Below are 125,244 nucleotides of genomic sequence, written 5' to 3'. Positions count from 1 at the left end.
CTGATTCTTTCTGTTTCCGTATCCAGGAGAGAGAAAGGGGAAAGGAAATGCTAAAATTATGAGATTATCGTGCCTCGTCAAGCCCAGAAAAGAAAAAACAAGTATAAATAATTGAGATGATTAACGCATAACACGTGGCCTCTTTCAGCATCAACATCAGAGTACATCCAGTGGGCGCTTCAGTCAATTAGAATGTTTAGTGGATTAATAAAAAAAACACCCTTTTTTTTATTACTGCTGAGAAAAGTTAAAAGGTTGAGCAGTGCTATGATTTTATTACAACCACTGGGCATTAGAATAATGAAAGGTTAAAACCCCAAAAAAGAAAAACAGAAAAAGCTTGGGGGGGTGAACAATGAAAGAAAGAAACAGAGAGAGCCCTTTTTTTCTTTTTTTCTTTTTTTCTTTTTTCTTTTTTCTTTTTTCTTTTTTGTCTTTGTGCACAGCATCCAGCTTTGAAGGGAAGGAGTTGAGGGGTTTTCTATTTTTATTTTTATTTTTATTTTTATTTCGATGGGAAGGGGTGGGTAATTATTTTCATTTTAAAAGTCTTGGAGAAATAAAACTATTGTGTGCTCACTCTTTCAGACGAGGATATGTCCTGTCGAGCTAAGTTAAGACGATGCAATTTTAAAATGGTTAGGACATTAAACTAAGGTTCCAGGAGTTGAACTGCGCTCTTTCAAAGTCCTCGTTCATTTTTTATTTTTTCAAGGCTAGATTAATTTATTCAAAATATTAATTTTATCCAGGATGCAAGAAAAATAATATAAAAATTGAGTTTCAAGATATTCAGACCAATAGTGTTGAGGATCCCGACGTTAGGATCTGTTAGACAAATTGTTCACCCACACCTATGTTAGCGTGGAATAGTAACTCACGATATTTTTTTCTTTTTTTATTATTTTGGTTCTTTGGTTTTTTTTCATTTCAATACTTCAATTTAATTTTCTTCTGGCTTGTTCATTTGAAGTTGCATTTATTTAGAATTTGACCTTACTATTTGTTTTGGATTCGTAGCTTATGGAATCTCGAGATGTTGGAAAAAAAAAAATGTTCGGTTGATGCTTGGATTAGACTAGTTAAATGAGGTTAGGTAGATTTTAAATAATCAGAGCTGTAGTGATTAAATTCAAACAATATGAAAATATTTAGCTCCTTTTTCTTTAAATAGTCAGGGATGTAATTGCACGGTCGAGTAAAAGATCAACCCTTATTTTTATGGTCACTTACTTTTTATTTTTTTTCAATTTAATTCTTTTAAATTAGTTTATCCATGGTTCTACTTAATAGTATCTTTTTGGTTGCTTAAAAATGGGATCCTAATGCATTGGTGATGCTCAAATCTGTAAAAACAAAAAAGAAGAAGAGGAATGTTAGGCTGTATTAGTCTCGATCAATCAACACTTGAGGGGCTAAATTTAAAAATAAAAACCAAAGTATGGACTAGAGTAAACGGTCAAATACATGGAGACTGGGGTGTGCTTTGCACATACCATCATAAGGAGGAAGTCGTCTCGCTCTAGCAATGTGTGTGGCTTTCTCTTCGATGACTTCCATTCGCCTTCTTTCGTGCCCACCTTAAAAGTGCAATGCATGTCGATGTAGGAGATCGGTGGAGAAGGATGCTCCCCCCCCCACCCCCGTGTTTTCGTGTCATTCTCTTCAAAATAGAAAGGGGTCCTGACATTTTATTTGCATGTCAATTTTGGTTTTCACTCTCCTGATTGTTATTTGTTTTGTTTTTTTATTGATTTTTTTTTAATTTCTCTCATCATCACTAGGTTGATTGAGAATTGAGTTTCATGATTTTTTATGGTTTGTCTTCTATGAGTTTATCTCAATCTCATAATTTGGATCATGAAATGACCTTGGTTTTTTTTTCTGATCATTTCTTAAAATTAATTTTATTTTCAATTCCATCACTTAACATTTGGTTTATGAGGGGTCAAGTTTTGAGTTTTTTTTCATTTATATTACATGGGATTATCTCGATTTCACAATATGGTTCACGAATTTGATAAGTTAGCATGAGCTGACATGTTTTTTATAAAAATATATTATTTTAATTTCACCTTTTAATATTAGATGAGTGGAGAATATTGTTCACCTACACCCATGGTATATAAATTGGATTTTTCTTCATGCAGGTAATTTCGTTCCTAAAACTTGGATCGTGGGTTTAGCTGGTTGAGGGCTAGGCTACGCTATTATTTTTATTTACTTTCTATTAAGTTATCGTGATCTCATGACTTAGATGGAAGACTTGTCGAATTAATTTGGGCTGACTCGATTTTTTTAATAAAAAATCTTTCTTTTTCGATTTTATCCCCTAACAACAGGTTGGATAAAATCTTGCTTCATCATTTTTTAATTTGTTTTACATGTGGTAGTCCAGTTCTCAGCACTCAAGTTGTGGGTTGACCTGAGTTAACCTGCATCAAGTTTTTTTTAAAAAAATTATTCTTACATGCATGGCTTGTTGAGAATCAGTCTTCCTAATTTGTTTTGTTTTGTATTTTATGATGTTATCACGGTCCTGTAAGTTGGTTTGCAGGGTTCTCAAGTTAATCAAGATTGTTGTGGGTCAATCCGACATGTCTCTATTTTAATATTAAAAAAAAATATTCTCTAATATATCACATACTCGGTATTTTAAAAGGGTACCATTCAATATGCATTTAATTTTGATTTCATGGTTTTTTTTTAATTCCAACAAACATATTAGTAGTACCATTGCATTTTTTCTATGTTTTTTTTTTTAAATATGACATGTGACATGACATGGGTCAATGATCTAATGATCTAGTATATGTATGCTTATATGATTTAATAAAAAGGGTCAATGTTTTCCATTTGATAATGTGATGTAGGTTGCTTTTTAATTAAAAATATATTAAAATAATATTTTTTTCAGAGTTTTTATTATTATTCTTGATATCAACACATCAAAACTCATGTGAAAAGAAATTTAGAAAAACACTTTAAAACAGAGAAGCTAACTTAATGCCAAAACAGGAACACTAGATGCAAGTTATGTCGAGAAAATGCAGTGGGACATGTATGTTCTCACTCATACACAGAGCTGGCGATGTTAGATTAGCAGGAGAGAGATTATTTTCTACCTCTACCTACTCCCCTGCCCTCCTTTCTAATGAAAATTCAACAAGGGGTCATGCTTAATATGCTGCCTATCAAAAATATGGCTTCTGCTGCAATCCTTTATTTCTTTTCCATTTTAGAAAAAGGAATTACCGCAGATTCGGGCATGTGTACATTGGCTATGATGAATGGTTGGAAATGCACTATCAATTATACTGCACGTTAACTATGTTAATTATGCTAATTAACTGAATTAATTATGTTACCAAAATACCTTCGAGATCTGACTAGGTGGCAAGCGGAGGATTGCTCCACACGTTTCCATCTCAAAATATGATTGAGGGAGGACAAATTTTCTTGTGCATGTATCAATCTAGATATAAATTACCATCTCGGAATATGATTGAAGACAGATTTGATATTGACAGGCAAAAATTAATCAGAAAAAAAAAAAAAGTTAAGTCAACGAAACAAATTTGGAATCCAATAAGTTATAAGAGATTAAAGATTAGATTTGAATAAGAAAAATCTATGTAAAATTAAAAGATGCACGAAAATCTAGCCGCTGGAAAAAGAGAGAGGGAGAGATTTCTCAAATGAACATCCTAATGCCACCCAAGTTCTGCATGTTAGCCGTTCAGCCCACCTACCAGCCTTGAAAAAGACTTGATCACTGTGGGCTTTTAGTGAACTCCATTACTGACTAAGCTCAACTATTCCAAACCACAAGGTGATCCAATAAATTAGTCGTACAACTGAGGTGTTGATTGGCCGGAAACCGCTCCGGGGAAAAGCACCCCCCACTGCAGTTTTTGCTGGAGTAAATTTTAGCTGCTATCTTTGAGTTATAACACTGCTTTCCCAGAAGAAAAAAAAAAACATTATGCTTAAAACATGCAGTGCTATATTGCTGGGCTGCAGGTGCCCGCAAGCCACCCCCCTGCATCATCAAGAACGATAAACCGGACCGCAACCACCACCGTGAGGTGGATTCACTGCCCATATCCCTGACAAAAATTAAATATGAGAAACCCGACATTACATGGATATAAAAACAGTATTGCCCAAGATTTTGTTGCCGTGACATTCCATTGCTTATTTGGGTCTAACATTGAATATGGCCACATTATCGTGGGCGTTGTTAGTCAGAAAATGTTCCTAAAAACTCTGGGAAATATTAATGAGGGTTAGTCCCATAGGTTCATGTCTGTTTGAAAGATCACAGGCTATAATGTGTGGTGGAGATTTGGATCACGTATTTGAAATATTTGGCCGAAATTCCTCCTCACCTGGTATTACTGGACAGGAATTTGTTCGCACATTTGGGGATCCACTCGCTACGGATATCTCGCGGTACGGCAGGGGTGGTCGCCGGTCAAGTATGTTCCCATTCATTTTTATGTTTCAAATGTATTTAAAAAAAGAATGATTTTTTTTATTTTTTCTTTAAATAAATATTTTTTATTGGTTTTAAATCATTTTATATGATGATGTGGAATGATTTTAAAAAATAAAAATAATATTATTTTAATATATTTACAAATAAAAAGAAATCACGAATAAATTTATAGTGTGTTTGTTTTTATATTTCAAAAACTATTTTAAAAAAATTTAGAATTTTTTTATTTTCTTCTAATTAATTTTTTTTTATATTTTTTAAATTATTTTAATATATTTTTAAATTAAAAATATTTTAAAAAATAAACAACGCCTTCCCAGTCACCCCATTCAAAACATAACACCCCTGTACGGGATATTATTTTTATATTCAAAATCTGAACATCTGACCTCATTAAAGTGGTCCCTTGCTCGTACACTTCTATTGTCACTGTCATGGAAAAAATAGGTGAAGCTCTCTGTAAGCTCCAAACCAGGGGGGAGATTTGGCTGACTAAACGCTGTGAGGCCCACCTAATGGATCGCGATGACCCGTGTCCCATTAGAGTTAATTGACTTTTAGATTGGATGTTCTGTGATGGTTTGATTTATGGTCACGTTACCATGATTTTATTTCCCGCATTCCCATTGGCTTACATGAAAGGACTGGTGTGGGGTCCAGCTATGTATAGCATCCTGGCTCTGCATCAAATCAAGATGTCTTGTTAAGCCGAAAGTAAAATTTATTACAGTGCTAAAACTATCTCAGACAACATACCTCTTTACCTGTGAGATTTCCCTCTTCTTATAGCCTCATGTCCAAATATGATTTTTCTTAAGAAAATAAACTTGCCGGTTTGGAAATATTGAATATTTTTTAAAATAATTTTTTGTTTAAAAATATATTAGATAATCTTTTTTATTTTTATATTAACATATTAAAATTATTAAAAAAACACTAAAAATATCAATTTAACATTATTTAAGTTAAAAATACTCTTAAAAAATCAACTAAAAACAAAAAAGAATCCGTAGTAAACACCCCAAACAAAACAAGCCAACTAGCCAGGTTCAACTTTCTGCCTGGGGTTTAAAATACCTTTTCCCTAGTCCTCGTAGTTTTATAATACAACAAATTAATATTTGAAACAATCCGTGGCTCGGATTACTTTGATAAAATTTAACGACTCGTCGAGAGGCTAGTTGTACTATAAAAATAAACAGACTCTATAAAAAATACGACAGTTTTTTTTTTTTTTTGGAAATGGCGGCATGAATTATTGCTGGAGGAGGAACTTCAATGAAAAATGATATTTTACCATTCATCAATGCTAATATTGGGCCATTAATTCTCTATAAATGATTTAAACCGTTAGATTATTTAATCAATATTGCAGGTTTAAAGGATTTGTGAGTAGAAGTTTTTGTTCCGTTGCCACTCACTTGTTTTCAGAAATAGCATCGTGGATTCATGGGCGTTGGCTGTTTTACAGCTATTCAAATTCACTTGAGTTTTTATTTTTTAAAAAGCCAGTAATTTTTAGTTGAAAAATCATCACTTCTTAAGAAAACAAAAGGTGACTAGCACCGAATATTAAAAAGTGTAACTTAACTGGTCAGATTTTAGATTTGTTCCTTAAAAGTTATCAATTCAAGTTCTATAAATTTCAGGGTCACTGGAGGTTTATATGATCTTTAATTTTGGAGCCCGTAAGATTAGTCGAGGCATGCACAAGCTGCTCGAAATATTTTTGTTAATATAAAAAAAATTGATGAGAACCGAAACAATGCTCATCGAGTAATCTCTATGTAGGTAAACTCACTCCATGCATTGGCTTTACGCTTCTTCGATGTGAAAAATCCAGTAGAAATCCTTAGTCTCTCCGCTATCATCATATAATTGAATCTACCGAATTTTTTGAATTATTAAACCATGCAATTTTTTTTTGTAGATCTATGTAATCAAATTGTTATTAAATGGGTTGTTTTCCCGGAAGTAATACATAAGAAATCACGGTACACGTGGATTAACGCCTGGTCATTCGAACAATCATGAAGAAAATTAGAGGCGATACAGAGTGTTGCATAGATAACTTAAATTATCTCACAAATTACTGCATTAAATACATTGTTGTTATGTAAGGTGTCGTTTGATATCAATTAAAAAAAATCAAGCAAAAACATGCTTGATTGAACCATTGTGTTTATTGTTATTTTTTTGTGGATAATCTAAAAATAATTAAAAATAAAAATTCTTTTTTATTTTATTTTATATTCAGGATTTTTATGTGAATGATATTATGTTACCAAAACCGTAGTTTTGAAACCGGTTCGGCCAGGAGCCGGCCGCCCGGAGCTGGAGCCGGGTTAAAGAAAAAATAGAAGAAAAAAAACTCGGTTGCGACTCGTTGACTTTTATTTTTTTTAACTAAAACGACACCGTTTATATTAAAAAAAAAAGAATTGACGCAGGCGACCCGATGACCCGGTCAAAACCCGGGATACGAGTCTTAGACCGGACAGAGTCTGAAAACCATGATCAAAACTATCTCCGCTATACAATCATAACCATTAATCTAATGTTACCATAATTTCATAATCATGGCTACCATTATTATTATAGCAACATTATTCTTCACTCTTTTCTCATCCCTTCAACTTTCGCTCTCTTTTTTTTTTTAAATGTAGTTTTTTTTTTTCTAGTTTTGAAAATCAAGCTAGAGTTATCATTGATGAAATTTTTTGACAGATCTGCAGAAAAGGCTTACTTAGCTATTCGAAGTAATAAAAAAGTTAAAATCACCAAGGACATCACTACTAACGAACGGGACACCATGACAAGACAGAGATTTTGATGGCATGAATTAGAGGAACCGAACGGGTTGAAGCTTTTTATAAGGATTCTCCCGTATGACGATATTCCAATAAAAAGTGTGCACGGAGACGATGAGGATGTGATTTTTTAGGACGAGTCGGATGCAGAGGAGGAGGATTGTCCCGCAATTAGGCTATCAAGAGGAAGACTACAGCTTCAGATAAAATACGGCTGCGCAAGCCTCGAGGAAAAAACCCTAATTGTTAAAGTTCCGGGCATAAAGATAGGCTGCAAGTTTTCAGTAGACAATTGGAATTGACGGAAGGATTTATCATGGCTGATTTGGGAAATGGCTAATACCTTGCCAAATTCATTATCATCTTATCTGGTGGTCCATAGATGGTGGTCGAACACATCCTTATTGTCCAGTAATGGAGGTCGAATTTGACCCAGAGGTGGAAAAGACTGAGCAGAGTATGGGTGAGAACTCCAAACCTATTCATTGAGCATTACGATACACCAATCCTTTTTAAGATTGGAAATCACATCGGTCATCCTATTCGTGATTGGGAGTTTTGATGACCTTACATGTGCCAATTGGTGTGCTTCTCATTCCATCCACTTCTTTGCTTCTCCTTACATAATTTTTCATTACTAGTTGTTTCCCTGCTCTGGGTTCTTCCGAGTTTGATTCGTTTTATTGCTTGGTGAATAGAGAGGGAATTCACTTGGCCTTATTTGACATGTCCTGATCTAGGCGTGTTTTTTCCAAATCTTAATGGGATTTTGTGAGTGGTTCATTGTTCAATCTGTAAAAAACACATTTCAAGAAACAGAGACTGTAAAGGGAGTGAATGATAACTTTTATTGCTTTGATTCCTAAGATTGCTTTTCCAGAATCTATTATACAGTGTCGCCCTATAAGTTGATAAAAACGTAACTAACTTCATGGGTGCTGCAACTACTCGTTAATGTGGATATTTTGGATGTTATGATCCAAGCCGTTTCCTGGGACTCTTTTTTTCATCCTCGAATCACCAAGAAGACCTACCAGCATCAAGTTGATAAAGTTCAGAGCAGGATAACTAGATGGAAAGTGGAAAATCTATCTTTTGCAGGTGGTTAACTCTGTGCCAATCAGTTCTTGCTTCTCTTCTTAATTATACCATGCAGAGTGTCAAGCTATCGAGGATTATTACTGGTGAAATTGAATGGTCGTGCAGGTCTTTTGATTGGAGTGAGAAGGAGGGGAATCCCAAATGTATATCATTAACTGGGATACTCTTTGTCAGCCGAAGAATCTGGCGGAATTGGATTAAAGCATCCGGATTCTATGAGTGATGCTTCGTGTATGAAATTGGGTTCGATAAGTTAAAAGAATCTCTGGGTTCAATTTCCCAGTGGCAATTATTGGTTTGGTTATGAGTGTAATTCTTATTTGAATTGCAGAAGCAATGCTTTGCATTTGTGGAAATTGGTCTGCAATATCTGGCATCACGTTCTGAAGGGTGTTCGATGGTTATTGGCTATGGGAAGTGTCCTAGATTTTGGTTGGATAGTTAGATTGGTGGATTGAAAACCCATTTGATTGATTTTCCTGATGAATGACGTAATGTGGAAGTGGGAACTCTGTCATGCCTGGATTTGAAAAGTTCCAAACATAATGTTAAAAAATTGTATGGGTGTGGGGATTGGTTGCTTAATCGGGACCTTTCTTTTGAACTTGGCGTTCCTTATCTTCATTTCTCGCCTGCAGGAGTTGCTGATCCTTTACATCATGGTGCTATTTGGGTTGCTATTCCCGGTTTCTTCTTCGTCATTCTTCTTTTTTGGGCTTTAGTCCTGCATCTATATGAAAAAGACTTTCCTTCTCTCTCTCTTTTTTCTTTTCATTCTTACTCGCTTTGCGAAGGTCTAAGGGCATACAGTAGCAGATGGGCAAAATTCAAGGGACAAACCATCAATGATACTAGCATATTATATTGGTGCGTGGGTTAACAACAACTGTTTTTTTAAATATAAAAATAATATGAAGTATGGTTTTAAATGTTTTGGTTTTGGCTCGGGTCTAGTTGTGGAGCAGATTTAAGTAGTTTTGGGTTTGATATTATATTAAAATAATATAAAAATATTAATTTAAAATAAAAAAAATTGAATTTTTTTAAAAGTATTTTTGAAACTAAAAGATAACAACACTAAGAAAATTCAACTCAACCAGAAATAAAAAGAAAATATCATCACCTAATTTTTGTACAACATAAAAAAGTCACATTGATTTATTTTCTCTTTACAATATGAAAAACAAATTCAATAGGAGAAAAGAAAAAAAAATAAAGGAAGAGAAATTAGTTGCTGGTGTATTAGGCGTTGCTATGCGATGCGCTATTCATGGTGCTACTGTAGAAAATGTTTTATTTGAAGATGATGATTGTGCAAATACTTTTCGTGCTTTTAACCCGTCTCAAATATTTTTACATTTGAAAAAAAAATTATCATTGACTTGTTGTGGAGCGCGGATTAATATACTAGTTATTATATTATTACGTAATTAAAATATTTTTTAAAAAAAATATATTGAGATAATATTTTTTTTATTTTTTAAAATTGATTTTTTATATCATCACATCAAAATAATACAAAAATATCAAAAAATATTTTTGGAACGCAAAAACAAACATGTTTTAATAAGAAAATTCAACATAACCTCAAATGAAAAAAATTATCATCGCTCAACTTTTATACAATATATAAAAAGGATCATTAATTTATTTTCTCTTTACCGTATGAAAAAAAAATTAAATAAGAGAATAGAAAAAAATCTAAAGAAATAAAAAAAACAAAATTAGAAATATTTAGCGGGTCAGCCAGACCCTATAACATTGGATCTAGCTGCAAGCTGGACCTAACAATACTTTTTAATTAAAAATAAAAAAGATAATATTTTCATGATGTTGTAGTATCATCTACAACCGTATAAACACTCTGTATTTTTAGTATAATTCACAGTGAAATGAACTTATATTTACATTACCTGCATAATGTTTTTTTCATGTATTTTAAAGAGTGTGTTTGACAGTGTGGTTGCGGGTGCTTTTCAAATAACTTTTCATGCCAAAATGCATGCCAATGATGTTTTTTCATTTTTTAAAAATTATTTTTGACATCAGTACATCAAAACGATCCAAAACATACAAACCATATTAAATTTTAGTAAAAAAAAAAATTTTCAAATTTTTTGGGAACGCAGCCGCAACCGCGTTCCCAAACATGCTCAAAGTATAGAAGAATAGTATAATAGTTGAAAATGAAATGGGTATTTCGTACACCAATCCAGCTGATCTATAAAATTTCACAGCTAACCTTTGCGTAAAAAAGAAGGTCCTAAAATCAACCATTTAATTGGTGGTTCAGTGATAAAAGTTTAGAATCAAAATGTTTGTTTTTTTTGTGGTCTTAGGTTCGAGCCCTGTGGTTGCTCATATAATGGCTATTGGAGGCTTATATGGTCGTTAACTTCAGGGCCCGTGGGATTAATCAAGGTGCGTGTAAGCTGGTCCAAACACCCATGTTATATAAAAAAAATAAAAACCCTAAAATCTCGTAGATTGCCCATACATGTATCTTTCAAAGAGTCACACTCGCACAAAAGGCGCTTACAGCGAAAAATTTATTCACTCTGGTGCTTTTAGGCACCCAGAAAGCCAGGCCTCTCGAATTCCCGTACCAATCTTCATCCAAGAATAAAGGACCAACCCTCGTATTTATGTTTCATTTTTCCGACGGAACGACACCTCTCGTGTGCTGGGCCCTCCAGATGAGCATCGGAGTGTGTGAAGCTAGATAGCATCTCGCTTTCCCCCGCCTTTTTCGAGAAAGCCACCAAAACTGAGCCCCTCCACTTCAACATTTACCATATTTATCTCTTTAAGGTAAATTCTGGAGCTTATATACCGTGCGAGCGACCTCGCCCACTGCAAAGTGGGTTTAATGCAGCTGGTCGTGGTTCAATGGCCATCATCTGTTGTGTCGGAGTTCAAACTATCTCCCCCGTGCTTTTAGACATGACAATAAGGAGCTGAACGGTCATGTCTGCTCATTTAAACGTTTTATCCTTTTCTTTTTTTTATGATATATTTCTTTGGGGGTGGGGGGCAGGGATGTAAATTTCAATTGAATGGTCGATTGGGAAAGGATAATTCGCATGCCTAACCAGGAAAGGGTTGTTAGGTTCATATACAAGCAGAGCTTGACAAATAGCACGTAAAAAGAGTGCTTCGAAATCTGAACTGAGATAGATTTTAGCTTTTGATAAAGTAATACTGTGTATATGCATGATTAAAACCACTGAAAATTATTGCATCGGCAATTTAAGGCATCTTTGCATTGTTCAATTTTCAACGAATTTGTACCCCTTTCTTTTTTTTTTCTTTCTTTTTTTATAAATACAGATTTGAATCCCAACTTCAGTCAACATTCTTGGGCTTCAAGAATACTATTAATAAAGAATATATAAACTTGGGTTTTTCAGGTAACATTAGCCTAGATAGTAGGGGTAATTTAATCATTTTTAATTAAAAATATATCTTTTTCAATTTTTTTACACGGTCGAATGATATATTTAACTCTAAAATCAACAAAATTTATAAGTATTGATAGTGATTGTTTTATTTTTTAAAAAACTTTAAAATAGTAAAATTAATTATTTATTCTTAGATAGAAAAAAATTATAGCTATTGACCGAAAGCTTTTCTTATAAGATTTTAAAAATACATTTTTATCCTTAAAAAAACAACTCATATTTTGAAAGGTATTTTTATATTTTCTTTTTTTTAAAAAAAAATCATAATGCTGAATATCATTTTAATGTTTTTAAATTTAAAAAATATATTTTTTTATTAAAAAAAAAGTTTTGGTCACTTGCTCATCATGAGCCAACACATGGGCGACATCCTCACCATTTAAGAGAGGCGCGTGATTAAATATTGCATCAACTTCAAAACAGAGAATCTCGTACCTCTCAACCACAGTAACCAGAAAAGGCACACCAGTAAAGTCAAATAAGCTCGCACACAAAACCTATGGATGCAAGACTCAGGTATATTCTCGTGTTGAAAGGCAGCGCAAAAGTGATGAAAGAAGACAAAAAGAAGGGAGGGAGGGAGGGAGGGAGGGGGGGAGGGGGGGGGGGGGGATAGAGAGATGAAGTTTCAAGGATAAATTGTCCAAAAATCTTTTACTCACTTTACATTTAGTTTTTAAATTTATATTTTTAAAGATTATTAGAGTTTTATAAATTTTAAGATTATTAAAAGTTTACATAATTATTAGTTTCACAACCCATTAAAATAGTTGAAGTATGCACAAGTTGACACGGATATCCACATTAATAAAAACAATAAAACAATATCTGTTATGTTATGATAAATTGTCCAAAAATCATAACATGGTTTTAAAATTAATTATCTTTATATTTTTCATAACATCCTCCCGTTTTAAAATCATAACATAACAAGTAAAAAAATATTATTATTAAAAAAATCCGATCCGTGAACACCTGTTGTCGTACCCAATTATGAAGATCATCGCCAGCCAGATATTTTTGGTATTTCCTTTTATATTCCGTTAATGTAAAAATGAAACCTCTATATATATCTTCAAGATCCTGCACTTGAAGGACGTATGAAGGCTACATGTATTAATCTGGTTAGACTGGTACTCGAGCTCGATCAGGGCCCTGTTTGGCATGAAGGGTGAAGTAGCCATCTATGGCCGCTGCACCAGAAGACAGAACGGTAGTGGTTTCTGTCCGTGTGGCTCCTTGCTCAAAAACTACAAAACAGATAGATTCCGAACAATATACAACACAAGTCATGCCCTTTTCTTTATTTATCATCGAACAATATTCCATGTCTTTCCTTTCCTTTTTCCTTCTTTTATTACTTTAAATCCTTCACAATACTTGTAAAATGGAACTTAAAACAATATATAATAAGTTGAGATTAAATATAATGTTGTTTAATCCTACCATCTTTTTGTATGAAAGGTGTTTTACAATGTTAAATTACTAAATAAAAATCATATGATATAAAATGATTTTTTTAATAATTGTATTTCATCACACTTAAAAAAGAACTTTATCTTGACCATGTTAATCGATCACTTCTCTCTCTTACCACAACTACAGCAGACATCTGAGTGAAATACACGCACAGATGGCTGAAGCTTAACAAACGTGGAGTCTCTTCCCAACAAGTATTTATTTTATTTTATTATTTATTAATTTTTGCAATCAAAACGCAGAAAAAAACAGGCACATCATTCCACACAGAATGTACGAACTCTAGTTCTAACATGTCCAGATTTTTACACACGTGGCGTAAGGGCAACCGACGAGTATAATGTCCCATTCATCTTGGTTCTCAATAAATATGCCTGGATGGAGATCCAAACTTTCCTTCCTTCGAAGGAATCGTTGATCGTTTTATTTATACCAGTAATGCTCTCTGTTCTTTTTTTTTTTTTTAAAGATATCAGCAATGCTCGTAGTTCTACTGTTCGTACAAATTAGTTCGCTCGCCAAGAGAAATTGTGAAGAAAATATTAAAAAAGAATCGACACAGAGCTGTCATTGTTGATATGCCGGAGTAATGGCTCACTATGAGCTCTTTGTTTATTACAATTTAATCTTAAAAAAATCAAATCAATTTTGATGTATTAATATTCAATATTTTAAAATAAAAAAAGGTACTTTTCAGAAACAGTTTTTATAGTTTGAATTACCCTGATTGGTTGTTAAAAAAGAATCCGTTGACTGGGAAAGCAGCTTTCCAATGCGACGGAGACCACGGGATGAATCTATAATCTAGTGAGAAGAAAATGTCGCTGTGTTTTACAATGAGTGCCCGGAGTAGGTAGTGGCAATGACAACGGTGCCCTGGCATGTTCTGACAGGTTGGCATTGTCAATAATAGAGTTGGATGCGGTGTGGTTATCATTTTGACATCAGCGGAGATGTTCTAAGTTGAGAAACCTGCTGCCCTTTGACAATTACTCGCCAACTGCTATCTGTCCCGTCAATTTTTTTATCTTTATTTTTATTCTAACTGTGGGGGTTGGAGAAGCGTCAAGGCATTGTAACCGAACTGGAAAAATATATTGCGCGGTAGGGCCCACTCAATCTACAACCCTTGGTTTCAAAATATATCAATCCCAAACACGATCAAATTACTGTTTAACCAGTTTTTAATTTAGTCATCCGAGTGTTTTTTTATGACTAATCTAGACCCATAATCGATAATGTCCCAAGTCAGCGCATAGGCTATTCTTTTATACCTATGCTCCCACCTCGATTTAGGAATACAGGATACACCTCTGCCACCATGTGAAAAAAATAAATAGCCTCCACTTGTCTGGACAGTGAAAGAAATTGTTCCAGCTTTTTTAAGAATGTTAGGTTAAACATCAAATTAGTCTACTTGGCTATTCTCAATTATGTCTTCGACTAATGTCTTAATTGAATAATATTTTTTTTCTTGTTTTGATCTCGAGTCTCTATAGTAATTTAGAGATCACAGATCAAATAACTTGGTCAAAGTGTTATTGATGACGGTTGATAAAATCTGTACAATTTGCACACGCAATCCACCTGGCGTCACTATCATCAAATAATTTTTCAGGAGAATTTTTTTTAAAAAAAGTCCTCGGAAATATGATACCGAGTTGTGGCCAAATAGCCCAAAACTGCACAAAAGTTAGCAACTAGGTAGAGTCGCTTGTTACTAGGTAGCATTTATCTCACCAAGAAAGATTCGGGACACCTTCTGCTATAGGAGAGAAAAAACTGAAAAAAAAAAAAATTGAAAAAACCAAATCATGAAAAAAAAAAAAATAAATCGATTAAAATTTTAAAAAAACTGATCGGTTCGATTCGGTTTTTGGTTTTATAAGTCTGAAACCGAAAAAATCAAACCGAACCCAAACAAAAACAACTGAGTCAAACCGGAAAAAACCGAGCCAAACCGGTTTGAACTGATTTTGTCCATAAAAACTAAACCAAACCTAAACCGGTCGGTTTGAACCGGTTTCGGTTATTTTTAAAAAAAATTTATTTTTATTATTTTTTTTATAAAAACTGAATCGAACAAAAAATAATCATCTCTATCTTCTATATATTTTTCTTTCCGAAGTTTTTATGTAATAATAATAATAATAATAATAAAGGTAGTTAAGTTTTTTTGGCTTAATTATTTTTTAGTGAGAGGTGATGATCCCGCTACAACAACTTACAGCAGCACTCCATTTTCCAAGTTTATTTAATGTTGATATGAACACCTTTTGTCATTTATCATTTATTAAAAGTGATGATATCCATGGTTATCATACTATTTGATCCAATAAAAAGAGTTTGAGTCATTATATTAATCATGTTTTTTTGAACGGTTAACTGTATCATCTTATTTTATTTTATATAATATAGAGTTTAATTTAAATTATGTTAAATCAATCAATTATGTTTTAATTAGGTGGACCAGATTAGTTATTTAATTTTAAACTATTCCAATATAAGCTTCAAGTAGTTGGATTTCTAAATCCAACCACCTATAAATTATACCAAATTTCAGAAATATAATAATATTCACCCTCATTAATGGCAAGACGCAAATATGAAATGAATTTTTTTGGTATGAGACATGAAATTGTCTTGGCACAACTCGAAAGAGTTTTTAGAGCATGTTTGGAAACGTGGTCTAACTCGTGTTTTAAAAAAATTTAAATTTTTTTATTTAAAATTAATATTTTTAGTATTTTTAGATTGTTTTGATATACTGATATCAAAAATAATTTTAAAAATTTAAAAAAATAATTTAAATATATTTTTAAATAAAAAATTATTTTAAATTACAACCGCTAATCCATTACTAAATCACGAAGACAACTTAGGGACTATCTTATCCACATGTCCCTTCCAATTCTCGGTACTATTCTTCGAAACCAACGAAGAACAGTGATTCGGCTTTGATTCGGCTTCTTGCAACCAGCCAGTCACCGGGATTATCAGCATATGATCCTAGTCTTCTCGAATTACAGTATACAGACCCCCTATGTGTAGAGCCGTTTTCCGTTAAACATTGAAGAGGATACAGAGCGTGGAATTTCATGGCCGTTATTTTTTTGTCCATGGTTCTGTTTAGCTGTGTGCTCGTTTTGTGACGCAGCTGTACACAGCTACTAATTTGTTTCTCGTCCATATCTCACAATTACTTGTTTCTTTATTCCCTTCAAGAATAATTTAACGCGAGACATCGAGGGGTCGCTCCGAGGATCAATATACAATCAGCATTTGAGCATCGATGGCCAATTAAATAAGGAATTCACTTGGTAGGTGGTTTCCCAAGTAGCTCAATGAGTACAAATCACTGTCATATTACTAATTTCCTATTAGTGGCGCCCAAATTATTTCCACGTCTTATCATGGCCTCCATTTTGGTCAGACCATACATTATTTTAATTATATGGTAGCATTAGCAGCCGATCGTCTTCTCGACGAGGTATATCCCTCTCGCATAAAACACCGTCTTCTTACAGGCAGTACTCCAGCCACGCAACAAAACCATGTTGAAGAAGGGAGTTCCTACAACTGCAATTGTGTCCTTCGTGTTCGTGTTTATGGTGTTCTTCTTCACTTCCCAAATAAACCTCTCGTTGCTTTCTGGATCAAATGTGGCTTCTTCGATAGCCAGGAGTAAACCAGGTATGGGTTACGTAATCCTTCCATCGATAATCAGGATTATCTAAGTTGTGATTGCCATGATATTCTTCTCAATTACAAACTCAAATATCAAAATACCACGTTTCATTGCTTGTCTGATAGAGTTGACCTTCTGCAATTCCTTATCACCTAGCTAGTCTGGAACCATTTTCTTGTTTTTCGTTAATTCTTGTCTAGTTTTCATATAAGAACATGGATCATGTGTGTTGGTGCAGCTATTTCTTGTTTTGATCTTGTATAGCTTTGTATTACTTGTGAGGACTTCACATAGTTGTTCGCTAGCATTCAAGTCCCGTGTACGATCGTGAAAATAGACAAAATAAAACTGCAACAATTTTTGTAAGGGGATTAATTATCAGATGGACTTGTTCTGTGAAATTAATTATTATTAACAAATCACATATAAATATAAATATAATAAATCATTGATTCATAAAAAAGCTAAAAAACACAGATCCACTCTAAGAAAATATTAAATCAAGTATCCAACAATGATGTTCCACTGGACTTCGATCCAGGATTAATTCATGGACTGGACTTATTTGATTAGGTGTGTTTGATTGGATTTTTTTGAAAAGAAAAAAAAGCTTTAGTTTCACATTTCATTTTCATTGACTTGGAGAAATTAAACCAACGTGATTCAACAAATTGAGTTCTTAATTTCTGTGTTGTTTTTCAATCAATTCACTTAATATGCTTTCGTAAAATAAACATTGGGCTGAACAAATACGGTTAAATTGAAGAACTCCATCCATTCAGAGTATATGGTATACAGGTTTTGTAGGAAAGAAACGGGAAGAAAAGCCAGCACTCTCACACACCCTTTCAGGCATGCTGTTAGGATGAGCAGATTTCAGCCTAAATTGAATTTCTAAGCAAAATCGAGTTTATTAATTGGCGCATTCAATTCTATTAATCTGATTTTAGTTCGTTTTAAAATGGAAAGTAAATGATTCTTTTTAAATATCAATTTGCTATTCCTTTGCAACACAAATGGGCTGAAGGAAGTTCTTAAAGCGATCCACTTCCTCTCTCATGATCCATCTCTCAAAAATTAATGAACTCAAACAGCACAATTTGTAATTCGATCGATACATTCTGTTCAATCTGATCTGTTTTTTTAGTTAATTCAATTCGACCTTTCTTCTGAAAGCTAAATGACTGTTTAGGAACGTAATTGAAAGCATGTTTTTTGAAATTTAAATTTATTCTTGTTTGAAGTTATTTTTTTATGTTTTTTTATTTTTTTATTGCGTTGATGTAAATTATAATTTAAAAAAATAAAAAAAATTATTTAGATATATTTTTCATTAAAAATTACATTGAAAAACAGCTACCGGTACACTCTAAACATCTCCTAAATCAAAATAGTCATCCTTGAACCAAAGCCATTACTTATTTACTTGTTTTTTCAATCACTGTGTCATATTACAAAGAGAAATTGGATCAATACAAAGTATTGGACAAAAGTAATGCTCTGCTTATAATTATAATTACAAATAGGTTTGTAATAAATAGCATAGTATAAGAAAAAGAAAATGCCGAGGAAAGAATAGAAAAGTGATTTGCACAAATGATTGCCTGCATTCAAAATAGACATGCCTTGTGTTTTACAGTTACTGTGAACACGGCGCGGGGAGACAAGCGAGCTCCTTCAACTTCCCGTTCAGGGGTCAAGAACGTAATCACATGCGACTGCTCTCACGGATACTATGATGTGTGGTCTATCAACGGTCCAACGCTCTTGGATCCAATCACTTCAACATTCTTCGCAATCGGCGCCACTAACTCGACCCCACTAGACTCCACAGTGAAATTTCATCCTTACCCTCGGAAGACGGATAAAAATGCCAAGTCTAAAGTCAACGAACTAACACTCACCTCAGCTCCACCAAAATCCTCCTGCGGAATCAGGCATTCTAGTCCAGCCATAGTATTCAGCACGGGCGGGTACACAGGAAACTTCTACCATCAGTTCAATGATGGTCTGCTTCCTCTCTACATCACCATTAATTCTCTCACTCTAGATCAAGATGTCATCCTAGTGGTCACCAATTGGAGTGATTGGTGGGCCAAAAAATACGCTGATCTACTGCATCAATTCACCAGGCACCCCATCGTCAACATGGACAATCAGACCAGGACACACTGCTTCCCATCAGCAATCGTAGGGCTAATGACACACGGTCCCTTAGTTGTGGACCCCAGATTGCTACCCCGGAATAAAACACTCCTTGATTTCCATGCACTCCTACAAAATACATATGGTCCCCGAGGTAATTATCTTTCGACATCTGGTAAATCTAAGGGTGCGAGGCCCCAGCTTGTTCTGGTGAATAGAAAAAATGGTGTCGGTCGTGAGATCTTGAACTTGAAAGAAGTTCTCAAGGCAATCAAGGAAGTGGGATTTAAAGCAATAGTGTTCGAGCCAAAGCGAAATGCTTCGGTGAGGGAAACATACAGGCTACTCCATGGAAGCCATGCAATGTTAGCAGTACATGGTGCTGCGATGACACATTTATTGTTTCTAAGAGTAGGAACGGTGGTGGGTGAAATAGTGCCGATTGGAACAGATTGGCCTGCTAAGACATTCTACGAGAAGCCGGCTAGAGTTTTGGGATTAGAGTATATGAAATACAAGATTGAAGTTAACGAAAGTAGCTTGGCAGAAAAGTATCGGGTTAATGATTTGGTGCTTAAGAACCCTTCAGCTTTTGTCAACGGAAATTATACAAAGGCCATGGTATATATGAAGACCCAAAATGTCAAGCTTGATATCGTTAGGTTTCGGGCATACTTAAAGGAGGCTTTTGTGAAAGCTCAAAGATTCATGGACAAAGAAGGCTAGCTAGCTAGCAGGCATTTTGATGCTGTTTTTTTTTTCATCGTATGAATGTTGATGTTGTCAATGATTTTGTATATACATCATTATTCCATTATTCTTCAAGAAATCCTCGTCCTTCTCCCCTCTCCTCCTTAATGCTTCTCAATCTCCCGCGATTATTATATGATGACATCGACTTCTGTCTCTAATCTACTGATATACAATCTTGAACTTAGTTTAATTACTGTTGATCACTTTTAAAGAAATACGTGCGTGTGACACAACCTTTCATATAATGGTCGGGACATTTTCTTTCCACCCATATAATAAATAGGATCGATAATCGCTGTGACAAGCCAATTGCAGGTCGTCCACTAAAAAACTGAGATGTGAGAAAGATTCCTTTCTTAATTTGGTTACGGGACTCCTTTTTTTATTTTATAGCATCACTAGTGTGTTTTTTTATGGACCTTGTAGCAAACATTGGTGTGGGCTCGATGCAGACTTAGTTACGGGCTAGACTGTCCAAGTCCAAGGTCCGATATGCCAGTCTAAACCTGCGATCATTTGAGAAGAGATGGATCTAAAGACTGGACTTCAGAAGGCAGTAATTCGTGGACCGGAATGGACCCCCCCCTCCCGGGTGCCCGTCCATTTACCTCGATCTCCAAACTAATCAACGGAACAACACTCTTCGCATTCTTTCTCTAAAGTCTAAACCGAATAAAATGGCAAACAAGGCTGAACACTTGCTGTGATTTTGATTTTTTAAGGCCAAATATGTTGTACTGAGCACAACCTCGTAGCCAAGAAGCACGATTGCAACATTAAACATATCAACAGTCCGTGGAGCCTCGCGTTGTTCGTGTTCTTCTTTGTATTAGATATCATTCACTCAAGATTTTCAAGATCAAATGGGCCTTATTTATCCAAGTATATTCCAGGTATGCATCGAGTACAAGTTAGAATATCAATGGAGTAATTAGTGCTCGTCTTATAACCACCAATTTAGTGTTCGCCAACTTCATTGCTCTCCCTTCTCATTTATCATCTACGGAGTCAAAGCTACTGAATGTTACCTTTTCAGGTACTTCAAGCCTCTAGACTCCAAGATCGTACCACCTTATTCATATTAATTTGGCCCGCCATCATCAAAACTCCCTCAAATTTCTTCAGTCAAAATCTGGAGCTTCTGAGCATCGTCCTTTTCAAAACTCTTCATCTTTTCACACAAGGTACCAAGCACATAAATGCTTTATGTTCACTCATTGTCAATTATACATGCTTGTCTTTCATCTCATGTCTTCATACTCCATACGAGTAGGTCATTTGAATAGACATTTTGTATTTGAACCCATTTATTTGTTATGGCTGTCTGAAACACATTGTCCATTTATTCATTTAGTACAAAGAAAACATGCATGTTCAGTCCGTCATTGTTTCATAACAATTTCACTGTAACTACTTGGAGGGATTTCTAGCAGAGTTTCCCATCTATTCATGACTTAATTAGCTTAAGAAAGTTAGGAACATTTCCAGAAAAATGCATCTTTATTCTGCTCTGCATTACCTTAATTGTGACCGTAAAATCTTGTTAATGGAGCACTTCGCTATACCCTTGTTGTGCACATTCAACGCGGTGATACGTGAGGGTCTGACATATGAAGAGATGGAACTCCTGATATTCCTTGGGATAGACTTTGTGGTTATTCCTTTTTTAACTTCTCTGGAAGCTCAGGTACGACTGTGTAAAACTACTAAAGCATTGATTAGTTGCATGAAAGTACATACCTTGGAGTTTAACATGATAAATTTGTGAGAGAGCCAGGACTTACCAATTATCATATTTAACTAGCTATAATTCCTTCTGTATGGGGGAGCTTTTTGCTGGCATGGGTGATTTATACTCTTGTTTGAACAGCAATATCTGACATTATTTCTCCCTTTCCATGTAGATATGCTCAAACAAGGGTGGATAGCAGACAGACCTTGACTCTTTATGTGATAAGGAATTCTTTAATTTTGCAAGAAGACGGTATAATTTTCAACCTTTTGCTCAGAGCACAGTATGCTTACAACGCAAACTCATACAACCATGATTTTCTATGCATGGACGGTTTCCATGGTTCTTTAGTCGAGTTCATTGTAAAAGAAACCGAAAGGCTCCATCCTCAGGTACGGTTTCAAGAGAGAAAAAAGGAAAACACTCTAACAAAATCATGATTACATAAATTTTAAGTTCTCTCCTCTTAAATTATGTGGGGCGATGTAAAAGTCCAGATGAGAACCCCTTCTTTTCAGAAACTTTACCTGACCCAATGCTGCCTCCTTTGCAGTAACCAATGGTGAGAAATATTCTCTCTTCATACATTGTGATGGGCCTAATTCAAGCTCGTGAAGTATGCTGAGCATTTTACAATCTCAGAGTGAATAAATTTCTATGATTATGCCTGCTTTGATTTGACAAGTTTGGCCATCATCAACAAATTTATTCTGAACTCAACATAGCCTCAAAACCCCATCTCTCTGGATAGCTACAATATTTGGCATTATGGGCACCGAATCTAATTGCTTTGCGATTCGTGTTCACGGGAAGCATGTTTGTTGTTTGATACAAATTCAACCAAATCGGCGCCCCCTGTGGTTTCGACATCATTTTTAAACAAACTAGAATTGGGATAGGCTGTTAAAACTTAAAAGCATTAAGATGTAAGGCATTTCGAATAAAATGACAAGTACAATTTAATCTTGCTGCCAAAGGAACCATTTTGCACTCTGTACTAATTTCTGCGTAGTCAATTGAGTTCAAATAGTAGGTTTGTTCAATATTTGCTGGTTACTAAACATGGTAATGTAATAAATTTTTTTATCATGTACCTTGCATCATGCTCTGCTAAAATGTGAATTATGGTTTGGGATTCTGACATGATTAATAAACTTGCACCATGCTGATGCTTGCTCAGCAACTCATCTCTTTCTCACAACTTTCTTTTAGTAGGTAAGGTCTTGATCTACAATGTGTGTTTTCCGTGACACAATTACCAAACACTGCAATATATCTCAAGTGACCCTTGCTCATGCCTTCTACTTCAGTTCAGTTGAATAAATGAGCTGTGATTCTTTCTAAGATAGTCGAGTTTTGTGCTGAGTGGCTTCTCTGCTGACGGATTTGGTCTCTTTACTGATGTGATCTGAGGTTCAATATAAACAAAAAGGTTTGGAAGTTGGAACATGTACTTCAGGGATCATCTTCCAGGGCTGGTGAAAGCTGGGGATGATGGCGACTGTGGTTCTTCCATGGTTTGTGACATGGTTTGCTTGCAGGTATGCCATTGAACCGATCATTTTACTTTATTGCAAGTAGGTCCCAGTTTATTTATACACCATGAAGCAAGTGCCATTTTGATGGCATTCAATGGTTTCAAGACGTCTCCACAAGGACCCTGTACTTTCGTCGAGGTTGAAAATCGACCTCTTCTCTGCCTTGAATACGCCAAGCGGACCCCTATGAATGCTGAAGAGATTTACCGCGCTTTTCTTTTATTTTCTTTCATACAGAGGAATTAAATTTCATTGATGATTCAGAAGATTTCGCTTTCCTTTTTGGGGAATGAGAATTTCTTGCGGAATCCATGAGGTGTCGAGTGTTGCCTCTGATCTGAGGATTGGCATGGTACGCCATAATGAAACTTTACTATGGTTTCCTAAACCTCTCTGATACCTGAGCCAAGTAACATGCTAGTATTTGCACTGCCACTTTTGTGCTACGTGGATGCTCAATAATTTACTGGTAAATTAAAATGGATGACTTCTGCAAGAGAGTTCAATCTAAAATCCTGTATTTGTTTCTACTATTGGACTCTTATTGCAGGCTCTGTCACGGAGAATCCACTAAGGAAAATTTGTTGCAGGGGTTAAAGTTTGGGAATCCCCTTTTGATTACGAGGCTGCTATCAAAGAGCAGGTTAAACTGCTTCGATACTTGTCTCTTTTTTTTTTTTCCTTTAGTCACATTGTCATCCTTTCCTGTCATCCTTTGGGCCGTGGTTCTTGCAGGATCGAGCTCAACTCATGGCGTTGCTCACATATGAAGCCGTGGAAGCAGCTGTTAAGAACCGAGTAGAGATGAAAACAAGAAATTATGGTCAAGAGGTAAGGGTCACCCAGCAGGATGACGGAGCTGATTCCCTACACAAAGTGGAGCCAACTTTAGTTGCTAATCTGTACAAAAATTGGACCATGCCTCTGACACGAGAAGTTCAGGTTGAATACTTGTTGAGAAGGCTGGACTAATGCCCTAGTCATGTGTTTTTGTTTTAAAAAAAATCTGCAGACTGCTTTTATATAGTTATAAATGCCTAGCAATTTATGAACGACAAATGTTATACGTTATAGTGTATGTTTTATTAATAGATTTTTTCCTCGTTTGTTACTAAACAGCAAACACTGTCACCGATGAAGCAGTCTGCCTCGTGATCCAGCAAGATGGGGCTGTTAACACAAGAGGCAGCTGCATTGCTATAGTTGTCATTGTCGACTAGTGAGCTGGAAAAATCGTGGGTTCAGGCCCACCATGGTCCATTGCATCTTTAATTTTCTGGTATAGACAAATGCGGGGACATGAAGCAACCCAAAGAGAGAAAAATTGAAAGACTTTTCATCAGTATTAGCTCCAGGTGATCTATCCTTTCTACTTCATCTCTCCCAGTTTGGTAGGCAGTCGCTTTCAGAGTCTTGGGCCCTTGCTATATGCATTTTACCATACTTATGGCAAAATGATTCCTTCTTAATCATCAGCCTTGTTTTAGAAGCACAGCAAAAAGTACTTGCATGGAAGAAAGATTTGATATGAACTTGTATACAATTGCTTGCACGATACGTCTGTCTTTGTAAATCCTAAATTGTTAGTATTATAAATTCCTGACAAATGCTGTAATTGAAACTAAAATTCAACACTGGGAATTTTCTGATACTTTCTAAAAAGGATTTGGATCTAATTTATAGCGTTAGAAATTGAAATGAAAATATCATACGAACAATTTTTTATTTTTTTTAATGTAATGTGAATATGACATGAAACAGAGAAGAATTAGAAAGGAAACACAAAGCAAAAACACTTTGTGCGCTAGAAACTATGAAATCACCAAAAGTTTACATTAACTTCTGCATAAAATTTTCATCTTATTTTTCTCGTGCATTGCTGTTACAGTTATCCATTTTAATAATAATAATAATCAATCAATCAATCAATCAATCAACAGAGGATGAATTATTTTTTCCAAAAAAAATAGTAATTGATAAACAGAGAATGATCCTGTGACACGAAAAAAGTAAGAAAGAAAGAAAAACTGGGACAGCAAATAATAATCCAAAGGAATCGCGGCAAATTCTATCATCACCCCTTTCTGAAATTTACAGAAACACCCTCGGTTAAATTGAAAATTCAGTGCCTAGAGAAGCGTGAGCGCCGCTTTTTGTTTTTTCAAATGTGCTGTGCAGATGCACTTTTTGTCCCTTTGTGCCAGCCAGTGTTCAGATTTTAGCCAGAAAAGCAACCCCACTCCTTTCCATTTTGCTGTTTTCAGTCGTCTCACACCCTCTCTCTCAAGCCTCAGCAACAGATCGAAGAGGAGAAAGAGAAGTCTTGGACTCGGTGCTCGAGAGAGTTTGAGGCAATGGAGAAAGCATTAACAAAAGTGAATAGCTTGAAAGTAGGAAGCTTATGGATCTCAAAGAAAGCAAAAGAAGAGTTCTCCAACATTACTGAAGACATCAATGTAAGTGATGCCTGTACGTACTCTAATTCCTTTTTCCTTTAACTTTACGTTTGTGTCATGATGATTTTGTTTTACCGTACTTTTATTGAGTAGTATGCCTTTTGTTTTAGGTGATTTTGGTGTAATGTGGGTTGATTGGAGGATACCCATTTAGTGATATTGTGCTAATCTTAAATGGATCTGTTGATTTTCATGGAAACAAGAGTCATTTTGGAGATGGGTTTGTTTTTCAAATAGTAAATGATTATGCCATCATGGGGAAAAAAAGAATGTCTAATGTGGACAAGATATTTCTTTTTATTTTGTATTGAATCCAAGGGTTTCGAAAACTTAGAGGTTACATTTTAAGTTTCTTTTCTGGGGTTTACTGACTGGAAGAAAAGAAAAGGAAAAGAGACGAATTGAAGGAGACCCAATTGAGTTTCTTGTATGAAATAATTGTGTTTGAACCAATGAAAAAAGAAAACGAGTTTTAGGATTTCATTCGTGCGTCTTGTATTGCCAAACGGAGTTTTTGTCCCCCTTTTTTTTTTGGCTTGTATGGTAGTTTTGCTTTGCTGTGAAACTTGTTTTGTATATGGAGTAAATTCAGGATTGCTTGTGGTTGCAGACTATCTCAAATACTGTTGAAGAGAAGGCAAGATGGGTTTTCAACAAGTTGAAAGGTACGTAGAGAATTATAAGTAGCTAAAGCAACAGGTATTCTTGAGGAAATGGCTAATGATGCACCGTGTTTGTTTTTGTGCACCGATGATGTTTAACATGCCACTGTTTTTTTTTTTTTGTTTTTTTTTTTATTTCAATGTCTTTGATATTCATTCTCCACCTCATTGCGGATTGTTTCAATTAGATACAAGGTTTTGTGTTCATTTAACTGCATTACTGTTTTGAGAGGCACTTGAGGTGATACAATGCTGTCATTTGTAGATCAGAATTCTGGAGAATGTTCTGAAAGGAGAATCTTTTATCATTTGTATGTTCCCTGGCTTCATTTAGTGATTGTTGCTTTTTCGAAGAAGTTAGATAACCATGAGACTGGGCCAACAACGATACATGTGATGCCCACAACAGTTTTTACAGTATATGCGTGATTACACATTTGCAGTTCCACTAAATTGCTCGATACATTACAATCTTTAGAGAATGTTTTGCAATCCCCTTCTCATCTTTAATATGCATTATTACAATGGATATTACCATTTTGCTCGCAGAATTGAGATCCTGAAACTATTTAAAAGTAATTAAGGGCTCTATTTTTTCAATTGACTCGAGATTAATTAATATGGGATGGTTAACAAGGACATCAATTTTTAAAAGTTTCTTTCATTATTGAAGTCGTCTCTTTTATACCAGATGCTTAACTGTATGTTACTTTTTTCTGCAGGAAAACCACTAAAAAGTTTGCCAGATCTCCTCCGAGAATACAATTTGCCACCGGGACTTTTTCCCCAGAACATAACTTGCTATGAATTCGATGAATCAAAGGCCAAACTGATTGTGTACTTGTCTTCTGCATGTGAGGTCAGCTTCAAGGACTCTTCTGTAATTAGGTATGCACCTCGAGTAAAGACAATACTTACGAGGGGAAAGCTGACAGGTATTGAGGGAATGAAGACAAAAGTGCTAGTATGGGTTAAGGTTACGAGTGTGGCAGTTGAGAGCTACAAGTCTGATAAGGTTTGGTTTACAGCTGGTGTCAAGAAGTCTAGGCCTAAAATTGCATATGATGTACCACAGGCTGCTATCAGGGTTGAGGAATTTTGAACCAAGGATGTGGAACACCATCATCTTCATCCATGGTCAATGCTCGTATTTTTAGTCATTTTTTGGAATTTAAGCATAATTCGTGCTCTGTAATCAACGGATGAAAAATCTCTTGCTATGGATGTAATATTCGAAATCCAATTGCCTCTATAATGGAACTTGACTACGCGATTGCAATGAGTTTGAGATTTTACACTAACCATTATTAGCGTTTCTGCACGAGTGCATTCGTGGAATAAGGATCGTTGAGAGCCAAGAATGATGACATGTACACGATCACACTGACGAGAGCTTTGGCCATAGATTGCCACGGAGGAAAATCGACCTGATGCACGTGATGGATGGATACAGCTGAGCAGAGCGCACTTGCATCATATGGTCGATAGCTTATCCGCCTTTACTAAAGATTTTCCATTTGATACTGGGCATAATGGATGGTGTTTATGCCATCTAAAGTCTAAACACCACATGTAAATTCCTCATGCTGGTACATAATGTCCTCCACGGGCAAATTGTGACACTTCTTGTAGCTGCAAGTTTTCCAACTAATAGCAAATGTCACCACTTTGTTTCAATCAACAAAAATAAAAATAAAAATGAAACCCGTTTTGATGTTGCGGAAAGAACGGCACCCTCATAACCAGAAGCAGACATTTGCTTTTGAGGCGTCAGCCCAAGATTATCAGGACGGTGAGGTCGTTACATGCCTCACCTATCTCCAGTCAGAGTCTTAAGGTTCTACCAGCAGCATTGCCCCCTGCTGCAATCATTACAATAAGAAGCTGAACTTCGCTGCAGGTGAATATGTTTCCATATTGATTTCAAAAGAGAAACTAAGCGTTCAAACATATTGTCCACATAACTGTTAATACATAGCCGTGCGGTTGAAAAGGTTGCCTTTCTGAATTTTCTATCAGCTAAAGTGACTACAAAATGGACACCAGAAACTCTCCACCACGTTCTGTACTGCAAAATAAGATCATCTATTACAGATGTATATTGAAAAATTGATCTGCTCTACAAAAGATTGAATTGTTAATTTTCCATTTGGCGATCCTAACTTTCTCGTATGCCAGGGTATATCAAATCAGCTATGTATCTGCACTTCATCCTTGAACTATCTCATAAATTGATATTATATTCTCTATGCTCAGCAGGAATATAATGCACCATTCCAGAAGATCAGATCGTCTGTTTTGGATAACTTCTTGAAGGAAATGAATGTTGTGCTGCAAGAAGGGAGAGATGGGATGAGAGAGCAGCTCCCAGATGAATATATCACAATAACTATCACAACAAATTCAGAGACGTGAGATGTGGAAACTGTGCTTGTGGAGATTATTGAACAATTGCCAGATGAATAGCCATTAATTTACTACTTGCAGTCCAACTGCAATATTTTGGAGGAAACCTGAAAAAGTCCTGAAAAATACTGCAAACCAATCAACTGTCTACTCTCTGTAAATATGTCTGCTTATTTAAATTTCTTTACATTTGATGAAATATTTCAAGCATCCTCTCATTCATGCAACTGCACTATCTCCAATGAGCACCACGTCTTATATGCTCTTTCACGCCTAACTCTCTATAAACACAATCACCACAATAACCGTACACATAGCTATTTAAAATTCAGTAATAACCAAAATCCATAATATTCATCAGGTACAATAAAAGCAGATGCGTACCTCTACAAATTTTAATTTGTAATCCAAACTTCCAAAGCGTTGAGTAACTTCATACTCCTCCCTGAGGTACTCATATATTTGAGCATATTTTGCATCCCTCCAAGCAATTTCAGATCTGGACAGTGAAAGAATAGAACTGGTAAAGGCTGCAAAATGCATGTTAAAAAATCGCAGCATATACAATGCTGTTTTGGACACTTCTAAAAATTCATCAATTTTACAATTTCATTATAGTCAACCTGTAACCTGCCTTTTCTAACTGAGGCTTGTCTCAACACTTTTTCTTAGATAAAGGAGTCTACACTTTAATGAGCAATGAGATTCTGTGAGGAACCTGAAAATATAATGAGGCTGAAGCACACGCACATTCATTCTCGTAATGATACCAGACTAGACCGACAAGGAACTTAAGAACAGCTTATTGAATAGCACTAAAGAACATCAACAGTTTATATGGCCTGTGGAATCATCATAGTTTGAACCAACATCCAAAGGATCCAATGCAGAACTCCTCATCTAAGATAAGCAGATTCATTCAGATGCCAGATGCATTTCTTTAAATTGGAGACAACACTACCCAAGAAAAAGAAGATTCTTTTCTGAAAAAGTTTCCTGCTCTTTAAAATCTTCATGCTTCTTAATGACTGATGACAGTAAACATATGGGGAAATGGAACCGAAACCTAAAAGGTTCACTGGGTGCTTAACAAGAAGATCTTACTGAAATTTCCTTACAGCACATGGTTTTACATCTGAAAGGAAATTAGATAATAGAGTGTGTGAAAGAGACCATTTAAAATTATAATATGCAAAGAGAAATTTAACAAGCAATGGTAACAATGGAGTACCTCTCAAAAAGACCGACTTTTAGAATCACATCAGCTAGATTTGAATTAGCCTTCCCAACAAGTTGAAGGAGCTTTTTCCTGTCCATTGTGAAAGTTCCAGTTTTTTCCATTGCACGATTTATGCCAGAAAACTCTTCAACCATCCCGTCAACCTTAGAGAGAGAGAGGGAGGGACAAAAGAAATTAACAATTTACTTTCAGTTTAAAGTTCCTCCAATTGGCATCCCATTCCAAATTGTGCTAGCCATTTTTCAATAATAAAAAAAAATGTTTCACAAGTTGAATCCTGACATCCAAATGATTAAAGCTTCAATTACTTGAAATCTGCCACACTGTGTTTTGAACAACCTAATGTCTTCTTCTACCATGTAGATTTCGATTTACATCATAAGTAAAGGATACAAATGCAAGATTACCTGTGAAACAAAATAGTCCAAAGCTATGCTTTGCCCAAGCACACTTCCAATAATGCGAATACTATCAGTGTCTAAGGTTTTGAGAACGATGTAATCTAGACCTCCCTGCATGTCCTCAGCCAGAAGTGGTTTCTCTATTATGGCATAATCTAATAAAAGAAGAAATCAAGGGCCAAACAAGAAATCATTCATGTATTCAGAAATTATCAAAAAGTTAAAGTGGTTACAAAACAAATTATGGGGCTGACAGAGCAAAACTTGGAAAAATTGAGAGACTAATAAAGCCATGAGAGTTCGACTCAACTCAACACAACCAAGCCTTGATCCCAAACTAGTTGGTGTTGGTTATGGATTGCGATGACTGTCCTAAATGCGATTCTCATCTCAATCATTAAAGCGCAGAATGTACCACATTTGCACAATATCACAAAACGTTAAATATATCTACTAAACACGACAAACAAACTAACTTTTCTGTTTAAATAAGACAAAATATAGGATCTTCTCAAAGAAATTTACCATCTTTCCTCATCTCGGAAAGCAATCCAGAAGTGTGCCTCCTTACTATTTCCAGGTACCTTTCAACTTCATGATCCTCGATATTAAATAGAACAGCAGATCCATATTGGAATACAACCATGTATCGGCAGCTGACATACCCTCCTATTCCAAGTGCCTGAATTAAAAGTCAGATGGTATAAGATGACAATCAACAAATCGGCTTGAAAGGCATAAATACATGTTAGAAAGGTTTTTTTTTTTTTTTTGTTAAAATCAGGATCTGATCTTAAGTATACATGATTCCCACCACTTTTATCCATATGCACAAGGAGGTAGAATGTTTGGAAAACTAACGAAGCTCAAAAGATCACAAAAAAAAAACTACGTAATTGTTTTCAATCAGCTTACACTAATGTCTGAAGAGAAATTGAAAAATCTGAGGACAGTATAATTTGTCGAGCGAGAGGTAGGAGGAACAACATTGCTTAAATTCTCTGCTTGCATGCTCTTCAAATTAATACTGCCAAAATCACGAATCTGAGAAAACCAAACCATCAAAGGAAAAAAAAACACAGAACCACAAATGTAAGAGCAACATAAAGCATGGAGAGGATAGCACGTAACGAACCGAAGAAAGACGCTCGCTATCAAAAACCAAAACCCAGCAACATAAACGTAGGCACTTCAAATCATCACCTTTTAGTGACCGGACAGTCAGTACAACAGACACTGTCTCTATCTAGACAACATTTTACTAACATTAAAAGAAGTCTCTCAGCAGGGGAAAAAACAATCTTTAAAGAGGGTTGTTGCATGTCGAAGCCTAGTTTAATCCAAGTCACTTCATTTTTGCAAACAAACACAGTAAGCCACAAATTTCAGCCAATAGAAACCCACCAAAGAAAAAAAATTACTAAGTTGCAGCAAAAAAAAAAACACATTTCCAGACACAGAACAAAGAAACCGTTAGGGAAAAAAAAGAACATTAATAATATAAAGTGGCAGACCTGGTACAAAGGAAGTAAGCTTTGACGGGAATCTTTCCAGTTTCCTCATCTTCTTTAGGTCCCAAAGGATAATTAAGAGCCAAATCATGAGACCCGGATTCAATTTCATTGCTATAAACCGAAACCCGGGAAGGGATTGCAGAAAATGGCCTGAATTTGAAGCCACGGACAGTATGGATTAAAGGGTGTGAGCGATTAAGAGGTTTGGGAAGGTTAGGTGAAAGAAAGTCAGAAGCTTTTGTGGTTATGTGGTCGAGGAGAAGAGAAGCAGTAGCTCTCCACCTGCTGCCCATTCACTTTGGACAGGAATGCTTCTTTCTTTTATTATGGGAGCTAACAGTTCTTTAGTTTGGAAAGTAGAAGGTTATGTTAGTCTGTTGTGAATTGTGAGTGATAGATCCATGCCCTATTCTTTGGCCTCTAACTTTCTTGGCTCTAGCTGCGCCTTCTACTCCACTCCTCTGATTTTGTTTGTTAACAATTATGGCCCTTTATTTATTCATTTTTTATTACTTTCTTTGGTCATTTTACTGTTTTGTAACAAAATTGCATTTATGATAGGGTTTTTTTTGCAGTTAAATATATTTTTTAAAGTATATTTTAAATTGTTTTTGTTTTTTCTTCAAAAAATTATAGAATTGAATCTTATTTATGTGTTTTTTTTTATGATCCAAGGAAGGGGGAAATTGAAGTACCTTTATATCTCGTTATACTCAATATTCTCTTGCACAAAAAATTATATTGAATTTGATTTATATTAATGGGAAAATTTATTTACTATCAAATCTAAGTTAAAACTCACTTTTCAAATAAAAGAATGGATTTTTTGACGTATAATAAATCGATGTTAAACGATTAAATATGTCAAGTATTTTTTTTTAACTAGATTACTAATTAACTAAGACTAAATTATAATGATTTAAAAAACATATTAATTTATTGTATTTAAATTAATAAATTTTTATGAATGTGAATTTTAAAACTTGAATTCGATAAATTAAAAGAGACCATGTAAATTAGGGTGGGGACTGGGGAGTACTCAACTACTATGATGCCGTTAATTCCGAAGTAAGACTTGGCTATTAGGTCAACAAGAACAAAATAATTGCAAATTAAACCATATAAAAACGCCGTCGTTGGAACAGGTAAATAATATATCACTCCACCCCAGGAAGGCAGCGTGAAACAGAATTGCCACTCCGCGAGCAAAAACATAGCAGCGAGACGGTGTAGGTGCGAGCGCCAGAGAGAGAGAGAGAGGAAAGAGAGCTTACAATATCGGAAATGGCGATATCAGGAGATCTGAGGGTCTCAGCGACACTGGCCTCTTACTCTAAACACCTTCTATGCTCTTTGCCTCCCTCGAATTCCAAGGTCTCCACTCCGTTTAATTTAGCTCCACTCGCTTCTGTTTTCACGTGTGTTTTGTGTGCTTCCCATGTTATGTCAATTTATCTGTGTTGGCTGGGGAATTTGAGAAATACTTTGGGAAATGAGATGGGGAAGATTGGGGTTTTGGGTTGATTTTTGAGGGAGAACTGGCTGTTTGTTACTAAAACGGGGGCATATAAATATCATTTTTTAATTGTTTATGGAGGCTGATAAATTATGGGTGTCCTTTGTTGTTTCATTTGATGATCTGGGCTGATAGGTTTTCGGCATACAAGGGTCAATGCGTATGTGATTATGTATCATTTAAATCCGTATGCAATGATTTACAATAAAGGAGAAGAACAGAAATTTAGAAAATTTATGGTTTGGAGAGGTGCTTAGCATTATGTATTTGGCACCTAGATATATTTTGAAAGTAGATTATGGTGAAGTGAAATTGTCAAATAAATGACTTCGAATGCAGGTTTTATTTCCTGAATTTATATTTACATGCTCTAAGGTTGTTCATTTCATGTTTTAAACTTGAAGAAACATTTGTCTGATGTTTTGGATACACTGAGTTGGGTTAGCTTTTGATCTTTCCACTCATAATATCTTGGACTGAAGAATAGAGAGGCTTTCCAAAGCCATATTTATGCACACTGACACATTCTGATTACTACTCCAGGTTTCATGTATGAAACTGTAGAAGTCTCATCAATGGGAGTGGCCCAAATTCTCAAACTTTCAGAGACAGAAAAAACAATAAATTAAAATGGGTTTCAAGCGACAAGATCTTTGCTTCTATCGCCAAGATTTTCTGTTTATTTCAGCCCCTCTCCGTGACTAGATTATGTGGTGTTTTAATTTGGTTTGATGTGGATTGCCATGTCAGCAGATGCTGTTCACATGAACACCTTGTTAGCAGGCATCTGATGAAAGGCTTAATTGGTTCATTTTGAAGAGTTGAGACACAACAGTGAGAAATATCAAATTTGGAGTGCCGGGCTGTTTAAGTTGAGGATTTATATACTAATTCTGCATTTATTTACGGAAAAACAAAGACTTGGATAGTATGCTATGGTATAGAGAACCATGCGATGTTCAGTAAAATGAGACAGCATAGATACAGGATGACCAAATGCTCTGCGGGTAGTTGTTACAATATTTGTGTCGGAACTACTTTAGTAAAGAGAAAATCTTTTGCTCTTGTTTTTTACATCTATGTATTTTTAGTATTGAAGAATTTTTGGCTGGCAGATTTTGGCATGTGTGTTGTTTTATGTCTCACTATAGTTAAGTCTTTTGCTCTGTAATATATAGGTAGAGTTCCTAGGCTTCCTCAATGGAGGATGTGGCACTTCCCAAAACATGCTCAAGTGGCCTGGCTTTAAAATACACGGTCACTTTAAACGATCTGCTGGGATTGCTGAAGATTACCAACTGTCCTCAACTGCAATTAATCAAGAAGCTGAAAGCCTGCTCCTAAGTGCCGTAAACATGAGCTTCTTTGAGCGTTTAAACTTGGCTTGGAGGATAATATTCCCTTCACCAACTCAAAGAAAGAGCTCAAATGCAAGGATTGCCAAACAGCGTCTGAAGATGATTCTCTTCTCTGACAGATGTGCAGTTAGTGATGAGGCAAAACGGAAAATTGTGAACAACGTTGTGCATGCTCTATCAGAATTCGTGGAGATAGAATCACAGGATAAAGTTCAGCTGAGTGTCACAACTGATACAGATCTTGGGACGGTGTACTCTGTGACAGTGCCTGTACATCGGGTGAAGCCAGGATATCAGGAAGAAGAAGAAAGTGGATCAATAACAAACATCGAGTACAAAGATACTGGAGAAACTTCTGCTTCTGTTGATGTTCGGTTTGATTTCTACATCCCAGATGAAAGAACACGATGAATTGTAAGCTTAAATTTAAACAGAGGAGGGTTTGGCTAGTATCAAAACTTTTATCTTTTTCATATTTGGACCTTTAGCCACGAAGATAATCTCACTCCTATGTATATGTGAAACTCCTGTTGAGTGGTTGAAGATTTTTCTCTTTTTGAACTTTCTCTTCGATTTGGCTTTTTGCCTTAATGACGCTGGAGCATGTGAATTGGCATCCTAAAATCATTTTAGTTTTGTGTGTGTGTGTGCTTGTATGTTTTATTGATCATCTGAAGGTAGCCTGTCAGTGTGTTGATTGGTGATTTGAGCAATGGAAATGATTTGATGATTGTTTGTGATGTTGATTAAATTTCTAGTCCTTTGCCAATCAGGTTTCAAACCAGATATGTAGTAGCAACACAAACCTTGGATCTCTATTAAGTTTTTCTTTCACATATCTTATTATGTCTTTTTAATGTGCTTGTGAGTTGTACGAATTTGTTGAATTTTCAGGTCTTTCGTTGTGTTTTGTTTAATTTTAGAATGGTTCGGTTCCATCTGAGATTAAGGAATGTCTTTCAGGGTTTCAATGCCAGTGACCGCCATTCGAGATACTGAAAGATACAATGCTGCCATCTCCACTGATCAGCTTTCCTCGAGGCATGGGAGATGGTAGTGTTTACTTCAGGTTCACAAAATGGAGATTGATGAAGCATAGACGTTGGAGTTGGTTGGTGTGCTTGTCTATTCAAGTATCGCCCAAATTCCAGTGTCAGGAGAATTATCACAATTTCAGTTGACATTGTACTGTCCTGGAGAAGACAACACACCGACTGGTCCATAGGCGGTGTACTTCCCTTCCTACAGGGTACTAGGGTTCGAGCAGCCCAGCCTCTAATGCATGTCAGGAAAGAAAAAAAAAAGATGAACAAAAAAAAAAACTTCAAAATGTTTTCTTAAAAAATATTCAGTCAAATTATTAATATAGTATTTTGAATAGTGTAATTTAGTTTTTTTTATCTTCATGTGGTACTCCAATAGAAAATAATATTTAATAAGTTTTTTTTATTTAACATAAAATGAGGAGAGGAGAAGTTTAAACTTTAAAGAGAAAAATTAATTTTATTTTATTTTATGAATTTTTTTCAAAAAATATATAGAAATAAATTTTTATTTTGACTAAAAAAAATTAACACTCCAGCTATTCAAAATAAATAAATTGAGGTTGTTAATTTTAAAATTCGTAAAATTATTCAAAATATATATAAACTAGCAGAATATTTATATTAATTAAAAAAAATCCATAAATAAAAGAGGAAAGGATATTAAAGCATGAACACCAAAAAGTACCCCCAACAAAATGCACCCAAGAAACACACACACGGAAAAAAAAAAAAACAGTCTAATTGTAGTTCGTAGGTAACATAGATTCAAATAATTATCCCGCTGTCTACGCTGAGCGGGAGGGAACCTTTTCTTCTTGTTCACTTTCCCTGCGTCTTATAGCTTCTTTATTAGGGCAAACTAGGACTGAAATCACAGTTGGTTTTGTGATCTTGACTAGGTTTTCTTCTCTTCCCCATTCAAACACCTCCTTTTGTGTCTTAATTTTGTACCCAAATGAAAGGCGCGTGTTTAAATTTCGAAAACCCCATCGAAGATGCAGTTTCCAGGATCCGATTCGCCCCTCAATCCAATAATCTCCTCATTTCCTCTTGGGATTCCGTCAGTGTTCGCCTCTCTTCTTTATTATTTAATTTAAAATTTTAGTTTTAGATTTTTTTTTCGACATTATTATATTTACATCTGTTTGATCGTGTAGAATCTTCGATTATACGATGTGGATAGCTCTCTGCTTAGATTAGAAGCTCCTGCTCCCTCACAAGCTGCTCTTCTCGACTGTTGTTTCCAGAGTGAGTCCGTTGCTTTTACGGCTGCGTCCGATGGTTCCATTACAAGGTTTGTTCTTGTTCTCGTTGGGACTCCAAAACCCAGCTTCAGCTTCAATTTCGTTTTTATCTCCGACACTACATGTTTTATCTTTCTTTATTCTAATATTAATCAATTTATATTATTTATTACTTCTGATTCAATAATTGCTTCCAATACTATGATCATAACTTGCTTAATTTTTTGCATTTCAGTAGCATACGGTGCTAGCTTTTGGTACACATTGCTGGCCTCTTCTTTTAGCGACTTGGCTATCAGGCTGGGGTTTTGTTTATTTGGGCTGATTTGCTCGATTATGCTTTGCTTACAATGGTTTTATTGGAGAGAATATGTTTGAATCATAACTGTGTTTTAGTTAAGTTTGTTGTTTGAAGTGGTATGCTATGGTTTTCATGCCTTATATCTTGACTCTTTATGGCCAAATTTTTCTAGGTATGACTTGCACTCAGGAACTATTGATGCTATTGGAAGTCATCAGGACATGGCAACATGTGTGGGATACTCTATTGAAACATGTAAGCTATCTTGACGCATCCTCACAAGTCACATGAACATGAATCTACCTTAGAACTTGACACATGTTGCTTTCTTTCTTTCTTCCTTTCTTTTTTGTTATTTTATGCAAGACAACGAGATAGATGTGTACTCAACCTCACATGGTATATTTGGCAGTAAATGCAGCTTTCCTACTATTCTAATAATGGGAAAACGTATGCATTTATATTCTTTTCCTTGGAGATCTTTATATTTCTAAAGAGCACTATTAAATCCTGTCAACTGTTCTCTGAATAAGGTCAGTCATACATCTAGTTAACATGTTGTTGGGACTACAGACAAATTTTGTGGATATCAAGGATAACCAAGTCTAAGAAAGCAAAAAATAAGACCTTTGCATGCATATTTATAGGGGTTTTTATCATCCACCCACCTCATACTAGAAACCTTGCATTCCATCCTCTAGATTTCTTTTTAAAGGTTAGGGTTTCTGTTCTTTGCATTATAATTTTTGACGTTATGATATATATGACCATGGCAATGCAATGCGGTTTTGCTGTAAGGTTTGGTTGCTAAGACATACAAAGAGCCCAATTTGCAGCCTATTTTCATGTGGATCTGCTATTTCCTTGTTGCGTCATTGCTGTAGGGGTTTCTGATGATTCTTTTCTATTTGGCTTTTATAGGCCAAGTGATTTCAGCTGGATTAGACAAGAAGGTAATGTCTTGGGATATGCGCTTGGCAAATCCTCTTGCTCTCTTCCGAAATCTGGGTGCAGAAATTGATTCCATTTCTATCTCCGGTTTTGATTTGATGGTAGCTGTTGGAGCAGCAGTAAATATATATGACTTGCGGAACTATGAAAGAGCGGTGGATTTAAAAGAACTATCTATGGATGTAGGGATAAGTTGTGTTGCTTCAGTTCCATTTACCAGAGGTACAACTATAATGATAATGTGAGCTTTATAATTTTGAACATGCAGTTTCTGGTGGAAGATCTCTTTCGCAGGAAATGTCATTATTATTAGAACATACCGATTCCTTAAAAGTGAATCAACCAAACTGTAATTGTTTTACTACCAATCTTATGTGTGGTTGCTTGTAGTTCTTATGGTATGGAGGTTTTAATCGTTCTTTAACCATTCAAAATGACATTATATTCCTTTTCTTTCTTCCCTGTCCTCCCTTTCAATCTTTTGAATATGTTTTTTTTTTTTGCAGGATATGCAATTGGGTTGATAGATGGACGTGTAGCGCTGGAGATTTCAAATCCATTAAATTCGAATTCCACTGGGTCAGTCTTTTGGTTTCAAGCATGCTTCATTTGTTAAAGATCTGATATTGGTAGTATATTTTCAATTTTAATCTTTGTATTCTTTGTTTTCTAGTGGTATTTTTGTTTTTCTTTGTCCCGCTGCTAAAGGTTTGAGTAGAGTAGATCCTCAGAATGTAGACGCATTTTCCTTATACTTTCTAAAGATTTTGACCAAGACTGAACTTAATGCCATTCCACATTCTCATCACCCAAGCTTAGGACACAAGGTCAAGGACAATTCTGCATTTGTGACAGACAAGTTGTATAATACAAGAGGCATCCCGTGTCATGGGATATGTCCAACTAGACTGCCAAGCTAGAACTCGATGAGCAGGATGGAATTGCATCCTTTTTGTTATTGAGTTTTAAATCTAAAAACTTTTATGGTTGTCCTTTAGCAAAGAGATTTAACCTTTTTTTTTGTTTCTTCACATGCATGTGCACTAGACTAGATATACTTCTGTGGCATCACTGACTCTCTCTAGAAGTTGAATTTAAGTTTCTGGTATTGAGATATTAATGCTTCAACATTGTATACGGGTTTTACATGGATAACACAAGTTTCATAATTTGTTCTCAAACTTTCCGTATTGCTCTTAGTACCCTGGATATTTCAATCTGACCATTGTGGTATATGTTTGCTTTCACACTGCAGAATCAAATATTTGTGCTGGAGCGTTTGTTGTGTTCTATTTGCTATTGTCTGTGCAAGTGCATATTTATCATGTTGATCTGAACAATTTGCTATTAATCTTGCAATGCGTTGCACTTTTCAAAATCAACTGCAGATACGCTTTTCGGTGTCACCCTACAACAAAGGATGGAACGGCACATCTTGTGTCAGTTAATGACATAGTTTTCAATCCACAGTAAGTACAGTCCAGTCAATTGTTTGCCATCGTGTACTCTGTGAAACTTAAATTGATGGGTATTTTTTATTTAGCATTGGTGGTACTTTTGTTACTGGCGATAATGAAGGCTATGTTACTGCATGGGATGCTAAAAGTAAAAGAAGATTACACGAGGTATATTCCCATCTGATTACAACAGTTAGCTGCATGCACTTTGATTTCTTTTTCAATACTAGTAAGTCGTTCGTTCCTTTTCCTGTTTTCAGTTTCCTAGATATCCAAATAGTGTGGCATCCTTATCATACAACCATGTGGGGCAACTTCTAGCTGTTGTATCAAGCTACACATATCAAGAAGCTAATGAAAGGTATGTCGCTCCAGTTGCTAACTCCTTTGTGATTTTGTTCTACCATACTCTTCTTAAATCTTGACAGTAGAATTTTTCTTCAGCACCTACATTCTATGTTCTTGTGTTACATTGTTTTCATTGTTGTCAATTGGTTTTCCGTCACATACTGATGCATCTGTTCACTTTTGTCCATATAAAGATCGATTGGCAGCCTGCACCATCAAATCTAGTTTTTTGCATGAATTTTGTCCTTTCTTCTCCATTATTGATGCTTTTCTCCGTACTGTTAAATTTCAACTTTTCGTCCTAGTAGAACGCTGCAGACTGCTTTTTTGGAAGAAAATTGTTATTGTTTTTTTAATTAAATTTTTTTATCAAAAAGTAAAAATTTGGTGCATGTGCATAATCTGTTTCACTTCATGAAGGTTAAATTATTTTTATGATAAGGCGGGAACAAAGTGTTTTTGATAAAGCAAAAAACTCTTTTTTTCTTCAAGCAATTGTTGATACACCACCGTGTCGGGCGAAGAGTTTTTTGCTTATGAGTTTTTTGAATTTTTGTCAAGTTTTCTTTAGTTAAAACTCCCTTTCCTTATTTATATATATCTTTTTTTATTTTTACAAAAACACATCTTTTTAATTAATAGCATGATTTTTTGAATAAAAACTTATAAAAGCAAGTTTCAATAAAAAAAATAAAAAAATGATGTCTTGATAATTTTTATGCAACCATATAAAAAAATAAATGAATAATTAATTTTAGAAAATTATATAAAAATATATAATTTAAAACTAATAATATAAATATTTTATTCTTGTTGAATATTCATGAACAATTTATTTAAAAAAAAATTATATATCAAATTCATATATAATTTATTCATAAATTAATTGTTAATATTATCATAAAAAATTCTAATTTTATTTGACAGTTCAGGTTCTCTTGAGCGTGAAAGGACAAGTCAGGCCTCGTGCAAGTCTTAAAAAAAAAGCACATTGAATGTTATGTTGTCCGTTTAAGAGGGCGAGGTGTCTGTCATTATTTGCAAAAAGTTCACTGGTAGTGGTTGGAAAATTACGGCCCAAGTATTTTATTTTAGGTTCAATATCTAAATTTCAATTTTTTTTCACATAAAACACATTTTAGATATCTCTATAATTCTATTTTCAATTCTAAAATACACTCTAGTTAGTTTAAAAACTTAAAATTAAATAAAAACACTTTTTTCAAATTTTGATTTATATTATGATTTAAGGTCCAAACTATCTTTTCGGACCCCCTCTTCAAAACAAATTTATTAACACTATGATTAGTGTTTTTTGCAGCCAGAATATAGCCTGCCAAAACCTTTCTCTCAAGTGGAAAAATTGAAATATACAAAAATAAAATGTCATGATTGAAATATGAACTTTGTTAATTATAAGAACCAAAATGCTAAAAAAAAGGGGCTTTCCGAACGCAAAAGGAAACGGACAGTGTTTTAGGAATGTGTGAACAATGTTTACATATTTGGTGAAAAATTATTCTGTTTTTTTTTTAATGTTAATTGTTAATATGATGTAAGAAAACCGACAATGGTCTGTTATTTGATTATGGCACGGTGTTGCCTAATACGTGTTAATCAAATCGCTTGACCGTGCATATTTCTCCATGTGACTTTTCCATGACAGGGAGGTGTCCCCTCAAATATTCATACAGAAAATGGAAGACAGCTATGTTGGATTTTCTTCTGAAGTTTCAAGTAGGAGATGAATATTCGTGTGCTTGGTAAAGGAGGTAATAGATCTAATTTAGAAGATAAATCTGCCCTGTAGTTTTTGCTTAATTGCTTATAACAATGCAATTTGCTGCCCAGGTATTAATAATGGAGTCAGTTCCCTTTGTTTTTTGTTTTTATTATTGCTTCAGCCCTTTCGTTTTCAAGAGCTTGCTCCAAACTGCAAAATGCGGGGGAGAAGGTGCAAAACATTTTGTTTTGATTCTTCCATGTAAGAAATTCCTTGTACCTGTAGCATATACCACTCACTTCAATGGTTATCCTGTCCGGCTTTAATTTGACGCCGTTAGGTCAAGCAGTACTACTCTGTGGACCCTTTTCCGATTCTGCACTTTTCTCTTCTTCTTTTTTCTGTTTTCGAATGGACCAGGATATTCATAAAGAAGGATTTGTTTTTTGTCAAGTGAAGTGCGTTGCCTCGTGCCTAGTACTGAGTATTCAATGAAAAGAACTGGCAGTATGTGTCAAGGTTATATTTTTTATGAATTTTCCACAGAATCAAGGTCAAACTTAAAAATCAAGTTGCCTGATGCAGACCTGAGTGTCAATGTGTTTTTTTTAAGTTTTCTCGTAAGTTTTTCATAAACCAAATTCCATTTTTATAATATAAAACATAAATTCCCCTGCCGCAATCGAGCATGGAATACAAGTGGTGACTTATCTCTTGTTTTTTTTTAATTTTTTTAATTTTATCTTTTAATATTTATTTAATTTTAAATTTATTTTATTATAAGTTTATTCTAGTCTCAAACAAATCTGATATTTAATTTGTAATTTGATAAACATTTACTTTTGTTATTATATATTTAAGTATAGACTATTTTTTAAATAAATAAATAAATAAAATTTTTAAACCTAATGAAATATATCACATGAATTACAAAATTAACATATTAAGTTGTAAAGTTCATGGCAATATAATATATCCATGTCTTAATAACAAAAAAAAAATCATTTTAAAGTTTTTTTTTTTAAATCAAAACTTATTTTTTTCAATCATTCGAGTTGTTTTTTTGATGATTTAAGTAGATTAGATCATGTCAGGGTAACTTCTACACAATTAAATTTGAAGGACTTGTTTGAAGAGTGTAGTACATATTGATTTTCAGAATATTTTTTTGTTTAGAAATATATTAAAATAATATTTTTTTATCTTTTAAAATTTATTTTTAAAATTAACACATCAAAACAACTAAAAAATATTCAAAAAAATTAATTTGAAGTTATAATAAATTAAAAACATGGCTGGACCATAATATCAAATAGAAACTAAATTCAAATTAGTCAAAAAAGCCAATCAAAAAATTTCAAAATTAATCTACTAAACTAAATTTATTAATAATACCAAATAATTTCTTCCAACCTGCGTATTTCTTTTATGATGGAAAGAAAAAATCAAGTGGCAGCATAACTCGTCCCTATAAACTAAACTAGTATGTAATACGGATAAAAGAAACCGTGGCATCAACGCAAGGGGCCGGCAAGGTCAAATTTTGTGGTTACGTGGCAAACTAGTTTATGCTTTCAGGGGGGGGGGGGGGGGGGAGCTCCTACTAAGGAGGACACGTGGTAGAACATAATCGTGCATGTGTGTTTTAGTCAAGAACTTTACACGAACACTTATCCCAAACAGCATCATCACAAGCAGCCCACGTGCCGGACTGCGTACTAATAACGCATTAGGCCCAAAAATATACTTCATCGAATCCTTCACCGTCCATCTCTTAAATCCAATGATCTAAACTCACTCAAAATAAGTGGTTTTACAAAAAAGCCCAACTATTAGAAACCCTAAAGACCCTCCCTTTTAAATAACGCACCCATATAAATAGCATAATTGATAAAATCTCCCTGTCCTCTCTGGTACTCTCTGTGTTTTTTTATTGTTCGTGTTTTCTAGTTCTCTTGATCAATCGCCGCCATGTCTGACGAGGAGCATCACTTCGAGTCAAAGGCCGATGCCGGAGCTTCAAAAACTTATCCTCAGCAAGCTGGTACCATTCGCAAGAATGGTTACATAGTCATCAAGAATCGCCCTTGCAAGGTCAAGTTTCACTATCAATCTCAATTTTAGATCTGCTTGAATCTTTTTGTTTTGATTTTTATCTGTGTGTTCAGTTTTGTTCCAGACATGCCTTTTATGAATGTCGGATCAGAATTGATTTTATTATTTTTATGGAGTTGATTTGGTTATGGATAGTTAGGGTTTAAAGCTTACTTACAGTCATGTTCAGTGTGTTAGTTGCTGTTGTTAACTTTAAAAACGTAAGAGGAAAATTAAATAAATTATTTAGATTTGATAATAAACTGTTCAGAAATGTAAAAGTTTGTTGAATAATAACATGTCTATAGGCAGAATCTAATGCTGATGGTAATTTTGTAAGCACGATCGAAATAGCCATTGCTCTGCTCGTTTTGTGAAGGTAAATCTTAGGATACTTTGATTAATTATAAATATGAAACAAGTTATGAACTCGGATGGAAATTCTACTTGTCAGGTGTAAAGCGTGTTTGTTTGTTTATCATGTGTATAATTCATTTAGTGATGGTGAGCTTTGTTAACCCGTGTAGATCATCCTATTGGTTCTTTAGAGATTGCTTTCCCCTTTTTTAAAAAAACTTTTGGGTTTTGTATGACACTTATTAAGGACATGCTTTTAATTTTCTTTTACAGGTCGTGGAGGTTTCAACCTCCAAAACTGGCAAGCATGGCCATGCTAAATGTCACTTTGTTGCGATTGATATTTTCAATGGAAAAAAGCTTGAAGATATTGTTCCTTCTTCCCACAACTGTGATGTATGCAGTTTTTTTATCTAATTTATTTTACATCAATGAGTTATTCATCACTGAAGCTTTTTCATGATTTAAATGTCACTTTCCATTGCATTGTAGGTTCCCCACGTCACCCGTACTGACTACCAGCTGATTGATATCTCTGAGGATGGATTTGTTCGTTCCTTGCTCTTTCACTTTTTTTAAAACTAGGCTAATTGGACTTTTGTCTAATCTGTTTTTAAAATTTCAGGTGAGCTTACTGACTGAGAATGGCAATACTAAGGATGACCTGAAACTCCCAACTGATGACAGTCTCCTCACTCAGGTTAGTTGACATTTTGTTCTCCCTAGTGAATTCGATTAGGCAACAAGATTGTGCTGCCTCTCAGGATTTTAACTTTTTTGTTTTGTGGTCGCTTAATCTGCTTGTGTATTTTGTGCTTTGAAATTGGATGTGGATTTTTGTAATGCAGCAAAGGTCATGTGCTGGATGTATAAAAATCTTACAGTGCCCTTAAATTCTGCTTCTGCGCTTCAATTTTTGTAGTGTAGTTTTCAATTTATAGGAGATAAGTCCGATTCAGTCTATTTCAGAAAATCCATGAACCTCTTTGTTATACAGAATCTAGTTGGTCATGTTTTTCTCTTTGTTATGCAGATTAAGGATGGATTTGGTGAGGGGAAAGATCTTGTTGTGACGGTGATGTCTTCCATGGGAGAGGAGCAGATCTGCGCCCTCAAGGACATTGGTCCCAAGTAATCTGTGCCTGGCTGCAGGCAGCGCATGCCCAAGGTTGACTGCTGATAGTTGTAGTTTTAGCAAGGGGTTTTATGTGGGTTTGAGAACTGGGCCCATTTAAGTAACGTTCTGCACCAGATGCGGCCTTATATGAAGACTTGCCATTATTTAAGTGGCTTTTTATTTGTAATGAATGATATTCTTGTGGTTCTTGGTGTGGAGAAAGTTTGTTCTGCCATTAAGACTGTATACAACATCTTGGCACCTTTGGTGGTTTCAAACAATTTACAGTTTTTATTTCCTTGTAGGTTCCAGTTCCTTTCCTCATCATCGTTCCTCGTGTTTGCCCGTCGATGTTAATGTTATGGTTACTTGTTATGTTTTAGAAAGCGAAGTTTTTACTTGTGTGTGTTAGGTTAGAGCCGAACCTATGGAAGAGAATTGAGATTCTTCTTGAAAATTTGGTTCTTTCCTGTTTGCCGAAGGATTCACGCTGGTTGAATCATAATTAATTATTTTATGACAGTAAACTATTTAGCAAAATGGAATGCCGTTTTCCGAACGGGTTCTTGCTCTCGTCATGTTTTTTCACGGCTGCAATCTGATTTAAATGTCAACTGTCGAAAGTAGCATGCAATTGAATTCTCGAGAGATGTGTATGAATCCTCGTAGAGGATCCAATAATCGAGCATTTGTTGTTGCCTGGTTAGTAATCCTGACGAGATATGACCAGAGCAATTCTTCAAAAATTCACCCTACAACTTTCATGGAATCCTGTTGAGGTTGGTCTTAAAAGTGGATGTATTATCACTCTTTTGACATTTTTCGAGACACGAGATGTCCTACTCCTAGGTCCTTTTGCTCCAGCTTCGGTGCCTCTGACCAAAATCTTCAAATTCAGCAGGTACTATTTCCTTAGCCAACTAATCTAATGGCAGTCCCAAGCCGATCTTTTTGAGAGGATATGGGGTCATAAAAAATTTCTAATAACTTTTATGGAGATAAAAGATTCATCATTTATTAAACACACTCTCATTAACATTATAAAAAAAAGCGTAACATCAGATATTAACTCCAGTGAGATGATATTTAGAAATGTGATGATAATTATTTTTAAAAATATTTTTTTATTTTTTAAAAAATTACTTTTAACATCAAAATATCAAAACAATTAAAAAATACTAAAAAAATAATTTTAAATAAAAATTTTTAAATATTTTAAAAAATATAATTTCATCCACTTTTTCTAACTGTCAATAAATACAACCAATACTCGTAGAGTGAAGCATAGAAAGGACAGTCAACACGGACCATTGTCGACAAAGATCATTCGAAATGTCCAGTGTTCAGTAGTACGGCTTTTTTGTATCTAAAAAACAAAATCTAATCATCACAGCCCAGCAATCATAGCAAGAGCAGATGGAAAACAAATGACCTACCAGCGAATTGTTTTCAATTGGTTGAAGCGGATGGTTTGGGTAATAATTTATTGGTTTCCGACAAGGAAGAGGTAAGAAGAACCCGGTCAAGAGTGGTCATGGACATAAAACCCTAAAGTTCAGGAATTTTTTAGAGGCTGGCCCAAATCAGTTAGGTATCGTTTGCACACAGAAGAATTGAATATTCCCTACAGCGCATGATGCAATCTATGGCTGTGGGCCTGTCTCCATGGGCCATACACTTCTACATTTCAACATGACCACTATTCTCCGAGTTGCCAACTCGTCCAGAAATTTCTTTTAGATGATCGTTGGATACTTGAATGTATGGGATTCTATACATCCACTCATCCAGTTGATGTCGATCATGGTGTGGTAAATTCGTTCAAGAGTTTCGTGCTATGTAGCAAGATTCAATAAAAAGTGTTAGATTCCCTGATGTTGTATCGAACCAAAGTACAGAGTATCTTCCATGCCTTCCCCATTCAAGCTTTTCGAGGCTTGAACTCAACTTTTACATGTTCTGAGGGGGGGAAGACATGGTTTCGGTGTGTCTTCTTGTTTAATAACTAAAATCACCTGAAATTATTTCAAATGGCTTAAAATTGCATCCCTGTCTCATCTAACGTGAAGCAGGAAAATAGTGATGAAGAAAAACATTAATTTAAGAGTTGAAACCTATCAAATTTATTTCAAATGTCAATGCTAGCTTTGATAGTTACTATTTAAAAATCAAAATAGAAGAGTTGAAACCTATCAAATTTAGGCGTGTTTTTTTTTTTTTTTTAAAAAAGAGCTATGTTCTCATTACCATAATTCTTACCTGGTACCTTGGTAAAGCACGGCACAAGGCAGCCCACTTCGACATGAGTTCTCCCTTTCAAAACCAATGGCATTAACTGTGGTATCGGTGCTGTAATGCAGGTTTGTGTCTTGCAGTGTAAAATATATATATATATATATATATACAACATGTCAAAATCAAGAAAAAACATTAATTTAATATATTTTTAAATAAAACACACTAATAAACAAAAACGATAACAATTTTAGACACTTACGAAATTTCTCCCACGTTCAATGGTTACCATCTCTGTTGGTTATATTAAAATAGCCCCCCAGGAAGGTCCTTGCTAAAAATAAAACAAAATAAATATGAATGGGGACGGGGACGGCGACGGCGACGGTCTCTCCCTCTCTCTCCAGCCAGAGCGTGGCCCTATATGCTCTGCACGAACCCATTTGCCATTAGCCATCAACATCCGCAACAGAAAACAATAATGTCTGTGTATGACAACTTGCATGCCAGCCCGCAGAGCAGATATACAGGTCAACAACATATTCCGCACGCCGAATCAAGTGAAGCACACGGAGGGAGAGGCAGCACCACCTGCCCCTTTTTGTCCTAGCACCAACTTTTCAAATCATGTGTCTCGCAGCCTGATTCCATGATGCCTCTCTGGGGTTTGAAAAATAAATGCCTTGGTGGCAGTTACAAAAGTATACGATTCCTTTCTATTTTTCACCGAGCATACGGTAAACGATCACTCTATATATATATATAACATTTTTTAAAAAATATTTTAAGAAATTCTACTTGTAGTTTTGCTAAAAATCTTTCTTTCACCTTTAGCCGGTTCTGTATGTTTGCCTGCATGGGCCGGATATAATATTATAAAATGACAGTTGCACTCGCTGTCACAACGAGACCTCTGTCTTAGGATTCTGTGGATGTCATTACAAACTAGCCCCTGATGCGGACAAATATTTTGGAAAAATCTTTTTGGACAAGAACCACAAGTTGTGTTATCTCTTGGATCTTGACATTCTAGCACAATATAGCTTCGACTTGACATGAACGAGAAATCTGTTCTGGGACTAGGAAGACGCCGTTAGCTCCATGTAGAGCATCGAAGAACTAGCGAATTCTTGGAGGAAGTCCTTGCAAAGGTAATCTAAAGTAGCCGTGTGAAATAATTTTTAGAAAATAATATAAATAATATATTAAGGTATTATTTAAGAGTTTAAATTTTTAAATTTAGATGATTATTTTACATGATATTATAATTTTATTGATTAAATAATTATATTTGAATGTCATTGTTCTAATTAATTAATAGCAAGTGGAAAAAAATATATTAAAAAATAATATAAATTATATTTTGAAATTTCTTCTAAACAATAAAAAAAAATTATATTTATTAAATAATATTTATTTATTGTTCCCTTATAATAAAAAAAATAGAGATAGTTATCAGAAAAAAGAATGAAGGTACACAAAACATGCATTTCTATTTTTCATGTCACCGTCTCTTTTATTATAAAACAACAAATAAACACTATTCTATATAGAATAATAATAATAAGTATAAAGATTATATTTTCTCTTGCGCCATCTCTATTTTGAAAATATATATATATATAAACAGTAGAAAGACTCGTAACTCGCACGGTATTAATTTGTTTTTGAAAAGAATATAATGAAATTTAAACAAAAAAAGAAGTAATACAAAACTCTTTTCAAGTGATGGCTAATGATTTCTCTTATATATCACATATATATATATATATATATATATATATATATATATATATATATAATGTATGCGGGTCATAATCATGATAGAATCTAATAGCAGCCGCAATGCTGCCCATTGCTTCATGTACAATCCAACCCGAGGACTCAATGTATAATAGTCATAAATTTATATTCTCATTTATTTTTTAAAAGATTTTCAATTTAAATATTATAAATTTTAGAATTATTAGAAACTTGTATAATATTAATTTTATAATATCAGAAATTAATCGAGCTATATGTAAGATGACCTGGACATTTACAATTAATATATATATATAATCATAAAAAATTAAAAAATTTAAAAAGAAGAAGAAGCTAACCTCCCTTGAAACAAGATTAAAAAAAGCAGAAAAGAGTGGAAACTAGCCAGCAATCACAGAGATCTATTCCACGGTCCAACTCCATCTGATTCCACTGTTACTGCCACACCTGGTATGGGCATAAACAAGCATGCTTCTCCCTCTCCGGCTACTCTCTTTTAAAATCGATTAGACACCAGACTCCAAAGCTCTATCCTCCAATTAGAACTCATGTCAATCCAGTAGTCGTCGGGGACACAATAGTGATTTCACCTCCTTTCAATGAAGTCCCTGTCCCCGTAAATTATCTGTAGCTATTTGCTATAAAAAATTAAAAATAATATTCTTTAAAAAGATACATTTTAAACAAAGGCTGGAGACTGATTCATTAATCGTGCGTGTGCGTGAATCAACTGGGATTATAGCAGAGTATAAGCTTGCAAGATCATGAAGGCTGGAGACTGGTTCATGATTCATTTACCCGTAAAAAATAAAGAACAGAGACAAGTCCTTTTTGCTCTATTAATTTCGTTTTCTTCTTCTCGTACCAGCAGCTAGCGTGGACTTTCTCTATCTTTTATTAATTTCCAGATCCACCAACAGCCAAAGAAACAATACAAACCGAAACTAACAAACTGGACACAAACAAACACACGGAAAACAAAACTATAATCGAATGGCTGATGAAAAGGAGCATCAGCAGCCAAAACAGCAGCAGCCATCTTCCCGCCCGATCACCATAACACTCCCTCCACGTTCCTTCACCGAAACTTTCTTGTCCAGTGGTCCTCCTGGTTCCATGGGCTTCAGTCCAGGTCCTATGACTCTTCTCTCTGGGTTCTTCTCCGACTCGGACGACTGCAAGTCCTTCTCTCAGCTTCTTGCCGGCGCCACGGCCTCCCCTAATTTCAAACCAACCGATGACAAGAGCTCCGCCGGGGACTTTAGCAGGCCGGGAAACTTGTCGATCGTCCCTCCCTCGCCGATGTTCACGATGCCGCTGGGGCTCTGTCCGGTGGCTCTTCCTGATTCACCGGGGTTCGAGCTCTTCTCTCCTGAGGTAATCGAGTGCTTATATGATGGTTGCAACAGATATATATTAACTCTTCTTTTTCGTAGTTTACTTTCGCTTGAGAAAGTTTCGGTCTTTTTCTTGTTTTACACTATTTTTTATTTTCATTTTTATTTTTGAGTACGTAGAAAGAAATAAATCTTTTTGACATTTTAAGTTTATCTAAGAAGGTCTTTCGTTGTCTTTAAGATAGACATTTTGTTTTCCCGGAGATTTTTTTTGTTTTCCTACCTTTGGTAATAGCTCAGGTGCTTATTAGTCACATGGATTAGTTTCCATGAGGATTCTTAGCAGAAGGAATATTAAATATTTTTTAGCTTCAAAATGATTTATTTGCTCGCAGTTTCTATTATTGATGCTTTCAAGAATTAAGATTGCAATGTGGTAAAGGTTTGTATTTTATTAATTTATTTCCCCCCTCTATCATTAATACGCCACCGCTCTTGTAATTGAAAGCCTGTATTTTTATTGTCTAGCTATACTTGTATTCTTACGATTTTTGAGATGTCTGCAGGGCTTTGGAATGATACACCAGCAGGCACTAGCACAGGTCACGGCACAGGCTGCACAAGCCAATTCAAATATGCATGTTCAACAGGAGTATTCGACATCGGCAATGTCTTCGACACAGTTTTTGACCTCTATCAATAATTCAGCAGCGCAGCAGCAGCAGCAGCAGCAAATGGCAGGCTCAGTAACGGACTCTAGAGTTACAGTGCAGGAACTGTCGGGCATTCCTCACGCTGATCGGATCAGATCCGAATCTTCTTCTTTGGCTGTTGACAAGCCCACTGATGATGGATACAACTGGAGGAAATATGGGCAGAAACAGGTGAAAGGAAGCGAATTTCCTAGAAGTTATTATAAATGTACACATCCTAACTGTCCTGTCAAGAAAAAAGTTGAGCGATCACTTGATGGTCAAGTAACTGAAATTATCTACAAGGGGCAACACAATCATGAACCACCACAACCCAATAAGCGTGGAAAGGAAGGGATAAACGGCAATTCAAACAGTCAGGGGAATTTTGAAATGGCTACCCTTCAAAGTGGATATGTCAGAAAAACGAGAGATAGGAAGGATCAGGAATCCAGTCAAGCTACACCTGAACATGTATCTGGGATGAGTGATTCTGAGGAAGTTAGTGACACTGAAACTGGTGGTCGGATTGATGAAGATGAGCCTGGTCATAAGAGAAGGTACTTTTGGGCATGCAAATCTTAGTGTGCTTTTACTTGGAGGACTAGAGTATAACTAATGAAATAGTTCATGCCATGTGCAGAATAACTACAGAGGTTAGAGTGACAGAACCAGCTTCTTCACACAGGACTGTGACAGAGTCTAGAATCGTTGTGCAGACAACCAGTGAAGTTGATCTCTTAGATGACGGCTATAGATGGCGCAAGTATGGGCAGAAAGTTGTCAAAGGCAATCCTTATCCAAGGTGGTTCCTTAACTCCATAAGATTGTAGTTTGTATTAGTAAAATCCTTGCCTTTGGTTATATTATTGGTTACTGTGCTGGTTTACTCATGCATTTTGGCCACTTGCTGTTTTTAGACTTGCACTTAAATGTTGTGCAGGCGCAAGCTCTTGGTTCTTGATAGAGCTCCTATCAGTGTGGGGGGGAAAATAGGCACACATATTTTATTCCTAGTTAACATCATTGTTGTGAACAGCTCTACTAGAGTTGGAAAGGGATATAGAGTTTTGGAATGGGATAAAGAGTTTGTCTTGGGGTACCATTAATTGAAAATCGTTAAAATGTGAAACGTGCTCTAAAGCTGTTTATTCCTCGATAGAGATCCACGAGCTGCATCCTTAATAGCTTTGCTGGACAAATGTAGTTCCTGTAGATTTGGTTTCAGAAACTTGTTAGAAGGGCCTGGATGTGCTTGTGGTGGGATAATGATGAGCAGCATGCTATTTCGATGCCCAAATAGCGGCATGCTGCTAGTGTAATTGCTGAATTCATAGGTTGTCGTTGTTTATTCTGCAAATGGAAAATGTATCTCCATTTTATCATGTCTGGTTTCTATCTCTAAAATATGTGTGCGGCACTTGCACTTTGGATGTCTATAGAATATTTTTAATCCATCTTTTCCTTCGGTTTTCATTTCTGTACAATCTACAGGAGTTACTATAAATGCACAACCCCAGGATGCAAAGTCCGTAAACATGTAGAGAGGGCTGCAGCAGACCCTCGAGCCGTTATAACAGCCTATGAGGGCAAACATAATCACGATGTACCAGCAGCTAAAAATAGCAGCCACATCACAGTCAATAGCAATGCATCTCAGCTGAAACCACAAACTCTGGAGAAGCGTGCATCAAACAACAGCAACAATCAACAGCCTATAGCACGTTTGCGGTTAAAATAAGAGCAGATAACATAGTTCATCTCAGTCCGTATCATAGCAGGAAGATAACAACAAACGTTTGCTACGGACCGGGGAATGGTTGTAAGTTATCTTTTTCTCGGATTTTCATGCTTTGGCCATTATTTTGATGAAGGCCCCCATGTCACCCAACTGCGAATATACAAAAGATAAATCAACAACAAAAGATATACATAGGGAGAAGTTAATATGAAGCGAGCTTTCTTATTATATGTAAAAAACAGTTCAACGGACACATGCAGTTCCTTGAAATTATGTTCTGTGCATTCTTCTGTACATGGAAATATGAAAGAAATGTTTCATGTGATTGTTGACCACTTCAGCCTTTGGAATTTCATGTTTGACAGTCTCTCTTTCCCGCTTTTACGTTGATATAGGAATTCCTTTATCCACTCTGCATCTTTTACTGCTGGTTTAACTTGATGTTTTCCCCAAGTTTGGCGAAAAAGTTCTTCAGTTCTTAAAGGTTAAGACCGTTCTTGAAGTCAGTTCTGGTTTGCAGTAGCTTCGAATCCATGTCCACTCAGTTACATAAGTTACTTGGTGAACAAGATGTTTCGATCCGGCTCAGCCCGTAACACGAGACCGCTTGCTCGTGAATGTTTTATGGGATCCCGCAAAAGAGCTGGAGAGCATGAGACTTTTTATTCAACATTGAGAATAAAACCCCTCTATTATTAACGATCTTAAGAAGGTTCAAACTCGTATACTGTTGACGCATCATGGACGAGGCGTGTCCCAAGAACATTAGTGAAGAAACAAATAATTTCAACTTCCTATTTAATACCCGTAAAGTTTGGTACAGATGTAGTTGTGATGATAGCACTCTTGAGCCCTTGGATATCATTAACTGCCTTCAGATTTTGTCTAAAGTAAAAATCACTGAAGGCACGACCGCTGTTTCTTTCTCTCTTCCCCTCATCAAGTAGGGGGTCCATTAGAAAACTAGGGGCCCGAACCCCATGTTCTTATAATTATCCCGGGATTCCACTCTTCATGTTGTAAAGATGAGATGTCATGTCAACAGAAACCCCCAAAGAAGCCTTTGCGGAAATGATAGCACTTTGTGTTTGTCGTAGATAAGCAGTGGGCTTGAGAAAGCAACTGATCCAAGCAAATGGCTTCTTGTGCTTTCGTGTAATGGAGTGGGAAATCGAGCCCATGAAATGCACTCATTGATCTTGTCTCGGTCGAGCCCAGACCTGCAGGGTCAACCTGATTGCGCAAACCCAGTCGTAGCTGCCAGAGTATCCTCGTCAACAGTTCCCCTACAACAATTTTTTTTTCATTTTGTGAGCAATTCTCTCCAGCATATCGAAATGCTGGCAGCTCCAACCTCTTTGAGGAGGATAAGATTGCTTGGGTTGGTTGAGTTAGATAGCAGATACAGGAACCCGCTTGCGTCCCTGTTGTGGAGATATTGATTGATTCCTTTGGAAAGGTACTTCCAGTTCTCAGCATGTTGCCGCCGAGGGTCACGCATAGTACAATATTGACCGAGCTCAAGGGCATGTTTATTCTGTACAAAATTAATAATAAAAAAAAGGTTGAAGTCATTTTTTATTATTTAGATGCATACAAGAATATTTTCTCTGTAATAATTACTTTTACATCCCTAATTTTAAAATAATGGTTATTTTAATAAAATAAAATAAAAATAATAGTAGTGACGAGGCGAAACAGTTGCTGTTGATGTTGTATTAGCAGCAATACAGTGTTAAGTTTAGATTGTAATAAAATGATGGTTTTATAGTTATAAAATATCCTCTTATATTTTTTTCCCACGCAATTAAAGTATAGTTTAAGGGTTGATTAGAGAATATTTTCCTTACTTGTTATTTACTCTCTTTTCTTTTTTTTTGTATTCAACTGAAAAAAAGAAAGGAAAATGTTTGATGTGAAATAAAAAGACTCCAAGACCATGTCTTTTCGCTGTCCCTTCCAGGACCACCTTTGGAAAAAAGGCAGAGCTCCAGAAAGGAGAAGAAAGTAGGGATTGAACATGTACAGGTGGTGGTGAAAGAAATAGCTCTTCTTTCTCCTCCTCCTCCTCGCTCGGCCAGGGCCAGTAGGGATCGATGAACACACTGTTAAACCTGTGACATTGTAAAGCAACTGAAAATGTAAGGTACAAGCTTCGCGCTTTCTTTCTTGTCCCAACCTCCCCTCTTGCACCCAGATGAAGCAACTTCTTCTCCGTCGTTATCCTTTGGATGTTGGATTGGGTCTTTTTCAACCAGAAGATCCATTTTACGTCCGAAAAAACACATTCAATGTAGATGCTGACTTGAGTTGGTGTAATATAAATGTAATATAAATGTAATATTTTTCAAGGGAAATTTAATATATATATATATAGACGCGTTTTTAAACCTATCTGTCAAAATTTTACCCGACTGATTACACATGTAATGTTTTTACTTGTTACCAATCTTGCGAGTAAAAACAATAAATTTCTAATATCAAGATTTAGAAAGAAAAAAAAAAAAGCTTTATGCAAAAGGAAAGCGAAAGCCCATAGGTGGCAGTTCTATCTTCACGATGTCGCGACGGATACCGATCAGATCGTGCCCTAGAAAAGTTGGAAAATAAAGGAGAGAGAAAACATTAGAATGATCACTCACGGGCCACGTCCTTTTATTTTGTCACATTAAAGCGATATATGCTTGCCTTAATAAATTACGGTCAACATTACAGTGGCACGACTGAATAAATCTGAGATCTCGAGTCACAGCTTGTTGTGATTTAGTGGGAGGAAAATACATAAAGTTCCTTCGCAGTATTCGTTCCTTGTCTTTTCCCTTTCTTTCCTTCCAGCATACCGGCCTCATATTCCTCTCCTCCACGGAATCAAAACAAGCAATACGTCAAATATTCTATAATAATTCAAATCACCGGTGTTAAAATTGCTCCGACTACTGTCCACCTCAGCGTTGTTATTTTGAACTCCCGGTTACACTCTGACTGTACTGTACCTACGAAAACCTAATTTCAAAAAAAAAAAAAAAAAAAAAAACAAACTATATATAATTCATCGGTCAAGAGCACTAAAAGCAACAGTATTATTTCAGCTTCTCGTTAAATCAATTAGCGAAGCTATAAAATACTGCAAGCTGCAGCAATTATCATCCATGCATGCATGCATGTGCTTTCTTCAGGAGATGTTGTTTCGTCTTGACTAGTGAACGGGACATGAAACTGCTCCCCAGTCTTCTTTTTTTTTTCTGGGCGACTCTCTTGCATGGTACGTAATAAACCCAGCCATTTTTACCGTAGACAACCCATGGGCGACTTGGAGGAAAAGCCACGTGTACACAAGTCCATTTCCTTCTGGGACCAGGAATAGAAAAATCCGAAAACAACCTCCTGTTACCAGACCGAAGATATGCATGTGCAGCTAGCTAGTAGGTGCATATATGGCGCCGCGTGTATATATATATGGTCCCCCTTGGACAACATGGTGTTTGGTTCATGTGTGAGTATATGAATGGATCGTTACAAAAATAATATTCAAGGATGTAAAAGCGAGTATAAAATTGATACTTTAAGATTATTGCTCGGCGCCAAGAGGTTAAGATCAACTATATTAGTAGAGTCAATTGGAAGAATGTTGCATTGTTGCCTCGGCGCTGAGACCTCAAAATTGTTACTCGATTAATTTCTAAAACTCCGAGTAGCTCAATGATAACATTTTTGGATTGGATGGTCGGTTAGTTGAGCATAGCAATCTTATTTATTTTTAATAACCAAGATGATTAATAACTTGTATTTTGTATTTGGTAAGTTAAGGTGGCATGTGACTTATACCTATAAACAATTCTCTTCAGTGGATGTTTGAGTTCTTCAATACTTGAATAAATATTCTTTTAGAGAAAGAAAATACAATAATATTATATAGAAAGATACTCTGAAAATACATATGTAATATAAAATAAAAATTATGAACCCTTGTTATGGAGGTCTGTGATGTATTTATAATTAATGAGTTTTTTTCTTTTATGAAGAAAAGAAATTAAAGTGTAAATTTACACTTTTGATGTTTGGAGCTGAGGTTGGCACACCACCAAACCCAATCATGGCCGAGTCTGGCATTGACCACCCCCAACGCGCCCGGGGTTTGGCACACCACCAAACCCAATCATGGTCGGGTCTGGTATTAGCCACACTCGAAGCGCCCGGAGCTTGGCACAATGTCCAGACCCAGCATGGCAGGGGCGGAACTAGGGGGAGGCAAACAGTGGCCCGGACCTTATAAAACATTTAAATTTATATTATTATTGAGGATTTAAATATGGAATAGTATAATATTTTTTATTTTAAATAAATAAGCTTTTAATTATTTTGTTATATTGGGCCCTGCAAAACATTTAATTTTTTATTATTATTTAGTATTTAAATATGGAATAGTATAATATTTTTTATTTTAAATAAATAAGCTTTTTAATTATTTTGTTATATTAATCTTGGCCTTCCCTATCAAATACTACCGGCTTCGTCCCTGCTATCAAGCCTAATTGTGGCTGAGTCTGTCTAGCGGCATATCGAACCTGCCTTTACCGGAGCATGTTTATGCTCGAGAATATTTATACTTGTAAGTATTTATTGATCTTTTTTTTTTTGTAGAGATACGCCAATAAAATCTTGATTTATCATTAGCCCTCTAATCCTTGTGATATAATAACATACAGAGATTTTAATTAATTTTTTAGTTTAGATATAGTATGGTGGTTGGGTTGCTAGCGTCATACCTAACGTTATAGGGGCTTGTTGTGGGTTTATATGAATAGTTGGATTCTCATATCAATAATTTCATGCTTTCAATAGGATAAAAAAAAACAGAATATAAATCGTGGTTAGCAATTTCATGAATTTCTTACTCGCAGTTTAATAATCTAATAGTCAAGAATGAAACATTACATTTAACTATCAGGGAGATAAATTATTTAATACACACAGACTTGTGTTCTACATATTACATAACGAAGAAACAATGAACAAATTTTAGCATGGAATCAATTTTTTCACGCGAGACAAGGAAGACCCCATTGTACCTAACGCTCACCGCATTCATGTTTTCCTAATAAATATAAATCAATGACAAAAAGTTGCACGACTCGCGCGTGAAGCACCACCCTGTACCCAGTCCGGTTCCATCTTCCCCGGCGCGGGGCTCAAATATTATATACATGTCCTTGACCTTGACCTTCTAGGAATAGTTTGTAATTGTTTTTTAAATAGCATTTCTTAAAATTTTAATATTTTTTATTTTATTTTATTTTTTAAAACTATTAATATAAAAATAAATTTTAAAACATAATTTTTTTAAAAAAAATTAACCGCTGTCACTCCATTAATGTTGTATCTGGTCAAGGCCCGTGATCATATGAAACCCATTTCTTGCGATACCGGAGATCTGTACGAAATGAACGCGCAGCCAGAGAAGTCTGTGCAACATGAAGCCTGTTCACTCATGTTCATCCTTCACCGTCAGATCCTTTTTGGAACAAATATCACCGTTATAGCGTTCTTTCAATATCATCTCGCCATTACCATCAAGTACTGTCAGCTATGACCTGTCCTCCTGTTAAGTTGAATTAGAAATTTCCCTTCGGGGTCAACCTCGGGTTTTACAGTGGATGGATACGGTATGGTATTTGTGGGGCGCTGTGCTGCGAAGGAGAGAGAGAGAGAGAGAGAGAGAGAGAGAGAGAGGAGGTGTCTTTTGAGGAACGACAGATTGGATCCAAAGAAATTAACGCACTTGATCTACCCCTTCCTCTTCACTCCAACACACTATCAATTAATTCAACGTAAACGCCCTTTTCAATTCCTTATTTTATTCTCTCTTTTTCATGATTTACGTGTTAATAATAATGCTGCAAGAATAACTGTTTTTTCTATCGAATTCTGATAGCATGCAGCTAGAATGTCCGTGCTCATTGGACTATGTTTCGTCGCCCCAGTAATCTTCTTTCTTCCCTGCCCTTGCTCTTGCCTTTCCACTATTCCCCAATCGTACATGGAAGGACTTTTGTCTCTGTCACGGTGGAGGCTGATGAAATCACAAAAACACTCAACGATCTCAGCTACGGAGATCGATGAGGTATTCTCCGACGCTATCCATCATCTTATGCTCAAGTATGCATGTTTAAGATTTTATCAATACATATCTAGAATAACCTGTATAGTTATTTATAATATTGTTCGAACTTAGCTCTCTTTGTCGTCATGCGTGCAAAACATCTTTACTCCGATCGAGTAATTCTTTTAAGAGGACTACGTATTTAATTCAGTTAATTGCAATTAATGGACAATATTGAGATAAAGCATGTGAGAAATCTGATAAAAGTTGATGTCTTGAATTGAAATATGAAATTGGATATGGAGGTGAAGATATAATAAAACTTCATTTCCGTCTGCTTGGGATTCAAATCCCATAAAAAAAGATTTTTGTTTGATTTTTTTTAAAATATACAAATTAATTAGTAAATAAATGAACCTGTTTAATTTGGATGAAATTTAAAAAAAAAATTAATACCGTTAAATGAGAGCGTACTCAAAAAAAAACTTTTAACCTTGGATTATAATTATAATACTGTGAAGTAATTGTCCAAGCTTGGATGTGTTTGGTATTGTGGTAGTTGTTGTGGTTGTAGTTTGAAAAAAATTATTTTATAAAAAAAAAATTTAGTTGAGATTGGTTTGGAAAAATATATGTTTGATTAAGACAGTGGTTGAAATTGAGGTTGAATAAAAAGTAGTTTAATGTGTTTGGTTAAAAGAATACTTTTCAAATTGAGGTTATAAACTAATTTAAATATATATATATATATATTAATATTGATGATTTTTAATTTAAATATTGTAAATTTAACTACTGCTATTACATCATGAAATAAATAATATTGATATCAAATATTTTTTATTGTTCCATTAAACTATGTGCAATTTCATATCGTATGAAATCTATCCAATAAGGACTATATTTTCTATGGTTTCTTAAGCGCGCTACAACATCAGGTAAAATATCATCAAGAACAAAATTGAGGTTGCGATCAAATTCTGTAAATGCCACGTCATTAAGCGATCTCCTTCTAATTTTTTGAATAAAACACAATTAAAAATAAAAATAAAAATTGATTTTTTAATTGGGTCGGACCCGGCAAGAACAAAATTGGGATTGCGATCAAATTCTGCAAATGTTATGTCATCAAACGATCTCCTTCTAATTTTTTGAATAAAACACAATTAAAAAAAAATAATTTTTTTTAACTGGGTCGGACTCGGTTCAATTCATTTAATTTTGGACCGAACCTGAACCGGACTCAGACCGACCAGAACAGTGAAGAGTGACTCCACTGTTCGCCTCGTTAAGTGTATTGTGGAGAGTTTACTCTTCACTGTACAAAAACATAGCAAGAAAAAGTATGAAAAAATTGCTGCAACCAACCTATGGTTCAACTTTATTTTTAATGCGTTGCATGAGCCAAACCACAGCTAATGCTTATAACCAAACACTCTAATTGAGTTTGAAAAAAAAAACTGCAGCTACCGCAGAGCCAAACGCTCTTACGCGAAGTGAATATCAATCATCGTACAATCTTAATTAATGATTAACCTTAATACTAGGATGTGAAAATTGACACGTAATAAATAGTCTTGCAGTCCGAATATAAAAAAAGAAAACTGTGAAGGGAGATGTGGCCGTGGACATGATTTTTCAAGCAGGCCATGCTGCTGTCCAATCCCAGACATGTATTCATGCCGAACGCATGTAAATTCCATACATACGTGTTATGTGTGCACACTTTATGCAACAGTGCTGCCCATACACCCTGCACAGGATGCACGGACCATCTTCCAAAAACACAATCAAGTGGTATCAGATTAAAGTTGACCCCTGATCTTACGTGGAGACAATAATGATGACTGTAATGATGATCATCACGAGCCCATTGTATCAAATATCACACTAATAAAAAAATAAAAAATAAATATCACACTAATCTTGCTGGTCACCACTGCGAGCCTTTTAATCACAGACCACAAAAGGTGTTTCAGTACGTAGAATTTTCTTATACTGTGTTTGTAACTGTATTTTTAAAATATTTTTTATTTAAAAATATATTAAAATAATATTTTTTTAAAAATATTTTTAAAACTCATCCGTGTAGACCAGAATCCAAAATGAGAGCATAGAATGCTGATAGTGGATATGGCCACACAAGATAATATCTTCTCTCCATTTACTCTCTCACTACAATATTTTAATAACCTGCGATTAGCCTATGTATATTTTAGTTCGCTCATCAAGTCCAATACCTGACAAGAAAATGCCAATTGCATCTTCCAAGCTTTGCAGAACCCTAAAAATAATACCTGCTGTAAACACCATTCCCCATGAGCCTGTTTCGTTTAAGTGTTTGTATTTTTATTTAAAAATATATTAAAATAATATTTTTATTTTATAAAATTTATTTTTAATATTAATATATTAAAACAATCTTAAATAAAAAAATAACTTGAAGTAAAAAAAAAATTAATTTTTGAAAAGTAAAATAAACTTGCTATGTATCTCTCTCTCTCTCTCTCACTGTTGGGTCGCTCTCCTTCCTCTTTGCCATCGTTGGCTGGGAGGTCTTCGCAAGTATTATTAATTATGAATTATTTTATTAAAAAATCTAAAAGAGATAGTTGAAATACTGTAGCAATTGCTGTTGTAACTCTAGATTCTCGGGTAATCACGTAACTTTTTATTTTTTATTTTAAAAATATTTTTTAATATTTTTCGATTAACATGTTGATGTCAAAAATAATTTTTAAAAAATAAAAAAATATATTATTTTAATATATTTCTAAATAAAAAATATTTTAAAAATTAAATACAACAACATTTTTCATCTTCTTCTCATTTTCATCGTATTTTGTGTTTAGTTAGTTAATGATTTAACCCAATGATGTACTTCCATTCACTTTGCTGCGATTCTCGTGATGCTGGAAAAGGAATTATGTCGTTTGGTTTATAAAAAATAAATTCAATTTTACTAATTTAAAATAATTAAAGTTTTAAAAATTAAAACAAAACTTGCTAAATCAGGAATTGTTTTGAACAAAAAAGAGAAATTTTAGAAAAAGTGGCCAATATGTGCAACACAAGTGTCGTCTTGTGGAAGAGGTCGCCGCATTTGAGCGGCATGTAGAGGCATAGAGCAGCCTTCAACGTCTGTTTCAGACCTTTCTTGTTGTCAATTGAATCGCCTCGTCATGCTCTATCTCCACGAGCAGTGTGTAGGTGGCAGAGCTCCAGTTTGGCTTCGACGAATCACTTTTATTTTTTCCTTTAATCTATTTCCTTTTTCTTTATCCTCACTAGATCTCTACGTCTAGCACTATATAAAAACCAAAGTGGGCTGGCAATTTTTTTTTTAAAAAAAACATTTTGAACTATCATTATTTTGATTAATATTTCTACCACCCATTTTTTTACCATTTAACCCTTTGATAATTTTTCTTTTTGAAAATTCATTTCATGATTTTTTTTAATTTTTTTCAAAAAAAATTGACTCTATTTTGTTAATTCGTCGGGTTGGCACCAGTTTATTGAAGTTTTTTTTTTTTAATTTTATCCTTCAATATTAAACTAGTTAAAAATTATGGTGCATATTGTTTTTTATGTTTTTTCATCTACGAGGTAATCTCGGTCTCGCGACATTAGTTGCGGTTTTGCAAGGCCTAGCTAGATTGATTTGGGTCTTTTTTTTAATGTATTTTTTCTCGATTTTATCTTTTAACACTAAATTAGTTGAGATTTAAATTTCATAATTTTTTTATTTGCTTTCTACGGGGTCATCTTGATCTAATGACATGTGTTGTGGGTTTGGTAAGATAATCTAGATTCACTCAAATCTTTTTTTATGTCATTTTTATTTTAATTTTTTTTTTCAACTTCACCATCCAATAATGGGTTGCCTATAAACTAAGCTTTGTAATTTTTTTAAAATTTGCTTTTCATAAGATTGTCTCGTTCTCATGATCCATGTTGTGGGTTTGATGATATAACCCGAGTTGATTTGGATTTTTTTTAATATTTTTAAAAATAAAATGTTTTTTTTTCTCTTTAATTCTTCAACACTAGGCTAGTTTGAGCTGGACTTCTTAAATGCTTTTCAATTTGCTTCTTGATTTGCTTTTTACGATGTTGTCGTATTCTCATGACATGTAGATTAATCAAAATTGATTCGAGTTAATTTAATATGTCGTTGTGTCAATATTTACATATAAAAATATCATATAACATGTCATTGTCTATGTATTTAAAATATATGTAAGCAAATATGCATTGAAGTTTTATCTCGATTGAGTTGACGGTGAATTGGACTTTGTAATTGCTCTTCAATTTACTTTTTAATTTGTTTTTTACAAGGTTATCGTATTCTTATAACCCCAATTACAGATTTCATAACTTAATCAAAGATTATCCACGTTAATCTAGTATATCATTATTTCAATATTTATATACATAAAAGAAATATCATTCAATAAATAGCTATCTTCATATATATATATATATATATAAATAATATCATCGGATATGGATCACATTTTTATCTCATAATTATTTTTTTTATTCTACTAAGAAGCATGTTAGCAATGCATTAACGTTTTTCACATTTAATTTTTTTTTTTATCCGACCCAGAAAGCGGTGCGGAACAGGTATGTAGTTGCTTCGAAGTTCACAAGGCCATGGAATATTTGGCCAGCCCCATTTTTTGCCCATGATTCCTCACCTCTTTCCATCCATCCTGTTTAATTAATTTTTCATTTCACGGGGCTGAAATGTGCTGCTGTTCATTATCTACTCTATTTTTTCTCTGGTCACAACTGTGAAGCAAAGCAACCATATCATATAGCCTTTTTGACTTTTTGCGCAAGCGCTTTTCAATTAACCCTATACCATCCATCCCCCATATTCGACTGCGTCCATCTTTGTCCCACCCCTCTTACTGAATACTGAACATGATTGGTAGTTAAACTCTATCTTTCATGTCTCTTTTTTAATTGGAAGCGGTAGCTAGCACAATAATCTTATTTTTTGTTCAATAATTGCTCCTTGCTAGGCGACACCATAGAATAGAACAGAGAAAAGGGATAAAAAACATCGCCACACTGGGATCTTGTCAATTGTAAAGCTCACCCGCCTATGGCATATGCCACCTTCAAGCTTCATATTTTCCTTTAGGAATCAACCACTCCATTTATAGTGGTATGAAAAAAAGAACAAGGTCAATAAATATAGTAGGTATTTGTCTTAATTCCTTCAGATGAGTTACCAGCCAAAAAGCATGCCAAGATGGCGATGATGGATACAGGAGCTCTAAAAGGAAGAAATGCCATTGAAGAAGTGGGGTTTGAGGGGAGGGTTCTCTGTTCCCTCCATTTGTTCCTCAACGTGCTATTCCTTTCCACGAAAGAAGTCTTTAATTAGGAAGGCGCAATTCTACGTCGATGTGGGCCTTCTTCCCTGCCAGTTTTTCTCCATAAAAAAAAAAAATTGTATAAGTGCGTAAGTAAATACAAAAAAATCCATCACAGAGAAAATATCAGTAAATAACTACAACAAGACAAGGTACAATGGGGTGTTACTGTTCAATATTGAAAAGGGAAGAGAGAGGTTGGTGGCAATTACAAAAGTGAAACCAAACAACTGTCTGTTGCACTGGCCTGTTACACATGATTTGGCCAGAGAAAAGGTAACGCTAGAAACAGGGAAAAAGTAAAAGGGAGGTTGCAAGGTAATTATAGGCACGAAAAGAAATCCAGACCCCAATGTTGTTTCTTTCTCTCTCTCCTACAGTCACATGTCTTCTTTTTTTTTAGCCCAAAGTGAAAAGCTTTGCTTGAATATACAAAACAAACAAAGAAAAACCCAAATCCTAAGGCAGGCCAAGCCACACTCTTTTCTCTCTTTGTTCTCTCCTCTCTTCTTAATTTTTCTTATCCATCTCCTTCAATTCCATGACCTTAGGCCATGAATGATTGAGTGAACTAGACAAAGGTTTCCTCCCTGTCTATTGACTCTATCCCTCTTCACCACCCAGCACACCATACTAGTCATATCTCCAACCTCCAGCTCCTTTTCTGGTGTCCTTTTCTCTCCGCATTTCCTCTCCTTGTTTGGCTAGACTCATGAGAATGATGGCCATGTGTTAACCTTTGCTCTGGTTGGTAATGCAGTGGAATGAGAGATTTTAAAGTAGCCTTTTTTACTAGGAGAATGAGGGAAAGTGAAAGAAAATAAGCAAAACTTAAGCCGCCACTCCTGCTTTCCCATTCATTTTTACTCTTTTATCTTGAATACATATTTTTTTGTGTTGGGCTGCTTCATTTGGCTAGAAAATGAGAAAGCATGGATGGCAACTTCCTTATCACCCTCTTCAGGTACTTATTTATTATTATTATTATTTCTTTTTATTGTGTTATTTTTCAGTGTTCTGCATCTTTATTGGTTGAAAGTTTTGATCTTGAGTGGTCGATGTGAAGGTGGTGGCTGTTGCTGTATTTCTGGCACTGGGGTTTGCTTTTTATGTGTTCTTTGCTCCTTTTGTGGGGAAGAAGTTATTTCAATACATAGCGATGGGAATCTACACTCCTCTTGTAAGCGAATTCACACTTTTCCGTATAGTATTTTTTTTTCTCCTTGCATATTTTTTAATGTGTACTTTCATTATTTTTAGCGGGTTTAACAACCGAGATCTGTTTTCCTCTTCTTGGTTCAAAAGCTCCTAGCTTTATTTTCTCTAATTCGATTTACTTGTGTGTTTCTGTTTTCAGGGATTCTTCTATCTATAGATCCTTTCGAACATACTGTCACTTTAGTTGATAAATGTGATTGAGTTGATTGTTGTCTGGTCCCTGTGTTTGTTACCTAAAACCATAACAAATGAACTACAAATTTGATCCCCTAAAGATCAAAATTCTGGCACTAGTTGGAACAAAAACACTGTGCCATTTGTTTCTCTGTGAATGCTAGCCCTTGGCATATGCCTGTGTTAACAAATCGGGGATATTTGATACAGTATGCTATTAATTGTGGTCTTCCAGTGAAAGCAGTATAAAGCCAGTCCTTGCAATTTTCTATTTAGACTGTAATTGCTTAATCACTGCTCTCTCTCTCTCTCTCTCCCTCCCTTTTTTATTTGTGGATTTTCACAAACTGTCAAAACCCCTCCAAAGCATGCATTTTTTTAAGAAGAGAGTCAAAAGACTTTCTGGATTAACATGGAACTCAAAATAACCATTAATTAATTTCAGTATTCTACCCTTTCATGGTCTTGGGAATCCATGAAAACATATCACCATTATGTCACTTGCAGAATATGAATGGTGTCTATGTATAACAAATGTTTTATTGCTAAGTACTGAATAGACAGCTAACAAGCTTTCTATTCCGCCAACACACATAGGGGTGATGATACTGAAAGCAGTTAATTTCCAAAATACAGAATTGGGTTAGATTTTATTAGTGCATGCTATGCATTTTCAGGCTACCTAATTCCGTGTTTAACAATCAACTTCTCTTACATGATTCGCTGTATGCCTTTGGATTGAGATATTTCCGACTGATTAAATTCTGGATGAGAAGTTAATAGGTAGTAGCTATGGCATCAATATATTTATATCTGACATGCTAGCCCATGCTAGTCAAATAGATATCCTTGGACCTGGTGATATATTCGAAACACTTTACATTTGGCTGTTAATTTGGTCTCTAAACGATAATTCATTTGCCAGAGGAAAAAAATAGTAGGCTTATATTTCGGTCATGCTATGGTTCTAAATTTCATTTGAGCAAATCATGACATGAGTCAGCCATTTTAAGCATAGAAATTGCATCTTCTAGTCTTGTTTATTAGTGACAACTAATACAGGTAAATGTAAATGCAACATACATGTACTTCACAACCACTGTTTCTTATGCTGGTTTCATTAGATGTGTGCTCTCCGCTTCTCCTCTAGTTGGCACTTTAATAACTGCTCCTCTGCTTTTCAGATTACCTGTGCCTTTGGTCTATATATTTGGTGTGCAGCTGCTGATCCTGCGGACCCTGGAGTGTTTAGATCCAAAAAGTATCTCAAGATTCCAGACAGTGAAAAGCATAACCCACAGAAGGATTCAAAACTCGGTGGAGGGTCAACTTCATCAATACATGATGCAAATGCTTCTACAGTTGTAGGAAATTCTCTGGAAAAAGAGGTGGTGGGTGCAGAATCAACTAAGAAAGAGCCCAAGACTCAAATTGATAAGGTGTCATCAGGGAATTCATCTTGTTTCCAGTGGGTTTTCTTTCCTTGTGCTTTTATATGTAATCACTGCAGTTCGAGTGATGAATCTTCTGAGCTACAGATGAGCGAAGATGGCATGTTCTATTGCAGTTTGTGTGAAGTTGAGGTTGGTAGGAGTGCTTGAAGTCAATAGATTTTTCACTTATTTTTAAATTGTCCAGTAGAGTTAATAAATATGCACTGACTTGGTTGAAATGAATAGCTTGACACTCAAGAATTATTGTTCTAATAATGTAAGCATATGCTTGCAATTTTTAAGTATTTCTGAGGATGTTTATTTTTATAGTGAAACCATTTTGATACATTCAACCTGCAAAAAGCTAACAGCCATTACACACATCTTGAGTTCAATCTAAAGTTCAACTGTACTACTTGTGTTTACAGTTCATGAAAGTTTCTGCTTATGAAATTATAATCCTGTCCAGGTTTTCAAGTACAGCAAGCACTGTAGAGTATGTGACAAATGTGTTGATCGTTTTGATCATCACTGCAGGGTATGGGAGGTCTTGTTTTTTGGAAAATTTTCTTTTTCATCTTATAATCCTTATGCTCATTTGGTCCCTGACATTTGCAGTGGCTTAACAACTGCATAGGCAAGAAGAACTACAGACAGTTTTTCACACTTATGGTTTCTGCTCTCCTCCTGGTAAGCCCAAGCCTCCACATTCTGCCTTACCTGGAATCTTCAGATGGTCAGACTGCATCAATAAACTGTAATCCCAGCTTCTGAAGTTCAATAGGATTTTCCATGTCCTAATTCTTAAAATCTTTCCATTCTTCCCTATGCAAGTGTCTTTGTTCCCAATCATGTGAAGCGAACCAAAAAAATTCATCCTGAGTCCATACGATGCTGTTGCCTTCTGTAGTTCATAATTTATCCATGCATGACACAATCCTTTGAAAGCTCTTTCAGTTGAGTCCAAGACAGATGGATATTGTTTTTTTTATTCCATTGGTTACTTTGCTTAATTGCTTGATTATCACGTTCCATTGGCCTCTGGCTTTACTGTTTGTGCTTAAATAGTTTCCCAATGATGTCTGAGATTCTTGAATCATTCCTGGTATTAAACAAGTTTTCACTTCCTGAACTTTCTACCATGATTCCCCCAAGCAGCCTCCCATTACTGAAGATTTCCCAGAGTAAGCGTTTCATTTTCAAGCCATTTTCAATTTAATTGACTATTGACAGGTATATACATGGTTTGTGTACCTTGGGCTTGAGATTGCAGCTTATTCTACAATGGTCGACTGGAATCCTTGTACTTATCTGCTGTTTTCTTGAACGGAGGCGATTCTCTGTTGATATCTCTGTTAAACTGGGAAGCAGTTTCTCTTTGGCCCCCTTTGTTATTGTGGTGGTGAGTGCTCTAATGTTGTTATATGTACCGCTTCATTTCTTTGCAATAAACTAATAGAATGTGTACATTCATGTAGTTGGCCTGCACCATCTTGGCTATGATTGCAACCCTACCTCTTGCCCAGCTTTTCTTCTTTCATATCCTCCTTATAAAAAAGGTAATGATGCCTGTCATTTTATCTTCAAATCGCGCTTTCTGATATTTTTTTATTATTAAATAAAAAAAATATAATATTGATAAAGCTTTTTTTAATTTTTTTTCCTTTTTGTATTTTCTGGGCAGATGAGCCTTGCATTTTTATTTTGGTACCTTTCACTGTTGTTTTGGTCTCATGCAGTTTTATGCCAAGTTGTTAGGTATAATAACATAATTTCTGCACACGTCACAGGGAATCAGCACTTATGATTACATAATAGCTCTAAGGGAGCAGGAACAAGAGCAACAAGGTGTTGATGGCCAGCAGAGTGCGCAAATGTCTCCAGCCAGTTCACTTACTGGATTAAGCAGTGCAAGCTCATTTTCTACTTTTCACCGGGGTGCTTGGTGCACACCACCTCGCCTTTTTCTGGAAGATCAGGTACCTCTCACTAATCAATATTTCTACTAGGTGTATTGTGTGATTGTGAATCTGTATATTATAAGAGGGGCGATAACTTCAGCATGTGTTTTATTTTTTAGATTTTTTCTGCTGTCTTTTTTGAATGCTTTGCACTTAGGCACGAGTTTACACTTTTAACGACACTGCTAAACTTCTTGATGCTACTGTAACATTCCCTGTTCTTTCAGTTTGATGTTGTTCCTCCAGAGACTGGATCTGTCAGCTCATTAGGAAAGAAGACTATTGGAGAAGAACCAATCAAGAAAAAGAACCCGGCGGCAGTAAAGATCAGTCCTTGGACTTTGGCCAGATTAAACGCAGAAGAAGTTTCAAGAGCTGCAGCAGAGGCGAGAAAGAAGTCGAAAATCCTGCAGCCTGTGACAAGAAGGGAACCTCCTTTTGGGCTAGACATGGATAGCAGCTTTGGCAGCAGTGGCCGTCGGATGGTCCCAAGGACTGATAGTAATAGAAGGAGAGCTAGTAAGCGAATACGCATTCCAGCTGACCTACCCATGGAGTCTGCAACTAAGGCTTCAGGTATAGCTCCTGACAAGGGTTTCACTGAGACATCAACAAGCTTGGCTCCTCTCCAGCTTGAGGCCCGTAGCGCTTTCCAAACAAGCCGAGCAATGTCAAACTCAGCTGGGGTTGTTGCTTCTTCTCCTGAGAGCAGTTTAGACTCCCCAGATATCCACCCTTTCCGGGTTTCCTCATCCGGAGAGTCGAGACGTCTCATGGGTCTATCAGTGGGTGGTCCTGTTTCTCACAATTTATTTCCACTTTCAAGGTCTACCAGTGATGGCTATGAAGCTTCTGGCGGGGAAGATAGTGACAGGGTTTCTTCCAGGATTGCTCAAAGGTCTAATAACTGGAGTAACCTTCTCTTCCGTGCTGATCAGGATGAGAGTGTCTTTAGATTGAAAGCATCATCTTCATCCAGCCAGGCACAATAGAAAACTTTGACAATGACTCATTGAAGTTGGGTGTCGCTTTGGTTTCTCCGTGGGGAAAAGTTCAGCATTCTTTCATTTTTGGGCCAAGAAATAACTGGCCACTTACTTCGCCTATTGACTTTGTATTTTGTTTTGGATTCTGGATTCAAGGCCCCAGGAGAAGACATGACACTGCTGCAAAAAGGTCGTTGAACTTTCTTGTTTCTCTTAGCCACACCGAAGCTTCATGCGCTCTCATTGCAACGGTTGGTCCCTGGCTGTTGCATTGGGTACCAAAACTTTGATCTTGTATTGTTTATAATACTTGATTTGTATTCTATTGGAAGGGCTTGTTGGAAATGGACTCTCATGGATGGTTTCTATTGAAGATTTTACTTTTAACATGCACAGACTAACAGTGTATTGTTTCCGGTTCTGTCAATGGATCCAGCAAGGAGGAAAAGCTCACAGTGCCAATTAAAAAACAACTGCAAATGCACCCTAAGTCAATAAGCTTTTCAATCCTTTCCACCTCATTTTCTTGTTTACGCTGGATTGTCTGATCGTCTTGTGTTGGTTCAGGTACAACTTATAAACTACTGATTAATGGGTACCAAATTTAGGTGGAAGGATATGCCAATTACTAATTCATGTATTCCGGTATTAACAATGCCAAAGCTGAGAACTTGCTGCTTCCACTTGCTACTGTGTTACCTCGTCCTGCAGCTTCTTCCATGGCTTTGTTTTTGTGGTTTGGATTTATTTAATTTTTTTTGTTGAAAAATATTAATTTTTTTATGTTTTTGATATGTTGATGTTATTTTTTTTTTTGAAAAAACAACATTTAAATATATTTTTCATTGAAATGACCTTCTGGTGAACCGGCTTTGTTTACTCAACAACCACAAAAATAGCTTTCCAAGGACCGTTTTGTTTGGCTTTGAAAAATTTTGAGCACTAATTATTAATATTTTACGTTTCTAAAAACAAAAAAATGAAAAATGAAAAATGAAAAATGAAAAATGAAAATGATACTAAACAATCCCTCGGCTGTCAAAAACTCTATGAACTGCAGGTCTTATGGCTAGAATTTGCAACACCAGACTTATTCCATGCATGTCACTGCCAGACTGAATAGTAGTATTAGAGTATATGATAGCACTGACATCGTGAGTCCGATAGTACCAGGTGAAGGCATAATATTATAGCTCCATGTGTCTAAAAGAAGAAACTTCATTGCAATCTCTGCGAGCTTTAACTTTCTATGGCACAGATTTGACAAAACTATTTGAATCGGAACAGAGTTAGGGCAATTCAATTTCCAATAAAAAAATCAGGGGACTCAATGAGTTTCTAGGTTTGCACGTACCCTTTTTTTTTTCCAATTCAGATGCTTTAACGATTGGCAAATGACAGCAAGACATCTTAAGATTCAGTTTCAACATTAACTGCAGTCTGTAGTACACCAAAACTAACATACTGCACGATAGTAAATGCAATGATTTATTACGAGAACTGAAACGGCCCACCAACCTCCATGAAAAACTGTCCAAAACTGAATCAAACTGGCTATCTATGTCACTGTCAAGCCACAAGCAAAGACAAACCTAACAAACTCACCTACAATCTCTATTCCTAGCTCCTAACATAAAAAACCTTCCACGTCCAGGCACAGCAGTATTTGGGGGCATAAATCTAACAAATGCCACCACAGATGAAGCTTCAGGAATCAGAAGGTCATAGCAATCAGGAGATAAAATCTAAACTATTTCAATCACCAATCCCACCAATAACAATGCTGCCAATGGTTAACCACTTTACAATTGAAACCACTTAAAAATCCTACATATAGTGAAAAAGCTTTAAGCCACACCTTGTTCCTTAACTGCGTTTGTGATTCGACAAGGCATTGATACATCTGAGTCTCAGGGAAATGATACATACATCTTTCAAGTTTATGTAGATCCAATCTATCAATATCCCACCAGTATGGACCTGTTCATTCTCCATCATAGATTTAGCCAAACCAAATATATGTGAAAAGAAGAGCTGTACTAATATCCATTCATAAGCACCAGCAACTCAAATCTTATTTCAGATGATGGTTCACACAAGTTTCATATTCATTGCAGTATCTACATAGAAGTGAGTTCAAATACACAAGTACAGACTAGGATAAGCTAGAAAAGAACAACCAACAAAACATGTATAGCAAACAAAAGGGATTACGAGGTCGCTAACCTTAGTACTGCATGTCATATATAAGCAACAGAAACAAAATGAGGGGTCTTTCCATCATCAAAAGGCAAGCTAACATAGTCACCAGCAAACTCCTCAGCAATCTCCAAAACAAGCTCTCCGTGCACAGCCTTGCAATCCATGTAAAGAACAGCAAACGCCGCGATATTGTAAAGCTGCAACACCATTTGGAGTGCTGAAGTCACCACAATTCGAACAACAAAAGGCCAAATCTTCCATGCACTATCAATATTACCAACATGCAAACCTTCCCAAGGAAATGAACTGGCAATTACCAACAAGCCAGAGAAAAACCCAAAAAATAAAACCATAGACAAAGCCACTCCCTTCATTCGTTTCATTAAGTAGTCACTCCTTCTCAACGGCTCAAGACCCCAACTTGATTCGGCAACCACAATCACCTGAGCTAAAATCCACTTCAATTGCAAATGAAGCAATACGAAGACCAGAACAACACCAAGAATCACAAGAAAAACAATAAAATAAGGCGAAGAGACATTGATTTCAAATCCAGGAAGCTGAATTCCATTTATAACAAAAAACAACAACAACACAAAAGGGAGAAGGACCCCCAAAAAGATAATTTCAACAAAAGAGCCAGTGATCAAAAGGGGAAAGAAAGAAGTGAAAGCAGATTTGATTGAAGACCAAAGCTTTACAGGTCTACCGTAGAATCCATGAATAACACTGTAGGTGATGGAACCTAGAGCAAAAGTTGAGAAAGTGATGGTAAAGAGTGAAACGAGAAGAGAGAGGATAATGGAATTTGTAGTGAAAAGATTTGATGGGTCATCTTGATAAGATGTACGAGAGAGGAGGGTTTTGGAGCCCCGAGTGGAGAATTGAGAGATGATGTTTTGGATGGCGGGGTAGACAGAAAGAAAGAAAGAAAGAGGGAGGATAAAGAGGACAGAGAGAGCCAAGAAATGGCGGGAGTGAGCGTTTATTATACGTTGTGATTCTGATAACACAGAGCAAAGGTTTGCTGCTGATCCCATGGTGGAGATGAAGGGGGAGGGTGGTCGTGGTGGCGGTCTCGTTTTATGGGACGAAGAGATGTATTTGTTCTGTCTTTTTTTTTTTTTGTGTCTGGAGAGACCGAACAGTTAAAAGACGGGAAGTTATTTCCGGTCGTTTACTTTGTTTGTGTGCTGATTACTTGGTCGTTCAGGCTTGAGATTGGAGATTGGAGACAGCAGCACAAACCATTTGATCGCCAAGAATTTTCTTGTTCGTGATATGACGGCTAAAACCAATCAAACTAGATTGGCATCAGGGGACGGGGACGTTTAAGAGTTAATAATTACTATAGAATTTTAAGGGGTCTCCCCCGCTATATATGAAAAAAAAAAAAGAAGGCAATTACTATAGTAATTTGAAGATATTGTAAGTATAAATGGAAAATTTCAAATCTATAACTTGAAGCTGGTAATAGCGATTTTTCCTTGTTCAAGATATCTCGGATTTAAATATAAAAAATATTACTCTTTTTCATAATTTGTTTTGACGGATTCATTGTGAAATACATCCAGATTTCTTATTAAGATTTGACTGCATACAAGCACAGTCAACAAATTAATTTGAATAATGAGTTCATGATGCTATTTCATAATAAAATATTAAGTTATTGGATTGAAGGAATCCACCAATTTTGACATTGATTGTGTGATTGGATAACTCAGTAAAATTTATTTAAGATACACGTCAACTAGAAGGCTTGATTCGTTACAAGAAGTTAACCCATGAAAAGCTACCCTGGAAATAATCCAATTCCTATATCAATGAGGTTGAAGATCCTCTTATGGAGACGAGGCTTTTGCTCAAAATTGATGGGAATGAATGTTCTTGGTTCATCATGTAGCAGTGATGACTAGAAAATCTGCAAAAACAACTTCTGTTGTTATCATTAAAAAGTATAAAGACTCCCATAAATTACCAAACATGTGGAAAGAAATAAGCCTTAGAAACCGTGTTGTTTTTGTAGGGAGATCCAGAAGGTAAGAAGGTCGAAAATTAAGGTTGTCCACTTAGTCAACTTGCATGAAACCGAGAATAAACGAGTCAATTTCACCACCATCTCAGAAGGCTTGCCAGTCATAAACACAGACATAAGACTAAATCTATTTTCAGATCACTGAAGCTTAAGCTATCCGTTTAAGAACCGATGTCAAGGAGAGGGTTTATTTTAAGATGCGGAAGATAGGGAACAAACAAGTTTTCCAATTGGATCCTCGACATTAAATTAACAGGAAACGAGGATCCATGTGTCTTGTTTTGATGCCAAGTTTGTCATAAAATAATTTTACATGTTTTTTTTTAAAATTTTGTTTATTTTTATTTGTATATTTAAATTATTTTGATTTATTAATATCAAAATAAAATTTTAAAAATAAAAAAATATTATTTTTATATATTTTTAAACGAAAAACATTCTCTACCACGGTATTAAATATGATCTTAATCAAGTGATGCTTAATAAGAAGTTATTTAAATTGATTTTTTTTCTGTGGATAAACATTTTTTTTTTCTAGAAAAACAACAACAACAGTGGAAAATATTTTGTATTATATAATCGAACACAAACCTTGTTAGAATTTCCAAAAAAATTAAAAGCTCGAGACTCGAAATAACTATATCAAGGATGCGATGCTTGAAGAGTTATACCACTTGAATGAAAACTGTTCCTAGACTTGTGTTCTTGTAAACTAAAAGAGGGCGAAGAGTGAAGTCATGAATCTAGCAGTTTGGGGCTGCCTGGAATCTAACAAACAAGAATAAAGAAAAGGACTCAAACCTCCCTACACAAAAATACTCAAATTTAATGATCGAAGAGATGAAATTTGCTGAATACAAACACTTGAATGTTCATAGTTCTAAGGATAACAAAATCATGGATTGAAAAATTAAGTTATAAAGAGACTAACACAGAATTTATCGCTGTCCTTTTCTTCTTTAACTTATGTTTTTCCTTTTTGAACACCTTTGACTTGTAAATGGTAGGAGATCAATGAAGAATAAAGTTTTAAACTTTGAGGATGAAATGGATTTCTAGAGGGTAATGATTTGCCTTGCTACATAACCATTACTAATCAATGATAACATGATGGAATCAGAAGGACGTGACTGCCTTTCTCTCCTTTAGAACATCTATGTTTTTTTTTGTTGTTGTTGGAAAAACCTCAGTTTAGTTATAAATCTGTATACTCATTCTCAATTGAATCCAGATTTATAAATTTTACCAATTTGATCACAATTTTATTTTGAAAACTCTCAATTAATGTTCATCGACATTCTCATCAAATTTCCTCAAATTGATGTTGATTTAGTGCATAAATATACACATTAGACCAACATTATTAATGTTTATTAATTTTTCCTTCATTTTTTCCTGAAATTAGGTCCTTTTATTTAGTATATAAAACATGCATATGAAATTTAAACTATTATAAGAACTTGACAAAAGGATGCAATTGAGAATGTATGGGATCTAATCGATAAGATTTATAGGTTTGAAACGCAATTGGAAATGGGTATATAGTTTGGGGACTAAATTCAGATTCCCAATTTTTTTTAACCACTTTCACGTAACGCCCATCCAAGACAAGCGCAGGCTGCAGCTAAAAAAGCTCCAATGGTGGCATCTTCAACTGCACACCTTAGAAAAAATGCCAGCATCCTGCATCTTTGACACACACACGCTTTTGAATCACCATCCCATTCACGCCAAGAACCCACCGACTCTTCTCTTTCAGTATCAGAATCCCTCACTATTAATTCCCTCCAATTACAACAATCATTTTGCAAGTTCCCGGGTTTTTTTCACCATCCGATCTGTCTTTTCCATGTTTCTCTTATTGCCCTATAAATCGAAATCTAAGTTTTGTTTCTTTAAGTTACGTTGCTCGGCAATTTTTTTAATTCAAGATCCAATATAGTGGCACTGTGTATACATTGAGTCTTGTTTCTTTATATTGTTGAGTCTATAAAAATATCGATCAAATGGAGGTTTCTAGCGGAGCTTCTCCTAGAATGAGTTTGGATCAGCTGCAAAAGGAGGGATCTGAAGAAACCCATCTCCAAAATTTTGAGCTTGATTCATTTGATTATAATGATAGCCATAATCTTCAGTTCTATTCAACGAGTGCATTGGATATCTTGAGAGAAACAGCGAGGATTCTCCGATGTAATTCATGGTCGTTTATGACAATTGCTGCTTTGCTTATTTGTCCAGTATCTGCCATTCTTTTGTCGAATGTATTGGTTGATCAGTCTATTGTTAAGAGATTGAGTACTAGGCTTTTGTTAGTTGCAAATTCTAGTGGACTTCCATTGAGGCCTCTTATCAAACAGCTGTGTCATCGTTTTGCCGAGATGGCTGTTTCGTCTGCAACGTGTTTCCCGTTGTTTATTACCTTGTCTTTGTTATCAAGAGCTGCGGTGGTTTATTCTGTAGATTGCACATATTCGAGGAAAGATGTTGATGGTTCAAAGTTTTTGGCAATGATAAGTAAAATTTGGAGGAGGATTGTTTCGACGTATTTGTGGTCGTGTATGGTGATTGTCGGTTGTCTCACGTTATTCTTTGTTCTTCTTTTAGCTGTTTGTAGCACATTTTTGGTGCTTGGGTTTTGGCCGGAGTTAAATCTGTATGCTGCGATGATAGTGGGGCTAGTTTTCTCGGTTATTTTTGCCAACGCGATTATTGTTTGCAATATTGCTGTTGTGATCTCTGTGTTGGTGGATGTTTCAGGGCCGCAGGCATTGCTCCGGTCCAGTGTTTTAATTAGGGGACAGACTCAGGTGGGTCTTTTAATATTTCTTGGATCAACAATTGGGATGGCATTTATAGAAGGTTTGTTTGAGCATAGAGTTAAGACATTGAGTTATGGAGATGGGTCTTCCAGGATCTGGGAAGGTCCTCTCTTGGTTATTATGTATTCATTTGTGGTGCTTATTGATTTGATGATGAGTGCAGTTTTCTACTATAGTTGTAGATCTCATGGCATGGAAGCCTCGGATGGCGAATGCCTGGCAATTTTAGGAACAGTTACTGTTTCTGCCGAATCTGTGGGCATTCCATGACTTGATCTTGTAAATCGATTGACATTGTAGAGTTTTCTCCAGTTAGTGAAGGCAGGACTTGTATGAGAACTCTCTACTGATAAGGAAGTCGCATGGAACTTCACTTGCCATTAGCATGCAAAGATTATGGCTGTTGCTAAACTCAGATGAATCTCTAGTTTTCTATAGAAATATTGTTCCTGGAATGCGGAACATCACATTCTTGGTATTCTGCAGGAGACAAAATAAAACTCAAAACAGGTATGTGAAGTTTGATGGGTACAGTATAGTTGTAAAACAAGATAATCCTTGGAGATAAACCTTTAAAAATGATAGTAACATTTTCCTTTCATCTGGTGGAAATCCATTTCCTATTAGCTTCTTCTTTTATTTTTTCAGCTACCTTTTGTCCTTTGCATATGCTGTCCTCAATCATGGATGATCAAATTTGTCTAGACGTATTCAACTGCAACTATGAATTTGTTAATATTTGAGTTCTATAAATTAATTTGTTCATTGTATTGGATGTAGTTTGCCAGTTATATGCATTCTTTTCCGCACAAGGACATTGCGCGCATAAGTTTAAAATGTTGGAAATGCCTGATGGACCAAATGAAATTCATGATTATCTTGCTCAGGATTGATTTTGATTTCTTTTGGCCTGTTTCCCAAGTCGTTGAGAAAGTGTGTAATTTCATATACTTGTAATCATTGTAGCATTCATATGGGCAGTTAGTGATTAATAATTCCGTTTTTTTTCCCGGGTCTTTCACTTTTAAGTCATTACATATAGCTATTGTCACTCTTGTTGGTTGCTGGAAAATTTAGGGGAAAGGATTTCAAAGTATGCTTCTCAGGTTTTCTTTTTTAATAACGGATATCCCTTATCATATTGAGATGCATGCTGGAAAGCAAAACATCTCTTAAAGAGAAAATCACAGTTTTTTTTGCTTGTAAGAGACACACCTTCAATTTGAAAACCATTCTACTTACTCATGAACAACCCTATGGGATTGATTTTTTATTCATGTAGTTTCATTGCCTCAATCACCAGAATTTTGAGAATTGTCATTTATGCTGTGAAAATCACCAAAATTTCATCCAGGTGGAAGCAAGATGATTGAATTCAATAGGTCACACTACTTCTCGAATATGTTCACCACAGTACCTTTATTACAAGTATCCAAACTATTTTGTTCTTGTTGAACATAAGCTGGTGCTTGTGCTGCATGAGGCTTTTGCCGAACATTGGGTTCTCTAACACCTCGATCCTTGTTTCAACATTAAGGAAGTCTACTAGTCTCTAATTCTTATGCCCTTTAGATGATTTGTTGTTGTGCCAATTCTAAGAATCAGGTCTTTACTTCCAGGAGCTTCACTGTTATTGTTGCACAATCTCACAGGTATTTCAATGCTTGTTGACCCTTCAGGCTCAGTTCAGATGCCAATACTTCCATTACTGGATTTTCCTTCTCTGAAAACTAGCGATATAAGTGAGACAAGATGATTTCTCGCATCTAGACAGTCTATGTACAGAAAGCAAGGAAATAATACAATACAATACAATTCTGCTGGCAGCAAATTTTGATGTTTAGTGTTGCAAGTCATACCCACAAGATTGATTTGTTCTTGTTGAACAAAGGTTGATGCTTCTCGTTGCCTCATAGTTTGCCGGAGTTCTTGAGGGTTCACATTAATGCCAGAAGGTCCTGGATCAATATTGGTAGCTATTTGTTTCCTTTTATCCTCAGATAATGCCTGCTGCTAGAAGGTCCTGGAAAATGAACGTCATGTTTTCATGGTGGCAGGAGTAATGCGCAAAGCAAGGCCGAAGGAGCTTAGCATTAAAATCAGTGTGATAGAGGAGAAGAAACTATGGTGAAATTTGATTTAAAAAAAAAAATGTTAGTATTGTGAAATATTGGAATCTCTTTTCTAGGTGCCGCTTGAATTTTAAGGTTCAGTTCTAAATTCTAATCTAACAGCGTAACAAACCCAGGACGACCTGCGGAAGACATGTCGTTCATAAATAAAAGATAAAAAAAAACCCTCCATACTATATGTGTAAAATAAAAGACATGCCATTCATTTGCTCATTCATATACATGACATGTCGTTTATCTTGACTAAACTATCTACTCATCACAGACAATGGTTGCTTTACTTGTTGCCAATGTTAAAGAAGGAAATCTCAATAATGAGTCAATGACTTCATAAATCGGTGGCAAGCCAAATTGTTATAACCCTCCCACCTAGCTCATGCGAAAAATAGAACATACCTTTGAACAAATAAAAAAATAAAAATCCTTATTTTTGGTTTATAAAACAGTTTTTTTTTAATACAATCTTGTTTTTTTTAAAAATGATTTTTTTAATGTTTTTAGATATTTTAATATGTTGTTATAAAAAATAAATTTTAAAAAGTAAAATTATTTCAATATATTTTAAAATAAAAAACAAAAAAAATCCCTAAATAACAAAAACACTTTAAATTACATTATTTTAAAAAACAATCTCTGCCTAAATCACAAGCACTGTCAGAAACTAGCAGCGGGTAGTGTTATGACGTAGGTTGAGCTTTCCCTTGTAAAATAATGTAATTTAATAATGTGCAAGCGAAAAAACACGAACTATAATATTTCTTCTTTTCGGCTGTAGCTGTGGCAGTGCTTGGAAAGGACTGAATGCCTCGCGCCCATCACCGTATAAGGAGTAAGAACCCCGAACAGCTACGATTCCTCCACTTCTTGTCAGCGTTTTATATATGAACAAAAGCTAAACCTTGGAAAAGGTGAGCAATTTAGTTATTTAACACACATATAATTCGTATTTTCTCTTGGCTTGGCATCGGACTAGTTGTTTAACTCCTTTTTCTTTGCTAATTATACTTATCATTATTATTCAACTCTATTGCATAATTTGTTTTTCCTGTCTAGCAACCTGTGTGCGTAAAGTTGAGCATGCGGTTATTTGAGTTTGTGCAGTTAAACTGTTCGACAAAAAGCCTAAACGAAAAGTTTGCTTGTTTCCTATTTGATTGAAATGCTTTAGGTCAACCTTTTTTATACATATATTTTATGTGCAAGTTTGCATAAGAAGAGTGACTTCTCTAGTAGGACGTCTAATGAGCTATATTTTGTAACAGGGATAATAATGGACAGCTACATACAGGAAAAGATCCATAAATTTGAGGAATTTGTCGATGGCCATTTGAAACCACAGCTTGTTCGCGCTATTGCTGAACGGTATGGATAAATGTTTTCTTTTTTTGCTTATTTTCTTTTAATTATGGCTGCCACCTCTTTTACCATTATTCTTATTACATAAGTTCTGCTACTGCTATTGTAATCTCAAAGTTTTCTACTTTTTAAGTGAAAATGAATGGGAAAAGAAGCTTAAAAAAAATTAAGTATAGCTTACATCAAATGCTTAGCATGTTGCTTCTTTAATTTGCTGGATCGAGAGTTCACAAGTAAAAAGAGATATTTATAATTTACTCCATGTTGAATGCTGGCTTTGTTGGATGCTTATTAAATGTTTTCCATGTTCTTATTTTGCAGGGACAAGGTTTTTGAGCAACAAAAGATTTTGTATCCTTTTGTTTCTGTTCATGTTTACTTTGAAAATAAATAAATAGTGGGTAGTCAATACCCAACTGCTTATAACCAAAATATCCTTGTGCACCTTGGACATTGAACGTTTTTCAATTCAATTTTACAGCTCATTTAATGATCCTTGATAGCATCAATGTTTTCTTGACCATTTACTTATAGCTCAGATTTGCGAAGGAGTATAGAGAACTTAGAGAAGAACAGTGTAACTAATCTCAGAACAATGGTCAACCTTGGCTCTGAAGTGTACATGCAAGCTGATGTGTAAGTGCTTGTTGCATTGAAGTACTCTAGTTTCTATCAGTAGCTGCATGATTTATCTTTCTTTGATCTCCATATGTCTTGTACATATTAGGCCAGATACACAACGCATATTTGTGGATGTTGGACTTGGATTCCACGTGGAGTTTACCTGGACTGAAGCTTTGAATTTCATAGCGCTAAGGGAGGAAAAAATAGCAAGGTATGCCATTTCTCTTTGGTTAATCCAAGCTTTCTCTTAGCCTTTACTTATCAATATTTTCATTGCCACCAAAATTTTCATGCCATTACATACCAAGCATCGGAAAATATGTCAATGCACATGTTACGGTTAAATATAAAATATTTTGTGCAAAACAAATGCTCCCTGAATAACAAGACAACTTGCTGATGGCAGAGTTGAGAGAAGAAATCCTTGCTGGTTACTTTTGTCATGTGTTATCTAGAAGTAGTTCGTAATATGACAAACCTTATAGTCATTACATATTCTGTCATGGTAGTACCAAAATGCAAAGAACAAAAAAATTAAATCTTGTCATACAAGTTCCTACATCTGAACATGGTGTATCTTATTTATCTCTAGACTCCCTTACAATAAGTAAGAGAGGACACGGAACTAAATCCTGAATTGATAGCATATATTGAGATCTCAAAGCGCCTCTGAGGCAGAAGTTAGCAGTGCTTGTCAGATTATTCTTATCTTTGATCATTTTGCTTGGCCTCAGCTACGGTAGGAGGGAGGGTAGAGGATGTTTAGGAGTGTTTCCCTTTTGCTTGACACGTGGTCAGGTATAAGGACAAATTTAGGGGGTGGTCCTGGCTCTCCCAAAGTTTGAAAAATTTTCAAAAGCCCTCCTACATTTATAAAAAATTTTAAGGCACTTTTATGAAATGCCCCCTCCCCTCAAAATCAGAATTGTATGTTATGCCTCCCTACAGTTTGCCAAGTCTAGATTCGTCCCTGATCATGTGGACAACTTGTTGGCATTAATTATGATGAACCCTTGGGCGGGGATGCTGGAATAGGGCTACTTTTCATTGTGATCGAATTCTGGAAGTTCAATAATGGAATGAATGATCTTAAAGGCTTTTGCTTAATACTGTAGGGTATGCCACAGGTCCCATCAATGACATGGACTGCACTTGCATCTTCCCTTCAGTTTCTTGTCTGCACATCTAATGTCTTTGTATCCATCACTCTTGCCATTGTGTTTGGCTGTATCACCACTCTTGCCATTTTCAAGTCCCGTGAATATTTAGGGGTGTTCTGTATTCATTCTCTATAAGGAAAGGGTGTTCTATTCAAAACCTTAATGATTCACTGAATTTGATTCTGCAGACAAATAGAGGAGTACACTCGCTTAATATCATCAATTAAAGCCAGGATCAAATTGGTAAGTTTTGTTGTAATGAAGGCTCATTTTGTTCTAAGTTGCTGTTTAGGAAAAAAAAATCTCTCCTTTTTTCTCAAAGCATCTGAATGCTGCTAGGAACTACTTTTAGCAGGTCCTTAGTCCTATATGTGTTTTTCTCTTTCTTAAGTAGAAAGGGGCTTCAGGACGTAAATTCTATTCTTATTAACATACAAGGTGAGGTATGAAGAACATTGCATTAACTATATAATTGCTTTCACCGGTGAACCAAGAGCTTTTCTTGGGCGAGAGTTTTAACCAGACATATCCATGGTGAAAGCACTTGATACTATGACTTATTTCTTAGCATTTCTTGATAGTTTCTGGGATTTGAGAACTATATCATTGGTTGCGCGCAGGTCTGTGAGGGGATTCGAGAGTTGCTCCAACTGCCGGCAGAGAAATCTTTACCACAGCGTGTTTTTTAATATTTACGAGTTAAAAGTGTACTGCAACCACTTACCCTCCTTCATAATTTGCACCTGGGAAAGTGATGGCCAAGAGAGTGAAAAAAAGATTCTTGCTCTGTGATGTAGAGGATAATAGTTTGGCGTTGATGCTTTTCTGTTACTTCACTTCTGTAAGTTGTCCCTTTTGCAGTGTTGCTGAATTTACCTTAAACTGCTAAAACATAAAGTAGAAGTAGATATAGTTTGGTACTTTTATTTGCCAGCAGGGATGCTGTAACACCCATGTCGTAATTAAGGAATACAAAGAAGTCACATAATTATATAGATTTGTTTTTTGAAAATTAAAACTTAAAAAAAAAAAAAAAAGAATTGAGAAACTAGCACAAGCTAAAAAAATATTTTGAAAAATAGCATAACTGTGATACAGTTACCAAGTATAGTATTTTAAAAAAAACACTTGGGAATTGGGTATTTTAAGTTGTCAAAATGAATAGAATGAAAGTAAGGAAAGAAAGAATGAGATTTTAGATAGCTTGTTGAGAACATAAAGGAATGCTATCAGTGGCTGGAGTGATCTGTAAAGGCTCACTTAAGGATCTCAAAAAAATGTTTATTTTTTAATATATTAAAAAAATATATTTTTTATTTTTTTAAAATATGATTCAAGAACATCTAAAAAAAATTAATTTAAAGCTAAATAAATAAAAAAAAAAACTAAACAGGACTAAAGCAAACATCACCTCCCATCATGCACCAACCTAGTTACGGGCTAGCAGTGCGAGTTGGCTCATACTGAGGGCTAATTATGGTGTTCTTGTTAAGGAAGATGCCTAATTGTTCACACCTTTGAGATAGCCGGTTTATGAATTTTGGAATGTTGGACTTCTGATCAAGGGTGACTCCAAAACTTATCAGTGCCCATCTTTGGATTCTAGCTCCTTCAAAGACATAGCTATCCAGAAGGTTCCTCTGGCGATCATGGCGAGTAGGAATGGGATCTCACGGCATAGCTATCCAGAAGTTTCTTTTTTTGTTTTGTCTATAGCTATGATTCATTCACACCATGTTGATTCTTACCTTCGGCTTTCCCTTTTGCCTAAACTTTTGTTAGCATGATTAGTGGTGATGGCCAGTGGGGATGTGATTGGGGGCCATTCATGCACTTGGGAAGGCGGGCCTTTCCATTTCTTTTAAAGGATAAAACATTGTCGGAATGTGGCGATGGGACAATGTCATTAGAGTGGAGCCGAGGATAATTCAAACTTTATTTTTATTACTATTATTAATTCTGACCACATCAGGCCCCCTAGTAGTGGTGGTTTTGTCAGATAAAATCAGTAGATTGGACAAGCAATCACAATTTCCAAATTACAACGAGTCAGACATGCGGCACCATCAAAATTCCCTGTTTAATGTTGAGCCTTTACGCCACAAGACTCCCAACTGGGGCTATAGGCAAGACAGGCGACCTAGGTAGATGACAAATAAAGAGAGCAGGGCATGTAGAGCCAACAGTATAAACGAATCCATGTAACCTCGAAGAACCGATGATGTAAGCTTCGGTTGTTAACACATGGTTTGGACGATGGACCAATATCAATCTCAAAAAAGGTTTGGGGCAGAAGAGGATAGCAGGAGGAGCTTGGGATTTTGATCCGGGGGGCCAAATAGGGCACAAATGTATTGAACATATCGTATTGAACTTGAGGAGGGAGGGGGGTTTTCTTCTTTTCTTGTAAAGGGGGCTTAAAAATTAAAGTTTTCCAATCAAGTGTGCCCTGCTCAAGAAACATTTAGGCAAATGAAATGAGAGTAATGCAGAGAACAATCTCTTGAAAGAGGATTATTCAAACACCCTCCAGGTCTGCTAATCAGTGAGATGTATGCACGCATTTTTCATGAGTTTAATCAATAGTTTGTAATTCCCACCAAGAATTATATGATGTTTTTCTTCTTCTTTTTTCTTGTGAAAAAGGAGTGAGAGGTATCACCCTAACCAAAACGATCAAATTATCAACAAACAAAGAATTAAAACCCTCCAAGATGGCTCATTTTGTACCATAATGCGGTGAAAATAATCCCAACATATGTAGTGGCCATGCTAGTGGGTGTGTGGATGACACGAAAAGGGGCCTAGAGGGAAAAAAATTCAGAGTTATACGAAGCCTGGAAAAAGAAAGATTGGTTAGATGGGTGGCTATGAGAGAAATAAAATGCATCTGCCTAGCAGCTGTAACACGAATTGTTTGCCTGCCATGCCAGTTAATGTCTCAGAATCTGTCACATGAACATCTGCATTTCTATTCTGTGCTCCCAGGTGTTCCTTTTTATCCTCACATGAATATCTGCCATCACCACTTTGGAATTATGTACCTTCTCACAAAACAAAACTCTGTTAGCATTATAGACACTTTGAATACGCTCTCTAGCCACTAATTTAGAGTTGAACTTGGTACCAAATAGAAACATCTTAAAGTCTCTCTCGCACTCTCTTTCTCTAGCTAAAGTTGTAAGTCAAGCCTACAACGCTCCATGAACATGATTTAGGTAAATGGAAGGGAACTTAACTTTGGACATTCTGCACAAAGGCTAGGAGAAGTCTTGGATCATCACATTAACTAAAGTTAATAAGGTTCTTTATCTTCCTAATTAGTGATGGTTAGTTAACCTCTCGATTGGTTAAAAAATCAGGTTTATGGGTATTGCAGAAGCACTAGGTGTGCTCAAGGATAGTGGAAAGAGAGGACCAACGCTGGATTTGAATCCTAATTTTTTTTGTAATTAATTAGAGTACCAAAATGAAAGTAAAGCATAATTACACAAGTGATTAACCACATAGCTTATTTATGGAGGCGAGGCAAGCAACCTCCTTCTAGCAGTGCTGTTTGCTCTGCTTTAGATTCTTGTACATTGGGAACACAATTCAATAATCCAAACTTGACACTTAATTGGAATTTGTTTGATTATTGTTCTCTGCAATGTAGCATGAACCAAAATGCAGCAATGCTGACCTACAATTGTCACTTATTTTGATGCTAAATGAAATATTAAGAATTCTGCCTAAGTTGCTACAAAAATAGGAGTAACACAATTAGCTTATACTATGACCAATATCGCCTAAATATTATTGAAGCAGATAGGAGGAAGATCGAGCGAGCTCCAGAGAGACAATTCACCATCTTCCTTGCTCAAAGAAGAGGAAGAAGATGAGGACCCCTTTTCTGTTGGTGTTTGTGGAATCTCGACTTCTTCTTGCACCTCCTCTTTGGCATCCTTTCCCATGTCATCTCTTTTCTTTTCCTCCTCGTTGTTATTACTATTGATCCCAAGGTTAGATGGCAACTCATACCCACCATTTGCCACCGCTGGCATTCCTGGTCTGAATGCCAGCCTTAAACATTCGGATACCCCATTGTAGGCATAAAGAGAAGCTGAGAACTTCCGTTCGTGCTTCCACCGCTTCATGATCTCTCTAATCATTGGTGGCTCATCCCCATGATGTTCCTGCTCCATTGGCTCCATCATCTCCTGTGCTATATCAAATGGAGAATGGTAGAAAGATGATCCTAATGCATCATCAAATTGAAAATCAATCAGCCCCATATCAATCTCTTCTTCTCCTCTCCCTTCTTCCTGTCCACCTTGACCACTGCCATCAACATTACTCCAACTATCATCCACTTCAAATGTGCTTGTGCTCCCATGATCTTCTGTAATATAACGTGATTCAAAGAAACCACTCGTGTGATCGCTGATAGTCATAGTATCAGCAGTGCTATTAGCAGTATCACTATTTTCAACAATGCTGATATCTCCAGGCATTTCGAAGAAAGGGTCGAACTGGTTTTCCTGTTCTCTGGCTTCTTGCTCCTGTTGGTTAACGGGGAAAGTAGTGGTCTGTGTCAGTGAATTGTGTCTAGCTTTAATCCTGAGTAACAGGAGGTTGACAATCTTTGGGGGAAGAGCTGGCTTTGAATGAGAAGACGGGGAGCAAGGCCAGAAATTTGTCCGAGTATTAGCTCCACGGAGCAAGCAAGCTGCCTCGTCATAAGCTCTTGCGGCTTCCTCAGCAGTATCATAAGTCCCCAACCACACTCTAATCTTCTGAATTGTGTCTTTTATCTCTGCCACCCATCGGCCTGACGGCCGCTGCCTCACCCCAAGGTATCGTTTTCGAGCTCTCCGAACTCCATGGAGTGATTCAGCCTCCTCCATCATTTGGTCCCATCCCACGTTCCCATCATTGCTTACCCTCTCTTCTTCACCCTCACCTGCCTTTCTCTTCCTCGCCATATTCCTGATCTGACGATTGTTTTCTAGTTTACAGTCTTCCTGTTTTGTTTAAATACGGTGTTCTGGTTGATGGAGCTTGCACGTAAGCTCGCTTTTATGTGTTATGAGCGACGTCTTCAGACGTGTATATAAGGGTGAGGGGATGCTGTCCACTTGCATGAAGCTTGTGAATAGTCTGGGATTCTACTGCTTGGAATTACCTCGTTGTTCCTTGTTTAATTCGGCTCCTTTTTTCTTTCTTTCTTTAAGCAAAACCTCACTGGGATATCCCTTTCGACGAAGAGGAGAATTCAATGTAGAGCAAGTTCTATGAAATCTCATGAGACCATGTCAAAACTCTTTCTTAGATTATTTATGAGTCGAGAGGAGTACGGTTTGTGTGTACTGATTTATTTATCACTTGTGACAACATGCGCGCCATATTTTGACGGGTTTTAATTTCCTTCTACTTCTCTCTTGTCACGCAGTGACAGTGATGTGTGCTTTGTTTCGAAAACCAACACTAAATAATTTTTCAGGTAATGACCAATGAACATTGTAGAAACCAATCTAGTTAAAGGGACATGCTGTCTCATAGTGCTTGTTGTAATTCAGAATATTTACCCTTCTTCTTCGTTACATTCAACACAAGCAAGATTTTCCAAGAAATAATACAAAACCATCAACTTCGCAAGGGAGATAAAATCCACAGATAAATTGAGGGTAAGGTTGTTTGGTTATTGCATTTTTTTTATCCCAGTCTCTATACGCTTATCCCGTTTTTGAGGCCAATACGAAGCAAGCACTTCAAATACCATGGCTATATTTCCTAGACCTGAATGGAAATTACCCGGCCATGGCATTTTCTCTGCTGCTGCACTTTTCAATAATTGAATTCTAGCATTTTATATTTTCGGTGGTTAGTCTCCAGACTATCAATGAGGTTCAATTCTTCATGCTTGAGCTCAAACTAACACCATTCCTTCACTGGTTAATTGTTGTGTAGTTGAACTACGTTTTTTTATTTTTTGGAAAGTTTTACTAGGGTCAAAACCTCTTGGAAGAAAAGTGAAAAATTAGAAACTTGACAAATGAGACGTAGCACAGCTACAACAATGTTTGCGGAGACAATCCCAAAAGATGAGACAAACAGCCCAATGCTCTCGATGAATTCCCCGTCTGCGTTCTTAGTCTTGTTCCTTGCTCCATTGATATTGCCATCCTAGATTAACCCACTCGAGGCTTAACCCCTCTTGATTTTTAATGCAATTTTAACAGAAGTTTCGAGGAAAAATAAATAGTTTCTTTCATTTGTTGTAGCTCCAACAATTCGAACTGCAAGAGAAGATTTCCCTAAACAAGAGCTACGAAGCGTCCCTTCACCAATCTTAGTGCAAGGTAACCATATCTAATGAATATGGGGTCACGAACCTTTTGATTTGCATTTATGAAGAAACTGAATGATAGGATATCAAAAGTGCAGGAGTAGCAGAGCAGACACCGCTTATACCTAAGAATCTCTGCTTTTTTCTGATAAATTGCAGAGATAACTGTTACTTCATGATGGAAAACATTGTGGAGGACATTATGTTCTTATTCTCTGCCAAAAGAACTTGAGCATAAACAGTTTCAGGTAAGGTTACGAGCTCTTAGGGCAGTTTAGTGCTAAGAAAAGGATTTCTGCAGTAATTCTTTCTAAGTAAAGTTTAGAAGCAAAGAACACGATGAATTTGAGGAACTGGGAGTAGGAAAGGATACAGTATGCTTCTGGTATTCTTCATGAAATCAGGGGACAAGATAAACTGTAACATTCATTCTCTCAGTAAACTCCATCTAGTACCCCATTTCTCAGCCCAAAGTGTACAGAAGTACCTAAATGTCTCTTGGGTTATGCTATTAGCTATACATTAGCTAATTGATTGTCAGGTGTACAAAACCACATGTACTGTTTATCCCAGATGAACTTCAAGGCCAAAATGCCTCTAGTTTTCACTGCCGAATAACAATCTCCCGATTCGCATATGGCCTAAAGCTCCTAGATTCAGTTCCAGACTTTGATAAATCGTGAAGAAAATAGTAAGAGATTGGTTTTGGGAGTAAAAAAGTGGAAATATGATTGCATGGAGGAGCCTCCACTAAAACAATCACTCAGCAGCAAATCAAAACCATTTCATCATCAAAATCACCCAAAAAGATCACCCACATGGGCGGTGCATAGTATAGCTTTGAGAGGGCCATCTCTCCACCCCCAGCACCAAAAAAACAAAAAAAAGGAAAAGGAAAAAGGAAAAAGAAAATTTAAAAAATGCAATATCAGTCCCTAAAGTTCAGCTATTTTTCATTTCGATCCCTTTAGAATTATTTGTTTTATCACGTGACAAACCATCCACCAGCCATCGGTCTCCTCTGCCTTCCAGGATGACTTCTAACACTTATAAAGCCACTCTAAGGATCGTCCATGACATAGAATGATACTCTGCCAGTGTTTGATCTCCCAAAAAAAAAAAGGCTTACTGAACTTGATGCTTGCATTAAACCAACCATCCTTCTAATATAATTATTTGGTACTCGACATTCTACAACTAGAAGCCTCTGCCACACTGATATCATTCTCAAAACAAAAACACGGAAAAACAAATGGCTGATATTTTAACCGAAATATCCATGTTGCAGGGACCTGTATCATTCATTTTATATTTCAACTTCTCTTCAATTTCGTCGATACCAAGCATTTCCAGCTAGGCGATATTAGACGAGTACTTAATTTAATAATGGTGTAGGTTTGACTAAAAGTACAGTTTTAAAGTGAAAAATAACCTCCTACATGCACTGAAAAAAATAACCAGTACCAACTTTTTAAAAATAAACATGTTTTCGACTGCCATTTCTCTGTGCTTCTGGTTTTTCCCCTATTTTTCTAGCTCACTGACCAATGGCGAGTAAAATGTAAAGGAGGGGAGCTAACTATTAGATGAAAATAGTCAGTTGAAACGAGTATTTAGGATGTCATTGCAATAAATTGGAAAGCATGTACATGAATAAATACAAGCATGCGTAGACTAATATGTGCTCACATGTGCATCGGATGTGTTTTTCAAGGCACTTGCTATTTTCACTTGAAAAAATGAAAGATAAATCTAGGGTAGCATATGGAAATGGTGGTTGATAATAGAAACCACCACTACTATTCAGCTCAATAGTCAATACAGTGCAAAGACAACCTCACATTGACATTTCAGCAGATGGTATAAGCGGTCTGTTAAGACTTTCACTGTCTGCAGAGTACTGAATCGGCATTAGAGCCGGGTCCTGATAGGTGGTGGCCAATTTATCAAAAAATTCAGACATCGTAGCATCATTTTGATCTTCCCTGTCCTTCTTTATCAATATCTGAAAACACATATCCAGGTCAATATTTGGGTTGAACATTGGACGCAGAAGAAATCATAAGAACACTTGGGAAAAGGGTGGCGGAGAGGGGATGAAAGGATGAAAGCATAAGGATTGATATCCCCTTGGCCATGGTGTGCAGTAATAAAATTGGAATATCAACATACCTCAGCTGGATAAGCTGTAAAAATGGGGAGGAAGCGTTTCCTGCAGTACTCATTAAACAGAAGCGTGAGAACTGGAAGAGGTAAGACTAAGGTTGATGCGAGAGAGAGCTTCTTCAGAGAAAAGATTCCCACTGCAATCGCATGCATGAGTACCAGAGAAAATATCACCAAATTGTGTACGATAGGCCAAAACTTCCCTGCAGTTTCGTGCTTGGGAGCATATACATTTATGAACTGCATCATAAATTTGCACAGTATTAAACTTATTCCAGAACCTGTAAAACTAGCACTAACATAAAAATATTTAAAATTGAGCAACGCAGAAATACAAACTGTAAAAATCATGGTCCCTTCCTAACTGTTTACAGCATAAAATCTCTTAAAACACTGTTCATGCAACTGTTTACAGTCCCAAACATCTCCTGAAGAACAGCCCCCATAGCGATCATACATTGTAATGAAAGAGGAAAATTTACACAAACTCACGCTTGCAGCTACCCACACTTTCATTATGATTATTCTATTCCCTATATCTGCTATAAACAGGCATGAGCTAAGACCACAGTGGACTCTTACTAGCTGATACTGCTCACCACATTTTTTCAGTGGTAATCTTTGCTGTTATAAAAAGGTAATGCCCCTTCTTCATATCTCCCTATTTACCAAAAGAATAAAATTGAGCAGGTAGATATAACTGAGAACCTTGTATTGTTACTCATTCTGTAAACATTTTAGTGTTTCCACACTTTAACTGTCTTTGACAATGATAAAATTCTGAAACTACATAACAACAAAACAACCTCCCCTGATATGATATATTTTGAAGTCATGAAATTATAAAAAGCATGATAAAAAGAAAAGAAAAGGAAAAGAAACCTGGTTACGGAAGATGATGTATGCAAGACAGAAGTACACCAGAAGGAAGGGCAGAATGACGGGAGCTAAGAAGAAATATGCAATACCAAGAAGTCCAAAGAAAAGAATCCTGGGAATGTCCCTGTGATAAGGAATAGATGGAACTTCAATTTCATCATCTGTACTTTCAGCACAACACTTCGTCATTAGACTGCAAATTAGAGGGATTATGCGAAAAAGTTCCGATGAAGTGCTTGTCCATCCAGATGTGACAACATAAGCAATGAAAAATGATGCCTACAAAAAATAAAAAATAAAAATTACACATTCTTGTTATATGCCACAGCAATTTTTCAATCAGAAAATCATCTAGCTGTCATGAATCTCATAATTGGCTATTTCACTCCTCATAGTGGAAGGCCGCCAAATATTTTTGGGATGATTACAAAAATCCTCCTATAGTTTGATTTCAATTTCACTTTCCCTCCATACCTTCATAAATTACACTTTCCATCATGTAGTTTTATGTTTAATAATAGTTTACATTCTCAACAGTCAACAGTGCATTTTATTTGAATTTTTTGATTAATCCAGGATGTAAAGTATAATTTATGAAAGTATGGAGGGAAAGCAAAGTTCAGATCAAACTATAGGAGGGTTTTTGTATTTTATCCCAATATTTTTAAGTTGCCGGTCCTTGAAGAAGTTGTATTAAGCACTCCAGTTGACAAAATGCTCTTAGATTATATCCTTCCACTTCAAAAAAATTCATTTGTTTTTTTATTGTCTTTTCAATATTGAGAAAAGGAGTGGAGAACAATGCAAGATATAATTGATAGAAAGAATTGAGTTTTCAGCAAACGTGTCAGGTTTCTCTGCTACCAAAAACACACACAAGCTCACACACTCCTCTCTCTCATATCAAATTGAAAATTTTGTAATAAAATCTTAGCATATATTCACCTGTGCTGGAACAACAACAGCCAGTTTTGTAGGAATATTCTTGGGATCAAGAGCAATGGAAATCTGATTTAACACGGAACCGGAAAATACAGTGGCGAAGAAGATGTTCCATACTGTGAACCAGAGTACTTTGTTGCATGCACTCCTCTCTATCTCGCTATGAGAAATGTATCCTTGAATGGAGGAGAGGAACTCCATGATTGGGGGCACGATCTTTAGGAACAACATAAGAATCAGACTAGGAAGATATCCTGTAACTATTTGACTGACAAATGCTCTGCAAGATTCACAAAATTTAGTGTCTTGCAAAAATCCAGCTATAACAGAGTAATTCTTATTAATAACCTCAGTCATGTGTCAAAGAAGAAAAACATTTTTTTCTAATCTGGAATGAAATAGTAGTTGAAACAATTCTATTTGTTTGGCACATTTCAGATATGATTGGACTTCAGAAGGGTCCCACTGGAAAGAGCTGATGCAGTTCATCAAGAAAGTACTTTTCTTCCAAGATCATGAAAAACGAACTTCATGCACTTATTATTGATAATCTAGTGGCAGCATATAACACCAAATGCCACGTCAACAATAAAAGCATCCAATGTATAAAAAAGGGTTCCACGATGTCAATAGAGGATCCCTGGAGAAACTACATATGAAAAATTCTGAATTATTTCATTGATGTTGTTCAGCATAAATCCTTAAAATTCATAATCATGGTTAAATCCTATCACATTGACATTCATGAAATGCATACTAGAAGCAAGCACCCCAGGATATACTCTTAACATACCAGTCACCATTCTTTGTTGACAGTACCAATTTCAATTTATAGTGGGAGAAAAGTAGAAGGCAAGAGAGAGTGGGGAAGGGTTTTCAAGTAAAATAGCAGCAACAGAAGCAGCGATGATAATTGAAATGTCAAGGATGATATGATGGAAACTCTGGTAATACAAGGACTTGAGATCATTACTTACAAGGTTAGAATGCTTTTGAGGAATGGAAACCAAACTTCCAGCTGACTCAGGTTAGTAAGACCTTGTACAACTACAACAGGAATAAGGAACAAAATTGTAAGAAGAATACACGCAACTACAACCAAAAGCTTAGAAATCCATCTTCCCATGAATGATGAAGAAAAAAAAGGCCAAAAGACGTCATTTGGTTGAGGAGCTTCTTCTGTGAGCCAATGTGTGGGGTTGGTTGATTGTTGCAGGTGGAAAACAGTGGAAGCACCATACCGAGTCTTGAAGGACACAAAGGCAGCATGAGTGTCCTTTTACAAGAGAAACAATGTAAATTAATAGCATTCACCGCACAATACCAAAACTATTAAAAAATAGACAAAATCTAAATAAACTAATCAGAAGGCGTGGAAATCAATGGAAATAATACACATCTGGGCATCAGCTTGATTTTAGAAAGCCAGGTTTTTGTAGTCATCCTATACCTGAAGATGATGAGTTATAAACTTATTATGAAACATTCCATTCAGAGTACAGTTGCTGCTACCATGAGACTTGAAGTGCTTCAGAAAAAATGATGTACTGCAAAGTTTCAGTTATAGTGCTCTAGAGCTGTGACGAAAATGAAATCCAAAATAAACCATCCAAAATTGGTATGAGCAAGCACACAAGCATGTACCAGTGTGCGCCTATCTAGACACAAACAGTGCACCGACAAGAATGTCATCTCCTTTGGGGAAGTGGGTTGAAGGAGAGAGCATAGGGTTGTTATCTTTCTTTGAGGTGAAGAGGGAGGGGAAAGAGCAGGGTTGTAATTTTCGTTCCTCCATAAGCTCCAAAACCGACACAAACATTCAAGCACTGATTAATCCAAAGTTGTGCTTTACCATTTTGACTTGGGTTATTCTTTTGCAAGTCTTTGCATTTTTCTATGGCAATATTACAATTTCAGAAACTTCTTGATCTCCAATAAATTCTTGACAGGAGAAAAAAATTCAACCAACTTTCTTCCTTGTTTTACTGGGGGGAAAAATTATGTGAACCAACAATATCATGCAAGCATAGCTACCTTTTCTTTTTTGAGAAAAACTAAATTGTACTGTAACGCTATAACCGTTTTGATCGATCAAAAACACTATTTACCAAGATACATGCCAAAGCATTCTGCAACTTGCACATCTTTGAATGTTACTAAATTTGATACTTGTGATGCACAACCAAATTTAAAGGATTTGAACACCTTCATGTATGTTTGATGGTTATTTGAATTGTTGAATAAGATATAAATTTGATAATTAAAGAATGTAAATGGAATTTAAATACAACAGAAAGGATAAAAGTGAAAATTGCACCACATACTTTTGCCAATGATACCTCAGATTGCTCCAATCTCGCATTCTGCTCTAAGTCTTCTAACCTCTTCCCATAATGATCCAAAAGATCATCCTTTTTTTCAAACAATCCAACTTGCTTATACTTCTGCTCAGATGGTTCTGATTGCAAGTGAAGAAGCCTCCTGTATAATTGCTTTGCATCATTCTGAACCCACAAGAAAAACAAAGGAAATAAATGTGAAGTAATCTAAGGGGAGTGGTGTTTCACTGATTATCCATTCCAGTTTTTAATCTAATGGCTAAATTACTCATCAAAGAATAGCTCACTTTTTTTCTCTTGCCATCACTCTGGGACGTGACCAGAATTTGGTACCTGGTTTCTTGGAATAACACTGAGCAGCTTTACAATTTTCATTAGTTTTGTGATTCCAGAAATGTTTAGCAATCAAAGAGAACTAGTAGGAATTTTATGTAGCACATCTCATGTTTCCAAAAAAGAAAAAGGTGTATCCAATTCAAATATCAACTATTATGCCAGGTGCAGTTTTCAAAGGAATTTATCATTACAATCTGACCCGGGATACTAGCAGCAGGTTTTCTACAATTTTGGAGAATAATTAACCACCAAGAAAAAGCTTCATAGCTACTTTCCCTGGAATATTAATATTTTTTCAGCAGTTTTGCAACACTGATGTGCATAAAATTAGTCTGATTCCAAAAGTTGATAATTCTTAATTTAAGGTTAAACTGATTTTCAATTGAGATCTTTATATGTATGTTATAAGGTAAAGTGTACAAGCCATTTAACAATTATCAGCCACTAGCTGGGAGTTAGAATCCACATGATTCAAGGGAACCAACTTTCACAAAAATTGTAGTTCGCAGGGATTTTATAATAAAAACAATCTCATTTCAACAAGTCCTTAAGAAATTCTCATCGTAGATCTATATGCAATAAATGATTGGACAACCCCACCCCCCACCGTCCAAAAAAAAAAACACTCAGTCTTCGTTCCATTACTCTTTTTTATGTACAACGCAATGGTAACAGAAGTCTTGGACTTATATGACCAAATAGATTACAGGTTCTAAGACTGAAAGCTTGCTAATTCAAGGAAGAAAAAAAGAACAGAAAGGTAGAACCTTCTACAAATTTCCCTCTCACAACCCCACTTTGTTTTGGTTTTACAACTGTAATAATGATCTTATCTGCCTACCACTGTTATAATCCACCTCCCACGTCTGTAAGTGCGAGGTCTCATCATAGGGCCTTAATATAAAGACACCATGATCATATAGTTTTCCTTTTGGCTACTGCTTTTGGAATCAGCCTAATAATATCTCAAAACCAGTTAACTAACATCCCAGGACCTTTTCCTATCAAGACAGACCACAAACACTCCAAATCAAGCTGCCCTGTGACATGCAACTCAGCACAACACTAGAACCGTGTATTTTTCCCAAGAGCTCAAATATATAAAACAAAAGAAAGATAAAAAATTAATTATAAACAATGGTGACAAAGAAAAGGACAAGTTACTTACAATGAGGCTCTGAACTTTGCTAGTTCGGCGAACAACTATATGTGACAGATATGTGGTAGGGTAATACTCGGTAAAGAACCTCTCGACACTGTCACTGACACTGCTTCCAGCTGAGACAGGGATATTGCGAACTAAGATGGTGAACTGATGTGGCTGAGGTTTGGATGAATAAAAATACGCAATCCTTTTTGAAGAAATATAGTTATATTCCTACATAATCAAATACACATCAGCAGCTGTTTATGTATCAAGAAATAACTTATTAATATATTTTATCTGTTAATTAAGCAAGAGAATTATGATCGCCACCCCGATAAATAATTAACAGTTTCCTTCCCATATGAACAATAAATATGGATCTACACCAAAATATATATCTGATTATCACCTGACCATCAAAATGGAAAACTTACAGTCACAGTACCAGGAAAAAGACTTTGGAGGTAATCAAATTCTGCTAAAATAAGAGTAGACAATAACCTATAACTGCATAAAATGGAACTTACATGATAAAGTAGATAGCAGATGAAAATAGTGATAGCATATACAGAAGAGAAGTGAATCCATAACCTGCAAAAATGGACAAATTGCGTGAGTTTCTCTACCCACTACACACTAACTTACATAATAGAGTAGATGGCAGATGAAAAAAGTGCAATGTGTACAGCTGAGAAGTGAATCCATAACCTGCCAAAATGGCCAAAAGGCGTGAGCTTCTCTACACAACACACACTATCCTTACCATAAGAATACTACACTGCCTGATACTGTGAACATTGGACGAAGTTAATTCATTTCCAGACACTCACCAGGGCATAAATATGTGAATATTTTAATGGGAAAGCGAACCATCTCACTCGGATTTACTTCAAATTAACTATGCATATGAGTTATGTATCATTTTTAACAAGTGGATTCTTAATTTTGGTTGAAAACCATTTTCCAAATGGAAGCCCAAATAAGCTAACACCATTCGGACAAAATGAGCAACATTTTCTAATGTAATCAATATATAAACCAATTACTGATGAGAAGCAAGAACAAATATGTTTCTTAGAGTCATCAATTAAGCAAATCATAAGAATCAAAATATAGCTAAAAGCCATAAAAAGAGTTTCAAATTAGTATTCTAAGCATCAAAGCCACAGTAACATTGCTAAAAATTATATAAAAGTTTAACCAAGTCTTGCAACTGAATATAAATGTGAGTGGTGAAGTTTCCAGAATTAAGGTTTCAGGCAAGGGTTGCTACTACATATGTTCAAAATGAGAAATGAAGTTTAAAATTGAGTTTTACAACTAAGAACTAAAATAAAAGTGGACAGTGAAATAGGAACTGCACGAATAAAAAGAAGCAGCAGTTAAGAGCAAATATAACTTCAGAAGCAATCCTGGGCCTCAGGGGATTAAGAATATTCACATGGATAAATTTAGCATGTTAAGATTTCTTAATTAAATTGAATGTTGGTGCTGATTCAAGTTAGAACCAAATCTGCAGATGGAACTTACCACTTTGAGCCTCGATTTACATTTGAAATGGTGAATACATCCAGAGAATTACTATACAAATCTTCGAAGTCAATTTGGTGAAGCTCAGTCCCCGAACAGTTCACTGGAAGAAGAATAAATATCCCTATTATCCCAGCGAATGAAAATACTTTCAAACTGCAGTATTCAGATAAAGCAAGAACATATAAGGCTTTGTTTAATGGCGAATAAAAGGCTTCATCAAGCAGGACTATAATTACCAGAAAGTTATAGTTCGCATATACACCACGGCGTCCAAGCCTGAAGAAGACAACATTTCCTCTTCCGATAGTTTCCATGCCTTGGGCAACCAGCCAGTAGATGGTATTAGCCTTTCAAGGTTGAAACGGCTTCTCCGTTTAGAATTCCCTTCCGTCAGCAAGCGCGGTATATAAACTTCATAATAACTTGGTTGTTTCTTCAGTATAGAGTACAGTACAACGAATAGAACACATAGAGCAGAGTTTATCCCCACTGATGTTAGAATAGCGGAAACGAGCATTTCAGCATACCAATCTCAAAACCTCCAAAACATGAACGAACTCCTAAACTGCAGCAGGAACAGGACAAATATTTAACACCCCTGAACGGATTGCACTCTCCTTACAATTAAGAAATGATAATCACAATACATCTTGTTACTTCAAATTAATCACTGCTTCTCTCACTCTCAGTAGAAGCTGACAACGATTGAGAAAAATCTAATGCGAAGCTCAATTGATTTGATTTCTTTCTATATGTTAGTCAAGAGGTAAAAGATGATGCTCCAGAAAAGAAAAGGAAGGAGAAAGAAAGAAAGAAACCTGGAAAATAGAAAGCAAGAAAAATGTCAGTGGAGAAAATTCACACCTTGTACGGTTTGGATTTGGCTGCTTGTGAGAGAAGCGAGATGCTCTGCTGAATCAAACAACTACTGTAATGTGGGTGCGATCGAAAGTTCGCAGCAATTGAGCAGAGACTAGTAGAGGTAGAATTTGGTACTGTTTTGCAGAGAACCTAGTGGATGGCTAAACCGTGCATTTAATAATGGTACTGAGCTTGCTTATTTTAGTTTGCTGCTTGAGTAATTACCGGTAATACCCCTGGTGGTATCATGTTATTTGCTTGTTTCAGAACGGCAAATAAGAGGGCAGGGATGATTTGGGGATTTACGGGGGAAAAGGAAGGAACGGTTGGTAATCAACGTCTTTGAAAATGATACTATTTACTCCATGTGCAGCGTATAATTTCCCTGATACTCTGGTAGCAAACTATCCCACCCGACACTCTTTTGGAGTGCCGTTGTTAAGCAGCCACGTGTTTCTTTAATAGTAAAATACGCAGTTATAAGACTGGACAGGTTAATTCAATGACCTGTAGCCTGTCATGTCATGTCAAATCACTTTTTTATTAAAAAACTCAAAATAATATTATTTTAATAAAAATAAAATAAAAACTACCAGTCAATGTACAAGTTGACTTTACCTATTCACACCCGGCATCTAGGATCGGATCTTATAGTTATGAAATTAATGAGGTGGCGGGCGCTATGTTATGGGTTTACCTTTTAATTTTATAAAAAATATTATAAAAATCAAATACTTAAAAGTATTGGGTTAGGGTATAATATTGGATTCAAAAATATTGAGATTCAACAATAATATTTATAATATTAATAATAATATTTAACTTGTATGTTCAAATTTCTATATTTTTTAATCTTTTAAAAACAATATGGTTTTTTTTATAATAATAAGTTTTTTAAATTTATTAATGATAATAATAATAATTTTTAATTTTACTCTTTAAATCAAATCTATAGTTGTTTTTCAATATTGATAATAATTTTTTTAAAATTTATTAATAATATTAATTATAATAAAATAATAATATTTATAACACAAATAATAATATTTTTAATATTAATACTATGAATTATAATAAAAATAATAATATTTATAACACAAATAATACTATTTTTAATACTAATACTTTCAATTATAATAAAAATAATAATATTTAAAACTCAAATAATAATATTTTGTATGTTAATACTTGAATTATAATAATAATTATAATACAAATAATTATATTTAAAAACCTAAGACCCAAGAACCTTGGGTCCTGACGCTGAACCCAAGGCTAACGGGTCCTAATGCAGGACCCGGGAGAATTATAATAAAAATAAAAATATTTATACCACAAATAATAATATTTTTTATATTAATACTTTGAATTATAATAAAAATAATAATATTTATAATATAAATAATAATATTTTTTATATCAATACTTTGAATTATAATAAAAATAATAATATTTATAGTACTATAATAATAATAATAATAATATTTTTAATTTTATCCTTCAAATCAAATATATGGTTTTTATTTGGTAGTAATAATATTTTATTTCAAATTTATTAATGATAATAATAATAAGAAGAATAATAATTTATAATTTTATTGTTCAAATCAAATCTATAGTTGTTTTTCAATATTAATAATATTTTTTCAAATTTATTAATTATTATATTAACTATAAAAAAATAATAACATTATAATACATATAATAATATTTATCATATTAACAATAATATTAAAGTTCTTTGGCCCAAGTTTTTATAGTAATAATGTTTTTTTTAAATATATCAATGATTATAAAAATAACAACAATAATAATAATTGTTATTATTTTTTTAAAAAAAAATTGAATTTGTTATTCCTCTTTGCATGGTCTGCAAACCTCAGGCGTCGGTCTGCAGATAAAGGTAAATCCAGGCGTGCGGTCTCTAGACCCAAGCACTTGGGTCTGTCGCCCAGACGCGCGGGTCTACACCCCCAGGCACATGAGTCTACAGGCCCAGGTGAGCAAGCCTGCAGATTTCCTCTCTTGGGTCTGCAACCATGTGTGCAAATCTGGCCCTAGCACCTAGGGCAGGGTAACTCCAATACCAGGTGTAAATCAATAATATTTTATAAACTATGCATCCGACAACAGAAAAAAAATAAAATTACACGATTTAGTTCAAGTCGGTACTATTTTGTAAATCAATAATATTTCCATTACTCTTCTTTGTTAATAATCAATTTCATATTTTGTGTTTTCTGAAACTCGTATAAAAAAGTCAAAAATGGTCACCGCTTAAAATCTACTTAAATTATCACTGATCATCATATTCTATCATTAAGAAGTTTTCTTCTAATATCTCTAATAGGAAATAAGTAAACATGTATATTAAAATTACTTTCCATCGAATTACATGCAGGCTATGCAAATCTCAAAATTCTCTCCTTTCTGATAGCTTTTAAATATATTTACTGAGATGACATTGAAATTTTCCAAAGTACCACGCATCGATTATTTATTAGAGAATTTATTCCCAAGAATATTTTACAACTTAATGTTCTTATAAATATTTTTCAAACCAGCTCAATTAGCAGACCTTAAAGAAAGCCTCAATTGTGACCAGAATAGAAAAGAGAAGGGAAGCCTAGAGAATTGGAAAGTCAACGAGCTTTTTAAAAGTGGGTCAAGTGGCACATTCATCGCTGCACATTCCCACATCTGGATAGCCAGGCCACTGTCGCACTCTTTAACATCTGAATTTTTTAAAATATTTTTAGTTTAAATTTAATATATTTTTATATTCTTATATAATTTTAATATTCTGATATAAAAATAAATAAATCTTTAAAAAATTATTTAACTTTTACTACATCCAGGCCACATAGTGCCAGGACTATATGTTGCATATCTTTTTTTAGTGGTTGTTTGATATTGCAGTGAAAGTGATTTTTATTAAAAATATATCATAATATTTTTATTAAAAATTTTAATATTAGTATGTCAAGCTATTAGAAAGAATAAAAAATATTAATTTAATATTTTTTTTACGTTAAATATATTTTTATTAGGACGGCTTAGCCAGGAAAAAAGCACCACAATGCAATTACGCCATCCTTAAGCACCACAATGCAATTACGCCATCCTTTTGACGATCCCATCTTGCTAACGAATAGTTTATGATTTCTATCTGTTTGAGGTTAGGGTTGAATCAGTTTTTTATTAAATTTTATTTATTTTTATTTTAAATTTATTTTTTAATATTTTAAAATCATTTGGATATATTAATATAAAAAATAAAATTTTAAAAATAAAAATAAAATCATTTGAAGTTGGCTGTTAAGATTAGTGCTTTTTCAAAAATACTGATTTCGTGATTTTGCTGGTTTTTTCTCTTTTTTTGCTTGATGAAATGGTGTTGTGAGCTCTAATGTTATTGGCAGTATCAGAGACAATAATTGGAATCTGGTGCAGCAAAAGGTTTTAACACCATCATGTTGTCAAGATTGTTAGCAGTTGCTCAGGAATCTTGCCTAGGTATTCAATACCTGTGTTACTGTCTAGGCTCTAGATGGATATGCTGCAAGGTGCAAGCAGTTCTTCTGTGGACATATGCGTACTTTTGTTCTGTACCGTCATTTTTCCTTTCTCGAGGCAAGGTTGCACATTTCAGATAAATTTTCATTTTGCAGGACTTCAATATTTTTAAAAGCATTCACCATGTCAGCATCGTATCTTCCTGCAACCACGGATTCAACTGCCCAGGCTTTAGAAGCAAAAAATCCATCTGAAGCCATTTTAATCTTCTACCGTATACTAGAGAACCCGTCATCTTCCCCTTGATCCCTCAGGCTTAAGGAGCAAGCCATCATGAATCTCTCAGATCTTCTGACTCAGTTCAGGCCTTTTCTACATTGATTCCCAAGGCAAAAACTGCTAAAACTGTTCCTGAGATAATTGATGCAGTTGCTAAAATACCAGGCACTGCTGATCTCCAGATTTCTCTGTGCAAAGAGATGGTGGAAAGCAAACTTTCTTCGGCGGTGAGTATTCACAAGCGTTGGATCTGCTTTCTAGATTGGTTTAGGAGGTGAGAAATTTGACGACAAGCTTCTTCTCTTGGATATAGACTTTCTGGAGAGTCCGCTCCACTTTTCTGTTTTCTCTAAGAAACCTCTCTAAAGCCAAGGCTGCAGTACTAACAGCAGCAAGAACAGCAGCCAATGCAATTTATATGCCAGGGTACTATAGAATTAGCAGAGTGGATACTTCACGCGAAAGAGAAGGATTAGAAAACTTCTTACAGCTACTTCTTTGAAGCATTTTAAACTATCAATACTCTTGAAGATCCCCGAGCAGTATTTAGCCTCGGGTATACGTTGTTGTGCAAAATAATGGTGAGCCGAGCTGATTATGTTGCATGAATGACATCATCCAAAACAGGGCTATAATATGCGGGATGAAAACTGTTGCCAAAACGCTCCTTGAAGCTCTTTGAGACTGCACTTATGGACTTTAAGGCCCAACTAGAGGAAGACCCAATTGTTCATCGGCATCTCTTATCCCTACATGACACTTTACTAGAGCAGAACCTCTGCAGGTTGATTGAGCCATTCTCAAGAGTTGAGATTTCTCAGGTTGCTGATCTGATTGACCCCTCAAGCTGCTTCGTAATGCAATGGTATTGACCCTTCTTCGAGGGTTGGAGAAGAAACTATCTCAGATGATTCTGGATAAGAAAATTGGGACTTTAGACCAAGGTGCTGGATGCCTCGTCGTTTCTTATGATCCAAAAACAGATGCAACCGACCCCAGCTGCATCGGAGACCATTTCCAATATGGGCAAGTTTGTTGATAGCCTCTATGTTAGGTCTGCCAGGATTTTGTCTTACGGTTCTGGATGCAGAGGGGAGCTGTCTATCTGCTGCTTGCATCCATGCTTCCAAAGAACTTTCTGTTTTTTGTTGCGGAAATGCATTTATCATTTCTTCAATTGATTTGGCTTAACGTTTCGTGTATGGGTTACATTATCATCCATCAAGTTGGAGAACTGATTTTTTATCCCTTGGTGTTAATTGAAGCATGCCGTTCAAGTTGGAATGTACACTGGGGTGTTTTCCTTAACCAGCAGAAAGTCCATTACCGCCGGGGAATGTATTCCGTGTACGTGTCTGCATGACGAAATGATAGTGTTTTTAAGTGTCGGTGTAGGGACTGGCTCCCCGGACTCTGATTGCTTTACCTGTGCGTGATCACATGAACGAAATAGGAATCTGATATTCAAGCGAGAGACCAAAAATGAGTATCTTAAATAGTTTGTTTCGGGTGCCTCGATCGTTATAATTCATCAAATATTTGTATGCCATTAAATTACTCATAGCTACTTAGAGTCAAATTGAATTTAATTTTCGAACTTTGATTTTTTTTTTTAGTTAAGTATCATTGATTGTGTTTTGTGGTAAAAAATAGGCTTCTCGATCTGGGATTTTTATTTCTCTTGTTAACTTTTTTTTCCACTTATACTATGTGTGTTTCATAGCATGAGTCGTATTTTTAAACTATTATTTATGATTAAAATTGATAAAAAGTAACTATTTTTTAAACAATTAATAATTTGAAGTATACAAATAAAAAATTAAAGTTCAGTGATCAAGTTCAGGTTCACATAAGATCAAAGATAATTATGAATAATTAAGTTCGTGTTTTTTTAAAGAAGTATGAGAAGATTTAGCGTGTAAATTAGCTATTTGACATGTATTTCATTGCGGGATAGATTTATTTTTCAATAAAAAAAGAAGAATATACTAACTTTTTTGATACTCTTATTGTATAAAAAATTTAAAAGTATAAATTAAAAAACTTATATATGTATTTAATTAAATAAATCAAGAATAATTTATGTAAATAAATAAATAAAATTAATGATAAATAAAATCAAACTTAAAAAATTAAGAAATACATATCGATCAAGATATTCGATCCCGCAACATGAGTTATATCCGGTTGTGTTCAATGAATTCGTTTATTGAAATCAAATTTTTATTCAATCAAATAATAATAAAAATAAACACATATATAAAATTGATTTCATAAAAAAAATATATATATTATACAAGATTATAAATATTAACCTAATTTGCTAGAAATTTGCAATTTGCTAACCAAAAGTTGCCGCATGTTTCAGTTCAAAACACCAGAACTTGGGTGCCCAAACGGGCCTTATAACGATTTTGGAGTAATCAATTACTTTGGAGTTTCTAAAAATTTAAATTTTTTTTTATATTTTCAAATTATTTAAATGTGTTATATTAAAAATAATTTTTTAAAAAATAAAATAATTTTATTTTAATATATTTATAAAAAAAATTATTTTGAACTGTTATTACCACCACAGAAATATACCGTGAATGAAACACTTTCTAAAACTCCACTCTTTACAAAAATAATTAAATAAATAAAAAACAAAACCTCTCATAATAAAGCAACAGACAATAGAGAAAACGGTGCGTTTTGGTTTTCTATTTCCTGTTTTTTTGGGGCAGCAGCCACGGACAAAGCTGAAGGTGTCTCACGTAAAAGTCAAGAGATATCCATTTCTAAATTTGCGGTCAATCCGTTTTGCGGGCACCTACCTTCGCTCAACCAGCTCTCATCTCAATTCCAGATAATCAGCGAGCAATTAATTACCTGTAAGTAATCGTAACATTTTTACGATACTTTTTTCTTCGTGGTCTTACTCGTCGAGAACAGAATTGAATTTGACATCTAGATCTAGGTAGGTCACTTCGCGATTCAAACCGGACCAATTTTTCTTTCCGTGCAAAATCATGAGTGAAGTCTTCGAAGGATACGAGCGTCAGTACTGCGAGCTCTCTGCCAATCTCTCTCGAAAATGCAACTCTACTTCTCTTCTTCCCGATGGAGGTATCTACAATTCCCTCTAAATAAACTCTCCATCCTTTTTTTTTTAATTAACTACATAATTATCAATTACTTGAAAATCGCAGTGGAAAAGAACGCGAAGGTCAATGAGATTAAATCTGGTCTGGATGATTGTGATGTTCTGGTATGCTGTTCATTAGTTTCTGTCTTGCATTTTAGTTTTAGCTGATTATTATGCGGTTTTGAATTTTCTAATTTCGTGGGGGGGTTTGGTTTGGGTAGATTAGGAAAATGGACCTTGAAGCTAGGAGTTTGCAGCCGAGTGTGAAGGCTATGTTTCTGGCCAAGTTGAGGGAATATAAGTCTGATCTGAATAAGTTGAAGAGGGAATTTAAAAGGATAACGTCCGGTGATGTTAGTCAGGCTTCCCGTGAAGAGTTGTTGGAGGCTGGAATGGCTGATGCGCATTCGGTATGCATTTCTTCTTTTGATTTCAATAATGAAACACCACCTTGTCTGTTTAGCAGAGCTTGCCTTTAGATTATTTGTCTATTTCTGGGTCTTCGATTGCATGGTGTTACTTTCACTCTGTTTTTTAGTCTCTTTATTGATTTGGTTTTGTTGAACCAATGCATAGTTTTCCCTTGCGCGAGTGTTTTCTCGGCCCTCTTTCTCTTGGCTGTATGTAGTAGATTAGATTTTCAATTCTGTTTTTTTTTTTTTAATTATTATTATTATTAGGCACTGTTTTAACTCTTCTCGAGGTTCTGATTTTTATGTTTGCTGGAGTTGAGGATCGTATTTGTTATTAACTCTGCTGTGCGCTACTGTTTAGACTACTGAGCCAGTACTGTTTGCTTTGGTCGTAAGTATTTGTCTGCTATAAGTAGACTTTGTAGCAGGAGTGCCTTGTGCTTAGTGGGCTTCTGAAATGAAAAATCATCCTGTTTTCCTTTAGTGATATGACTCTAAACACGTTAGGATAGAGGTTAAAACACAAATGTAATTTGTGTTGGTCAATCCCTAACATTCATCCCTGGAATATTAGAGTTTCACTTGATGTATTTCAAATGATTTCTCTCCTTAGACATCTCGGTGTTATGTCTAGAAGATGATTGGAGGGTTCCCTTGATATCTTATTGTATTTGATCTAGAATGTTTTGGTAATTGGTCAAATACCGGTACAGGTTTCTACTGATCAAAGAGAAAGATTGACTATGTCAGTAGAGAGATTAAATCAGTCCAGCGATAGAATTAAGGAGAGCAGAAGAGCCATGCTAGAGACAGAAGAGCTTGGTGTCTCAGTTCTTGAAGATTTGCATCAACAGCGCCAGACGCTCCTGCATGCTCATAACAAGGTATTGCATCTAATCTTCCCCCCTCTAAATGGACAAGCTCCTTGGTGATACTAGTTAATGACCCATGGATCCAATGTGTGCACAAATTCATCAGAACTAACGAGTTTGTTGTATTACGAATCATGTATTGTTCCTTTTCCAGCTTCATGGAGTAGATGATGCTATTGACAAGAGTAAGAAAGTCCTATCTTCCATGTCAAGAAGAATGACCAGAAACAAGTGGATCGTTGGCTCAGTAATTGCTGCTCTTGTTGTAGCAATCATTTTTATCATCTTATTTAAGACTTCTTATCATTAATAAACACTTGAAATTATTGGTCGTAAATTTGTTACAGTTGGTGGTCTCCGGTGTCTGTTAAATTCACTCCACTGTTATTCGTGCATGTGTGTATAAAGAATTTGTCAGTCGAATTCTAAGCATCTGCCGGTTGTAATTGTGCCATCACTGTATATGAAAATCCTGTGTTCATCTGCCGGTTGTAAATGTGCCATCACTAGGTATATGAAACTCCTGTGTTGTATGTTTAGCCTTTCGTCCTTATTGGTTTTTTTGCATTCAAAACGTAACTATTCACTTAATTATTTTTATTTATGGTATAAGTTGCTTTGATAAAGTCACGTTCAGGCAAAAAACACTTGATGACGAACATCAAGTCTCTTGCATAAATTGCTACAGAAGAGTTTCAAATGAAGAAATTACAGGTTATACGTTTATTTGTTAGAGGGTTTTTCTTTTAAGTGATTTTTATTTGATTATATATATATATATATATATATATTAAAAAATTATTTTTAATATTAGCATATTAAAATAATTAAAAAATACATTAAAAAATTAATTTGAAGTAAATTTATTTTTAAATATGGTTGGATCGTAATAACAAACATTATTTTAAATTCCTAACGAATTGTGTTTTAGCATAACAGTGGCTCCTTCATTTCAATCAATTTTTCATTTGTTATCACTCTCATTTCACCATCATGTTTATTTCTGGCCAAATAGCTAAACTAGGGAAATGTTTTTCGCAGATATACATCGTTTTTTTTTTTTTTTTTCAGTGATCAAATCTTCTAGTTGAATGTATGGGTTCAACTACAGCAAGAACAAATGCACATGCGTCTTCAAGCCTTCAAAGTTCAAAGTGCTCGTGAAGGCTATAACCACACAAAACAAGGCCCATTGGGCCAGAAGAGTTTCTAGCGCAGGCCGAGGCTGCAGGTTGGTATAGGAATCGAGACGCTCTGCAACTATCACGAGATTCAACCACGTGGACCAACTGCGGCCTGATCAAATTTTCCCTCGCTAATTTTTCACACACCCAAATATTCCTGGACCCACCGCACCAAAAAAAAATAAAAAATCCCGCAGAATGCAGATTCGTTCACAGGAGAAAGAAGTGAAAAGAAAAATCAGAATCGCAAAGCAAACTTTCCTTGTTCCTTCAACCAACCACTCAACGATTCGGTTACAGGGTCTTGTTACGCCGAGAATTTGTGAGCGCTTTTCTCTCTTAATCCACACTCGCGCAACTTGTTCGACCATGTTACTGACTCAATAATAATCAAAATTCATTTCCCTCTTTTGTTAGAGTGCGTGAGTGATATCGAAGACTCAAAGCTAGTAGCTTCTAATCATGGATTCTCTCACCCCGGTTTCTCCATCTATTGTTCTCCCTCTCCCTCTACGACGTCGTCGAGTCTTAACTCCGTCATCTTTCTCCGCTCATAACCACCGTCCTCTTCCTCCTCGGCTTTCTTCTCTCTCTCGAATTTTCTACAAGGAGACGATTTTCTTGTAAATGAGCGAGCGGTAGTGGAGATGGAGATTAAAAAGAAGAGGACCACAACAACGATGATGGAAGTGAGGAAGTGGAGAGAGCGTTTCATTTAGACTGCACAATTCCAGGGACTTGAAATGAGATTGTGAAGAAGGTGTCGTCTCGTGCTTATGATATGCGTAGACATCTTCAACAGAGTTTTGATAGTAGCAGCTATGATGGTAGTTACCTTCCTGATTAGTTCTGCCGTGTAGTTCTTCCTTATATATTCTACCAACAAAGTTGATTCTAGCTAGCTTGCTAACTTTTAGCTGGTTTCTCTGAGACTTCTCTCCGTCCCTTTTGCTTTCACTTCTGTTCCGGTGCATGTTAATTGGTTAATTGCTACTGCATGCGTGTTTTCTTGATTAGTGTGTTTTAAGTGTTTTAGACTCGAGAATTAAGCATTACATCACAGTTTTTTGGATTCTGAGGCTCATTTTCGTTGCTCTAGTTTTTTTGAATGATGTATCATTTTGCATTTCTAGTGAAAAAAGAAAACAGAGGTTTAGTTATTGAACAACAACCAAGCCTCAACTGCGAACTAGTTTTCTTTCGTTCTTGTGAAGTAAAGAAATTAGGAATTTTGACAAATTTGTAGGCATTCTATAACTTCTTGCTTCATTGAGATCAAGTGAAGTGATGTATTTTCTGCATACCGAACTTGGTTTTTGAGGGAGGTGCTTTGGCCTCTCCCTCTTCTGTTTTTGTGGGAGAGGTGCTTCCGCTCTGCTGCTGAATGACACAACTCAATCTTCAGTAGCTGCCTGCCTGTATATGAAAGAGTTGCAATTGGAAACGTGGCACTGATCAGCGAGCAGTCTACTTTGGCCTCAAGTCATGGACTTCACGAGTTCATTATATTTTAGCAGCCCTCTGCAGCTATCCCTTCTCTATCACTTTACAAAAATTAAGAAAAATAGAAAAAAAATAAAAATCTTCTTCCTTTAATTGGTGATATCAGCTTAATTGATGAATTGATGATGCTACCTGATGATCTCCAAGCTAAACTGGGGTGTTAGCTCGTATTAATCAACGTACTCGATAATTCTTCTTCGTGTTGTTGTTCTTTTGAGATGGTATTTCTTTCACATTCTTTAATTAATAGAATAAGACAGGTGGTTATGTTTCATGGACATTGACCATGAAATTGATGTTTAGAATTTCCAATTTAAGAACCCATCCTAAATGTGTGCTGGTGTTGGACTTGATACACTTTTTTAGCATTAAAATTACATCTAAGATAAATAATGTGTTTGTTTGGTGCACAAAATCAAACAATCACTTTGCGTACGTGTTGTATTGTGCAACTCTGAAATTGGCATTCCCTAAAGCATGCGAGAGCAATTGTCAATTTTGTCTTTCTTTCATTTTAACCTTACCTCTTTGACTTGAGTCTTAGTCTTCATTTCTAGCACATAGTTCTCAGTGTCTGTAATCACTGCTCTCATCAGTTTGCTTGAATTTGAGTATTTCATGTATTCAATTATATTGGATTCTCATTGATGTCTGAGGGTTGTTTCACAGATACTTGATTACTCTTATCTTATGAGTGAGTGTTTTTGGAAGCACAACTCCCTTAATGAGATTGGGACCCAAGGCCAGTTGGTAAATGGATACATTAGTACATTCTTACGTATTGCTTTGAGTAAATCTGCAGTTGTATTGATTTATGAAGTCCTTGATTTGCTTTTTTCACAAAGCTCCACCAAATTTCTCTCTTATCGTTCTTATTCAGTTCTGGATGCCAATCCATGGAGAGAAACCTCAAAGCTAGTGTATGTACTCACTCAAAGAGAAAACCAGTTGTGCACGAGGAAAACTCGAAGAAATCACAGGCTTAAGTTGTTTTAGTACCTTGTATTCTCCTGAATAACGGTTAGAATTGTCCGAGCCCAAACTCGGGTTTTGCTTTTGAATTAGTGAAGTTGAGAAGGTGCTTGGGCTAGTTTTTTCCGAAGGAGGAAAGTGGACTTCGGAAATAGGAAGTCAGGCTAAACAGTCGAGGAGAGGGACAAAGTTCCAGATGCTTGTAGAGGATGTTAGGGAGGGAGTGCTTGTAAATGTCCGGTTATTTTACTTGTTGAATTTTCTGCAATGCTAACCAAATGCTTTAGCAAGATTAGCGTAAGATTGGTCGTGCCTGAATGCATTTAAGCCAACTGCTAGTATCACTGAACTTCTTAGGTGGCCTTTTTTGTTTCTATCACGGGGTATGTCATTTCAAATTATTCCTTGCATGTTCATTGTTCAAACTTTAAGAGTGTGCCATCACTAGTTATGGTAACAAGTATCAAGTCCTCACTTCTACCCCCCTGATCAGATGCTTTGGAAACTAGGATAACCTTGCATGCCACTTCCTGTGAATTGTTGTATCAGGTCTCCTTATTTATTTAAGATCCCACTGAGTCTCTGGTTGCTTAGCCAAAGATACAAACTCTTCACTCTTGCCGCAGGTTTTTGAAGATGAAAATGAAGCTGTGGAGGAGGTCAAGGTTGTGAAGGTGTTGCTGAAATTGAAGCCTCATCAGTAAAAGTCTTGAGCAAACTTTCAATCCCACCAAAATCTTGTTGCAGCTTATAGATAAGGTATCTAATGGTTTCCCTACTTTTCCTGCTGGTATTTGATCTTTGTCGGAAAATGAGGGCTCTTGCTGTTCTATTTCGTCAGGGTAGGAAACCTCCTCTACCTCAAAGCCTTGAGCTTAACTTGAGGGCTCGTAAGCGGTCCCTTGAACACCAAGAGGACTTGGTGTGAATCTGAGGTGGTTAGGAATGGGATCTTACTCTAGGGAATCAGAAGATTGGAAGTAAATATTGTAATGTACATCAACGTCTGCAATTTATGTACAGGAACATGGTTTACATGTTGTCATTTCTTTTTCAATCTATATAGAAAGAAGTTGAAATTCAAAACACGTCTTGATTCTTTTGTGGGAGTTGATGTGATCATATAAACGGAATTGGAATATCTAAAGGTGGCATGTAATCATACGAAGTTGCTATACATTGACTTTTTTTTGGTGGCGGTAAGTTGGTAACAATAGGGACTGGGATCTCACCCAGAATAATTGGACTGGTATGGCAACTTGCTCTTTCTGTGCAGTGTATAGATCTGATTCGTTATTAAGGCTAGTCAACTTGCCTGTTTTAGAATAAAAAACAACAATTAGCTGAAAATTTACTATCAATTTGCGAAACTCTTATGAACTGAAGTTTGAATTATAAGGAAAAAAAAAAAAAACTGGATCTTGACTAGCTCCAAACACTGCTGCTCCTTGTATGGATGTATTATTCAATGCACGGTTGAAAGGTTGAATCATAAATAATAATTCATCTCAGACGAATCTTGTTTCTCAAGGCTCCTTTTGCACTTTCCATCTGTTATGGCCGCGCTCTTATCTTTATCTAAAGGCATTAAAGTTGTCGAGAAAAAACAAATTGTTTAATTTTAATATTAACGTTGCTGGCCGTGGTCTATATACTATTATTACATCCATATTTTCACACGTGAATGAAGGAAAGGTATTGGGCTCAACCCCAAACCCTAAAATTAATTGTTTTCTTTAGTAAGATAATGGGTACGAAGATGGGTTGATTCCATACCCGACAGGGAACATCGCACTCAGAGGACCCCTCCCCCCAAACATCTGGAGGGATCCCCACAGGGACCGAAGCTAAGGGTACTTTATTGAGTGGAGCCCACCAAAGGCCAGTAAAAATAATTCGAACCCAAGATCGAGGATGAACGAGCGCCTACTTTGGGGGCACCTTACAATTAATTGATCATTGGTAAACACTGCTACCGTCCAAATCCAAACCCCTAAAATCCCAATTAAAAAAAATAGTTTCATGATATTTATTATTCGCCCTGCGGCTAGATCTTTAAAAATCGACACGGTCCTCGCTCCTCACCGCCCCAGCTACGGCCCGTATTTTGATCTGAGAATATAAAACGAGACACCGAAGGGGGATGATCGAGGAAAGAAAGAGGGAAAAAAAAAAAAGCAGAGAGAGGGAAGCGAACGTTACATTTTCTGTTGAAAAAGTAAAAAGCGGAATAACGGATACAAACCTCCGCTTTTCTTTATAGAATTCCCTCCCCTTCCAATTTCCCTCTCCATTTCCCACTCTAAAATAAATTTCATCCACACGCATTCAAAGCAATATTAACAAGACCAGAATCACTCTTCTTCTTTTCCGATCCTGATCCCGATCTTCCTTCTCATGAGCTCCGAGACTCCATCCTCCGTTGCCGACACTTCCACGGCTGGAATTTCTTCTTCATCTTCGACGGCAGGCAAGCAGAAGGAGAAGGCGAGAGTGAGCAGGACGTCTTTGATACTGTGGCACGCCCATCAAAACGACGCCGCTGCCGTCCGGAAGCTTCTAGAGGAAGATCCATCTCTCGTTAGTGCTAGGGATTACGATAAACGGACTCCTCTCCACGTGGCATCTCTCCATGGATGGATCGATGTCGCTAAGTGCTTGATTGAGTTTGGCGCCGATGTCAACGCCCAAGATCGCTGGAAAAACACGGTATCATCATCATCATCTTTCCCTGCTCTTTTGGATGCCGTTTCATTTGCCTGTTTTGTGTCTTTTTGATATGCATGGGAGTGCGCTTGTGGTGGTTGCAGTTGATAAGTTGTCATGTAAATTTGGATTTTCTGTCATTGCAGCCATTAGCTGATGCAGAAGGAGCTAAAAAGCACAGCATGATTGAACTTTTAAAATCATACGGTGGCTTGTCATATGTGAGTACAGTCCTTCTCCAATCCTTTATTGACACATGTTTCTTTGTCTCATTGATGATAAAATAAAGAATTTTGTTTCTTGGGGATATATGTTTATTCTACAATCAGTGATGAATTAACCGAGGAACGTGCTAGCCATGTTTCCCTGTTTTCACCATAACTAGTGTTAGCATTTGTAGCTTTGGAGGTTTCTTGCTGGATATTTTTAACGTATTGTTTCAGTTCATAGCATCCAAAATTCGGGATTTGGGCGTTTTAGATAGCCACTGCTAATATGATCTATCATATTCGGCAGCATACTATTGTATAAACCTATTGGTACAATGAAATTATGTAGCTCTTGATTGTTGGGCATTTATTGGTGGATTAATTGCAAGCTAATTACTTTACACCATGTAATAGAAGGGGAAAGCTTTTACCCTTTGCTTTATCACTCAAGTAACGACCAGCCTAGCAATTTTCCAGCAAGACTGGCGTGTAATGAGTGCTACTCTGTGTTGGCATTGGTTATTGACTGTTTTTTGGTTTTCTGGTTCTTTTCATCAGCTGTAACTAATGTGTAGTGACCCACTGTGGCAATTTGTTTGATAACTCAATGTTCCTTCTCAATACTCCAATGCCGTATGCTTTGTGCTTTGCTGTCATATACTTTATACAAATATAATCGCACATCACTCATTCTGTGTCTTTTAATTGCCTGTATTAGAGCTAACTTCGTTTATTCAAATTGCAGGGACAAAATGGAAGCCATTTTGAACCAAAGCCTGTTCCACCCCCTCAACCAAATAAGTGTGACTGGGAAATTGAACCTTCTGAGCTGGACTTCTCTAACTCAAACATTATTGGAAAGGTTTGATTCTATTTCTCAGGATCAATTATACAGATAATAGAATGTCTAAAGTTGACAAACTATTGTATTAATAAGTTTGAGTATAACTGGGAAATCGTTATTTGATGTTTTTGGATGGTCAATCCTGTCAAGTTTTTAGTGGACATTATAAAACTGTTCCGTGTGTAGAAGTTCTGCAGCAGTTTGATACATGTTAGAGTTCGTGTCTTTTAAACAGTGTCTTTTATATGATAAAATTACCTTTACTGTTCTAATCTTGCCTTATATATGCATAGCCATCTCTCAACAAGCAATTGTAGTTTAAGCTTGTATTTCCCTTGAATAAAGGGAATAACTTTTTCGGCTAGAAGATCTTAAGTAAGTTTTGGTTAATATGTTTTCTTTTTCCATTTTACACTGTTGGTGTATATTTTTTGCATCTGACATCTTTGCTTCATTCTAATGTCAAATGTTTGAACATTTGGGGCACGACTTTCAGGTTCTTGGTTTATTTTCTCCAAATATATCTTCTAATTGTAGCTTATTCTGTTAGGGATCTTTTGGTGAGATTTTGAAAGCATCTTGGCGTGGAACACCGGTAGCTGTTAAACGCATTCTTCCATCCCTCTCAGACGATAGATTGGTGATGTAAGTCCTTTCTTTGTAACGTTTTCCTATTGTTGAATTGCGCGTGTGTATTACAGTTGCATTTCCCTTGTGTGTTTGTTAAACATTTTTTCATTGTGAATAAAAACTTTGGGTGATTTATAACATGAATTTTGATCTCATACCAAAACAAAAGATGGCATCAACATCAACAATCAGGCTTAATATGTGAACTTCTTACTTTGACCAATAATTTATTTGTTTTCCTATTTGTTTATGCTATATGCTACGAACCATATCATAGCAGTGAATCAGAAACAGGTAGAAGATAGGATTGATGTATTTTTTCACTCAGAAAGGATGAAGTTTATTCTAGATTCTATAGTTTCTTCTGATATTGACAAACCTCCACTTTCTATTGAAATTAAAAGAGAATTTCACTCAAATGGGGACAATATTTCAATATCTTGATCAATCTGGTGCCTTTTGTTGCTGCAATACACTTTCTTTTTCTCTAGTTTTTTATATTGTCAATTTGTCAACTCTTCTTTCACTTTACTGGTTCAGTCAGGACTTCAGGCATGAGGTTAATTTGCTAGTCAAGCTTCGTCATCCTAATATAGTCCAATTTTTGGGAGCAGTCACTGAGAGGAAGCCTCTTATGTTAATTACTGAATATCTGCGAGGGGTATATGACTCAATATCTGTTTGTTATTCAAAATTTTGGATTCTCTTTGAAAAAGGTTTTTTTTATCACTGATTAACTTTCTAAGCCAATCTTAATCTATTCATGTGGTGACACAGGGTGATCTTCATCAGTACCTCAAGGAAAAGGGCGCGCTAAGTCCATCAACAGCCATAAACTTTGCGCTGGACATTGCCAGGTACATAAAAGCTTCTATACTTCTGTATTTGCTATAGGGGAAGGAGCACCTTTCTACCCATTTATCTGGTTTGTTGTAGCTGCTAGACCATGCTTTCATTTTATAGGTGTGCATGAATACCTAAAAGAGCTCATCTCCCAGGGAAGCTAATACCTTTGCTGTTAGAATCCAATTCATTGGGTTTTCAGAAAATAAGGGAGTTTGTGAATTGACAAGGGTAGTAACATGACTCAAGCATAGCAGAACCTCTCCACTTTCTGAGCTGTACCAGTAAATTGTTTAGTATTTATTCTTTCATTGATAACATTAGTTTTTCATTCAACTGTTCAAAATTGTTGGATGAGATTCTCTTATAATTTTTTTAATATAAGATCATTTTAGTGAAGCTAATTACAATTAATTGAATTATCATTCTTTTTCAAATATTTTATAGATCAAGGAAGCTATGCTTGTCATATAATTTCTAATCAAAGCCCCCTTTTCTCTTTCTATGTCTTCTTGGTTTGGGCCTCTTGTAATCAATTGTTCTACTCACCAGAAGATGCTTTTTGGACCCTGTGAGGGCAATATGGTCCTATTCACATCACATGTGCCTTCTCTTCCTTCCTAGCTGCAGTTACTTGGTGACACTTTAATAATAGGAGTATTTTGTTCAGGTCCAACTACCTGAACGTTCCTAGTTTTTCAGTCATATTTTTCAAGAAAGAAGAATGAGAATAATTGAAGAATCCTACAAGTATCATTGTACTTGAATGTGAAGAAATGTATTCTTTGTTAACTTCCCTTGTTTTCCACGCATAGCTGCTTTGTGAAACATGCACAAGCCATGTAGCTTTGTGCAAATAGTATTGCAGTATTTCATTTGTTTGGGAAAATGAAGCATTAGAAAATTTGAAGTATTTTGAAGCATTTTGAAGCTTTGTCTCAGAAACTTTTATCCAAGTTATGGATGCAACCGTAGTGGCTTTAACTGTCATGCTAATCTGAGTTCTGTTTATCTTATATGACCAGAGGCATGGCATGTCTTCACAATGAACCAAATGTCATTGTTCACAGAGACCTAAAACCAAGGTGAGTGAGTACAATTTTTTTATGAAATCACGTGGACATATAATTATGCCTTATAGCTCTTCAGCTAATATTTCCATGCTTTAACTGACGCCTTCCTATTTGAAGAACTCTTGGCTAACAGACTTAGCTTTTCCTGACATGCAAAATGCATTTCTTAGATGTTTGAGCCCTTCCAGTATCGAGAATATGTAGTTGATAGTTACAGCACCCGCCCTTTTTTACCTGTTAATATTTGTTCTCTAAATCTCAGGAATGTTCTTTTAGTCAACTCCAATGCAGACCATTTGAAAGTTGGAGATTTTGGTCTAAGCAAGCTCATCAAGGTTCAAAACTCTCATGATGTGTACAAAATGACTGGCGAGACAGGAAGTTGTGAGTGTCTCTTGCATTTTTTTTTTTAATAAAATATGATCTCATGCTTACTTCTTTCTTTCTTCCCTTTTTTTTGAACAAACAAAAGACCGGTATATGGCTCCTGAAGTTTTCAAGCACCGGAAATACGATAAAAAAGTAGATGTTTTCTCCTTCGCAATGATACTATACGAGGTAACTGATTCTGTTGAGTATAAAAATTAGAAATTTTGTATTCAAAACAAGTCGTGATGCGTTATGTTCTTCGTTGCAGATGCTTGAAGGGGAACCGCCTTTTTCGAATTTTGAGCCTTATGAAGCAGCCAAGTACGTGGCAGAAGGGCATAGACCGACATTTCGTTCCAAAGGATTCAATGTCTTTGAACTCAGAGAGTATGTCAGATTTAAGATGTTCTAAGTTCATTGGTTTTGTTTTTTAAATATTTCCTGTCTACGAAGGTCTACAGAAGTTCCACATCCTGTACCTTTCCATAACATACTCCTAACTACTGATGGTAAATGTATGTGAGGGAAAGCGAAGTTGAAATTGGTAGGCATCTTCCAAAGCCAGTAAACCAAACTGCACTGCTAGATGGACAATAACTGATAAGCCATATCTAATTTGTCAAATGAAAAGGGAACGAGTTTCATGGTTTTAAGTATTTGACAGTTTCCTGAGAAGAAAAAAGGAAAGAAGCTATTGATATAGTTATGAAATTGGGCATCCTGTGTCTAATAATTATCAAATCTTTCAGCATCATTCTTTATCCTGAACTGCCCTTCGGTTGTTCAACAACCAAAATATCAGTCCATGTCAATGCTCTATCTTCTTCAGCGGAGGTGTCTGAACCTTTGATTGCTAATTTTTTTACTGTTCAATGTTTTTAGATTGACAGATCAGTGTTGGGCCGCTGACATGAATAGAAGACCTACTTTCTTGGAAATTCTTAAGAGACTTGAAAAGATCAAGGAAAACTTGCCGACAGATCATCACTGGCATATATTCAATCCATGAACGAGGAGCACGATGAGAAGGTCAGATATTCTGGCGTTCTACCATTCCTGCCAGTCATATTCTGTACTCATGATTTGCGCCAGTGTTGTGGATAGATTTTGCTAAGAAGACATGAGAATCAGCGATATTCCATGTCCAGAGATTTTTAAAGCTTCGAGGTTGTATTTCTTGTGCAAGTTGTAAATGCTAGACTTCGTTATTGCAGTGAAATTCATATTCTTTTGGTGGATTAATTATGGTTTAGTAGGTTAACCTAATGAATCTAATGAAATTTTATGTTTGAAACTCTTTTGAGTATCAAGATTTGAATTGAATTTTAAATGAAATTTAATCTCTAAAAATACTATAAAACTAAATCACAGGTCAATTCCTTTAATTGAAATAAGATAAATTTAATGAGGGTAATATAAAAAACAAAATGATTTGAATTTTATCTTTTTCAAATACATGAATTTAATTTATTTATTTATTAAATTCAAGATTTAATACTATAATTTAGAATGGATTATAAACAACCTATAAAGCTTTTTTTCAACTTCTTTAATAGCATGAAATTCAATTTTATATATGATTTAAATTCAATTAATAATATATTATAATTTTTATGTTTGTAATAAAATATTAAATTATATAATTGAATTCAATTATATTTTTCGAAATACATATAGAATTGAATTGAATTATCAATCTTAATTATTTTACTCTTGATTTAGAAATCATTTTTTTTATTACAAGTACCCTTATATTTATTTAAAATGATATAAAATGTAGGAATTTAAAAAAAGATATAAATAGATCTATTAATAAAAAAACTTTTTGATTAAAATATTCTCATTGAAATGTTGAGAAAAAAAAACACATATTCCAATAAAAATCCCTGAGTTTTTCTTATATCAAACTTAATAAAATAAATTAGGAAGGTATACAAGTCATTCAACTGCTTCAAAAAACAATTTAATCCCTCTAATCACAATTTACTCACTACTTCAAATATCTTTGTCGACTTCTAAACTCCATGAAAGAAAGGAAAAAAAAAAAAGCATTGCTCTCTGTGAGACAGTGGTAGTAGAGTGATTCAAATGGAGGTTGTTTTGCCGTCGTTCAATATGAAGAAATTTAAAAGATTGGTTTAAGGGAGGGTGGAGGTTGGTAGTTAGAAAACCAAGATCAATCCGTCTAGGATTTTGTCTCGGCGAACAAGTCGGTGTCACTGTCTCAGTATAGATTTTCTAGGTTTCTTGTCATTGACAGTATAATACTCGTTGTTTCTGTTACAATTTTTTTTTTTTTTTTTTGTGAAAACAACCCCTAAGATATTCAACCAACCACAGACTCTCAAGGAAGTTGAAAATACACAAATTAAGAAGGTGGCGGTGTGTGTAATATAATGCAAGTTCTTGGTTTTTCCATGTCTTCATACTTGAAATGAACTGGGGCAGCCATCAGAATTAAACTCGTAACTTAAACTCGGAAAAAAATTAGAGGGGGGGGGGGGGGGGGGGAGCTATTTGAAATCAATAGCTACTGTACTGTGTTGTAGAACTATACCGCCAGGTACCCAACTTTCGCAGATGCTTGGCCATTGGCCAATGATTCGAACCACATAACTAAAAAGATTATATCATCATCCCACTCTGGTCAAGCAAAGTTACCAAGCGCAAGTCTGCAAGGACTGTAGGTTTTGACTAGGAATCTAAAAGCATTACAAAGAAATGCTTCCCTTGTATCCGGAAAACTGTAATTGTACACAAGATGGCTCGAAAGTCGTGAATAGCTGGTTAAAGTCGTATTGTTATTCTTTCTCAAAAGTATTACCATGTGTAAAAACATTTTACAAGGGGGAATGGATGAGATAACTGTTTATCAAATATATAAAATTAAATGAGCTTCTTTTTCTGGAAAAAGGTCTTCAAGTGCCACACTTGCAAGCCCGCCACTGATAAACATACAATAATCGAAAGAAAACTCAACCAGGCCATCTTTACATTAGTAGATGTGTTCAGATCTTGCATTTCGTCTTCTCTGCAACAAACATCAAGCATGTTAGAAAGTGTTTGATGTCCAGATAAACTACAATCCTGCAAGAAATAGCATATTTAAGCTTATTAGCTCTCATGATTGTTGGAGAAAACAGATAAATCTTCACCTTTCACGGAGATAATTCATTTCCTCTTGAATGGAAATGACTGTGTCATACATTTTCTTCAGCTCCATTTCCATAACCTGGTGTTTAAGATTGATGCAAACGGATAAGAATCTTTCATTGTTTCAAGCCTGGCACTTTCAAATATAAAACTAACGTGGAATTGGTAAAACAACACAACACACAATATCAAAAGGCGTCAATGATTTTACAGGAGAGTACTGTTATAAAACAATAGACAACAAGTACTGGAGACTGTCTGTCTCAGTCTGCAAATCACTACTTATGGATGCTAAGCAGCTGCAACCAGCAAATCACTGATAGTCTAACTCAAAGCTAAGAGCTAAAGCGTGGAAGATTCCATGGTTTCAGAAGAAAAACAGCATGTCTCTCGCTTCTAGGTTAAGATCATCTTCCATCGCCAGTTTTTTCCACTCATAGAACCCCTTTTATGAAATTTAGATGCTATGCTATAGATTAGATAACCCTTAAAAATGAAAATACAAAACAGGAAAGAGCCTTCAACTTCAAACCCCAGGGAAAGGATGAAAGGGTGCTTGAAAGTCAGCTATTAGAGGTGGCAAGGATTGCTGTTGGGGGAGGGGATACAAAAAGCACGAGCTCGGCTTATAGAAGAAGGTATCAGTAACAACAGGTTTTATTCCGGGGCATGTATCCTTTTCTTTTTTCAGCTAATTCACAAGGTTTGCAGCTTTCAACTTGCTGAACTAGAGGACAATTTCTATGGCGCATCCTTTTAGAATTTAGACAATCCCTCCAAGACCTTTTTTTTAAAACTGTAATTCCCGCTCCTCATGTGTTACTCTAAATAATGATCTCTGATCTGACACAAATTCTTAATTAACCATGCCATTCCTGCATACGTCATAGTTTTTTGATGAGCCATTCTAAACACATCATTTGAAGCTAGTATTGCTCTTGTAGCCTAGTTGCTATCACATGAGAATCCAATTCAAGTTTCCTACAACACTCAGTTATACACTGCTTACGAAAATGACAGGCAGCCATGTCAGGGTTATGCAAATCAAACAGCCACCGTAGACTGGTTCTACGGATAAAGCCCAACTTTTCTGCTACAGTAGATTATTTCTTTGCTATCGTTAATTCTTTCTTACATCTATGTCGATCAGAGCTACAGCTATGTGGCTCTATAGATTAGGTTCCTTAGGCGCCTAAAACGACATCTCTTTATTCTTAGACATCATCTTACAGTAGGCGATCACAATCCATCTGATAACCTTCAATAAGAACTAAAATACGAGAATTTCCCCTGATCTATCCACTAAACCCAACTGCATATTAGCCTTGAACTCAACATCTTTGTCCCCTTCATTATAGCGCACCTAATACTTAATCATAGTATATGATAATTAAGACTATTAACACAAAAACAGCCTCAAATTCAGACATTAAAATCAGGGCAAAAAATAGATAGATTAATAACGAAAGCAAGTTGACTTACATCCACAGAGCCTTTCTTGGCAACATTAGACCAATCCTTAGCAGCCACACCAGTCTTCCAATCAAAATCAACAGACAAAGTCACAGTTGGCTTATGATCCGCCGCCCAAAAACACGCCATGTAATCCCCTGCTTCCGCCGCCGTGAAAGCAAACTGCCCTGATTCCACACGCTCTGAATAATGATAACTATTCCCGTAACTCGATGTCACCTAAGAAAAACACAAATTACATGCTTTAAAATAGCCAGAAAAAAAAATCGAGAAGAGAAATCATGGGTCTTTTTCAATATCTTACCCTGACAGTGAGTTTATGTGATTCGGGCAAGGGCTGGCTATCATGGGGGTTAACAATGCTGTACTTTCCAACAGTCATAGAATTGCTTTTGATGTCTTCTGATATGCATTTCGTGTGTCCTGACTCTAGCTCGAAACGGAGTGATTTTGATGGAGATGATAAAAGCCCAATTACAGTCATTATTACAAGGAGATAAAGGTTGAGTCTTGGGGTAATCATGGTGGTGAATTATGAGCTGAGTTTTTTTTTTTTTTTTTTCGTTTGTTGACAGTTTCAGTTTTTGAGTTTTTGGTTAATGAGTTGCTTTTTCGGTTTACGTTTGTTGTTTTGAAATGAATCGGGACCAGTTTTGCTAATAGGAGGAGGAGGTCAGATCAGCAATTGAATTATTGACAGCTGGTAGTATTTGATTGGTAGAGACACGCATTTTTTTATAAAAAAAAAAGATACAGAGCTGTCTAGTTTAGTTTAGTACACTGAGAGGATATACATAGTATAGTGTGGGAATAATTGTTTTTAAAAATATTTTTTAAATATATTAAAATAATATTTTCTGTATTTTAAAAAATATTTTTAATATTAAAAAATTAAAATAACCTAAAAATATAAAAAAATAATTTTAAAGAGAAAAAAATAAAATTTTAAGAAACATAATTTTAACCATGTTTTCAAACATAGCCTTAGATATGATACATACTATACTATGGGCCATATTATTATTATTTATTTAGAAAATAAGTTGATTGCTGGTGTGTTTTAAAAAAAATCAACTACATGGATTATAAACCCAAGTAGATTAAATAAGTTGATTTTTTTAATTAGATGTTAAAAAAATAAGTAAAGATAATATACATACTAGATTTTAAAAAAAACGGTTATAATAACTTGGAAAAAAAAAATCAAAAGATGAAAAATATTGTAGTTCAATTTTCAGACAATTAAATATGAAAGAAAAAAATTGAATAAAAAATAGATAAACAAAAAAATTGATTTAGGTCAATTCAAGCTAGTATGACAAGTATGTAACATGAGTAATAAAAGGCAAGTCAACATGAAAAACTCACCATCCATATCATGATATTAGGATAACCTAATAGAAAATAAATAAAAAACCATAGAGTCTAGTTTTTCTTAAGAAAAAAACACAATGTTGAACGATAAAATGAGAAAAAAAAACAAGTAAAACAAAACAAAAGATTTCGACGCGCATTAACTTTTCAAATCCATGATCTGGGTCATTAGACTAAAAGTACCTTACGTGGAAAAACCACGAAACCCAATCTCTAGCTAATCAAATGTTAAATGATAAAATCGGGAAGAAAAATTCAATTACACAAAAAGATTCAAAACCAGATATATGAATTAGAGGAATGAAGATCAAAATAAAATATAAAATAAATTAGAGGACAGTTATAAATTCTTGATTGGATTGTGAAATTGAAAAGAAAAATCACTTTAACAAGAGAAAAAATATATTTAAAGAATAAGATTCAAATTAAAAAAAATATCATAAATTTGAATCAAATAATGAAAGTGAAAAAAGATAAAAGTTGTACAAAAAAGTCAAGGAAATTATATTCAAAGCACATGATCTAGAAAAACTATTAAGTCTAATTCCTAATCAATCAATGTTGAAGGATAAAATTTTAAAAAATAATAATTATATAAAATGACTCAAAACAATAGAAATTAAAACATTGATGATCAAAATTAAAATACAACATAAATCTTATATTTAATAGAAAGGTGAAATTGAAAAAAAATCAATTTAGTAAAAACAAAATGAAATTAAAAAGAATGAGGATCAAAATTTACATAAAAAATAAAAACAATACTGTAATTAAAGGGTGAAATTGAAAAGAATAATATTTTTCATAAAAAGGCCAAAAAAATAGAAATCAAAACAACGAGGACCAAATTATAAAACATAATACCATCAATTTGAATTGAAGAATGAAATTGAAAACCACTAAAGCTTTTACAAAAAATACCACGAATAAAAATTAGAAATCCAAAAAATAAGGATCACATTGGAGAATATAATATCTGGTAAACTGAGATTGAATAATGAAATTGGAAAAAAAAACTTCTACAAGAAGGCCTGAATAAAAAATCAAAAGAACAATAACTGAAATTGGAATATCAATAATCAAAAGGGTCAAGTTATAGTTTTCAATTAAATAAGAAAAAGTAAGGTCTACGGGCACCAAACTGGACCATCGATGGATACATGTGCAACAACAATATAAAGAGAACACGACAACGCTTCCAATAACAAATCAAATGACATTTTTGGACGTTGAGAGGCGCTGCATGAGCAACTCGAAAGGCGCAAGGGCCTCCCACGTGCCCTTGGATGCCGTACATGCATGCCCGTATTTTTTTATAACCAGACATGAAATTGCCCATGTGTTGACTTTGGAATTACAAAAAACAAACACCGTGAAAAGCCAAAAACACCATTTGACTTTAGGCTTGAATT

General features: G+C 35.4%; 15 protein-coding genes, 1 long non-coding RNA gene and 2 pseudogenes across 28 annotated transcripts; 13 read left to right on the top strand and 5 right to left on the bottom strand.

Annotated features, from left to right (window-relative positions):
• The first annotated feature begins 16,690 nt into the window (after nt 1-16,690).
• Nucleotides 16,691-20,014, top strand: LOC7498200 (xylan glycosyltransferase MUCI21). Its single transcript, XM_002312236.4, has 2 exons — nt 16,691-17,045; nt 18,680-20,014. Exons 1-2 carry the CDS (start codon nt 16,907-16,909, stop codon nt 19,909-19,911), a joined length of 1,371 nt encoding a protein of 456 aa, XP_002312272.2. The 5' UTR covers nt 16,691-16,906; the 3' UTR covers nt 19,912-20,014.
• A 1,797-nt stretch (nt 20,015-21,811) lies between these two features.
• On the top strand, nt 21,812-24,279 carry LOC18101455 (chorismate mutase 1, chloroplastic-like; annotated as a pseudogene).
• Nucleotides 24,280-24,810: 531 nt separating this feature from the next.
• LOC7460716 (uncharacterized protein At5g01610) lies at nt 24,811-27,608 on the top strand. Of its 2 annotated transcripts, none has more exons than XM_024606769.2 (3): nt 24,811-25,664; nt 26,275-26,329; nt 27,049-27,608. In XM_024606769.2, exons 1-3 carry the CDS (start codon nt 25,563-25,565, stop codon nt 27,426-27,428), a joined length of 537 nt encoding a protein of 178 aa, XP_024462537.2. In that variant the 5' UTR covers nt 24,811-25,562; the 3' UTR covers nt 27,429-27,608. The 2 variants fall into 2 exon arrangements, with proteins under 2 accessions (XP_024462537.2, XP_024462538.2); XM_024606770.2 differs by having other exon boundaries at nt 24,847-25,677.
• A 613-nt stretch (nt 27,609-28,221) lies between these two features.
• On the bottom strand, nt 28,222-32,353 carry LOC7498198 (protein RETARDED ROOT GROWTH, mitochondrial). Of its 2 annotated transcripts, XM_052455196.1 has the most exons (7): nt 31,888-32,348; nt 31,289-31,400; nt 30,899-31,055; nt 30,380-30,528; nt 29,964-30,115; nt 29,117-29,231; nt 28,222-28,657 (listed from the first exon to the last, which is right to left on the bottom strand). In XM_052455196.1, exons 1-7 carry the CDS (start codon nt 32,178-32,180, stop codon nt 28,535-28,537), a joined length of 1,101 nt encoding a protein of 366 aa, XP_052311156.1. In that variant the 5' UTR covers nt 32,181-32,348; the 3' UTR covers nt 28,222-28,534. The 2 variants fall into 2 exon arrangements, with proteins under 2 accessions (XP_052311156.1, XP_024462755.2); XM_024606987.2 differs by lacking the exons at nt 28,222-28,657; nt 29,117-29,231 and adding an exon at nt 29,238-29,867 and having other exon boundaries at nt 31,888-32,353.
• A 664-nt stretch (nt 32,354-33,017) lies between these two features.
• LOC7498197 (cell division topological specificity factor homolog, chloroplastic) lies at nt 33,018-35,322 on the top strand. The gene is made up of 2 exons (XM_002312234.4): nt 33,018-33,261; nt 34,582-35,322. Exons 1-2 carry the CDS (start codon nt 33,172-33,174, stop codon nt 35,170-35,172), a joined length of 681 nt encoding a protein of 226 aa, XP_002312270.2. The 5' UTR covers nt 33,018-33,171; the 3' UTR covers nt 35,173-35,322.
• A 1,306-nt stretch (nt 35,323-36,628) lies between these two features.
• On the top strand, nt 36,629-45,703 carry LOC7498196 (mitotic checkpoint protein BUB3.3). Its single transcript, XM_024606986.2, has 14 exons — nt 36,629-36,867; nt 36,965-37,101; nt 37,525-37,607; nt 38,274-38,525; nt 38,810-38,882; nt 39,692-39,772; nt 39,847-39,928; nt 40,021-40,121; nt 41,775-41,853; nt 43,791-43,925; nt 44,556-44,678; nt 44,775-44,831; nt 44,908-44,982; nt 45,316-45,703. Exons 1-14 carry the CDS (start codon nt 36,763-36,765, stop codon nt 45,415-45,417), a joined length of 1,485 nt encoding a protein of 494 aa, XP_024462754.2. The 5' UTR covers nt 36,629-36,762; the 3' UTR covers nt 45,418-45,703.
• A 4,133-nt stretch (nt 45,704-49,836) lies between these two features.
• Nucleotides 49,837-53,503, top strand: LOC7460715 (probable WRKY transcription factor 3). Its single transcript, XM_002312231.4, has 4 exons — nt 49,837-50,775; nt 51,302-51,987; nt 52,071-52,232; nt 52,922-53,503. Exons 1-4 carry the CDS (start codon nt 50,392-50,394, stop codon nt 53,166-53,168), a joined length of 1,479 nt encoding a protein of 492 aa, XP_002312267.1. The 5' UTR covers nt 49,837-50,391; the 3' UTR covers nt 53,169-53,503.
• Nucleotides 53,504-58,540: 5,037 nt separating this feature from the next.
• LOC127905701 (uncharacterized) lies at nt 58,541-59,404 on the top strand. Its single transcript, XR_008059997.1, has 2 exons — nt 58,541-58,996; nt 59,101-59,404. It is a non-coding gene; the product is annotated as an uncharacterized LOC127905701 (long non-coding RNA).
• A 5,467-nt stretch (nt 59,405-64,871) lies between these two features.
• On the top strand, nt 64,872-70,828 carry LOC7460714 (probable protein S-acyltransferase 22). The gene is made up of 9 exons (XM_024606162.2): nt 64,872-65,625; nt 65,728-65,841; nt 67,238-67,636; nt 67,956-68,024; nt 68,105-68,176; nt 68,760-68,888; nt 68,965-69,045; nt 69,277-69,465; nt 69,675-70,828. The coding sequence occupies exons 1-9, from the start codon at nt 65,584-65,586 to the stop codon at nt 70,437-70,439; spliced, it is 1,860 nt and encodes a 619-aa protein (XP_024461930.2). The 5' UTR covers nt 64,872-65,583; the 3' UTR covers nt 70,440-70,828.
• A 1,654-nt stretch (nt 70,829-72,482) lies between these two features.
• On the bottom strand, nt 72,483-73,984 carry LOC7498193 (uncharacterized). Its single transcript, XM_002311288.4, has one exon. The coding sequence runs from the start codon at nt 73,673-73,675 to the stop codon at nt 72,674-72,676; it is 1,002 nt and encodes a 333-aa protein (XP_002311324.1). The 5' UTR covers nt 73,676-73,984; the 3' UTR covers nt 72,483-72,673.
• A 2,282-nt stretch (nt 73,985-76,266) lies between these two features.
• On the top strand, nt 76,267-79,695 carry LOC7498192 (uncharacterized). 3 transcript variants are annotated; one of them, XM_052454849.1, is made up of 2 exons: nt 76,267-77,999; nt 79,169-79,695. In XM_052454849.1, the coding sequence occupies exon 1, from the start codon at nt 76,677-76,679 to the stop codon at nt 77,757-77,759; it is 1,083 nt and encodes a 360-aa protein (XP_052310809.1). In that variant the 5' UTR covers nt 76,267-76,676; the 3' UTR covers nt 77,760-77,999; nt 79,169-79,695. The 3 variants fall into 3 exon arrangements, with proteins under 3 accessions (XP_052310809.1, XP_052310808.1, XP_024463562.1); XM_052454848.1 differs by having other exon boundaries at nt 79,142-79,695; XM_024607794.2 differs by having other exon boundaries at nt 76,267-79,461; nt 79,547-79,695.
• Nucleotides 79,696-80,168: 473 nt separating this feature from the next.
• On the top strand, nt 80,169-83,687 carry LOC7460713 (uncharacterized). 3 transcript variants are annotated; one of them, XM_024607795.2, is made up of 7 exons: nt 80,169-80,305; nt 80,397-80,529; nt 80,884-80,983; nt 81,299-81,328; nt 81,512-81,613; nt 81,705-81,812; nt 83,382-83,687. In XM_024607795.2, exons 3-7 carry the CDS (start codon nt 80,892-80,894, stop codon nt 83,551-83,553), a joined length of 504 nt encoding a protein of 167 aa, XP_024463563.1. In that variant the 5' UTR covers nt 80,169-80,305; nt 80,397-80,529; nt 80,884-80,891; the 3' UTR covers nt 83,554-83,687. The 3 variants fall into 3 exon arrangements, with proteins under 3 accessions (XP_024463563.1, XP_052310863.1, XP_002312264.1); XM_002312228.4 differs by lacking the exon at nt 80,169-80,305 and adding an exon at nt 82,950-83,004 and having other exon boundaries at nt 80,332-80,529; XM_052454903.1 differs by lacking the exon at nt 80,169-80,305 and having other exon boundaries at nt 80,321-80,529.
• A 2,285-nt stretch (nt 83,688-85,972) lies between these two features.
• On the bottom strand, nt 85,973-87,925 carry LOC7460712 (ethylene-responsive transcription factor ERN1). The gene has a single exon (XM_002311287.3). It carries the CDS (start codon nt 87,723-87,725, stop codon nt 86,550-86,552), a length of 1,176 nt encoding a protein of 391 aa, XP_002311323.1. The 5' UTR covers nt 87,726-87,925; the 3' UTR covers nt 85,973-86,549.
• Nucleotides 87,926-90,689: 2,764 nt separating this feature from the next.
• LOC7498191 (CSC1-like protein At1g69450) lies at nt 90,690-99,473 on the bottom strand. Of its 4 annotated transcripts, none has more exons than XM_024607130.2 (11): nt 99,296-99,472; nt 98,668-98,996; nt 98,429-98,584; nt 97,426-97,489; nt 96,920-97,129; nt 95,416-95,580; nt 94,054-94,352; nt 93,080-93,356; nt 92,138-92,413; nt 91,262-91,495; nt 90,690-91,094 (listed from the first exon to the last, which is right to left on the bottom strand). In XM_024607130.2, exons 2-11 carry the CDS (start codon nt 98,946-98,948, stop codon nt 90,927-90,929), a joined length of 2,130 nt encoding a protein of 709 aa, XP_024462898.2. In that variant the 5' UTR covers nt 98,949-98,996; nt 99,296-99,472; the 3' UTR covers nt 90,690-90,926. The 4 variants fall into 4 exon arrangements, with proteins under 4 accessions (XP_024462898.2, XP_002311322.3, XP_024462897.2 ...); XM_002311286.4 differs by having other exon boundaries at nt 95,401-95,580; nt 99,296-99,471; XM_024607129.2 differs by lacking the exon at nt 99,296-99,472 and adding an exon at nt 99,250-99,268 and having other exon boundaries at nt 95,401-95,580.
• Nucleotides 99,474-102,884: 3,411 nt separating this feature from the next.
• LOC18101453 (26S proteasome non-ATPase regulatory subunit 11 homolog) lies at nt 102,885-104,543 on the top strand (annotated as a pseudogene).
• A 1,251-nt stretch (nt 104,544-105,794) lies between these two features.
• Nucleotides 105,795-108,038, top strand: LOC7498189 (vesicle transport v-SNARE 12). Of its 3 annotated transcripts, none has more exons than XM_006379613.3 (6): nt 105,795-105,960; nt 106,051-106,195; nt 106,279-106,337; nt 106,436-106,624; nt 107,341-107,511; nt 107,654-108,038. In XM_006379613.3, exons 2-6 carry the CDS (start codon nt 106,099-106,101, stop codon nt 107,807-107,809), a joined length of 672 nt encoding a protein of 223 aa, XP_006379675.1. In that variant the 5' UTR covers nt 105,795-105,960; nt 106,051-106,098; the 3' UTR covers nt 107,810-108,038. The 3 variants fall into 3 exon arrangements, with proteins under 3 accessions (XP_006379675.1, XP_024462329.1, XP_024462328.1); XM_024606561.2 differs by having other exon boundaries at nt 105,796-105,960; nt 106,047-106,195; XM_024606560.2 differs by having other exon boundaries at nt 105,798-105,960; nt 106,041-106,195.
• A 5,087-nt stretch (nt 108,039-113,125) lies between these two features.
• Nucleotides 113,126-119,126, top strand: LOC7460711 (integrin-linked protein kinase 1). The gene is made up of 11 exons (XM_002312226.4): nt 113,126-113,867; nt 114,011-114,085; nt 114,819-114,935; nt 115,468-115,562; nt 116,088-116,208; nt 116,325-116,404; nt 117,416-117,475; nt 117,726-117,847; nt 117,936-118,021; nt 118,101-118,219; nt 118,715-119,126. The coding sequence occupies exons 1-11, from the start codon at nt 113,556-113,558 to the stop codon at nt 118,839-118,841; spliced, it is 1,314 nt and encodes a 437-aa protein (XP_002312262.2). The 5' UTR covers nt 113,126-113,555; the 3' UTR covers nt 118,842-119,126.
• A 1,486-nt stretch (nt 119,127-120,612) lies between these two features.
• Nucleotides 120,613-123,108, bottom strand: LOC7498188 (transmembrane emp24 domain-containing protein p24delta9). 2 transcript variants are annotated; one of them, XM_002311285.4, is made up of 4 exons: nt 122,763-123,108; nt 122,468-122,677; nt 120,988-121,064; nt 120,613-120,863 (listed from the first exon to the last, which is right to left on the bottom strand). In XM_002311285.4, the coding sequence occupies exons 1-4, from the start codon at nt 122,979-122,981 to the stop codon at nt 120,719-120,721; spliced, it is 651 nt and encodes a 216-aa protein (XP_002311321.1). In that variant the 5' UTR covers nt 122,982-123,108; the 3' UTR covers nt 120,613-120,718. The 2 variants fall into 2 exon arrangements, with proteins under 2 accessions (XP_002311321.1, XP_024462439.1); XM_024606671.2 differs by having other exon boundaries at nt 120,613-120,858; nt 122,763-123,102.
• Nucleotides 123,109-125,244: the final 2,136 nt, after the last annotated feature.

This window comes from Populus trichocarpa, chromosome 8, assembly GCF_000002775.5.
Source record: "Populus trichocarpa isolate Nisqually-1 chromosome 8, P.trichocarpa_v4.1, whole genome shotgun sequence".
NCBI classification, from domain to species: Eukaryota; Viridiplantae; Streptophyta; class Magnoliopsida; order Malpighiales; family Salicaceae; genus Populus; species Populus trichocarpa.
This window is presented reverse-complemented; position numbering and strand designations above follow the sequence as displayed.

Coding starts and splice junctions, on each gene's coding strand:
- LOC7498200 (XM_002312236.4), top strand. CDS start 16,907: ATGTTGAAGAAGGGAGTTCCTACAACTGCAATTGTGTCCTTCGTGTTC. Junction 17,046..18,679: donor GATAGCCAGGAGTAAACCAG/GTATGGGTTACG, acceptor TGTGTTTTACAG/TTACTGTGAACACGGCGCGG.
- LOC7460715 (XM_002312231.4), top strand. CDS start 50,392: ATGGCTGATGAAAAGGAGCATCAGCAGCCAAAACAGCAGCAGCCATCT. Junction 50,776..51,301: donor TCGAGCTCTTCTCTCCTGAG/GTAATCGAGTGC, acceptor AGATGTCTGCAG/GGCTTTGGAATGATACACCA. Junction 52,233..52,921: donor AAAGGCAATCCTTATCCAAG/GTGGTTCCTTAA, acceptor TACAATCTACAG/GAGTTACTATAAATGCACAA.
- LOC7460713 (XM_024607795.2), top strand. CDS start 80,892: ATGGACAGCTACATACAGGAAAAGATCCATAAATTTGAGGAATTTGTC. Junction 80,984..81,298: donor GTTCGCGCTATTGCTGAACG/GTATGGATAAAT, acceptor CTTATTTTGCAG/GGACAAGGTTTTTGAGCAAC. Junction 81,614..81,704: donor GTGTACATGCAAGCTGATGT/GTAAGTGCTTGT, acceptor TGTACATATTAG/GCCAGATACACAACGCATAT.
- LOC7460711 (XM_002312226.4), top strand. CDS start 113,556: ATGAGCTCCGAGACTCCATCCTCCGTTGCCGACACTTCCACGGCTGGA. Junction 114,086..114,818: donor CATACGGTGGCTTGTCATAT/GTGAGTACAGTC, acceptor TTCAAATTGCAG/GGACAAAATGGAAGCCATTT. Junction 116,209..116,324: donor TTACTGAATATCTGCGAGGG/GTATATGACTCA, acceptor GTGGTGACACAG/GGTGATCTTCATCAGTACCT.
- LOC7498193 (XM_002311288.4), bottom strand. CDS start 73,675: ATGGGATCAGCAGCAAACCTTTGCTCTGTGTTATCAGAATCACAACGT.
- LOC7498196 (XM_024606986.2), top strand. CDS start 36,763: ATGAAAGGCGCGTGTTTAAATTTCGAAAACCCCATCGAAGATGCAGTT. Junction 39,929..40,020: donor GTAAAAGAAGATTACACGAG/GTATATTCCCAT, acceptor TCCTGTTTTCAG/TTTCCTAGATATCCAAATAG. Junction 43,926..44,555: donor TCAAGAATCGCCCTTGCAAG/GTCAAGTTTCAC, acceptor TTTCTTTTACAG/GTCGTGGAGGTTTCAACCTC.
- LOC7460712 (XM_002311287.3), bottom strand. CDS start 87,725: ATGGCGAGGAAGAGAAAGGCAGGTGAGGGTGAAGAAGAGAGGGTAAGC.
- LOC7498198 (XM_052455196.1), bottom strand. CDS start 32,180: ATGGGCAGCAGGTGGAGAGCTACTGCTTCTCTTCTCCTCGACCACATA. Junction 31,056..31,288: donor ATTTCTCTTCAGACATTAGT/GTAAGCTGATTG, acceptor CTTTTAATTCAG/GCACTTGGAATAGGAGGGTA. Junction 28,658..29,116: donor ACAAATTAAAATTTGTAGAG/GTACGCATCTGC, acceptor CCCTTCTTGCAG/CACAACATTCATTTCCTTCA.
- LOC7498188 (XM_002311285.4), bottom strand. CDS start 122,981: ATGATTACCCCAAGACTCAACCTTTATCTCCTTGTAATAATGACTGTA. Junction 122,678..122,762: donor CACATAAACTCACTGTCAGG/GTAAGATATTGA, acceptor TGTTTTTCTTAG/GTGACATCGAGTTACGGGAA. Junction 121,065..122,467: donor CCAAGAAAGGCTCTGTGGAT/GTAAGTCAACTT, acceptor CTTAAACACCAG/GTTATGGAAATGGAGCTGAA.
- LOC7498189 (XM_006379613.3), top strand. CDS start 106,099: ATGAGTGAAGTCTTCGAAGGATACGAGCGTCAGTACTGCGAGCTCTCT. Junction 106,625..107,340: donor GAATGGCTGATGCGCATTCG/GTATGCATTTCT, acceptor ATACCGGTACAG/GTTTCTACTGATCAAAGAGA. Junction 107,512..107,653: donor TCCTGCATGCTCATAACAAG/GTATTGCATCTA, acceptor TTCCTTTTCCAG/CTTCATGGAGTAGATGATGC.
- LOC7460714 (XM_024606162.2), top strand. CDS start 65,584: ATGAGAAAGCATGGATGGCAACTTCCTTATCACCCTCTTCAG. Junction 65,626..65,727: donor TTCCTTATCACCCTCTTCAG/GTACTTATTTAT, acceptor GTCGATGTGAAG/GTGGTGGCTGTTGCTGTATT. Junction 68,889..68,964: donor CCCCCTTTGTTATTGTGGTG/GTGAGTGCTCTA, acceptor ACATTCATGTAG/TTGGCCTGCACCATCTTGGC.
- LOC7498197 (XM_002312234.4), top strand. CDS start 33,172: ATGGCGATATCAGGAGATCTGAGGGTCTCAGCGACACTGGCCTCTTAC. Junction 33,262..34,581: donor TGCCTCCCTCGAATTCCAAG/GTCTCCACTCCG, acceptor TGTAATATATAG/GTAGAGTTCCTAGGCTTCCT.
- LOC7498192 (XM_052454849.1), top strand. CDS start 76,677: ATGGAGGTTTCTAGCGGAGCTTCTCCTAGAATGAGTTTGGATCAGCTG.
- LOC7498191 (XM_002311286.4), bottom strand. CDS start 98,948: ATGCTCGTTTCCGCTATTCTAACATCAGTGGGGATAAACTCTGCTCTA. Junction 98,585..98,667: donor ATGCGAACTATAACTTTCTG/GTAATTATAGTC, acceptor TGAATACTGCAG/TTTGAAAGTATTTTCATTCG. Junction 97,130..97,425: donor TCTGCTATCTACTTTATCAT/GTAAGTTCCATT, acceptor TTGATTATGTAG/GAATATAACTATATTTCTTC.
- LOC7460716 (XM_024606769.2), top strand. CDS start 25,563: ATGGAGAAAGCATTAACAAAAGTGAATAGCTTGAAAGTAGGAAGCTTA. Junction 25,665..26,274: donor ACATTACTGAAGACATCAAT/GTAAGTGATGCC, acceptor TTGTGGTTGCAG/ACTATCTCAAATACTGTTGA. Junction 26,330..27,048: donor GGTTTTCAACAAGTTGAAAG/GTACGTAGAGAA, acceptor TTTTTTCTGCAG/GAAAACCACTAAAAAGTTTG.